We start from the raw sequence: 108,524 nt of genomic DNA, 5'->3' as shown, positions 1-108,524 counted from the left end.
TTTGCAGCCTGCTTTTGGCAAATTTAATCATCAATAGTTCATCAGTCAGCAATAGTGTTGATAATTCAAACAAACAAGGAAACATTTATTATAGATTTATTTCCATTACATAATCTTTTCACTTTGATTATATCCTACATAATGTATATTAGTTATCCTATGTGATGATTATTTGTTGGTATTCTCCAACAAACTAACAGGTTAATTTAAGACCAATGGATTTGTGATATATGGAATTGATTCATAGCAAATTTTGAAAAGTTATGGTGTGTATGAAGAACAAATTAATGTTTCATGAAATCTCAATTAGGATTAGTTTTGTAAAGTGTATACCATTTATTAAACAACAACTGGATCTGAAGCTTGTTTACAAATAAGGTTCTTAAATCATGCATCTTTTCAAATTATTTACTGTGGTCTTTCATAACATTGCAGTTTGGAAAATTCTGGTTTTGTGCAAGTTCTTTCCTGCTATTAGCCCTTTGAAAAAGTGGCTGAATCATGGGCACAGTGCACAGGCCAAATGCCAGCAAGGGCCTTTACCCATTCAGGACTTTATGCTAATCCGAAACTGGTGCATCACTCTGGCCTGTGGCTCTGCATATTAAAGTCTTACTGCACACAGAAACTTAGAATTCCAGGGAGATGTGCTGGAAAGGGGGAGGTTCTTAAATAAAATATATTGTATCAGTAAATTATGATTACTACATCCTAATGCACTAGCCACTAACTATACTGTCATGCAGGCCTACATGTTGGAAGTACTGTATTTAAGCAGACCAGGTCTACATGAGAATAATAGTGCATTGTGACCTTAATTCATAAAAATGCCTTTATGTTTTCCACAGTCTTTGAATTGACTGATCCACTTATGGTCAACAGATATATAGTTTTCTTTGGATACTAGTAATTTGCTGTTGGAAATGAAACTGCAGTTTTACAAGAATGTTTGTTTTTATTTGCTATACCAAATGACAGGAAGTATATGAATACATAATGAGCCTTCCAATGTTTTCTCAGTTATAAGCAATATTTTACTGATAACAAGAAATATTCACATAGAGAGAGATTTTCTGTGGACAGGAGACTTTTCCTGTAAAAGAAAAGTTATTAGTTTGATTAAATACTGGTCTAAAGATAATAAGGTAGAGTTCATTCTTAAAACTTCACAATGCATGATTCACTACTTTTGCGATTGTCACATGATCTTGTTGGGGAAGATGTGCACTACACAAATCACATCCTGTTATGCTTAGCTTAGTGTTTTGACTGTAACTGCTATGGGATGGTGGTCCCATATCATTAACCAACACTATCAGACACACCAGATGTCTGTATGTGTTTTCCCTGCTTCCTCTGATTAAGAGATTTTTGTTTAGTTCTGATTTGTCATTTGTTCTGTACTGAAATGTGTACAGACATCTATCTGTTCACCAACACGGCAAGTTGAAACCTGTTCAAAGTGGCACTAAGTTGGCAGAAGTCATATTAACACATAAAAGAATATTCATAGGAAACAGACTGACAGTAAAATGCGATTTCATTTAACCTAGTATCCTAACTAACTGTTCACACTATACATAGAGCATGAAACAGGACTGGAAAAACAATACAGGATATTCACGTGACGTCAGTGTTGGTGAGAGTTACTGCAATTGTGTCCACTGACTGTCAGTGTTAGTTTAGTGTGAATGCCGAGGAAGCACAAAAACATCTAAAATATGACAAAAAGTTGTCGTGTAATTGACTGTACAAATTGATTAAACTAGAGTCCAGAGTTATCTTTTCACAGACTGCTAAAATTAAAGAAAAGAAGACCGTGTTCGCTAGCTAGACAAACCCCAGTTTAGACAGCAATACAGCTAGTTAGCTAACTAGTTGGCTAACCTAATCTAGTAGATTGAAGTTATACTTGGAACGGAGAAACACTGAAGATCACGACCACAAGAATTTATATTTTAGATGTTGGACTTAATGGTAACATCAAAGAAGAGGTTGTTTTACCTGCATTAAAAAAATGCTAACTAGTTAACGTTATTGAGTGGCAGTGTTAACTACGCGCAAAGTAGTTAAGCGCTTGTTTCCAAATAAGGTTGCAGCTCATAAAATACAAATATTTGTGCAAAGCTGTCTACATACAACTAGAACACTCATTGGTGTCTTCAATTTAATTAAGCCAACAAACCCTGCCTTGTACTATGACCAAGCGTCAGCCTTTGGGGGCTATGCAGCTAGGCTAGCTAGCTTTACATAGTTAAATGTAAGGAAATCCTAAATCTGGACACATCAATGTACCTGATAATTTGGATGGATCGCTGTCAAATCCAGCTGTCCTTAATTTAAGAAGATAAGCAGAAAAGTGACGTCAATGCATACAGAACTCTATACTGAACTGTAAGCAATTTACTTTTGTGAATAGACTCAGTTATATTCCTAACAACTTTCAATTACATGATGTAGATTTGTGATGTACCTAAGTTACAGGCCTTGTATCGCAAATTGAGCAGGGCAAGTCTGTTTTGAAGCCAGCGAGCAGGTACTGGACTTGCTCTGACCTGAGAACAGATGCCCGATAATCAGTAAACACTGAGTTCACATTCTTCTTTTTCAGGTTGAAGTGTTCTGTAACCCACGCTCCTAAGCTCCCAGTTCTTAAGGTTGGAAGGAAGAGAACAAATAATGAAGGGAACCTTTGTTAACTGTTTGCTTTCCAACTCACTCCCTACTTTCAGAATATATGAACAGAAAGCTGGACTTATATTAGCATAACAAAAGTAAATTAGGACATTTTGTAAGTTAACACGTTCTGGTTCATATTCTGGTCTTGTTCAGATTATGTTTGCACTGGGTGTTGTATTTTTGTTTGCTGTTTGACAGCTCTCTCTCCTATTTTTGTTATTCTTTTTAGTGTAATTATTTCTGATGTTCTGTCCCTTGTCACGTGCCCCAGTCTTGAACAGTAATCAGGACACCAATGTCTACAAATCCTGTTGTCCTGGGACATTACTTATTTCAGAAGCTCCCCTCTGGAAAATGCCTTAAGGTACTCAAAACCAACACACACCTCTTATTAGTTTTGATCCAAACAGTCTCTTTCCCAATACGAATTTATTCCATAGTTGTCAGTAATGTCAATGCACCTGTATCTTTTCAGCACTATAATCTATTGAGCAGTTTAGACCATACCAAAGCAACTTCCTGTACCTGACAAGTACCATGAAATAAAAGTTATTCTAATTCTGATTTTTATTTATTTCACTCCCACTTCTGCACTCTCTAAAAATTGGGCAAAAATGAACAAAAGCAAAAATGTTAAAAATATCTATACTTACTGAAAAAAATTAACCCTCCTCTACACCTAGAGATACCCTGGCTAGATTTATGTTTGTAAATAAATCTGTTTCATCAAATATCTAGCTAAATGGGTTTTCTAACTATGTAATGTTATTAATGAGCATAAAAATAACACATCTTAAAAAAATAATGCTTATAGAAACTATGTTGATAAATGTTCTATATCAGCGCTTTCCAAGTCTGGTTGCGGAGGGCTGGAGTCCTCCAAAGTTTAGTGATTGCTCTGCTCAGACATACCTACTAAACCTGGCAAATGATTGATGAGTTGACTCTGCTATGTTTATGTATGCAATCACCAAACCAAACTAGTCTCTGCTCTTGAAACAGGGTTTAACACAGTGCTACATTAACTAATATTAGTTAAACACACCTGATCCAAGTTATCAATCAGTTTTGAGAATTTTCACTCAAGAGCTGGATCATGATCACAGAACCCAGTTAGTAACTTCTTACAGAATTACCCTGTATGAAAAATGTTGATATCTGAAGACATTTTCATCTATTACAATTTCATGATCAGTCTGCTCTGATCATGAAACTGTCCTTTCTTTTTTCTACCCCAACTAGTGGTTGGGGAAGCCTGCAGAAGTCTGCAAAGTGGCCAGGATCTAGTCTTGTACTACCTACACTGCAAATGCAAAGTCCATAATAAGGCCTGTGATCTTGTCTTTCATGGCAGACTCTGCCATTAAAGCTCTTATGTCTCCTGACACAACCCAGTCAGTTTCTCTTCACACTACCCTTCAAGACAGTACTAACAACCAAGAGAAATGGGCCTAGGCAGGTGAAAACTGTAAGTTGCACCCTGATGGAGTGTGGCCCCATCAAAGTGGTCAGCCAACCTGTTTACTTCCTTTTTTTGCTTGTATATACCATGAAGTGGCCTGCGCTAGCAAAGGGCAGAATTGATCACAGCATCTAAAAAATGGGTATCCAGAAAAGTTTACCTCTGCTGGAAAAAGCTGATTTCAACTGTACTGACTGTCAACAACAATGCATGCAAAAACACATATGTAGTATATGTTCTTCTCTGCCTAAGCCACATATCCTTCAGACTTCTCACCCACAGTCTTTTGGAATGGTAAACAAAAATTGAGAACTGAAAATCAATCTTGCAAGCATCATTATGAAGTAATGCCCTAACCACTGCCTTAATGACAGTGTGTTCTGTTACCAGGAAAATGGGCCTCAGACCATATTAGATTCTCCAGCATAACTGCTTGCTAACAAAATCCTAATGCATGCCTAAGAATAACTGCTTAAACTCCTTCAACAACACCTTGGAGTTTGGTTGGCCACATGGCAATGCTAAAACTTGACAGACCCACTGTTCTGGCTCCTCTCTGGAAAGCTCTTAATAGGTCCTGCTGATACGCCATTCTGCAGTGAAGTGTGCTGGCCAAGACATGTGGATGCATGCCTCTTCCTGCAAAACAGCCTCCCCACCCTCAGTGAGGAAGTCAATGAGTCTTCCTCCTAGAGAGTAAGTGAAGTTTTTGTGGGAATAGATCTTCTGATACATGGCTGTTTCAAAATGGTAGAAGGAAGAAGACTAACTTTCAAATTAAACAAGGAAAATATCATTAGTTGGCCAGTAAAGTGGGTTTTTATTTTATACCTCCAGATGATTATTTTATAATATTCTTAAGTTGTTTTTTTTCTCAATGGGAAAGAAATGGTTGTACTGAGTCGTGTACATTCACATGTGGTTCCACTTTGGACACTCAAGGGATTTTATTTTGTTACTCCATTTGTCACAGAATCTACAAATCCACTGTGGAATGGCTATTTGAGAAAATAATCATTCCAATGCCATGCAGAGTAAATACCAAATCCCCTTTAAAGAAACAGCAAACAAAGATGATGATGCACAGAAAGGAATCAACGCAAAACATAATGACTTAGAATGACACAACCTAAGAACTGAATTGCCTCTGTCTGTGTTAGGTTTCAGATGTCCATTTGCCAACAACCATGTTACAGACCCCAAGCAACTGAACAACAAAAAATAATTATAACTTGTTTACATACTTCCTTCCCTTCTTTGACAGCCACCCTTAAGGGAAGAACAGGAATTAAGTCCTGCTTTAAAGCACAGGAATTTAAAGCACAGGAATTCAGACCTTAACCCCCTCTCATGAGGACAGTAACCAAAACAAGGATGTTTGCTACTGGTTCGCAAGGGCGACTAGTCTTTCAAGCATAATATTATTATTAAGTATTAGTCTATGCTTTACTTGCTAAAGGAGTAAACTACCTTAATATATCAAAATGGTTTTTTTCAGATCTCAAGATATTTATATTCAATTTCTAAATTGCACAAAACTGTATCCGCTAACTGTAAGTACATAAATTCAGTATGTATTTACAGTTAGAAATACAAACATGCACAAAATATAAATTTGTTTACAAAATTTGTCAAAACAATCATAATACAAATATCATAGTGGGAACATGCTGCATGTCAAACATGCACAAGCACTGGTCAACAGAAGCTGCAACATTTGAGCTGCATTGGCTGAAATTCCAGTCAGAAACAGATACCATATTACGTATGTTCAAAAGGAAGCACAAATATGTTTAGATCTCATTCACCACTTGTGGAAAATAAATGAAACATTTGTATGGTTAACCAAAGTTTTACCGTACATGTCGCAGATCTGGATAATGAGTCATGAGAATTTTTTGCTAAAAATACAAAGGCCATGTGAATACTTGCTCATTAGTCTAAAGAACACCTAATAACCTTTCAGTTCTCAGACATGAGATAACCCTCTTTCATGCCACCACAAATGAGATCAACTGATAAACATTTGTAATGCATACCTACATTAGAACACAATACCTTTACACTTAATCTTTCCTGTAATGGATAATATGTGGAAAAAAAGCTTTTAACTACAATGTGGACACAGGAAATGTTTATTTTCTTTATTTTTACTGGTTAACCACTGTCAAGTCTGGGATTTTTAATAAAGGAAATTGTTTTGCAATGATTCTGTTCTGAAGCAACACATAGTTTTCCTTTTGCTTATATTGTTTGGCATGTTACAGCATGCTGCTTAGGGATGATGTGTTCTACAGCAGACATTAAAGAATTGAGAATGGTGGTTTGAGAACCATCTTATGTTTTTTAAGGAAGAGCTTTTAATGAATAGGTAAATAGGTAAAAACAGACATGCTCCTCATACCACATTCGTTTACTAGTTAGAACTCTTCTGGTTTCCCTGAGGTAGCTCAAGGTGCATTACAGAAAACACAATGGAATTAAAATATCACTTGAGACTTTAAACAAAAACCCTTAATATGCTGTACAAAGAGTTCTGAATAAAGCTGAGAATGTCTACTGTATTTAAATTAATGCTCTCTTGAGGCCTTTCAGATCTCATTAAGCTCCAAAAAATACATGACCACCCAGAGATTATGCTTTCTTATAAATAAGCAAGCATAATCTCAGGGTGGTCATGTATTTTCTGCAGTGTGACACAAACATTTCTCACAGACATGGATAAACATTCTCAAAGCAATTTGTTTTGTTTTTTTAAACACTTTGTGAAACATTACATATTCTCTGAAGAGTACATTTAGAGTCATTTTTGCTAACAATCTGAGATTCACTGGGTGCAGCCAGTTTCTCATGCATTAAAAATTTGTGAGGCTCTAACAACTATTATCGCTCATTGCAAAGCACTCAGATACAGCTCAGATACAGACACTACACTATACACACTACACTGGGTATACAAACTGCACTGGCTATATACGTCTAGCCATGCACTGGCTCCTAGCTTCAAGTGGCCTTCTGAGTGTTTTTTAAATTCTATCTCACCCTTGAAGTGAAGGCAGATGACTTCCATGCAGCTGCTATGTGGCCTATTGCCCAGATGTTATACAATGCAAGCAGAGCTGGTGCTACAAGATTACCCCTGAGATGTCCACAGTGATTTGCCAAATACCTTTTAAAGTCATGCAGAAAGCAACAAACACTTGTAAGGAACTTAGATTCCTTTCATCTCATTCTCTCTTTCTCCATACAAGGATGTGGAATTTACTAATGAATAATATTCAGAAACTCAAACTTACTACTAGGTAGGTCATGGGCCTAAGTAATATCTTATTATTATGTTATAATGATATTGCAAGTAAGACAGATGTTTTATGTGTCCATCTTAGTGAAGAATACAAGGGATTCCTCTAATATTAACAACTCAATACACAAATGTTTTAGTGTATAGATCCCAGAATTATTTCATAGGCGCCACAAGTCTTTTTTTATCTATGGGATGAAAAGCCTTGTTATTTGGACTGTTCCATGACTGTAAAATCAGAATTTTACAAATCCGTGCTTGCAATACATGTCAAGACTACTAGGTTTAATGTTTAAATTACTAACATTTGCCATTTCAACTTGAAGGTTAACTGGAAGAGCTCAGAAGTGACTGCAGCTTTTTAAATGTGTTTTAAATGTGTTCTTTCACTTGTCTGGTGGTGATTAGGTGCACACTGCATACTCCTAGCTAAATCTTTACATGTTATTATTTAGTGCCCACATCATCACATGCTATCTCCCTCTCACAGAAAAAACCCCCCAAAACAATTCACACAGTGTATTCCGTGATTGTAAAGGCTGTCACATTCCACGTTTTGAGCGATAGTAGTTTAAACGCCTAGCTGTAGCATTTCGATACCTGAATATTCTCATATTAGCCACCAATTTATTTGCCGCCTATTGTTTTACAGTTTTCAGGACAATCACAGCCATGGTGAAAAAACACTTCTAAATGCTGGAACCTGTTGGCATGCAAGTCCAGTTATTGTATAGCTATATAACGTCTGATAGTGTTTTAGTTTTTTAGTTTATTATGATAACATTTAGTAAACGTTACTAACATACACAGAAAATTGGCTACTAATATATTTAAAAATGTAGTATTTACGTGTTTATTCTATTATTCTATGATATAGCTATGTGGAAAAGTCACATTTGTTTGCGGAACCTAGCTAAAAGTCATCTTAAAATGTTAGTTTGTTTTCGTATGTATGTGACAGAACAGTGACATTCATGATACTGCAACTGATCAACATGTATGTGAATGTTGAACAAGTCTACATGCCACTACTGCAGCAGCCTAGATACCTGAATGAGATGAGAAGCTCTTTCATCACATAACTTTGTTAATCGGAAACCACACAATGAAGGTGCATTAATTAATTATGGTATTACTTGCAATTCCCTTATAAGGAGCAACTGTCTGTCACTCTGGTTTTATTTAAATGAAGGACGTACACAATAGCGTATGTGCTGATTCAAATGCCGATTCAAATAATCAGTTTTGACCTCATTTAGCATATTCACACCTTGCATTAACATGAGTTTCATATCCGTATTGTATATGTATTTACTTTGTCCGGATTCCGTTTACACTTTTTACTAAAATGTGTTCCCAGTGTGACCAGATCTTAAACATCTTAATTGTAGTTTCTCAGGCATAATGTGATGTATTTTCCTGCTGCGAATTTCAAATCACTATGCTAATATAGATGGCTAAACAGGGCTGACAGGGCTGACAGGGCTGGGGCGGGTTGTAACACATCTTTTAAGATCTTACAACCATCCCCTTGCATACAACTAAGAACAATTTCTTGATTTTAACTATTTTACAGAATGCCTAGGCAATGGAAAAGAAAGACTTAATAAAAGCATCTGTTTAAAATGCCCTTTTTTTGACCGCCTCCACTCCTCCAACCTACCTGGTTCATTCTGGGTGGGTAAAATGTGCCCTGTGCACACAAAGCCTGCACTCCAAGATTAGCAAAATTCATTTGTCACCATTGTGACTGATTAAGAGTATACACATACACACACAGTTTCCATGTACTCTCTGTGTGGGTTTCTTCTGGGGGTCTCTGGGGTTCTGGGGTTTCCTCCCACACTGCAAAAACATTATGGCTAGATTAAATGGATACTATATATATATATATATATATATGCATTAACATGAGTATATATATATATATATATATATATATATATATATATATATATATATATATATATATATATATATATATATATATATATATGATATCTGTCTATAAGTGTCCTTGAGTTCAAGAAAGCTGTTATATAAATTTAACTAATAATAAATAATTGTTTATTAGACCAACATGTTCTATATATGCGTACATTGCACTAGAGTGTTCATTAAGGATACATACCATTAAGAAAGTTCTAGTAGACACATACATGCACACAAACTCCTGAGTCAAATAGACAGTGGTTTGAGTTATGGCCCGTCACAGGGAGAGAAAGATGGAGAGAGAGAGATTGTTCTGGATTGTTTATCTTCTTTTAGAAGCATATTGCATGGCATGGCCTCTGTGTTTCCTTCTTTTGTGTAACTGTTACAACTTACCCCAGCATGTGTTACTTCCTACCCCGGTAGTGGGGTAGGTTGTAACAAAACACCATGTATTTGACATCATCTCACAAGGTCAGTGAAATTCTTGCTGAGGTCTGACTTGGTGCCATTTGTAGTACACAAATATGAGTATTTTGTTTCAAAGTTTGAGGATTCTAGCTCAAGAATTCTGTGAGTTACAGGTGGTGAAGCAAAAAGTGTTACAATCATACCCAGTGCCATTAAACAAAACCAAAAAAAAATTCAAAGCCTTCTTTAGTACAGAGAGAAAGAAAGAATTATATTCAAACTTTGATATGCAAGCTTTATTGTTTGTCTATTTCTTTTTACAGAACACCCGCTGAGGTCATCCGCACATCCTCTGGTCCCTATCATCTGGGAAAACAGAAATGCTGTGAGTGAACTACTTAGAACATAGAGGGTTACTACACAGAGCTCTCCAGGGGTTAGCAGCCTCTCCTCTCTGGTGACAGCTGTGGTGGTCCTACTTTCATCCGCACTTTCTTTCATAGTTGCAATGGAAATTTCCTTCACAAAAAAAGATTCAGTGTCACAATGCACAGTGACATGACTCATAATGGGTTTATGCTATGGTTATCAGAACAGCTTATGTCTGGATAGTTTTTATAGAGGGTGAATAGCTCATAATGTTGTGAAAAGTCTTCCAAGCCTGTATGTATTATGTAGGAAGTTATGCTGAAGCTTTGATGGGACCCCATCCCCCACAGTGAGCTTGATAGTGTCCATTCTGGTGGACAACACTCTTCTTAACTCTCCAGAGACAAGTTTGTTTTTCAGAAATGGACACTGGATTGACTCCTAAAAAACCTCTTAGCTGGATAACTTTAAGCAAACAGGCAAAGACACAGTTAATACGGACTATTAGTTGTAGTATTTTACATTTACAGCGTTAACTGATTCTTTTATCCAAAGTGACTTACAATTACAACTGAGTACAACCTGAGCAATTGAGGGTTAAGGGACTTGCTCAGGGGCCCAACAGTGGCAATTGGCAACCTCCCAATTACAAGTACCTTAACCACTGAGCTACCAAAGCCCTATTTTGGTTTCAGAATATGAGCTCCGTATTACACTTCCTTCCTCCTGGTCTTCTATTTATGATTGAACTTTTTAAATGTTGGACAAAGCCATTGTTTATTAATGCTTAGAAAATGATCAGAGAATTATATTTTTACATCTTCCAATAACTATCATTCTAGAGATGCCATGTGCATATGCTAATGTTCATCTGAAACAATGCCAGAAAGAGCTCCACAAGGTCTCACAGTTCTCATACATAAATCATTCTTTCTCTTTAGCTGTTTCTCACACCACATCAAACAGGACCATGAGAACTATTTCAGTCTGTCCTAGGAGCATAAGTACCTACTCTGTTATCTATCTTGCCCATTCATCTCTTAGAATTCTCAGGACAGGAAGTTGACTCAGAGACAAATATCCATAGACACATTTCCATAAAATTATGTACTACTTAAATAACAAAGCTTCAATACACCGTTACTTAAATAACAACACTTTAATACACTGAGAGTTTCACATCTGACACCATACGGAATAGCGAAATGTGCAAGCTGTCCTTATCAGCTGATGTGGTGAGAGCGGTGCTGGCACACTGGCATGGCCAGTACATTCCAGAGGCCTAACAGACAGAGGTGATGAGGGCTAGAATTGCCATATGGAGTCACAAGCCCTGGCTCTGGAAAGAAGCCCAGACATCATTAACACTCCTTCTGTAGATGCTGATGAAGCTTAATGGCATTGCGCTGATGGTTTAAAAAAATTCTAAAACAATCATGTACTCATGGGAGTTTCATTTTCTTACATGTCTGCATAATTATATCATGTAACATAAAATAGTTCCTTATCTTGTCCAGACATGTAGGTCTTACTGTTATAGAAATGCTCATAGATTCTGTTCTTTAGATTCTAGAATGATTATTAGAATTTATTCTTAATCAGCCTTACTTAATTTACATCGTGTGAATAAAGAAATACGAGTATGCCTGTGACTTACATAATAAGTTCTGCAGTTCACTATGGATTTTTTATTTCTTCCTATAATGATTTATATTGTTATTTCCAGACGATAAGAATAGAACAGACTAAACAATAATTTAGACATTTCCCCTATGATATTGACCTTTTTTTAGATTATAGTTATTAGGTTAATGTATATGCACACATGTTATGTCTGCACCAATGTGTCAACATCCTTATTGTAATACCATTTCCAGGCATTGGGATCTCCCACACAGATTGCTTTTCCAGCACAGGTTATTGAGTGACCGAGTTCCTTTCAAGGAACTGTGAAACTGCAAGAGGAGTGTAAGATTTGCATCTGACACAACACCTACTACAAACCCTTTCAGGGCTCACACTCTTTTTCTGAAGTCACAGACTGAGTAAATATCCATGTCCACATATGAGGGAACTGCCCCACTGTGTCCATCAGATAGAATAGATGAAAACTGCTGGAACAATAGAACATTCCATTCTGAGCATTCCTTACTGGTAATAATTGACTGACACGGTTACCCTTATCTACAGTAATGTGTCTGCCAAACTAAAAGTGACTCAAGTAAGTGACTCATGTACACACATGCTATATTTTGTTCAAGGGGTCATTTATACTAATTTCTGGTATGATCATGTTATCATGACTGTGTAGGCTTTTACTCCAGTTTATTGTGAGAACACAGGCCTAAAAGGTTACTTTTAATAGACGTGTCATCTAGTATTCTTTGTTGTTAACCCGAAGCCTTGGTTCTTTGAACTTGAATACTGTATGGATTCTTCCCTTAGGACAAAGTGTTCTAGACACACCTGTAGATACATCCCTCAGGCCTGTGCCTGGCTCCAAAAACAATAGAGGTTTTGTGATCCACAGTGGTGAATAAACAAGGCCACTTAGGTTTCTTGGCACTTGCTGTTACAAAACTGGTTCTGCACCAATACTGAGGCTCAGAGTTAGCAAAGAAGCTCTTAACATTCAAACCAGCAATCAATGTGGATTTGTGCTTGTTTTTGCAAATTTACATCAAACTGTCTTTTAGTGCTCTTGGTCAAACCATCTGATTAAGCAAGAACACTATAATGATGTATGTTTTCAGTAGGTAAAGCAAAGATAATGTTGAGCAATACAAGGTTCATTACATTTACATTCCTCCGAGAGATAGAAAAAAGAACTGCTCCACAGAGGGTTAAATCTGAGGTAATGTTAGAAGCAGTTCGTGTAACCTTGACAAACTGTGCTAAGAAACCTGTAAAAGGATGGCTTGAGCAATCTTTTATTGATACCATAGTGATGAGGCTATAAAACAGCTCAAAAACAAATTGACATTTCAGTGCAGGATCATGGAAGAAAAACTGACAGGATGCATGATAATATCTACATGCTAAATGTCCTCAGTAATGACAAACATCAGAGCTCTTTAGATGGACTTAGAAACTTTAGCATACAAGTTTTTCTTCCTCATCAAGTTTTTCTGTAAAGAATGCGGTTTGAAAAAAAAACATTAGAAGTACAGTTTACTAGCATGCCAAATTCCTAGGGAAAATAACAATAATAATGAGGACAGTACTTTGTACACAGGAAGTGAGAAATGGATATGAATACAAAGAGTACTTAAGGATGATAAGAAAGAACTCAGAAGACTACTTGAATTTGTAATTATCATTTTCTATTCAGCTCTGGAATTGCATGCAAGTCTGCCCCTGAATGGTAAATCTGTGAACAGGTCCTCCAGCAAAACACATGACTCATGCCCTGCAAATGAACCTTCAAAGTCTGTGGGACAGCAGAGCCAGAGATTTCTCAGTGATGCTCTGATGAATGTAGTGGACCAGTTCTGATGACAAATCAGAAAGTCAAAAAACAGAAACACCAAGTAATTTACCAAGCTAAGCTCAAAGCTTTTAACTTGTGTTCTTTGGAAGGCTGTGAGGGCAGCGACGTGTCAAAGACCCACTGCCCATATGTTCGCGTCATTGTAATTACAGCATATGCTGTCCCATTCTGATAAACACAGGCTTTGTTCTTTTAATAGCACTTTATACAGTTTTCACTGAAACTTGGGTTGGATTGACACTGGAGATTAGTCACTGCTTGTATTATTCTATTAGTATAATAACACATGAGGAACTGATTACAGAACCCATCAAACAATGAAAAACATACAAATTAAATTTAAGATCATAACAGATCAAATAAACTTAACTAGACCTGTCAATTTCAGAAAAATGTTCCAAAATAACTAGGTGTCATCTTAGCAGTAACCACAGAAATGAATATCTGAACCAGACTTGGACATGATGTCATCCAGTTCATGAGAGCTTTAAGTGGCCTTGCTTAACTCATCAGAAGAGCATCACAAACAAACTACAGATGTTTATTAAAAAACAAAACAGGATGTCTGGTGCAAACATATATAAACTTTCCATGGTGTATTACTGCACAAATAAACTAGAATGTAAAAGAATACAATGTATCCTCAATGTTTGTGATGTTATATACGTTGTTATATATTTGTGAAATGTTAAATTCCACATTTCCTATCAGTTGACTAATATCACATTATTTATCTTGATTCTGAATTGTTGAGAAACAAAGAGTTTAAAGATAAGAAACTAACAATAAACGTAATAACAATTGTATAATATAATTATATGCATAGGACATTGATCAAATAAACTATTTGGGTTTTTCCAGATTTGCTTTTCATGTAAACTATTCACTATTTTAAAACATATTTAAAATTACATCTTAATAAAAAAGAACTTTATTGCATTCAGTGTAGGCTGCTGAAGACGGTGCATAACATGAAAGTGGAAAAAAAAGATGCCTGCATCCTTGGAAAACACACACACAAAGTGTCAATATTATTTTAAAGCATCAATAATCTTTCTTACCTATACCATGCAAATCCTTGAATACCTGAAAGAACAGATCCTACCTGAAATGTTTATTTATTCCTTTAAGCTCCACCCGGCTATGGAATATACAGTGGTGTGAAAAAGTGTTTGCTCCCTTCCTGATATATATATATATTTTGCTTGTTTGTCACACTTAAATGTTTCAGATCATCAAACTAATTTAAATATTAGACAAAGATAACACAAGTAAACACAAAATAAAGTTTTTAAATTAAGGTTTTTATTATTAAGGGGAAAAAATCCAAACCTTGCACAAGGATAACCATTTTAGATATTTCAGTTAAGTCAAAAAATTATGTTCTAAATATCACAATTTATTATAAACCTTTGGACTCTTTTATTTGCAATACAACTCTTCATATTCTCCATCTCTTACTCACAATTAACATTTAAACACATTTGCAGCGAGAATTAAGACTTCCTCCAGAAAACTATGGAAATGTGTGAATAACTGGATTTCATAGATAGATCCATAGATGATTTCTCATGTTAGATCCATAGATGATCTTGTTTTACCTGTCCAGAGAATAGATGCTCTGACCTATAATCTACTATTAAGACAACAAGAAATATTTTAGTGGCTAAAATTATACTTAAACATTTCAGAATCCTCTGGGATGGTGCAGAGACTGCATCCCATTTTAAGGATCCTCCACTAATCTCCTACAGATGAGCCAAAGACATCAAAGACATGCTCCTTAAGACTGAGATAAATGACAAGTGTAAGAATAACTGTGGTTTTGTAGTCAGCACCTACTCTAGATGTGCTACATGTACATTTATTAACACAGCCACTAAAATAACTAGCATAGAATAATCAATTGCCATCATTCCTGTTATCAGTGTCAGCTATTATACATCACCTCTAGAGTTGAGTGGGTTAAGGGCCTTGCTCTAGGGTCCAACAGTGACTGGGTGACAGAGCTGTTATTTGAGCGCACAACCTTCCAATCAGCTTGAATCAGTCTGGCTATTCTCCTCTGACCTCTGGCATCGACAAGGCATTGACAGCCAGAGACCTTCTGCTCACTGGATATTTTCTCTTTTTTGTACCATTTTCTGTAAACCCTAGAGTTTATGATGTGTGAAAATCCCAGTAGATCAGCAGTCTCTGAAATAGTCAGACCAGCCCATCTAGCACAAACAACCTTGCCACATTCAAAGTTACTTAAATCACATATATAGACAATGATGGCACATGAGATAATTTTTAAGACATGGATGCTCTTTTTTTCACTTTAATATAACAATTTCATTTACCTCTGAGGCTGACTACTGCATGTCGGTCCCAAATTGCCTGCAACAAGCTATCAGCTTGGAAGTTAATATCCCCTCCGTCAGCCAGATCAAAGACCTAGGCTTCACCCTTTCTGATGATTTCAAGGCTAGTGATCAATGGCAGCATTCAGCCACCAAGGCTTTCTGTGCTTTCGGTAAAATCACCAGTGACATATTTGTTAGGATATTCAAAGGCCAGATCTGGGATATTGTGTTCAGGTGAACCCACCTTGTCTTGTGAGGGACAAAATGTCCCTGGAGCGCATTTTACGGGTTGGCACCAAGATGGTATGCAGCATGCGAGGCAAGGACTACGCTTGAAACCCTAGGGATGTTCTCCTTGCACTATAGGCAGCTTCGAGGTGACCTCATACTCACCTATCGTATACTCACGCATAAGATTGGACTTGACCTAACTGGGCTATTTACACCAACTCCCCTACCAGCCCTTCAGGACATTCTAGGAAACTGACTAAGCCAAGGTCTGATTGCATCAGACTCGAGGCTCTGCTCTCTAGGCGGGTTGTAGACTTGTGGAACTCCCTCCCTGAGGATGTCGTTATGGCACCCACACCTGCAGCTTTCAAGCGACGATTGGATGCCATTTCCCTGCATCTACGCATGTTCCTGCATGCATAGTCCCCCTCTTCCCCCTTTACTTCTCGAGCACACTCTATTTTTTTTTTTCTTTATGATGTCACATGACGGATGCCAATGGGTACAGCTGTCACTGGGCGCGTGGGTTTTACTGGTTGGGATGTGGTTGACTGTCTGCTACCTTGGTTTCTAGGTACCGGATAGCGGCACTCTGCCAATCCCAACGATGCGCAACTGAAGGAACAATCACGGGATTTCCTTCCTAACGTTCCGGTCCCGGCGTGTCGTGAATTTGTTAACTAGGAGACTGGACACTGCTCCTTTAGCTAACCTTCTACAACTAATACAGGCAATAGAGTAATATCCCTGTAACTGTGTGGTTGTTACATTCTAGCCCCTACCTTTTTCAGCAAATATTAACTAGCATGCTAGTTAATATTTGTTAAGTAAATAACTATTCTAAAAATGATATATAGGTAGTAAGGAGGCGTTATGGTTTTAAAAACGTATCAGCTCTACCAAGTAAATTATAAAATCTTTTTAAACCTTACTCCAGTTTATTGACTCCTTATACGAATATTGACCTGTCTGTTTTCCCGTAGATGCGTCTGTGACGAACGCAGCTAGCTAGCTTAGCTAGCTAACTAAAGTTGTGTATGGTGCTGTATAGCAGAATGTATCATTTGACTAATAGCTACTCATCTTAGCTAATCTTGTTTATAAAACTCAGCCTTACGTTTGTGACGACGTAAAAAACTTTCAGTCGGAATTCCCTGTGGCATAGATTGTGTCGATTACGGTACTATGTATCGCCTCTTAGCTAGTAGCTAGCTAATTAGTTGTTTTTCCAAAGTTCATTGCTCCTAAGGTAATTTTGAATTCCCGTGTGTTGAAGTATTTGTCATTTAACGCTACAAGTTACAGCTTGCTACTTGGCACGATGTGTGAATTTTAACGGTAACTTGCTGGTTATATAACACTAGCTGGTACTCTAGAAGTACCTTTAGCTAGCTCTCTAGTGCATAATGCTAGTGGCAGTGTTGTGTGGAATTCTGTGCTGCGTTTTTCTGGCTGTAGTAGTTTTGATTTTACGTGTACTGTTGGTGCTACGGAGAGGTACAGAATGCAAACCAGGGGAAAAGGGCTCAGTGTGCGTTCTTGTTGTGGCCGGATCAGGTAAAATGAACACATTCCATGCTACAACCATCCGAACAACATAGACGTTCAATGTCTAATCAGGTATGTCAATCACTTATAGGTGGTCACACGACAGAGATAATTCGTTTGATGGGGAGTTTATCCCAATCATATACCCCACGACATTATGTAATGGCAGACACTGACAAGATGAGTGAAGACAAGATCCGCGCATTTGAGGCATCAAAACAGAAAGGCAACATTCCACAAGAGGTAATGGTTGTTTTCAGCATGCATCTATGCTTCTCTGCTTCTCATATGAGATGGACATTCACGTATGACCAGTAGATGGCAGGATTTCCTTTGCTGTAACACTTCGCACTCTGACTCGTTCTCTACTGTTAATGTTCATTCGTCAACTCTTACGTAAGATGCAAACCTATCCTTTATATGAGCGTCGTCACTTATGCTCCACACATCGTTTCTTGTTTTGTTCTGTCTCAGTTTACTATTCATCGGATCCCTCGCAGTAGAGAAGTTCGCCAGTCATGGAGCTCCTCCGTGCACAGTACTCTGTACGCTCTGGTGTACTCAGTTCCTCTGGTGTTCAGACTCCGACCTGACGTGGTAAGCCGCCGTGCTCCCCACCTCTGCCCATATATCCCACACCCTCATTAACTTTTCATTACAAACCTTTACTCAGCCCATCTATTTCCCTCCTGTTGTTGTTTAATATGCAACCAGACTTGAAAGTTCATAACAGATTTATGCATTTTGCTATTAGGTGGCTTCAGCTCTGTTTTGAGGATGAAATGCTGAGACTGTATTTTTATATTATCTCACATTCTTCACTTATTTATATCTAAAGACATTGTATCCTATGTGCTATCACCACTAGATGTCATGTCCCTTTCTGTTTTATCTTGCTGTATGTCTTCTGTGGTGCCTTGGCCTGTGCTGTCTGCCACTTAAAGCATAGAATAGAAGGTCATGAGTGTCACAAGGTTCAACATTATAATGAAAATTAAAACCTCCCACATGGCAATTAATTAAGCCCATTTTCATAGCATATATAAGAAATAGTATATGCAGTTTCACAGAGAAATTTAGCTTTCGCTTTACTTATAAAGGACTTTGTAAATAAATAACTTGCTAAAACTTTCTTCCATCAGTAATAGTCACACATGCCCTCTGAATTGACATGTTCCATTAGTTTAAAGCCTGGTACTGTTATATTAGTAGATTAGTGCCATTTTCCTATGACATGTAAGGGTTAACTGTGATTCAGAAACTCAAAAACATATGGCATTTCTCATTCTGTCTCCAGTTGAGTGAAAGTAGGGTGAAAAATGGAGAATATGTGGAGAAAGAAAGATAAAAAGAAGAGTGCATGAGGAGTTGAGTAGGAGTGAAACTCTGGATGCCTTCCTCTGCCCCTCCTCCTGAGGTCGTATAGTGGGAGTGGAGTCTGGTTTCCGGATGTGGCGGGGCCTGACTGGCTCGTCGGCCCAGCTGTAAGGCTGGCCTGTCTGTCCTCAGCATAGGTGGAGCTAAACAGCATTAGGTTTCTCCATTGCCAAGATAAATTTCTAGGATGTGGAGGAGCCTAATTAAGCAGGTTATATTTGAGAGTTATAGTAGCAGAGTCCAGGTGAGAGAGAGGAAGAGGGAAAGCTGTTGTGAGTGAGGGTGAATTCCTTTTGAGAATTCACCCCATAGAAGCAGCCTGATTATAAAGAGGGAGCAGAATGCTGTTCAGCAAATCTCTAATTATCAGGCCTTCTTCGCATATTGTCATCATTTTCCACTTTTCTTTTCAGTGCACTGTTCAGAACGGAGGTAGGTGTAGGGTCGGAGTGCAGTCAAAACCGTAGTGCTGCCTTGGCATTTCTCTTGAGGTTTTACTTTTACATTTTTTTTAGCACTGCTAATTTTCTTTGCTAACTTTTTGTCAGTAGGTAGGTCTACATGTCAGAACTTTACTTGTAACACTTAAGTGAGCTGTATTATCTGGATAACCCTCACATCTTTTGGTTGTGCCACGCTGTCTGTTGCCACTGTTCATTTAGAAGCACGTCTTTATGGGATCTCTTTCCCTGGCTGTGACGTCTCACGTACAGGTCGACACCGCGTGGCGGCATTCCTCAGTATGACTTAAAGCTCGTCTCTGTTTGTTTTTACCAAACTTGAGCATGTCGGCAAGAGGCGCTCAGTCGTGGGCGCCGCATTCCAAAGAGGAATCCGAGGGAACTTTGGGGGTGGGGGGTGGGGGTCAAGGCTTGGGAGTCAGGGGGGCGGTGGATTCAGACCTTGGTTTGCCATAAAAGGGCATGCGTGAATCACAGCACCCATCAGTACAGCCCACCACCTCCAGATGTGTCAGCACAATCCAAAAGGCTGACAGTGTCTCGTCAGACCCAGCATAATGTGATACAGTCTGTCTGAAGCCAGTGGGCTACGGCTCAAGCCAAGCACTACTGTTGGTTTAGAGCCATTGAGAAGTTACATAAGGGCTATACTGAAAAGCCACTTTGTGCTATAACCAGTGGTGTCTATTCATGAATTAGTTTTATATTGATGGGTTAGATCCATTGATTAGAGTTATTCCAGTATGATGGCAGTAAAAGTGTCAAAAAATAGAGCTTACCAGTAACTAAGTTAACAGTAAAGTTTGCCTTAATCCAAAAAGCATTTGAGACAAACTTTACGTATGCCTATGTTATTATATTTAAGATCTATTTGAGTCAATTTAATGAAAGGTTGTATTATATTCAAATAAACTAGTAACGAGGAAAACCACAGTTTTGTTCCCAGTTTCTATTTGCTCCATGTTGGAGTAGAGGCTTCAATAAATTCCAGTGCTAGACAGAGGAATTAACATCCACACATACAAAAAGTTTGAGGGCAAAAAAGAGACATTTTTCTTCCATTGGTTCCAGTGCCAGAGGGGCCCAGCTTTTCCTTGTGTGGAAAAACGGAGCAGGGAGAGGAGGGGTCGTGTAGGTCATATGGTTTCCAAAAACAAATGGCGGTGGCTGGAGTGTTGCACGGTGAGCGGCCCATCCTGGTGGTGTTCCGACCCGGCTCCTCACTGAGCAGGACCATGCGGCTCTGCTCCTCGGGGTTCCGCATTCTCCTTTTTTCCCCCCTCTTTCTTTTTTTTCCCCCTCCTTTGAACATCCAGGCCAGTGCCTCAGCCCCATATGTTTCATCTTAACCTTATAAGGAAATTGTTAGGGGATGGAATGGAATGGCCTGTTGATTGTTTTAAGGAAGACTCTGATATGGAATATAATGCTTTGAGTGACTGAAGGATTCACCAGGCAGTGTTGGGAGAATGACACTTAACTAACCATGTCAAGATCTGCAGTTCAAGACAAAATATCACTATAATTGTGACATGCATGTGTGGGACTGTCACTCTATACTGATTTTATTATTGTCTTTTAGAAATGTACAGACCAGTGGTGCCGCAGTCATCAGCATGCATGGCCAAAAAATCAGCAGCTTTTTTTTGTGTGTAACAATTAACAATGAAAAACATGTGCCTGTAGTTTTATTCCATCTGCACTTGGTTTTATGCAGACCGACATATGTATAAGCAGAATGCATCCAGCTGTCAGACATAACAATAACAGAAACTAGGGCTTTGTAGAACGGCTGTACAAACGCACTGGCTCTCAGTGAGAGGGAGACATCCGCGCAGAGTGTCTGGGCCTCCTGTGAGGAGAGCAGAAGTGGTGACCCACTTTTGGTTTGTCTCCATTATATTGAGCTTCAGGACCTGGCTATGGCAGCATGCTTGATCAGCCTTGGTGTTAAAAACAGCCCATTGGGCTGAATATATTTATTCTTGCCAGGTGCATGACGACTGTCTTGTTAGTCTCTGTCTTTGTCTGAGTTTTCAGAAGATTGGTAAATGATTTATAGGTATCTGTCTGATAGCCTTCTGGGTCTTTGCAGCCCTTTTATTTTGTAGCTGCAGCTTAGATGTAAGCGTTTCAGCCTGTGGTTTAGTCGAGTGTGAGCTGACTCACCCTGTCTGGGAGGAAATGACACAGGCTGATGCTCAGCCTCACCTGTTTTCACGCTCCTTGATGCAGTATGTTTTGCGTGCTGTAGGATAAGATGACGTCATCAGTCTGTAATCAGACACCTCCTTTAGAACTGTTTATTCTCCTGGGAATTAGGAAACTATTTAAGCAGGTTTGTAGAGAAACGATTGAGGAAAGCACAGGTGCACATATCCACCTGTTTTAGCATTAGAGAATAGAAACAGCCATTTTTAAAAGTGTGAATCACAGAGGGAGCTTCATTGTGTATCTCTGAGCTCACAGACCTGGAAAATGAAATGGTTATTTTGTTTTTGATAAGACTGAGATAAATTACCTCATTGATGGGGAGTGTATGAATATGAGTGCAGTAATATGTATGAGAGTGTGAGTGAGCAAGCCTGCTTTTAGGTGAGTGAGTGTTTTGGTATTTGTACAAAGTTTGCATATTTGAGTTCATTCTGTGTGTGTGGTGAGTCACTAAGGTGTGGAAAGGTCAAGCTGTCCTGTGAAATCAGGCCTCAGCTCTCGATAGGCAGGTGTGTGGAGGAATGTAAGGAATGTTCAGGTAGTTTTTGATTTCAGTATAATACATGGCAACTTTGTGCTCTTTCCCTGTCCCTCAAAAGCTGTAGAGATGCACCAAGCCAAACTTTCCACATCAGCCTACTTTAAGTCGTGCTCCATCAGAGTACGTCCCACAGTGTCATTTGATATAGGGATGAGAATGGAAGCATAGCAAAAATGTAGTGCTAACTTGTAAGGCTTATCTGTTCATGACTGTGACTGCACCAGCTCTTTTCTCTGAGTACAAGAATTAAATGAAAATGAAAGCTGTTAGATCTAATTTTTAAAGTGTTTTTTGATTGTTTTGCAAACTACTTTTTCTTTCATGTCCACAATGATGTGCTGTACTTTGACTAGTTCCTGGATGATTAAAGGGCAGGGATGTTTAAAATCGTACTATTTATTTTGTATTGAATATAAACATCATGTCCTTTCAGACTTGCATCTTCCTGGCAGAAGATCCAAATGGCCTTTTCACAGCTTGGCCAGCACTCATACCAAATGCTCTGAGGTTTCAGTACACAAGTGCAGGCATCCATAGAGCTGGATTCAGCCTTTCACTGTTGGGTGACAATGACCTCATGCCCGAGTAGACCTGCAGCAACATGTGAAGTGCAAATACTTCTGAGGAAGAGCACCCACCGAGGCCCTGCCCTCTCCAGTCACTTCTCCATGTGCATGACTGGGACATGACCAGTCCAAGTCTACAGGAGCCAGAAATGGAGTACACACACACAGATTTTATATATATATATATATGTGTGTGTGTGTGTGTGTGTGTGTGTGTGTGTGTGTGTGTGTGTATATATATATATATATATATATATATATATATGAAGCCTGGCTTTTTCCAGCGTTTCTGCACGCCCTGCTCAGGGCTCAGTATGGTGATGGCTTCTCCAGACTCCATGGCCTCTTTCCACAGGAGTCTGACCGCCTTCCTGTGCAGCTCCTTTTCTCCAGTCTACAGTCTCTCGTATTTCTGCCACTTGTGGTCTTTTACCCTCAGTCTATAAAGAGATTTAACCTTTAATTTATGTTTAGGAGATCTGACCTAAATTGTGTGTGTGTGTGCTGCAGGTACTGTGTAACGGGCCTGGGACTTGCGTGCCTCTGTGCACTGCTGGACTGCTCTTGGGGACCCTAGGGCTGAAGAGGGTGCTGCTGGTCTATGTGGAGAGTATCTGCCGTGTGGAGAGCCTCTCTCTGTCTGGAAAAATCCTTTACCACCTCGCCGACTACTTCTTTGTGCAGTGGCAGCCTCTGCAAACTAAATATCCCAAATCTATCTACATTGGAAGAGTAGTATGAGTAAAACCTGACTTGACATATAATTTACTATCAGAATGGCACATGTAATTCAGTAGGTCATGTGTCGTCTGTTACTTTGACATTTAGAAATATGCAGAATAGCACAGATGCTATTGGTGGAATACATTGCTTCATGTTATGAGTCAAATAAAGAAGTGCTTTTTTTTTTTTTTGTATGTTATACATCTTCGTTCCTTTGGGGTTACTTAAGGACCACAGTGGTCCTTAAGAGAATATAAGGTAAACATGCTGATGATTAAATGTCCCTGTCAAATAACCTGGGTTTTCTGCTCTGTTTCACTTGAAAAGCAGAAGTCTTGTCCAGAAGATTGGCTGCTGAAAGAGCAGTCATTGTGATGTCAGAAAAAAAATGTACTGCAGAAGAAAGACTTCTCTGCACTGCAGACATGCACAGAGTCACGGTGAACTGTAAACTTGTGGAAAACTGCTGTGGTTTTTACTGCTCTTGAGTTAAAGGTTTTACCTGAATGAAAGGAGTGCATCAGTCTATTAAGGGCTAGGCTTATGCTCAGACATGATATATCTTGTTACATTTCTAAAGAAATATTTCGATTTACACAGGTCAACATACAAATGAGCATATTTTTAAGATCTGAGAAATTGTTACTGATAAAATATCAAAAACCAGGTTAGGACATTTGTGGATTTTTTTTAAAGAATATCAGATATAACTGGGCTGATTTTATGTATTTTATGTATTGCCTTCATCTATGTAAAAATTGAAGTGTTACTAATGCTTATTCTGTGGAATGTGCAGGTGCCTTGTGACTATGTCCCTAAAGCTTGTTCTGTGGGGTGTGCAGACACCTCGTAGTTGTGGTCCCAAAGTTGATTCTGTGCAGAGTGCATTCACATTGTGGAGCATTTCCTGTCCATGCTACTGCTGTTGGACCCATGCTGAGAGGAAGCAGCGTGAATAATTGAGATGTTTTCCGGCAGTGTAAGAAGAGGGGGGGGGAAGGGGACAAGCATGGATTCTTTGCTGAAATATTTCCTTTTTCAGCACTCATCGCTGGATACTAGTGTTTTAAACATAGTCTTGCTATTTTTGATCAGCATATTTGATTGATAGGGGAATAAAGAACTTTAGACTGATTGCACATGACTGCTTATGCCATACTGACTGAGTAGGCTTCCCCCTCCCTGAAAAGTTCAGGTTACTGATTTGTTAGGTTGTCTCTTCATTTTGTCTAAGTCACTGTGTTTGCTCTATACTACAGGCTAGTGACTGACAAGAAAGCAGACAGCTGGAATGTTGCATAGAGTTTCAGAAATCAAGACATGCAGCTTATGACTTGGTATAAGCATATGCCATCGTAGAAAACAGTAGGGCTTTTTAAAGATCCTCTACATCTAGAAAATGTATTACAACTCTGCTAAAGTACCAGGAAGAAGTGTATATTGAGCAGGACTGCAGCATGGAAAGGCAACTGCTGTTATTGGCAGCTGGTTGCAGTGATTAAGTCAACAGCAGTGGGCTGAGATGTGCAGACGGTGTAGCAGAACTCCAACACTCAGGTTAAAGTGATCCAGCACTGACTGGAATGTTTACGGTAAGTGAGGGATGAGCATTATACATCTTCACCATAAGTCACGTTACCTCCTGACATGCTGGGTATGTAAATAACACTTGAAAGATGACTGGAAAATAAAGCAGACTTGCTGTGGCCCAGATCTCAGCACCTGTTCTCAGCTTATCCTTTCACCTATTATAGTTGATCAGAAAACATTTTACCTCACCTGGCTGACTTAACTAGCCTGTCTCTTTAGAGCTCAGTCTTGGTGCCAAAGCTATTTGGACTTTTACCATGTTGTTGTATTGCATACTATATGTAAGTCAAAGGTGACTAATGTTTGCAAGATCTTTAGATTTTTAAAATTCCCTCAGCTGTGTTCATATGTTCAAATGCTGTCACTTAATATAGAACCAAAATTTTCTATTGTAGTCTATACACATAGATAAGGACTACTAAATGCACATAAATATATGTAATAACAGTTAATCTTCAGTCACTTATTTAAAAGTAATAGATTATAGAAGGTATATTGCACATACTTTAACTTTTAGAAAGCAGAGTCAGTGGGTTCTACGTTCTTTTACCTCCTCAGAAGAACCTTGGAAAGTAAAAATGTGACCAGAGCCAATTTATACAAGTCTGAGCCTTTGTTTAAGCCGCTGTTTATTATGAAAAAAAAGCAGTGAAATAACATATCGCCGTATGCAGTTAAATATAAAAAAAACCATATCGAATATGTTTTCATGCATATCGCTCAGCAATGTTTGGAATCTCAGCCGTCAATAGATCCCGACCACAGCACCAGTGTAACAATAAACAGGGTATCGTATGTAAATCAGCCCACTGTGATTGGTTGGTATAACAATAGGCAGGGTATCGTATGTAAATCAAGCCACTGTGATTGGGTGAAAGAAATCCGTCAATGGCCTTGCGACATTTTTCCTCACAAAAATCATCTACTGAAGCGAGAACTTTCCGAGTGAGCGGAGGCAATATCACGAAATTTCCGAAGTGGGTGAACTCGTGCGGATTTAATGTCTTTTGGCTGTGCAGAAGTGGATTGCCGAATTACCTCGATTGTGGTTTGAAATCAGATTTAAAAACACTTTGGTTCCAGATACACTGATACAAAGAAACTTTATAGAATCATGACTCAGTTCAACAAGGGACCAGCCTACGGATTATCTGCAGAGGTTAAAAGCAAGGTAAATCTAAATTGAAACTTTCTTCGGCTGTAACATGAAATGCAATAAATATTTGACATATAAATGATAGACTCCTGTCTTAATGAGATAAAACATTGGTAATGCAATGTCTTTTTAGGCATCTTCCCAGCGTCCACTTACAGATACTGATAACTTCCCATGTATACACTTTGTTCATATTTTTATTCAGAAAAACTTTTTTTTCTTGAAGATACAGTAAAAGTGTGACAGAGGAGTAACCTACCTCTAGCCACTCTTTTGAACTGAGGAAAACTTGCCTAGGGATAAAGTAAAAATGTGGCCTGATTGCGCGTTCATTGAAAAACATTAGCTACTAAAAGTGTCATGGAACCGTACAGGCTATTTTTTTTTCCTTTGGAATGATTTCAGACCTAAGATATATACGCTAATGAGCTATAGTGTCGATCCATATGTAGATTTTTTAAAAATATTAATATTTTGGAATTCTGCGGTCCTAGTAATACGTAGGCCTATATGTCGATAGGCCAATAGCTTTATTTCATAGCAACTGAGAAAAAATCTATTAAAGTGAGTAACTTTTATTACGGATGAGACGACCAAAAGCCAAGTACATTTTATCTCATTGTTGGAAGCCATGGGAGGAGCCGGCGAGTCTGCACCCCCTCCCAGTATCCTCGGAGTAGCAGTAGACCATTGGGAATACCAAATGTTTTTACTTCATCGTAACGTTGCATTGCATATATGATGTGCTTGTGTAAAATAATGGTAGAGGTTGATGTAAGGTGCTCGCTACTCTGTGACTGTCGTACCGGGAATGCATAAACAAGTTTTGCTACACAGTTGACGTTGTAAGGGAGAAGGGAGAAGGGAGGGGGGGGGGGCACTTTTGGCCTGTTAGCCTATTGTTTAGATGTTACATGCTGGTCACTGCTTAAAATGATTATTCAGTTACCAGAAAGGGGAAAACTTCCAACTAAGTAGCATTTTCAATGAGAATGGAATTCCTTTGGTTGTGACATCATAAACTACAATGCTGATTTCTAGTAATGAGAGAGCTTTGCAAGTCTTACGGAATATTCAGAAATGTTTGATTTGCAGTCTATAATACTAATTCAGTATTTTGCAATCATTGTTGTGGGAGCTTTCTAGTAAAAGTCTTTGGTATTTAAAACCCAGAAATTCTGAACATTCCTGAGCTTTGACGTTTACCGAAGCAGAGGGGTACACGGTTCCGCTGACCAAGATGTCTATAAACAGGCAGCACTTAAATACGGTAGATACGTATTTAAGAAAGGCAACTTGCTACAAGTGTGATGAATTTGTCCTGGAATGTCTGTGGAAGCACAGTTAAACTATATAAAAGTTGTGGCTCTACTGGCTTACCTCCTGTAGCCAAGGATATTTCTGAATCATGTGATCCACATTTTTCTGCCAAGCCCTGCCTTGTAGAGCACTTTACTGTTAAATAATGCTAGAAAGTAATTTGCTTTGATTCACTACTAGCAAGACTGACAGTATAAGCCATTAATCCTAAAGTAAAACATTTGAAGTTAGCTGAAAATAATAGTGAAACAGTATTTTCACCTCCAACTCTTTTTATAGTTTTGCAAATGTATTTCTAGAGTTTTTATATCACTCTCTTATTGGGTTTCTAATTTTGGATTTATAATTTCAGTAATTATACACCAGCTACAGACATTGTGCTTATGCAGGATTTTGACTGTTTTATATAAAAATGTTAGAAGTTCATATAAAGTAGTTAGCAGTTGATGTCATTCCTCCCTTTATTGTATATTTTGTGACATTTGTAAAGGGACAGTCTGGGTGAAAATTGACTTCAGTAGTGTTAGAACATCATCCGTCTCAGGAGCATTTTGTTTCAAAAATTTTTACAATGAGCTTTTGGAGACTTGTTGGTCTTGTTCTTCTAGTTTTAGTAGTGGCTGGGTTTGCTGAAAGCTGAGCACTCGTTGCTGTTTGTGTTTTTTGATTCTGTGACCCATGGGAAGAAAGTGGAGGAGGCTGTGAGTATTCAGCATATAAGCAAGGGTCAGCTATTTTCTATGAGTTAGTTCTCTCGTTTGTACAATGTTTTCTGGATGATTAAGATGAGAGAGAACAGTTTGAGTATCACATGCATTCCCACCCACATTGACCCTCACTGGTTACGTAATGCGTTACTCAAAGGTCAGTCATTACAAGTGTATTGGCAAAATGCATAATTTCCCCATTCAACAGTTAATACAAACTACACTTGCTGTAACCTAGCTAATTTTATTTAAGTAAGGAAATAGTACAATTTCCAGAACTATTTATATTCCTGAGTCATCAGATCTCTAGGGATTGGGGGTGCAGGGCATAGGAGCTGACTCTGTTTTTCATTTAATAATGTTTGACATGGCCTAGAAAATGGCTGTTGTGATATGATTTACTGCTGAGACTGGTTTTAGTATAGCATTTTCTCAAGTTGATGATGACTTCTGTATTAGTTGTATGCAATGCATGATCCCCCACATTTTAGCTTGTTGAATGAAGACACTTTTTTTTTTCTGGCTTGTGAAACAAACCCTTCATCACTAGTGAATTTCATGTTTCTTTTGGCAAGCTTTCCTATCTTGCTTTCTGCCTGCCTGGTGAGACTGTGGAACAGAGTGAGTGGGACAGGAGCCACATCACCTCTGAGCAGGCCTGCGCTCTTGCAGGATGACGGCTTGGTGCTGGGGGTGGTAGTGTTAGACAAGAGGTTGGGTATAGTATGATTGCGTGGTTTTTGGTATAACCACATCATGTTACCCAGGTGACCACGAGCCATTCCTTCCTAATGCCACATTCTAAGCAGGGCTGTGGTGTAAGACACCTTTACGGATGCGTCATTCGTGCAGATGGGGTGGCAGAGTGGGTTGGGGGCTTGCTGCGTTCTCTGCAATGTGCTGATGAGCAGCGTTTTCCCAGATTGGTTCAGCCTGGGTGGAAGGCTGCAGCTGGACAGGAAAGTCAGTTTCCTTAGGCCTTTGTTGCACTGCTTTTGCCTCCCACATCCTTTGCCAGGCTGTAAAACCAGGCCTTTGACAGGGCCTTCTAAGTGATCTGGATCTTGATTTAAGGGAACTTTATAAGAAGCTTTGAAGGCCAGGTGGACAATGTTATCTAAGAATTATGTTTGTTTCTGTAATTCCTGTTTTATCCACCCATGTCTGCCTGTTTAGGACTGATCCTTGAGGGTTCAATGACTTTTTGTTTTGTGGTGTTGTCATCACTGATCTAGTGACTTTGCCCTTCAAGTTCTGTGTTTGAACTGTATTCATGTTCTGCTAATGTGTAAATGGTTCTAGTTGACCTCGCATGCAGTGGATCTCCTTTTTCTGGTTGCCTCTCCTGTTAACTGCAAGTTAAATTTTAATGAGTACAAGTTTGAATACCTCTACACCCTTTGTCCAGTGTGTGGTAATATTTTTTATCAAGACATACTATGCCATGGTTTATAGTGAGTCTGCTAAATGCCGTAATGTAAATACAGTATATAGGGAAATTCATAATTCCGTTTACTATCTCTTGCAATTTCGTAATAATCTGGCTCCAATATCTAAATTTCTGACATCCCACATTAAACATGTTTTAGCACAGTTCTGATCTATTTTTGATGTCGTAAGGCCTGTTTGTTGAGCTGAATGTTGTGCTGAAAGCTGGGGCTGCCTTACTCCTCTCTTGATGGTTGATGGTCTCAGTGGTTGTCCTGTTAGCTCAGGCATCAGGAAATGCTTAGCTGTGGTGGTGGTGGTGGTTATGATGAGGAGGAGGAGGAGGAGTGAATGGCAGTTCAACCCCTGTAGGATTGAACTGCAGTTTTTCAGATTTTTCTTTAGAAACTTTAATGACATCGTCAAGAAAGGAGAACTTAACTAGACTTTTTTGGGGGACAATTGGCAGTCCTCCCAGAGGATGAGTATTGGAAGAAGTGAGAAACTCTGCCCTTTAATCTTGCCCTGTAATCTTCCACTCTGCCACATAGGAGTGTCTCTGTTTTCTACTGCTCTTTTGCTTCATCAATTAATTTCTAAATGAATTGGCCCAGTGAAGGGACCATAATTGTGAGAGAGAACTATAATCCATGGTAACCTTTCATATTGCACACAAGAAAAACAGTTGATCTTTTGAAACTTATGGAACACAACTCCATATTTGCCCTTTTGAAAATGAGACTTTATAAGGCTTGCCCTTTTGTCTGTCATTATGTGAGAAAAGCCTTCATGTCTGACCTCAAATTGCACAGAGGGAGTGACGGTGCCCTACAGTGCTGTTTTTTGTTTTGCTTTTTCCTGACTTTTTCCAGCAGCCAAGCTTTTTTGCAAGGGACCAGTGATTCGCTGCACTCCAGCCAAAACTGGCCTACTCGGCACTGAAAAGAGGGGGTGAAAGTAGCATTCCTAAGGCCTGGAGGCTTTTGGTTAGGTTTGAAAGGCTACCGTTAACCATATGTTTGTAAGAGCACTCAAGGACAGCTGTTTTGCATCGCTTTAATATTACTCCCTGAGACCTTTCTCCTAACCCTGTGTTGACCAGGCATAAGTGATATAGTGGCAAAAGGCTGGTGAGGAAAAAATTATATTTGGAACTGAAAGGGCATTGGAGGCCTGATGGGTTTTTGTTTATCTCATGTGCCCTGCACCTTAGCATTTCTTCTTTTTGAGATTCATTCATAAAGAAACAAGCTGCCAATGACAAACTTAAATGTTTTAAAAGCTACATGGACAACATATTCTTTGTTCCTCATACTGTACATCTGTCTTCATTCTTTAATTTTATAACTTCATATTGAAAGGCTTTGATGCACTTTGCACAGTAGTTTTAACCACATACAACAAACCATACCGGGGATCTGTACATGCCTGCGAGTACACAGCAGCTGGAAGGGCAAGAGGCTGAAGCAGAGTGCACCATATTTAATGAAGGCCCCTGCTTATCATGGGGCTGTGGGGGGCTGTGGGGACAGCTCCAGGCCAAAGTGGACACCAGCTCAGTCTGTCTTGGCTGTCCCAGGGACCTGGGTCAGTGCATGCTGCAACTATCATAGGCTCTCCCTGCTCACTCACATGCCAGGCCTGATGACTCCATCTGCCCAGTCAGTGGAGGACATGACCCCTAAGCTGTCCTTGAAACGGCACACCAGTAATAAATGTCATTTCCTGGCTTTTGCGTTCATGCCAGCTCTGTGGTAATGTCAAATGGCTTCACTTAGCATTCAGCTTCCATTGAAGGTAATTTCTTCACTAGTAATGGGGTAATTTAGAGTTTGCACGAGGCTTTACATTCTGTCTTGTTTATTTGATTGTACCTCTTAGGAGCATGTATGCTCACAGTTGGATTGTATACCTTCATAGATCCTAGCTTTGTTGACTTTGCCAGTTGGCAAAGTTCAGTTGAATCATGTTTTATTTAATGCGTACAATTACAGAAGGAGAGTTTACCAGCCACAGAGGCTCCATACTCTGGCTCGCTATATGAATTTCCATTCTGTTCATCATAAACATGTCTCTGATGCATCACATGACTTTGATAAAAAACAAAGAGCCAAACAAACAAAACATGAAGCCTGAGCAACTTTCCTTTCAGTTTGACTGAATTAAGCTTGTGGCACTGATGGTATATTGTAAACATTTCTATATGAATCTTTTTCACAGTATCAGCTAGATGTAGTTTGGCATGACTGAACAGGGAGGGGTTATGTCCTAATATATAATTAATATGATTGCTATCTGCAAGCAGCTACCATGCCTTTCTGAGGACGCAAGACATACCATGATCATTCCAGCAACAAACATTAAAATATTGTAATACACTTTTTACCTCTGGGTAAAGAATGTGAGGAATGCTAGTGTTCAAGTTTCTTCTATCTTCTCTGTTTAGATTGCTCAGAAATATGACCCTCAAAAGGAGGAAGAGCTCCGCTTCTGGATTGAGGAGGTAACAGGCATGCCCATTGGAGACAATTTCCAGAAAGGTCTGAAGGATGGTGTCATTTTGTGCGAGTAAGTCTGCTGTGATTGTTCTGCTGAAAGGTTTGGATGTGGCTGTGTGTGTGTGTGTGTGTGTGTGTGTGTGTGTGTGTGGGGGGGGGGGGGTTGGGGGAGAGAACTTGCACATGTCCTGATCTATGTCTGTGCCCTCCTGCTCAATACTGTGCAGTCTGCCATTAGAGTGAGAGTATGCTGACTCAACATGCATGGCCAGACAGTCACACTGTAGTGTCCTCCATCTTCAGGATATCTTGGATCAGGCATTTATGGAAATGACCTCTTTTTTTATGTTCTCCATTTCTGTTTTAAGCAGATTTATTTTACAGGACAATGCATTATAAACTTTGATATGGTTTATTGTTGTTTATTTTAGGTTAATGAACAAGCTACAGCCAGGTGCCATAAAGAAAATCAACCACTCACAGTTGAACTGGCATAAGGTAGATTTACACCTTTTTTTCCATCTATCTCCAAGTCTTTGTTGTGCAAGGCATTTTGTGTTCTGTAAAAGAGGGAGATGCTTTCAGAAATAGCACAGTTATGGCTCTACAGAACCCTATTCTGCACTGCCATGCTGTGGGAATACATGGACCCATTCAGCAGCATTTAACTCATTCACTAACACCAGATCTTTTATCTTATTACATTCTGATGAGCCCTCACTGTTATGTTTCCTTTAGCTGGAGAACCTTGGGAATTTTATTAAAGCTATCTTATCTTATGGCCTGAAGCCCAACGACATCTTTGAAGCCAATGACCTCTTTGAAAATGGGAACATGACTCAAGTCCAGACTACACTGCTTGCCCTAGCCAGTATGGTATGCTCTCCGTCGCTGACATTCAAATGAAATCCAGTGAGGTCTTCCCTCACATTTCTTTTACCATTTACCTGCATATTTTTACACTTTTTGCTCATCTCTATCTTTGTGTAGTTAAAGGTTATTTTATTACCTTTTTGTAGGCAAAAACCAAAGGACTTGACACAAAGGTTGATATTGGAGTGAAATATGCAGATAAACAGGAAAGACATTTCGATGAGGAGAAAATGAAGGCTGGCCAATGTGTTATTGGACTTCAGGTAAGACATGCACCATCTAATGGCTATAATATCAGACTGATGGAGCCCTGTTATGTTATCTTGTAGCATATTGTACAAGTGGACAAAGTCATTATTAGCCAATATTTTCAGATGGGGACTAACAAATGTGCAAGCCAGGCTGGTATGACTGCTTATGGCACACGGAGACATCTCTATGACCCAAAGACACAATCAGATAGACCTTATGACCAGACCACCATCAGCCTACAGATGGGAACAAACAAAGGAGCCAGCCAGGTATCCCCAAAATAAAAAATGAATCAATTTAAAACAATTTATCTAAAATGTGCTGATTGAATATTTTTATGATGCATCCTACTTAAGTGTGAGCCGTGCTCAATAATTCCTTTTTGGCAATGAGTATTATTCCTATGTGCAGGCATCTCACATGTGTTGTATCCTCTCTTTAGGCTGGCATGTCTGCCCCAGGCACCAGGAGAGACATTTATGATCAGAAGGTCGCAGTGCAGCCGCTGGACAACTCCACGATCTCTCTGCAGATGGGCACCAACAAGGTGGCCTCCCAGAAGGGCATGAGTGTGTATGGGCTGGGCAGGCAGGTCTACGACCCTAAGTACTGTGCCCCCACCACGGATGCAGTCATCCATGCCAATGGCAGCCAGGGCACAGGTACAAATGGTTCTGAAATCAGCGACAGTGACTATCAGGCCGAGTACCAGGAAGAGGAATACCAGGGGAGCTACCATGATGACTACAGCAGCCACTACAATGACCAGGGCATTGACTACTAGGGAGAGCAGTGCTATTAGTTGAAGCAGTATTAATGCATTATATATCAACAGAGCAAGTCTTTTGCTATCTTTGCTAGTCTTCCTCTTGTATTGAGGGATGAGAGAGGGGTGTGTGTGTGTGTGTGTGTGTGTGTGTGTGGGGGGGGGGGGGGGGGTGTTACTGCCTTGGGCTTCTCCTCTCTCAAATCCCTCTACTGCAGCTCCTGTATTAAGTGGCAGTGTTTTAATTTGGTCAGATAATCTAGAATGGCAAGAAATCTAAAACCTGCTTATCATAACATTCTTTTTAAAATGTTTGTTTTTATAAAGTATGGAGAACTGTGAAGATTACCCATTTGAACTATGCAGCATTTGCTCTGTAAGGTTCTACTTTTATATCCTATAACTGGTTGTTTGGTTTGTATGTTTTTAACCAATTGATTTCCACATCTCAGACTGAATAAGTCCTACCAGTCTTGAAGATTGCCAGACAACCTGTGCTCCACTGCAGCCTAAAAGGACTGATGGAAAAGTGGGGAAAAAAGTGGACCAAAAGTGTTTTTACATCACTGGAAATTTGCATTTTTCTTAGCTCAGAAAGATTGATGTTGTGGTGCTTTTAAAAAGTTCCTTCGTTAGACTGGATTACCAAAAAGCCCTTCTAGTTTCCTGCTTTTTTCAAATAGTTTTATTTGTGCCATAATCTCTAATTTTCATATAAATTCCACTCCCACTGTATTTATTGTCAGTTCTCATTTAAACTGTTCTTCTGTCATATGGTTATTTTTTATGATTAAATTCTTTGTTATGAATAAAGCATTCAATGCCCTGTTTGTCTAAGAATTTCCCTTTTGAAGAGTTACAATTTTATATTTTGTTACTTGATATGTCCTTTTAAAAGCAATGTATAGCCTTTTCAGTACCCTCTATAAAATTGCTATTTTATATGAAGTGTTTCAGAGTAGTAGTCTATAGCTGAAGTATGGTTACCTAGAAAGCCTCTGATGTAATTAGCTGGCACACAACCTGTATATTTTATGAAGGTGAATGGCACAGAGAGGCTATTTTTGAGGCTACCCTCAGATGGTGCAGGAGGGCTTTTGGATGCTAGCCCTTGAACCAGCAGCCCAAGGTTTCTGGAAATGCTTATATAACTTCTTTGAGTGGAAAACCAGAAGCTAAAATATCTGTGAATAAAAGTCATTGGAAAGAAATTGCATCTTGTGCTTATACATATATCATGACAGATGAGAGTTTAAAGTGAGTTACTGAAAGGTTTGCATCTTGGCTTGTGTATGTTTATGCATTCTGGGATATGATTCTTTATGTGCTCGAAATAGTGCACTGTTGGGTCAACAGGTCCAAACCTGTTCCGGGTCCAAGGGAAATAGATTTAGTTATGTAACCTGACTTCCTCCTCCAGCTGTGAGAGCTGAGTGCTGAAAGAAGAATACCAGTCCTCATTTCTCTGAAATGATGGCTGATTAATAGAGAGTCGATGCTATAAGCCATATTTTTTCACTCAAGTTTGAATACAAATTTTTTGTTTGTTTGGGGTTTTTTTGGAAGCAAGGTGACATTTATAGATTTGTCACATCATGGAAACTTGCAGTGTATGCATAAATTATTTATCCTGTAAATAAAATGGCAAGATTAGCTAAAATCTCTAGCCTCTGAAATTCCCTAAAACTTTGAAGTAACGTTTACAATACTTCACCATTGAAGATCTGCTACTATGTGAAAATAGTTCCACAGGTTGTTCTGTGGAAATGTTCTTCCCTCCCTTTCTCCTATTCATGTGGGAATAATACCAGACCTGACAGTCAGTGATTGGCTGCGAAAGGTCCCAGAGTGAGGCCATGTGAGGAGAGGAGCTGAAGACCGAGAGAGTGACGGAACCATTGCTGGGCTTCCTAAAAAATCTATGGCATCCTTTCAAACACTGTCTCCCTCTTTTTCCCCCTTCTTTGCCAAGGAATAATAAGTGCTTTGTACTAGCTGTGGAATCTGGGATGAAAACGCAAGACTCAATTATAGGGAAGGTCTTAAAAAAAAAAAAAAGACTGTTACTGCAGCAACCACTGTGGGCCTTTAAAGGGAGGCAGAAACCTAACCAGTCATGCAGCATAGCACACAGCAGAGAGCTTGCAGTTTGAGTTCTCCCTAACTGCTGTGAGTACTTAGGGCCCAAACCATGTTCAACCTCTACTCTTCAAAGCCTGCTGTTCTACTGTGAGTGTAGTGATCCACGCTCCTGAAGACTTTCCCCCAACTCTGCATCTGAGCAATAACTGCTACAACATCTACCTAATGCCTCTGGTAGTTTTTGTGTTTTTATCGTGAAAAATGAGGCAATGTCTCTTGCTATTGGAAAACTTTAGTGTAATTGCATTAATTAAGCCATTCAACAATGGAGATATTAAATTATACAGAACCATGATCAATACTGATTTGACCAATGGCTACATCATAAAAAACAAACTAGTTCTTTTTTTCTCAGTTCTGTATATGTGAAACATGATCAAGGTATTCAGCAGCCTAGCAGCTCATAGGGGTCCAAAGACAATAGTGAGTGGGACTGAACTGGATCTGTAAAAACAGTCTCAGGTCTGCAGTCTGGACTTTATTCGCAGATCCTTCCTGCATGCTGTTCTTCAAGCTGTAACTCACCACACCTCAGCATAAGAGAAGAGGCAATTCAGACAGGGAGAGGAGAGAAGAGTGGAGGGGATGGAGTGAGGATGATTTTGGTTTAAGGCAGACACGCCAAGAGGGTGTGAGGGAGGGAACTGGTGGGAGGTGGATTTCCTGGAGCTGACAGGCTGCTGATCACAGTGAGATACAGCCCCCTTGCTGTCTAAAGCTGGAACTGATCCAAGACCATTGGAATTGCCTGGGGGATGCCGCTAGGTCTTTGGGAGACTGTAGCTTTCCTAGTTGCTGGTGCAGTTCCAACATTGAGTGGACTTGAATGGAAATAGCCCTAGATTAATGCCATTGCACCTTCCTTTGTTTCCCTGTTCTGCAGCCAGCGGTAACATTCCTGTCATGCCTTTGTAAATAGAACCACTTGAGGATGGTGACGTTAATTATGTTAATTATGTAATTATGTTTTTATTGGTCTTGATAAGTGTAACCATGTCTTTACTATTCTTAATTCGGAAAGTATTTCTTGAAACATTGTAGCTAACAGTTTAAACTCAATTGATGGTGTGTGTTTTCACTGATGGTGCATGGTATGATTTACATTAGAAAATTTTATTTAGCTGAACTTTTTATGCCACATACAGAAGATCAAGAGGTGAAACAAGCCACATACTATGGCTTTCCCCCCAACAACTCCATGATCCATGACATCCAGGATCTCCCTGCATGCCTGTAGGCATTTTCAGGCAGAATAAGTAAATTCCCCAGTTGTCGAAAGAAAAAAATCTCTGTATAAACAAGGTGTTCGGCAGCATAGATTTCCCACAGCCTCCACAGCCAAACCAGAGGCCTGTCCTCCCTTATTCTACAGACAGGACACAAAAAAGAGGGGCAACACTCTCATTGACAGGAGTAGTAGCTTTTGCCAAAGTGGGTTTATTATTAACATTATAATAAAATAGATTTTATTAATAATAGTTTAGACAATATTAGTAATTATTATGCAATGTGTGTCCGTGTCTTTATGTTAATCAGAAACAGCTGGATTCTGAATGAGAGTTAGTGTATAGCATTATCTCTGAATTGTTTGTTTCTCAGGCTCAGATGAGGTCTACTTTTCCTGGGCATTGACATCCAGTCAGACAAAGCCACATTCATGGCCAACCTGGTCTCATGGTAGGAAAGGGTGATGGAATGTAAATCTGTACTTCCTAAACACCAAGCAACAAACCAGCACCATGATCCTTCGAACAATGGAATGGTTCTTCAGAGTGATGTGGTGCTACAGACATCTGATATCAGTTACTAAAAAGGGGAGGTAAGCTTTCCACTGTTTTACAGCCAATTAGTCACCTAGTATGTCCCCTTTACAGACATTAAAAGTTCAGCAGGCCTGGGACAGAAACATGTCTACAGGCCAAGTCAGAATTCTCTTGCAGCATGTGATGGAACTCACACAATGGGATTTTTTCCTCATAATTTAAGATTTACTGGTTTCACAAAGGACTCAGGAATCTTTGCTTGGGTGTAATATGTTGGTGGGTGTAATCTGATAATAGAATGGCACATTTTTAGAGCATTTACTTCAATTCTAAGAAAAAACTCTGATATAATCAGGCCCTTAAATTCCACAAGTGCAAGCAGGAACCATTAATGGTAAGTAATTTTCAGGAGAGGGTACACAGAAATTTCATTGCTCCTGTCCAGAAAAAGAATCACACACTGAGTGAGTGACTGACAGTCAGTGATCATTAAAAAACATGCCATGGTCTTGCTAAAAGAATCTTCATTAAAAAAAGGGCCACCACTGGTGTTTTCTTTTGACACCTTTCGACAATGAGCAGTGTGTTTTCTTGGACCAGAACTCCCTGAATGGTTTTGTTGAGGAGGAATTCTGATGGAGTGCCCAGACTATGCGCTGATAGGTCTGACTAAAACTCTGGACTGTTATGTAACAGTCCTCATAGTCTATAATCTTTCTTTCCTCTCTCTTTGTCACTGTCTCTTTCACTCATACACATATTTATACTGATATCCTATCAAGATGTCTGTAATTCTTTGCCTGGTTTCATCTTACAGTAGTGCATTCCACTGACCCTACAATAACATTTTTGGGAAGTTATTCATTTACCATAGTCTTTTTTAGTCACCTACTCATCGCTGTACAATGCAAGACAATACGTCACTGATATTGCCACACCACCCCTTTAACGTCTATTAGTGAAATAAAAGAATAATCTATAAAGCAAATATGCTAATTCTATTATCTTTCTCTGTGCAGCTTTACACTTTACCTGCATGCACTTTGTGTAAAGTCTTTTTTATATCATGTATATGAATATTTTGTGATAATAAACAAAGTTTACAAAAGTGTGATCTCATGATCTAGTGCTGAAAAACACTCAAATTCAGTTAATTCAACAATTAAAGGTAAAAGTGAAAGTGGAAAAAACATTAACAAATATCTATGCACAATGAGTATTCTATTTCTTCTGTGAAAAAGGTAAGATTTTCCTATTGCATTAGCTGAAAAGGCACTATGAGTATCCACTCCTAGGGTTTCTTACATGCTGCCAACACTGTCATTCCAATGATTAAAAAATCATTAACCTTTGCAAGCTACCACAGTTTGACCTAGACAAGAGAGATCCAGAATAGCACCAGAACAAAAGGAAGTTCTTTTGCAGTCACACCCATACAGCCATGCTATCCCTGTTGCCTGTGTTTGGGTCTGCTATGTGGGGTCACTATTTGTTTCCTCAGGATTCTTTTGGGTCAGGGTGTGATGAAAACAGCAGGATGGGTCAAGACAGGTGCAGAAAGTTAAAGATGCAAGGGCCATGTGACCATGGAGATGGCTCTACTGACACCTGAGTTTCCCACAGTGTCTGGACAGGAGGGAGTCTTGATGCAGTTGAGGCTGGTGGGAAAGATCATCATTATACAGACTGTTAACAGAGGGATACATTTATGTTACTGAAAATAGGAAGCATTTCAAAAATGGGTATCCTGTGGCAATATTAACAACACAGTGTCTGCTGTAGCAAAATGAGTAATTACATTATGACAGCATGTGAAATGTCTATAGAATTCAGTGTATGGAACCAAAAGGAGAGCCCTCTCCTTTAGAGAGCTCTGCATTCCCTAGTCACCAAAAAGTAAGGACAGCACACAACCCTAGCTAATAAAACATGCTATATAAAATACTTTAAAAAATAATACATTGGCATAGGATTAGTATAATTTATACAAAGATTATTGTCCCTTAACATACATAAAACTTCATAATACAGATATTCAGTAGAGGACCTGCATGTGTAATTACCAAGTTGTAATATGTGTATGATAGGGAGCACAGATACAAAATCTATTGTATATAAAAGTGGCTATAGCCATTGCAAAAAAAAAAGATCTAATAAGCAGTATCTATAAAATCATGATGAATTTTTTTTTACAAATTTTTGCAAATGGGGAGTATTCTGATAACATGCCTCTGCTGAGTTTAATGACTTGGGATGCTTGGCCCTACCAATTATAAAAAAGTACCAATCTGTTGTTGAAGTAAAAACAAGCTACCCTCAGTGAAGCAATCTTCACTCACTGCCTGTGTATACATAGGGTAAATTCCCCAGTACTTTAGGCAAAGGAATCTGTTGAGATTCCAGTTATGTGGAATTCGGTCAATAAAAACAAACAAACATCGCTTTGCCGATAAGCTTTTAATATTTTTTTAACAGTCAGTTCTGCTAATGAAACTTACTACTTTACTACTTTACTTTATTACTATACTACTTTCCATGAAAGCTGACTCAGAGTGCCAACATGAAAGGACGTGGAAGAGCTAAAGTCAATGCATGACATCTGACATGAAAACTTTACTCGCAGCCATACGCGGAGCATCCTCCCTTAGAACAGGATAATATTGGTAAATGGCAACTGTAGGGCATGGTTAAGAATCTGAAGGAAGCATGCAGTCTGCCCTCTGGCGGACAGCAAAAGTAATATAAATTGTGGTCATTGCTGCAGGATGCAGAGTTGGCTAAATTTGCCTCGAGTGGGAACCAAACTGCTAAGGAGAAAAGTGTCCGACCGTGACAGACGCTTACAAGTGAAAGTGCAGAGTAATGCAAATCTAAAAATACAGTTATGCTGTGACTTAAATAGCCCTTGGCGTGAGTGCACATGCTGACTTACAGCATTTGCTGTCCTGTTTGTCCCAGGTGGCGGTCTAACAGCTGTAAGAAAGATACGCACAGGAGTGCTGTGTCCTATCTTACTGCCATATTTGAACAGCACTGACCTCACATTGAACTGAGAACTGAAATATGCAACAAGAGCCATCTTGTACAGAGACTGTAGACTTCTTGATTGTACTGTTAATGTTTTACTAAGGATTAACAAATATTTGAACTGTTGTTAAAAAAAACAATGTCGATTTGTAAAATATGTCCTGTGAACCAACACTTGAATTATAATAGCCAATAGAAGCCGAGATATCTCTCTCTCTCTCTCTCTCTCTCTCTCTCTCTCTCTCTCTCTCTCTCTCTCTCTCTATATATATATATATATATATATATATATATATATATAAGATGTTTCTAGAAACTCAACGTTTGAGCTTTGCAACTGTGATCAACTATCTTAAAATTAAAGCTGTCCTCTTGATTTTATTCTAAATTGAACTAAACGTACCAGGAACCGAGTCACCAGTGTGTTTAGTGTTTGGCGTTTTAGGAGTAAGGCATACAACAACCCACATACACGGGGTATTAGACAGACTACTATTAAAGAGAGCATGTACATTATTCTCAGAATGCATACATGTAATTGTAAGCACAAAATACTGTAAAAACACAGTATTATCATGAATGCTATGAGCAACTACTTGGAGGCCGTGAGTTCATGAGCTGTGTCCATGAACCTTGTGAATACGTGAACCGTGTGAAGCTCTGATGTGTAACAATATCTCTTTAAGAATGAAACTAAAATTGGATCCTTCTAGGAGAAAGCGCCTTGCCCTGCAGTAACCTCCTCCAGATCCACCGCAGCATCCTGGATGACATGTGTTATTATTGCCATGTTTTTAAACCTAACGCATGGCACTAATCTGGATACGTTAGGTGGGTTATCGCGATAAAATGAGCACGGACGTTTATTTCCGTGGAGGGCGGATGGCTATTGACTGACTAGAAACACTGGCAGGCAGTGAACAGATTTTACCAGCCCATTATGTTTTCAGCCATCATGCCCAACTAGTAAACAAGTAGATACAGAAGCGACGGAGCTAGCGAACACAATTGATGATTGACAAGAGGTAAGTCTAACTGTTATGTGAACATCCATTTATCGCATGGCACTTCGAACAGTATTTTGATTACTGTGTTATTCTCTGGCGAGAACCGGCCAGGGCAGCACAAATGTTGGTAATGACGAGAAGATTTCCGTTTATCGACTCTTGTTTCGCAACGATGAAGGCCGTTTGGCCACTTGCAGGCAGCAGACGTAGCGTTAGCTAGCTAGCTAAACTACTATGCTAACGTGCATCTTCCATATATCCACATATTTAGCATCGGTAGAGAATCAATGCGGCATTTATGAAGCGCATCTAGCTGGTTAACTTACTTGTCAAATTCAGGTATCTTATCTAGCTCCTTGCTAACAGCGTTGACTATTTTTTGGTATCGGTAGCATAGGACCCTAATGTCATATTTCCATTTAACAGTACTGCAACAGATGCAACTTATGTTGCTGAGTATTTGGTTTAGTAATTTAGGGTTAGACACAGCCCATGCAGTTTCCAGGTAATTTTGTAAGATTACTGACCAAGGAATCTGACTGCAGTAATCAGATTTGCAAGCTACTTTTAACCTCCTACATCACCACCCCTGTCCATCACCAATTATACAGTATGGAGAAGTCACATCATTGCTGCTGTTTGTCTCAACTGTTTCCTTTTCCCAGTCTGTATTTAGCTGTGATTTTTAGGGTCATGATGGCTAAACAATTTAGCGTTTGCTTTGGCTACATTTTTATCCTTTTATGTTCTAGACATCCTGAAATATTTAGACCAGGCTTTCACTATACAAATGAAGAAATTCAGACATTGCCTGCTGAAATCTTTAGAATAAATAAACTTTTGATTGCCTCTGAGAATGACAGGAATTGCAGTGCTGATATCTCACACTAACACTGATGTTTGTTCATGCATGCAGCCTTCCGTCAAACCATGTATTTAAGTGTGTGCTTTAGTATTTAGTGTACAAAAGCCACTTGAAAGATTGAGACCAAACTGACATGACTGGGTTTGATTCATGTTTGTTTTGTTCTTAGGACATCAAGGTATGCATTGTGTATGCCTCCATATATTATATGACCTCTGTAGTCACATGCCCTTGACAACTGGCATGTGTAGCCATAAATACTGTTAAATTCTAAATTTCACTCCTCACTTTACATTACATTACACTGTGAAGAGCCATGTAGGCATGCTTGTTGGAGGGTTTAATAAGGGCTGTACACTTATTAAAATGGCATGACTGTGGTATACTTCCATGTTAAGGGAATGTCCTGTGGAAAACGGAGCTTAGTAAATGCTTCATTAAGCTTTAGTATAGGTACAGCCAATATTAGCCCTCATGGTCTTGTGAGTAGTCTGGGAGAAGTGAGCATTTGCTGCTTTGGGAGCACCGAGCAAGCTGAGACACGCTAGTGTTGATACCCTGCGTTTAACTTCCTCTGCAACACAGCACCGTGCTGGCCAGAGCAGGTGTACAGATAAGCTGAGGGACTAGCAGGAACATCTGCGCAGAGGGATGTGCTCAGTAAAGATGATTGGACTGGTCCACTCATCAAGGGCCCAAGCAGTCAGATCGGAGCGCATCAGCCAGTGTGATAGATCGCTCTGACTGCACACACTGCAGTGCTGTGATGGACTTTGTTCGGCTGCATACATGCCCCCGCTGGATGCCTATTAGTTGCAGGTTCAAGGCTCGATTTAGCCATGACACTTTGTCTCCATAAGTGCTGTATTATAGTTTTGACCAAAGTCATGTCAACATTCCCTTACACATTTAGCCTGTGTTTTGTAATGGGACAGGTTTGAAAATGGCAGCCCATTGTGGTTAGTATAGCTATTTCATGTTATGGACTAGGATTGTTTACTGCACATCCTGTAACCTAAGCTGTTGTAGCCCTAGGTAAAAACAGTCTTAATGTTTTTAATTGGCTGCATGTGGTTATTAGCTACAGGTTTATAAACTTGATCAGTAAGATATAAGTATATAAGAGCTGAGGACTTAGGTTTCAGTGCATGATGTCTTATACAAAATCGGGATGCTCAATTATTTGGGTTATCACAGTTTTTGGCCTTACCAACTGTCACAGAATTCTGCAACTGATACATTCCATTTAGTCAGTCTTAGATAATTAGCCAATGTAGCCATTGATCTGGCTATTATAGAGTAGCCACTTTGTCAGATTCATGCTTATTGTTGTGTATGTATTTTTGCGATGCTGTTCAGCAGAGGGTTATAAATTGAGCATGTCAGTAATTCCCATTGAGAATTCAGTTAGCCTAGCATTTTAGTGTCATGACTGATAACATTATGCAAAATATAATTTCCTTAATTAAATGACAGTCACAGAATGGGTTTATAGCTGAGAATGGTGATGTTTTAAAAGTGAATTTCCTCATTCAAATCTATATATATACAGTTAGATTTTAATCTCAGTGGTGGCTGATCAGTCGTAGTTTAATCAGACTAGAAAACAGATCAAGGGCTTGTTTAACCAGTTTATTACATCTGTGTGAGGATGCCTTGAGCTACCATTTGCTTGGGAATACATTATAGAGAAGAAATTTGCACTCAAGGTCTCATATATAGTTATTCAAAGCCATGGGTGGACAAATAAAATTATCAATGCTGTCTCCAAATTATATGTGTATATGTGAGACATCTTGATTTACTTTATCTTGGCTTTTTATGACTGAAACCTTAAAAACTAAGAGCTGCCTGATTGCCAAGGACTCTTGTCATCCTAGTAAAAGCTGTCACGGCATGCCCAGTCAGACATGTTTGCATCTCCACAGGTCACGCCCCCACCTCCTTTAATGGAAACACTCAATTTACAGCATACTATGAGATGCCATTTTGAGAAAATGTGTTATGGTGAGCGGTAAGGAGGTGGACACGTGCGAGATTTAAGGGCAAATCCAGATTGAGAGCCGTGAGAGCAGTCCAGGGTCATTGAGCCAATACGTAGAGTATAGGGATACATGATAAAACAAAGGCAAACTAGGAAAGCAGGCTATAACAAAGAAACTAGGAGAAAAACCCACACGTCGGTAAGGAAAAAAAAAAAAACTTTTAGAATCACAACATGGGCTAACAAACAAAGACTTCGAAACACAGATGGGCTTTCAGAACTTGGACATACATCCAAAAAAAAAAAAAAAAGAACAATCAAGACACGGAACAAGACAAGGTTTAAATACATGACCTTAACAAGACTAGAAACAAGGAACAGGTGACAGCAATGACTGGTGTGGAAAACCACACGAGGGGTGGAGAAAATGAAACTAAGGACTGGAACCAAAACACACGACAGGGAAACAGTCAAAGCAAGGAGGGACCAACCGTGACAGTAGTACCCGCCTCCTGCCCAAAAAAAGCTGCGCATCCCAGAGTTGTGCAGACAAGAACCACCAAAACTAGGGAGGAAAAAAGACACTAGGACAAGACATGAACAGGCCCCAGACAGGCCAGAACACGGGATACGACGAGGAGCAGGCACTGGAACAGAAGACCCAACAGAACGGACACAGGAGCAGACAGAACAGGACGTGGAAGCAGGAACAGAACCCCACAACAGAAACAGAACGAGGACGAAAAAAGTGCCAGGAAGGGAGGACTAGGACAAACAACAAGACGACAAACGAGGTACGACCAGAGGCACAAAAGGACAAAGAAAACAAACGTAAAAACCAGGGACAAAGGAACAGGAACAAAAACAGACACGGGCACTGGAACGAACACACGGATAGGCACAAGGACAGACACAGGAACCGGAACAGGCACAGACAACACAACAGCAGCAAAAACAAACAGGCACAGGGAAAGGCAAAAACAGATACATAAGAGGCCCATGGGGAACATGAGACACAAGCTGGGGTGGGACAGACAGGAACACAGGGGGGGAGTTAGCAGAAGACACAGGCTGGGGCGGGACGGGCAGGAACACAGGGGGGGAGTTAGCAGAAGACACAGGCTGGGGCGGGTCCAGGGCTGCAGCATTCAGCGGCAGGTCTGGGGGCATAGCTGCGGAAACAGACCTGGGAACTGGACACAGGCCCCCAGACAAGGTTTAAATACATGAACTTAACAAGCCTAGTAACGAGGAACAGGTGAAAGCAATGATGGGCGTGGAAAACCAAACGAGGGGTGGAGAAAACGAAATTAAGGACTGGAACCAAAATAACATGCATGACAGGGAAACCATCAAAGGGAGGAGGGAACAACTGTGACACTGTGCATATTCATATAATAAGTTCTCACATAACCTATTTTTAGTTTGTAATTTTTTATTACCCATTAAAGTCTTTGCAGATTAAATTACTTAGCATTTTATATTGTAAACATATTTAGACAATTAAGTGATGTATTTGCTTTCCTAACAGGTTTTACAGGCTTGGTCTAACAGGGTTTTAAATAGCAAAATGGTAGTATGTTGATCCAAAAAAAATGAGTGTATGCTTTAATCACTTTACATGGAATAATCTGTTCATTTATTATAGATTGGTAACTGTCCCCTAAACCTTCCATTTCGCATTTACTGCTTCCCACTTAAAACGGGGCTGTGCATTTCTTCATCTTCAGACTGCAGGTTAGACTAATGGAAGATTGCACATTCAGTGTGTTGTCTGCTGCTCTACCATTAATAACAGAAATGGTGAATTGTGTAGGATACACACTCACTGCTCCCCATCATGCGAAAAAAGAAACGCTTGCAGTAGACTAATATTCCACAAATCATGTTTGCATCGGCATTTCAGAAAAGCTGTGCTAACTGGTGAAAGTCTGACGATATTTTAGTGATTTTACCAACGCTTATCTATTGGGTGGATGTGACTATATTTCAAAACTGGGAGACAGAGACAACTGACAACAAGCACGACAATTGCCAAATACCAAGATCAACCGAACAAATTGCATTACTTTTCCTCACGTTACTTCAGTTTGTTTACATGCGGGTTGGTAATGGGATTACCTCACGTGACTGACATAGTATTGCCAGTGAAGTAGGCTACAATACACATGAGAACTTCATGGATTGGTCTGAAATGCTCATGTTAAAATGACTGTATTTCCCATTTTACCGGGTTGGAAACTGATTTCGCGCACTGGTGAGGTTGAAAACTTTGCACAATGAATATTTGCAGTGTACTCCGTAACTCAGAAATCATGATTAGCACGAATGAGTAACTTTATGAATGTTATACTTCCTGCAAGACCTCAATACTAGTATGTATGTATGTAGGCCTGTGTATGTATTTAACAATAAGGCATTACCTGTGTTAGTACATTTCTTCAGGCTCTACAAAAAACATCACAGCACAAACTGGAAAGTGCAGTTCAGTGACACTGAGCTCTGCATTATCTTCTCTCTGTGGAGTCTCCACCTTGATGGAATGGTAACTGCCCCGACCATCCTGATTTTCTGGAAAAAAACGTTTCTGGCTCAGTTTGCCTCAAAATGGAAAGGATTATCACAATGCTGGGAAAGTCTCAGTACTAGCAACTGTGGAACTGATGCATGGACTGTAGGGTTCAGGTTATGATATGTAATTGAAGATTTAGAACCAAATGAACTTATTTACTACATATTTATTATTGGATAACGTCATAGAGCTTTGTTAAACAGTGGTGCAAAGTAGCTTTTATATATCCTCCACATAAAATGCACTGAGATTAAAATTCTTTTGAGTTAGTGCTATAGGCAGTAGTATCTTATGACATGATTGGCAGTAGTATGTGTATGACAGGCATCTGAATGGCGCTTTAAATAAAGTAAGGCATGATAGGTTGTCAAAGCTGTGTACAGAACTGTAACGGGACTCCGGCCCGTTCCATGTGGACAAACAGCAGAGCCAAATATTAGCGGGATAATGTGGACAATATAGGGGGTTGAAAGACACCGCTATTAGAGGGAACAAACCTGCCTTTTTTTTCTCCCTGGAGTTCTATAAAGTTATTGTAATTGTCTTACATTGTTCTGGGTGGCCAACTGACTGTGTCGATAACTACTAGAGTTAATGTATATTTGTAGATAACTACTAGAGTTAATGTATATGTGTAGATACAGGTATATTTATTATAATAAGGTAACGGGAGTTTGGGTTCAAAGCATGTACCTATTTGTTTTGTTCAGCATTTGTAAGGGGACAAATTAAGAGTCGTGCCCAGAATTGAGGGGGAGTTGTCGTTTTGGTTCACGTTATTGGAGCAGGTAATTTTCCAAATAGAAAGGGGGAGGATAAAATTGTGATTAATGGCTCTGTGTTTGAATATGGGTGTAGTTATTTTAATAAGAATATTGGGATAATGGGAAAATGTTTTAAATGATGGCCTTTGTTTGAATTATAAGGGAGAGATATTATGAATTTAATAAATTGGGTATCTAAAATGGTTTGGTCTAAGGAGCGAAGATTAAATATAAGGAGTGGCATTGGAATGCAAGTAGAGAGATGTGCTGATTGAATGCCATAATTGGGAGCACGTTAAGTTGCCTTATTTTGGGTTCATTTTTGTTGGCGTGGATGACTGGATTTTTTTTTTTTTCTTTGTTTTTTTGGAATTACATTTTTTTGTTGTTGGTTTATGGCATCATGCTCCTGTCACTGGACTTTTGAGGAAAATAAATCTCCCTTATTGGCATAATTATCTGTTTGATATCCCCCCGCTATCCTGTTACAAGTACACTGAACATACTCTGCTGATGTCTGCATGTGCAATGCGCAGTTGGACTTCAGGTTCAATCCATGGTTTGCTGCTGCCTGGAGGTTAAGCCTATTTGCTATTGTCTTCCACGGCAGGGGCATGCGTGGGGAGAGTGGTCCCAGTCGTGCCGATAGCGCCGCGGCTGTTCTTGTCACAGGCTGCGTACACTATTGCTGCCCCCCAACCTCTGCTCTGCTCTGTCTGTCAGTGGGCTCGCGTGGCCATGGATGCCTTCAGCCAGCTGATCCTGCTCATCGCCGTAGTGAGTTTCTGCACTTTCCAGTGGCTGTTCCACAGCGTGAGTCCCTGGGTGTCGTCCAGGGTCAGCCTCGGCTTCCTCACTCTCAGTCACAAGCAGCAGATCGAGTGGAACTCGAGGTAACACACACACACACACACGCGCACACACACACACACACACACACACACACACACACACACACACACAAACACACACCACCACTACCACTGCCAACAACAACAGCCACTGTTGTAAGGGAAGAAGCAAACTTGGTGTCTCAATGGGAAAAACAAGATCAAACACCAATCCAAATACAGGTTCAGATAATACAAAACGTCCACAGAATTTCTAGCATTCTCATCTCCTTCCTTAACACCTTCTCATCTCCCTCTCTTGACCTCTTTTTGGGGTCTTTATATAGGAGGGCTGGCTGGCTTGTAGATCTGGCGAGGAACAGAGTGGGGCCTTGAAAAACCTGGCATAGGAACAGGCTAGAACAGGCAGAGAGAACACACTACACACATATACACACATATGGATGTAACATTGTAGTAGTAGCTCAGTGGTTAAGGTACTTGACTTGTAATTGGAAGGTTGCTGGTTCAAGCCCCACCATTGCCAGGTTACTACTGTTGGGCCCCTGGGCCCCTTAACCTTCAATTGCTCAAGTTGTATGCAGTCATAATTGTAAGTAGCTTTGGATAAAAGTGTCAGCTAAATGGCTACTTTGCAAACACACCAGGGTTCACTAGTAACGATTGCCTGAATTCCCAGTGCAAGTAAGCCACAACATTGGGACAACTGCACAAAAATTCACTAAACTAAGCCATTGTAATGCAAATAAAATTCTTCTATAGTTTTGGCCAAAAGTTGAGACTGACAAAGATTTTGGTTTTGACAAAGTTTACTGCCTCAGTTTTTTAGATCCTTTTGTCAGATGTTTCTATGATATAGTGAAGTACAATTATAAGCATTTCATACGTTTTAAACTTTTTATTGACAAATACATCCAGTTTAAGCAAAAAATGTAATATTTGCAGTGTTGACCCTTCTTTTTTAAGACTTCTACAATTCACCTTAGCATGCTTGATATCAGCTTCTGGGCAAAATCTTGACTGATGTCAACCCATTCTTGCCTAATCAGTGCTTGGAGTTGATCAGTTTATCTGTTTTTGTTTGTCCACTGTCTTTTTGAGGATTGACCACAGGTTCTCAATGGGATTGAGATCTTGGGAGTTCCTGTCCATGGACCCAAAATGTCTATGTTTTGTTCGCTGTGCCACTTGGTTATCACTTTTGACTTGTGACATGGTGCTCAGTCATGCTGGTAAAACATTGTTTATCACCAAATTGCTCCTGGATCGTTGGGAGAAGTAGCTCTTGGGGGATGTTTTGATACCATTCCTTATTCATTATTATTGTTATGCAAAATTGTGAGCAAACCCACTCCCTTGGATGAGAAGCAACACCACACATGAATGGATTCAGGATGCCTCACTGTTGGCATGACACAGGACTCATGGTAGTACTCTGAAAGGGGCTTCATCAGAGAATATAACTTTACTCCAGTCTGCTGCAGTCCAATTCCTATACTTCCTGCAGAATGTCAATCAGTCCTTGATGTTTTTCTTGAAGAGAAGTGGCTTATTTGCTGCCCTTCTTGACACCAAGCAATCCTCCAAAAGCTTTCGCCTCACTGTGTGTGCAGATGCACTCACACGTGCCTTCTGCCATTCCTGAGCAAGCTCTGCATTGGTGGTGATCCGATCCCATAGCTGCATAGGAGATGCTCCTGGCGCTTCCTTGACTTTCTTGGGCACCCTGAAACTTTCTTCACTGCAACTGAATCTTTCTCCTTGAAGTTCTTGATGTGTGATAAATGATTGATTTAGGTGCTATCTTACAAGCAGCAATGTCCTTGCCTGTGAATCCCTTTTAATGCAATGCAATGATGACTGCATGTGCTTCCTTGGAAGTAACAATGGTTGACAGAACAAAACATCAAGCACCACCACCCTTTTAAAGTAACCGGTCTGCTCTTCTAATCAGCATGACAGTGTGATATCAGCTGCCATGTCCTCGTTAACACTTTCTCCTGAGCTAACGAGAAGAGCACTGAAATGATGTTAGCAGTCCATTTTGTAGAGGGGCTGAAATGCAGTGGCTGGAATGCAGTAATTTTTGTGATTAAGTTCATTTTCATGGCTAAGAATGACTTTGCAATTAATCTGATCACTCTTCACAATCTAGAGTTAATGCAAATTGCCACCATAAAAACTGAAGCAGCAAACCTTGTGAAAACCAACATTTTTGCTAGTCTCAAAGCCTTTGGCCACAACTGTGGTTTGTTTTGACTGGATGCACAAAGGTAATGATATTATCTGTTGACAAATGACGTCAGAGCGAGGTGTGCAGGAAAATGGTGATTTAAATGGCCATTAGTGCGTCTGGACCACTGGGCATGTGCAAACGACATGTGCAAAAGTTAATCACAACAATAATGTTTACTTATTTAAGAATAAATAAACTTAAATATATTAGCTTATGTGTACTTATTTGTATATGAATGACACTTTTAAAATACAAAGATTTGTTTGGGACAATAGAAATTTGGTTCAGGGTAGTGAATTTTCCAGCTGCTTGCCTGACCATGCAAGTTGCAAAAAAAGATAGCATTGGGCCCTGCTACCACTATATTTATCTGCCTCAGGGAGACATTGAAATGGTTGCTTGCTTCCAGGGTGGAATAATTACTGGAATTGGAAGCTATGTGGCAGCGCAGCAAATAAATAAATAAATAGTAGTGGACACGTGAATGGGACCTCCCACACGTTTGTCTGCAGTATGAATAATGAAGACTGTGCTACACTGCTATAACTGTTATTTCATCTACTCAGTCACCACAGTAAAATGCAAAGTGACAAAATGTGTTTGAGTTTTAAACTTCTTTGTCACTGTCTGATAAATAAAGTGGCAACACGATTATGTGGTGTACCGCAGGTCAGTATTTCTGTTACTGTAAATAATTAAGTGAATAGAAGATGAACTGAACTCCAAAAGGCATAAATTTAAAGATGAAATGTTCTTTTCAACATTTTATCTATGATTAATGTAATTTAGTTTTGTACAATTTGGGGTTGAAAAAAGTAAAGGAACATCATACAAACCCCAAGAGATTTGAGCTCTCAGATAGTTTTTACTAAGGTTTCAGACTATGTATTTTAGGGCTTTGGCTTGTTCACAGTTTTTGTTAGAAAAGGCCAGGTGATGCAAATTTCAAAGTTTTAGAAACTCTGACTCCTCAAACTTTGCCCCAACAATCATCTTCTATGGGTAGTGCTAAGCAGCTGCCTAGCACTCTAAAACTCAAATAAGTGCTGCCTAAAGCAGAGAAGAAGAGGTATTTCCAGGTAGCCATTTCCTCAGTTCATAATGTAATGAAATGGCAGTTAGCAGGTGGAGGTTAAGACGAGGTCTGAAAGACCAAGCAAACTTTCTTAGAGAAATGCTTGTAGGATTGCCAGAAAAACAAATCACACCTGACGTTGGACTGCAAAAACCTTAAGGATGATTTAGCATTCTTGAGCAACACCTGCACAAATATGACCTTCGTGGCAGTCATCAGAAGAAAACCTTTCCTGCTTCCTCACCACAAAATTCAGCACCAGAGGTTTGCTAAGGAATATCTAAAAAAAAAGCCAGCCTGATGCATCAGTCCTGTGAACTAATGAGGTTCAAATAGAATGTTTTGTCCAACGTTTTGATAAGCAAAGGTGTGTTTGGAGGAAAAGGGTGCAAAATTAGATGAAATTAATGCCTCTTCAACTTATGCACAGAGGTACATTGATTATGCTTGTGTTGCAGCCCGTGGCAGGGGGAACATTTCACTGGTAGTGGGAAGGTCTGTGGATAGACCTCAAAATAGCAGTGCATGCAAGACAGCCCGAGAATCTCACAGAACTCTTTTGCAAGGAAGTATGAGTGAAAATCCTCTAAACAAGAACTGAGAGATTCATAGCTGGCTACCAAAAAACATTTACGAAAATATAATACTTGCTAAAGGAGGTGTTGCTAAGTAGTGCACATGCAGGGTGCCCAAACCTTTGCTTTGGGCCCTTTTTTGTTATTTAAGATGGAAGTAATCTTGCATAAGTTTAAATCTTTTGGAAATCCTGTCCTCTTTTACTCCCTTAGCTATTCACAGTAATATATTTTTTATTTATTTATTTTTACCAGGGGTGCAAAACATTTGCATAACAATGCAAAAGCTTCATCACAGACTGATAGGAGCTGTACATAGTGGCCATATTGTCATTTTACCAACAACAATCTCAGGCCTTTTTAAGACTTGTTCTAGCATTAGCAAATTATACATGCTGGTGGTATTATGATAGTTTTCAGCCTGTTTTGGATTTTTCAACTTTTAATTCTGAGATTCTCTTTTTAATGCCGTGGTCAGTATTCAGTTGCACATAGTGCAGATGCAGTGCACATAGAATGAAAAAACTAAATAAGGAGGAAAGCCACCCCCTTGTTTTAATTGAGAATGAGTCTTAATAGACACAGAGTTGAATAGAGGGTGACGGTGGCGGCATAGAGGGAGGAAGAGGCGAGGTTGCCAGAAAGTGTTCTTTATTCTCCATGGGTGAAGGCACAAATGTCTGGCAATGAAAATGAAGACCAAAAGACAAATGCCTGGCTTGGCTTGGCTTGGCAATTCCTAACACGTAATCTGTTAATGCGCAGCGTCCTCCCTACCGACCTGCGGGTTGAAATAGGTGATGGGAGAGACAAAGAACAGGTGCACCGGGTTAGGAGGTTGGTGATTGGGAATGGGGTAGGCGTTTACCGTGGATCTCACGGTGAGTGGGGGTGGTTCGCCTGCGGAGAGCCCGACCCTCCGTGACATAGTTATTGATGGCTTTAGCTGTCACTGCTCTATGACATTTATGCTGTCTGATTTAGATGTAGTCTAACATTGATAGCCATTTCAAATAAAATAAATTTGTTTGTCACTTTTAAGTGAGCCACTTTATTATACATATCCATATGTATGCCAGTAGCCCTTTTGCCTTGTTTCATAACATTTAAATCACTTTCCTCTTAAAGCCTTAGTTTGTCTTAAAGCCTTAGTGTTGATCAGGAAAAGTGAATTTCATAGGGTAATTTGAGGTTTTATTTTTGAAAACTAGGTTTATTTCACAACCTTTGTCCTGTGTTATGAACTCAACTAGGCTCTAGAATTTTAACAGGAGCAGTACGGCTATTGAGTGGGTGTGGGAAATTACGAAAATAATTAGAAATGACTGGATATTTGGGTTATGCCGGTGTATTAGCAACAGTCTTACCATCTGTACAACAAACAATGTTTGCCCAGGCTAAAATAGTAAACAAACCCCGTTCCATGAGCAAAACCCCCCCAATTTATCTAATCTGGTCCAAAAAGAAACAGACATGGATCTACCCTAACTGCCCAACACAAAAACAGAGGAAAAACCCAAACCCAAAAAAATGGCAGCCACTCCCTTCCATCAGTGCCTGAAACAAGAGAAAAGCTATACGCTATACAAATGTACAAATATACAATAGCAGCCACTGTTGTAAGGGAAGTAGCAAACTTGGTGTCTCAATGGGAAAAAGAAGATCATACATCACTCCAAATACAGGTTCAGATAATACAAAAAGTCCACAAAGTTCTAGCATTCTCATCTCCTTCCTTAACACCTTCTCATCTCCCTCTCTTAGCCTCTTTTTGGGGTCTTTATATAGGAGGGCTGGCTGGCTTGTAGATCTGGCGAGGAACAGAGTGGGGCCTTGAAAAACCTGGCATAGGAACAGGCTAGAACAGGCAGAGAGAACACACTGCACACATATACACACATATGGATGTAACACTGTAGTAGTAGCTCAGTGGTTAAGGTACTTGACTTGTAATTGGAAGGTTGTTGGTTCAAGCCCCACCATTGCCAGGTTGTCACTGTTGGGCCCCTGCGCCCCTTAACCTTCAATTGCTCAAGTTGTATGCAGTCATAATTGTAAGTAGCTTTGGATAAAAGTGTTAGATAAATGTAACACTGTCTTTGGGCATTGATCTGCCATTAGCACACCTTTTATGAAAAGTTTTGTCTGTTTCTTATACAATTGCAGTTGTAATACTGTTGCTATGGAGTGGCATGAATTACAATAGCAGATAGACATCTGTCATCTTTTGGATGCTTTAAGTCCCTTACTGCCAAATGTATTACTGTCACCAAGCAATATTCTTTCTCCCTGCTCTCTCAAGGCTCCTAGATTGTATAGAGAGAACAGAGTGCCACAGGCTGTGCAACCGGATGTTGTTTTGCTTACATGTGGTGCATGTCGTTGCTTTCCAGAACGGTGTCCACGCTCCATGCGATTATCGTCGGCCTCTTCTGTCTCTACATCCTTCTCTTCGATGAAGCCGTCAACCAGGACCCCGTGTGGTGAGACATCTTGGGCATTGGGTCGGGTCCCTTCCACTTCATGCGCAGAGCCGTGGAGAGGCAGAAGCTCTGCCTGGACACCTGCAGCCCCTGTGTGCTTTTGACCTCTCTGTCACCCCCTGCAGGAGCACAGTGGCATTAACCCATTTGCCATGTCTTTATCTCTGCAGGGGAGATCCTACGCTGGTGAAGATAAACGTGGGAATAACAACAGGTTACCTCATATCTGGTGAGAGTCCACTCATGCAGTCTGAGTAGGTATGGAGGGGTTGATGGGGCATTCGGTGAATGCTGGGTGAAGTGCAGTGTGAATGTCATATCACATCACAGTGGAACTTGTAGGGTAAAAGTCACAATAATGGGCTGTTCAAATAAATGGTCAGTTGGAGTACTTGGACATTGGGTTCAATTTCTTTTTGAGTATTTCTACTTTTCAAGAACCTGTCATTTAGCTTTGAGCTAAATATATAGTGAACTTGATTAGCCTGAACATTATTTGTGCAAGTTTCTGTTTCTGTGTAAAGGGGATTAAAAAAGTACAAAGACAATATAAATTGAAAGTGGTTTCTTTTATGGCAGTTATACATTTCAGACAGATAATGTTTATGACCAGTGCTGCTGCAATATTAAACCACCTGAAATAAGCGTTTATCATAGTGCATTTCCTGAATTGACTAAATCGTGCAACATCCTCCCCCATTACGACAGCAGTGTGCTCTCACAACCAGACTGAATGATTTTGGGAAATAAACCAGGGTACACAGCTTTTTATATGTTTTTTTTTTCTATTTTGTTTGATTATCTCTGTTTTGGAAAAATAGAACATTTATTACATAGATTAGTTTTGCACTTCCTCAATTATTAAGATGGACTCCTCTTACACAGGTGTTCTTAGCATAACTTCATTGGTTTGGAATTGCAGACCTTTGGCCAAGATATACTGCATACTATAAGTGCTATAATATTAACGGATATGATTCAATAATAAGATAAGAAGATTCAAATTTTTCTAATATAGTGAGTACATTTCATATTTTGGCCTCAGTTTAATTAGTATAGCCTTCAAACCTCAGACCTCCACTACCTTTCTTTCCCTTGCTATAACAGACCAGCAGAATAAGGCAGCACAAATGGAAGAACCTATGCTTTGTTAGTGCACCATTTCACAGAGGAATGCATCTTTGGGTGCAAAGAACTGTTTGCTGCTTGAAGTAGCTAATAAAAAATTTTGTGTAAGAATTTGTTATATGTGACTTTGCTGTAACTCTGGTCTCATTTGGATTTTATATAAAAATGTAATTATTGCTGACTGATTTTACAGGTTCTGTTGTGATCTTTTTCAGATTTGCTGCTCATATTTTACTATTGGAGGGCGATAGGGGACAAGTTTTTTGTAATTCACCACCTGGCAGCGCTGTATGCTTACTACTATGTACTGGTGAGTTCCTTATTGTCCAATAGCAGAATTTGCAGGCAAGATGGGAAAGAGATGGCCAAGGGTGAGCAGTGGAGCTACTCTGTGGGAGGCTGCGGCCCAAGACGTGAAGCTGCTACTGCTAAAAGCTTGCTGTTCTCTGTCAACACATTGAGGTGTTTCTGGTAGTACATGACACTGACATGCTAATTCGGTATATTGGATAAAAAACAGACTGCTCTCTGTGATCTGATGCTCCTGACAAAAAGCACTCCAGAAGGCAGACAGCAGATCTACATAAGCGTTAGTCTGAGACACTGTGTTGCTTCATTCACAAGATCACTTGTAGTAGCTCTGTAAAGTTTTAATGAGCTGGGTTTCACTGATTTGGCCATGTGATTCTTGCACTGAATCCCAAATCTCAGACAAAATTTTCATACTGTTCACAGACCTACTGCTTAAATGGTGACCTCTCAGAGCACAGAGTGGGACAGATTAAAGGGTGGAGCAGTCTTTCTCTCTCATCGGTCTGTACCTACCTTTAGCAAGTTAAGTTCATTGGGCCAGACACACTGAAGGCCATCGCTGTTCACCCTTGGCTCTTTTGGTCTGTAGTCATCGAGGGTGTCAGTTTCTGTTTCTGACTATGGCTATGATAACAATGGTATTTTTTGCATGGAATGCTCATTGATAGAAATGGCGGAAGCCCTCCTTTGTCCCCTTACCTCTCCCTGCTTCCCTCACGTGGTCCCCTGAGGAAGTGGCCCTGCTCTGGGTGGAGCCAGGCCTGGCTGGGTGCATGGCGTGCCAACGTGTGGCCCCTAGGGGCCGAGGGGCTTGTGTGTGCATGCTCTGATGATTGTCCTCTGCTGTGTGCTGGAGCTGAGCACTTTCTCGCTCTTTCTCTCCTGCTTCCCCGCCCCTTGCCCCAGTTTATGCTCCCTTTTTCCCGTGTGCCGTCTTTCACTTTTTCTCCTGCATCCCTTTCAAAACCTAAAGGGCCACATTCTGGTAGGCGGATGATAGTGCACCATAGCCTGAAGAAATCTCAGATCGTTATTGCTTTACTCTTTTGCAAAACAGATGTGGCTCATGAAGAGATTCATTGCTTTTTTCTTGTGCTTTGCCTTGTGTTTTGCTAACTGCCCTTGCTCAAAATTGGCACAGAATGTGCATTTCATGTTTCAACTCTAGGAGAAAATCATACTCTGTGGCTAAAAGCTGACCTGAGGTTATTGAACTGTCAGATCACCAAAGCAAAAATGTTGAGCAACAGCAGTGAATTCTGATTCAGTCTGTGGTAAACAGCATGAGAGTATTCGCTTAGTCTAGCAAAAATGACCCACTCAAAATAAGAATGTGCTTAGAGTGTGCTCAGCTCTGTGCTATAATTGTTCTGTCTATAAAAAGTTCTGTTTCTAGAAAGCAGCACAGCATAAATATTGGTAGGTAAAAAGAAAATGACAATATGCTGACCAATGCTTGCCTCCAGATAAATTCTGAGAATCCTCCAGAAGGGCCATACTGTCACTGGACACTTTCATGACTGCCAACTCAAGTCAGGTAGAAAATGACAATTACAAACATGATTTAAACGTGATCAGAAAGGATTCCACATCAAGCTTTGAGTCTCTCAGCGTTGCTTCATTCCTGTTGGTACCACTAAATTTGTTGTTTGAAAAATCATAAGCATTATTTGTTGTTATTGTTTCCTGTGTTATTTATGGCAGTTTGTCAGTGTTATAAATAGATTTTACATTGGCATAATGCTGCCTCATTATTATATATATATATATATATATATATATATATATATATATATATATATATATATATATATATATATATATATATACACACACTAAGATTAATTAATTGCAACAAAGACATGTAGTACTTAATCAACATTTAGCGACATTTAATGTCAAACATTAAAATACACCTTTGGGTTTTTAAGAATCCAGTTATTGTGAAAACAGAGTACACTCTGGGTATCTTTGATGGACATTTATTATTATGGTTCATCCTAATGTTGAGAAGTTCCAAATTGAATTGCAGGCTTATATCATGGCCTATAAAGGACTTGTGTCCTGAAAGTTAGTAAAAACGTTTATAGCTGAAGTGTGTGTGTGTTGTTTGATTTTTATCCATAGTGCATGTCAGACAAAACTTTAATGTCGGTGTTGCGGCTTTTCTGTTGTTGCTTTCAGTCCGCACCCTTTTTTCAAGAATCTGTCTGTGTGTCTCTGTCCTCACCTAACATGACTTCTTGAACAATGCAGTAGCACTTCTTCTGACCAACAAACCCTTCATGCAAAAACTACCAGAATCTGTTAGATGTGTTTAATGTGTAAAGGGGCTTGGCATGGGCCGGGCTGATCTAGATGGACTCCTTCCTGTCTTGTCTGCTGTTGTGCTGTTGCAGAACACTGAGCAGCTATGAAGCCCAGTTACAGTATGGACTTACCAGTGCCTAGGGGTACTAGCATGCATATGCTGGTGTTTTTGTTCTCTTCCTCCTTCTTTGTCTCTCTCTTTTTCCCCTTGAGTAAGTATTCTAAACTCAGCATTTCATTTCAGTCCTTGAGGTAAGTGAGCTATACATATGCCGGTGCTTTACCTGGTATGTACATGCAAAAGGTCATTTACTGGTTCAAAATGCAGAACAGCTGATCCTAATCACCCTTAATCAGATCCTCTTGCTAAAGAAGGCATTTGTATGCCAGGTAAACATGTGCTGGTCTGAAGATTGTGGAATGATCCTTCAAGTTTGTTAAAGGTTGTACCTGGCTGTTAACATAAACCTTTTGTTTAATGAAACATTTTGCACATTATTAAAATGCCAAAATGTATCTTTGCAATTAGAATTATTACCATTTTTTGTACTCTTAATATTAGGTTATTTAGACATTGTTATTATATTTGAACATTTTCCATTACATCTTCTCAGGTCATTCTTTGTTGAGGTAAATTCAGCATGCATTCACTGTTTTTGACTGTTTCTGTTTTTAGTTTATGATAATGATCATTTTTTTCTGGGCCTTTCCCTTAGACGTGTGTAGTTTGCCTTTCTTAGACTTTTATTCTTAAAAACTGTAAGAGTTTGAAAAGCATTTTGTGAAACTTCATTGTAATTGTCTATTTCCAATTGCAGTATTGATTTGGTATGAAGGCACTTTTTTTGAGAGCTTGTTTGACAATGAGAAAACATCAGCGTGTGATACATCACTCAAATACAGTGCATACAAAGTTGAGAGCAATATAGTGATCATCCTATGAAAGTTTGAGATTTTTTATATTCAGCTTGGAACGTAATATCTTGAATGTTTGTGATAATTATCCTGAAAGTGTCAAATGCAACAGTGTTTCTTGTTTTGTATTTAGATAATAGTGTAAATTGAGTAGAATGATATAACTGATAGTTTTAAAATATGTTGTCTTTAATCAAAGCACTTGAGCCATCTAAAAGTACCATGCTCTAAGCAGGGCTTATACAAAACTACAGATTTAATTGGGAAAATTTCACAAAAAAGAAATCCACCTGAGATCATTTACAATGTGAACGTATGATTAAATTAGACAGTTTATTATAAATATTATTGGAGTATAATATTTATTCATACCAAATATAATAAAATCAGTTATAGCTAAAACATAATCAAATATCTCTTTAAGTAAACATACTTGCTTCATATTAAATTGCTCTGCAAATAATCCTTTGATATTTCAGGGTAGACTTTGAATTGGATCAGATTCATCACAGGATATCAGATCACTGCAGTCTCCAATTGTGTGCATCTTGGATGTTCTGTGAAGCTACTGTGTTCTCATACAGATTTCTTTCATTCTATATTGTATATCATAAATGTCATGATTTACTGTTGAAACTTTCTAAATGTAAAATGTCAGTTAATCAAATAGCCTAATATACTAAAGTACTACAAAGTTGGTATAATGGTATACTGATACTCTAGTTGGTGAAAACTAGGGCATTTATCTCTCTTTAACTATTCTCTTTTTTGCTGATTTATGCCTCCTGTGCATCTGTGGTGTTTGGCTATCTGGTGGAAATTTAGGGGTGTATTACCTGAGCTTTGATCACCATCTTTATATTTTATGTAATTCCTGTTGTCCTGTGTGTGTACTGTTTATAAAATATACCTGTTTTTTCCCCTTCAGATAATGGCAGAGAACAGTGCAAGGAAATTTATATCAAAATGCTCAAATAAAAATATCTCCAAGGGATTTTGAACCTTGTTTGGTGTGAAAATAAGTCTTATTTTTAGTGAAAGAGTTTAGATTTGAAATTATGTACATTCAAGACATTGTCTTGATGTTCTCAGATCACATCTTTACTAAAATTGCCGATTTCTCAAAGGAGAATGGGGGATAACCAGCACGATCAGGCAACCAACCAGTGCTCCACTTGGGTTTCTCGCAAATTAATGTCTATAAGTGCTGATCTTTACAATATAGGTTCTGGCTATGTGTGTCATTTTATTTTGTCTTGTCATTGTCTCTTCTTCACTTTGTTGTTCCAGGGCCAAGGAATGTTGCCTTATTTTGCTAACTTCCGTCTGCTTGCAGAGTTTTCCACCCCATGTGTGAACCAGCGGTAGGTGTTCCGCTGCTTCCGTCTAATGTGCAACGTGAGATACTTGCAAGCTGCTTTTCAACTTGATTATTCTGACCTACAGAGTCTACAGTATATTCTGCAGAATAAACATATTCAGCATGCTGCACTTTTGTTCACTGTATCATTCATAAGGCTTCTAAGGATTTGCTTTGTACCTTGTCAGACAGCCTCCTTCGAAGGCAGTTTGTGTGCTGTATATCAATGTGCTCACCTGTGTTTTGCAGCTGGTTCTTTGAAGTGTTAGGTTACCCTAAATGCTCCAGGCCCAACATTGCCAACGGGGTGCTGATGGCGGTTGTGTTTTTCATGGTACGGATCGCAGTCATGCCCGTTTACTACAGTCGTATGTACTCCGTCTATGGCACGGAGGCCTTCTACCACGTCTCCTTTGGTGGCCGCAGTGCCTGGATCTTCTCCAGCTTCTGTTTGGACATCATGAACATCATGTGGATGCATAAGATTGCTCGTGGCTGCTACAAAGTGCTGCATTCCAGTCGACAGTTGAAAGCTCAGACTCAGGAGAATGGAAAAGTTGACTAAGCATGACCAGGAGATCACTCTCAGCAGTGGGGTGAATTCCACAAAGTTTCTCTCTCAGTGCTATTGGTTTTTTGTTTGTTTGTTTGTTTGTTCCTCACTGCTCTCAGAAGGGAAGTGGAGAGATGAAGCTGGACGTCATGTGACAGTAGATGAGAGAAACACCAGAGCAATATTTAAAGTTTCAGAGAACTTCACGCTGTGAGCGGACCACTGATGTTGCATCGAGATGGCCAGTGCTGGTAAAGCCACCCTGCCCATGTTAGTGCTCTAGGCTGAAGGGGCCAATGCTCATGTCAAATCTGTTTGATTTGTTTATGTCCTGAAAGCTAAACATTTTTAACCTTCATTTGATTAAACTTTTGGCTGTTAGTCCTTGGTAGAATGACCATGACTTCCTGAAAACAGCAAGTGCCACATCCTTCTAATTTAATCATCCAAGTCACTGCCTTCTGTAAAGGGCCAGTGTGAGAAGCATCTGCCCATGTTGTTTACGATGAAGTTAGACCTTGTACACTGACTGAAAGGCATTCATCCTTTCACCTGCACTATACCAGGATACATTGAGACTACAGGCCGGACCTGAACAGAACCTAAGATGCCAACTATGTGACAACAAAACAGAAGGATTATCTGTGAGTCTACACAGACATTTTACATTTATGTAAAGTATTTTATACTGAGATAATGATTGGAGAGCAGTGCACTTTGCTGGTGTGCTAGAGGACACATCATAAATCTTGCTCATGAAAAGGACATTATGGAATGTCTATAGAACAGCCAAGATGTTTCCACCCCAGATTTGATTTGGAGACGGTAGGCATAATCTGATACTTTTTCAGTACACTTTGATTTAAAAGATGAGTTTATTTGATTTAAAAGAAGAGTTTTTCATATTAGACAGAGAGTTCACGCATGCGAATAAAGTGTCCTCGCAGCACAATCTGTGTCCTCTTTGTAAAAATGATTGGTGCATGCAGCGGTGATGTGGTACCCTGAATGTTTGCAATGTAGATAGAAATGTTTATTAGACATGCAAAATACACATTTTAATTATTTTTGTGTACAGTGTATCCAGTCAATATAGGACATAAATGGTCTAATATTTTGGAAAGGGATTTTAAAGGATGTTTCAGTCATGGACGTTATGGATAACGTTCATGTGATCTCTTGCAAAATGTTGAGATCTTTTTCTGCATCATACCTTATTTATTTGAACCAGTCCAGCACTGGAACAGCATGTACTTACATATTTATTGTTTTAAAGGAAATGTATGATGTATTGGTAAAGGGTGTTTGTGATTTATTTAAGTAGATATATACAAAATAAAGGAATTGACAATATAAGGAAATATATTACAATCAGTTCAGAATGCATCACATGTCACTTTGTAAGACATTTTAGCATAGAGTGTTCATACTATACAACTCTTGCATCCAATGGCAATTCACCTACACAGATTAGAGAAATGGAGGATGCCATATGTTATTGTATTTTGTTAACTGAAAAAGTATTTATTATGTATGGATATGAGCAAGATGATGTGAGATATATCAGAATGGTCTGTTCATTAAAAATGCCAGAAGTTCTATTTTTAAATGATTAAATACTTGAATCCTTGCTCTACCTTACTGTGAAAGGCAGGCACTGAAAATTCTTTTAATTGCAGTATGTGCAAGATAATTCCAGTCATAATGCTTTGACTTGCTTTGCAGATGTGTTTCTTGTGGATGTCTTTTCTATGCGATTTCTTTACAATTTTCATGTCACATTGATGTAAGATTATCATATAATTTTGATTGTATTAGGCTGGCATGGCCGGTTTTCCTATTTTATTGCGGTCTCCAATTGGGTAATGTGTGAAAGTTGAGCTGAAAGTTTACTTTTTTATGTTTATACTTGCACTGTTTAGTGTGAAACTGCATATTCAGGTACACCAGCACAAGACAAGTCGTAACATTTTAATTTCCAAACATCTCCAAATTCCTGCAGACTTTGCCTTTCTAACATTTTGAGAAATCATTGCTGCCAATTCCACCTTTCCTTGTCGACTTTCGTTCTAAACTAGTCAGTAGAATAAAATACAGTACAAAAAAGTTTCATACTAAATATGACAGAAACTACATTTCTTTTTGATAATGTACTTAATTCTCTTTTTGATTAGTTGAAATGGAGTAGGGCTTGCCTTGTCTTGTAATAGTTAAGTACGAGGCTGAAATGTTGGGTCTGTTTCCGGGTGAACCTAGAGTGTACTGATAATTTTGAGGACTAAACCTCATAGTGCAGGCTGTAACTCAGTAAATGTTTGGTCATTTGCTTTTTCCCTTTCGGGGTATTATTTGTAGAATGCATCTTACATTCTGAACAAGTTCTGAATGTGTTGATTCAGCTCACATCACATTTTTAATGGGTAAAAAACTTTGTCTGCATTGGCCTGGCTAATGAACCATTTTACTGTTCCAGCTAGCTTCACAGATTAAACAGCTTGAGTGTGAGGTCTGCTGTGCCTGACTATCTATGTGACAGTTATTTCATGTTACATTTTGTTTTCCTCACTTTATCTTGTAAAATGTTTCTTAAAATTGTAAAAGATTGCATCTCTTAAAGTGTGTGTGTGTGTGTGTATATATATAATTAATATATAATCACATACTCATTGATGAGAGATATGTGAAGATGATCTTGGAGTTTTATATGTGAGTATTGATTTATTTTCAAAACTTGACTTGTCTTATTTTTTTCTGACATAGCCTAATGCCATTTGCCTCAATAAAGCAATATGTTAATTTTGATTTTTGAGTATAACCTTGTCTCCCCTGGTAACCAGAAATCAACATCTGCAACATATTTGTACCTCTTACTAAATAAATTGACAGTAACTGTCACAGCAGTTGCATAAAAATAACATGAGTATATAACGCAGGCAGCAGCCTACATGGGTAGTTTATGGCCTGCTTTCAGATCCAAGTGTGCAAGGCCCATAACAGCTAAATAATTTTTAAGTTAAAAGAAAAATCATTGTTTAGGTTATCAAATCGACCAACCAAAATGCCATTTACTGACTTTATCCAACTGAAAAGTGAGTTTAAAGTTAATTGCCACAGATCTTCACTGCCAATTTCACTTCGCTAGGGAAAAGTTTCAGCACCATCTATTCCTGTGTGGAAAATTGGATTATTATTTTTTAATAACCAGGGTTCCCGCGGTTGCTTAAAAAGTATTAATTTGTCTGAAATTACATATTACAAATTTAAGGTATAAATAAGTCTTGAATGGTCTTATAATTTTGAAAGTGAAGTTGACAAGCAAACTAGTTTTTGAAATAAGTTAAGAGGTTTGTGGCACAAGTTTGTTTCCATACGTAATGTTATGGGGGGGATTTCTACTTTTGAAACCTAACATTTTTGTTAGAAATTTGGATACATTGTCAGCGCCAACATTTTCGAATTTAGTCCGTCATACTTTAGCGTTAGCTGCCTACTCTTATGAATAAGTTCTACTACTGATTACGTCCATCTCGATGATTTTATCAGATAGCTAACACTTTCCAGTATTGTTCAATCTTGTTAGCATTTACAATGACAAATGGCATTACCTAGCTAGCTAACTAATGTTACAAAATTACGTTAAGTGATGGCAGGTTTTTTGAAGTCTTGAGTATGCTGTAGTCTACTTGGAAGAATTACTTGACCAAGCTGATCTTAGAATCGGAAAATCCTAGACTACAATGTCTGAATTAACTAAATGTATTTTGTTTCATCTTCTGTGCAATCCTTGTTTAAACCAAACCCCCATCCCAACAGGCCAAACACTTGATGGATTATCCAGGAGTTTGTATAGCCATTTCTTTGACGTCCAACGCTGGTAGCCAATAAAAAAAAAGTAAGATAATGGCAGAAGTCACACTTGTGACCTCAGAAAAATGGATAAAAAGGTCATTAGCAGTTTGAACTCCCCAGTACACAGTATGATCACGACAGGTATACGTGCGCATGAGTAGGAGCAGAGTGGATGGCGCTGGTCTCATCAAGATCAGCACACAGCTTGAACAACAGATGCTCTGTCCCTATACAAATGCTGACCACCATGATGTCACTTTCTGATGCCACATTTAAGAACGACACGATCCTTGCCTGCCATTTAAAGGACAAAACTGAACATGAATTGGTGAGGGGAAGAGTACATTAGTAATGGTGCTTACTGAACTTGAAGCGTATTAATTACGTACAGTACTAGTTAAGTTTGGGTTCACTAAGAAATGTATTTATTTTAATAGAAAAGCTATATCAATTAAACTAACATTAAATTGATCAGAAGTACATTGAAGATATTGTTAATATTCTACATGATCAACAATTTTGCTGGAAATTACAATGTTTTAGTGCAGTGTCGGCATGCTAATTTTCAGCCATTTTCCGTTACCGTCACTCGTGTTCAAGTGGCACACTGGATGTTACCTAATCCAAGTTTAACAGATGAATAAGCAAGTTACTCATTATAAATCCATTTTACAGTTATTAGAGCACAACTAAAAACTCTTGTGCCGATTAAAGAAGTAATAAAACTCCCCCTTTTAGGGGAGTTACTATGCCTCAATTACCCGTTACAGCAATTTTTACTGCTATGCTTTAAACGGCCAGTTTAAACATCCCTCAGAACTCATACCTTGGCCCCTTTCTCCATTGCCCCTCCCCCTTGTTTATTTTTGTTTATTGTTTATTATTATTACGTTTCTTCCGTTACTTATAATGTGATCTTGAGTTTCTTGAAAGGTGCATGCAGATAAAATGTATCATCATTACCAGTTGCAGTCTACCTATTAAACACAGATGAAAAAAAAAAATGTTGGCTTAACGGTCCCTTTTTTACGTTGTACTATTGTTTTACTGTGCATTGTATCTTTATATAACCTTTTAGCTACTACCCTTAGAAAAAATATTCTGCACTCTGCAAACGCCAAGTATGACGATTACCTATATTGAGCTGTAGGTGGCAGTAGTAAGGTTTGAGGTTAGTGATAAAGAAGAAGCAGAAAACCCTTTTGCGTAATGACTGCAGGTTAGCACGTTGACATTGGGGATCAGGTTGCAACTCTTGGTTAAGTCCTAAGGTAAAACCTTTATGAATTAATTGGATGACACCGATAGTGTTTTAACTTGTGTAAAAAGATTTTATTTTCATGAGAGTAACTGCTATATTTAAGATTCTTTAAAACAGTTTGGTTGGCCTGCAAGATTTATCTTCGTAGGTTAGCTAAACCTAACTAGCTAGTTAGGTTATCAGTTTTAACTGTTCATTACAGCTACTTACCGGTAGCGTAGCTAACATACTGTTTGTTTTGACCTAGAAAGCCAAAATGTGATTTTGTAACAATGTTTGTATTTAATTGTGTATGGTTTCTTCAGCTTGGTATTTACGAAAGACAAATGTGTAGCTATAAAATGTAAGTAATTTATTTATTGTTGTGGACATGTGGACATCTGGCTGGGTGGAATAACCAACTAACTAGTACTGCCAAGTCAACTGTTCTTTACTAGCTTAACTAGCTAGTTTGCTAAAGTTTTGAACTCCATGTCATGTTTGGGAGCTCTCAGACTATTCATTTCTGTTACATATTTGATGTTTTGTAAACCTTGAAAACCTTGGAAAAGGTTCGCCTATACATAGCACACTATCATTAATATGATCAAAGAAAAAAAAAATGCTTGTTGATTACACATGCTGTTGGTTAGTTAACCTAGTTGTCTAAGTCCCTGTTTCATTTCTGTTGGCAGGTAGCTACAGTAGAAGCACGATGGGTGCTTCACTCTCCAGCCCTGCTACCACTGTGAAAGCAGAGGTAGCGACGGTACCAGCTCAGCTTGGCTTACCTCAACAGGGCTGTCCTATGCATCAACAACACCAGAAAGGTTCATGTTTGGTGTCAATTTTTACAGTGTCAGACAGACAGACAGAAAGTGTCATTTAAGCAAGCATTGCGAAAGATTCTGACTGGATGTAGGCTTTCCTTACAAGTTAATGACACTGGCCTTTTAGCTCCAGTACATAACTAAAGAAAGAAAATATATGTTGTGTCTGCTAATTTGGAGAATTATGCAAATTAGACTTCTAATACAGTGTTTTTTCTTTTTGCATATTTCTGTGGGACTTGAATCATGTTTAATATCATATTTGAACATGAAGGAGCCCCTCCATCAGAGTGCCCTATGCATCAGGCTGGCACTCAAGCCACACCTCCTGCTGGGCCAGTACACCAAGAACGGGCCTATGAGTTTGTGGAGTGCCCAATGAGAGCTGCAGAGGGAAGCACGCAGAGGCTGTCTGACATCGATCCAACAAACATGGTAACCAGTTCCGATCTGTTTATGACTGATGGCAGAATGATGTTTCATAGTTTCGTGTTGTATTGTAGTTGAGTGTACAGATTTTTAATTTTTTTTGTCTGTGTGTTCCTGATAGATGCCACCACCTAACCAGCAGCCAGCCCCTGACCAGCCTTTTCTCCTGGCTGTTAACAGAGAGGAGTCCAAAATCCCCAGAACTGGAACAGATCAAAACTGGGTGTATCCCTCAGCACAAATGTTCTGGAATGCTATGCTGAGAAAGGGGTAAATGAGTTCAACTTCTATTAAATGCTAAATTTTAGCAGTGCACTTTTACATAATCCTAATTTTGTATGTACCATCATTTATTTAAGGTTAAACTAAATAACATTTTACAGACTTAAAATGCTCGTTGCTTTTTTTTTTAAACAAGTATTGTAATGCTGTTTAAAAAAAGAAAAAGAAAAAAGAAGAATCATCAAAATGTGATCATATGTACCAGTTAAAGAGCAGATGACATGTGAAATGTGTAGTGCATATAGCTTACTGAATGATAGGCCTGCATGGGTGGGGATCACTTACATGTCGTGCACATCGGTTCCCTCTAGCCTCTATGGTATTCCAACTTTGTTGCATACTGTGCAGTGGAGCATTTTAATCTGATATTTTAATGTTTCCACATAGATGATTCAGGTCTTTGCCCACTCTGGCTTTAAGACCATGTGGGAAGTGGTACAATGCACTGTGCTTAAAGCTGCATGGATATTTGCTATGAAACTATTATGCCATTAACGTAATCTAGCTAGGATTTATTTATATTTCGTTACATTATTGTGCAATACAAACATACAAAGGTTTGTCCTGTTAAAATATCCTATAATTTAGTTAAATAAAATCAACACAGCTGTTGTCTCTGGAGGTCATGCTGTGTAAGAACAAGGGTACTTTGTTCAGTAATAAGGCTGACAATGCGGTGACCTGTGATAACATTCTACTTTCCATATAAAGAAAATTAAGATATTCTAAATATATAAGAAGCATGAGAACTCTTATGTGGTTTTTGTACAGATGGCGTTGGAAGGATGATAACCTTTCACCAGATGACATGACCAATATCATCAAAATTCACAATCGCAATAATGAGCAGGCCTGGAATGAGATCCTGAAGTGGGAGGCCCTGCATGCTGGGTGAACAGAAGAGCTGCAGTTATTGTTTATATAGATACGGATAACACATACAGCAGAACAATACACATCTATATATGGTTTTTAACTTTTTGGTATGTTTCTGGTTTGTAGTGACTGTCCATGTGGTCCATCCTTAAAAAGGTTTGGAGGTAAAGCAAAGGACTTTTCACCCAGGGCCAGGATCCGTCATTGGATGGGGTATGTAACGTTTCTGTCCTGAGTTGGTGAAACATCCCTGTAGCGTGGCTGCTAGTGTGTTACCTAAAGGCTAGATGTCTGTCTATCTTATTTTTTTCTCTCTCTGCTTATGTGTAGCTATGAATTACCCTTTGACCGTCATGACTGGATAGTAGATCGTTGTGGAAAAGAAGTGCGATATGTGATTGACTATTATGAAGGAGACATTGACAAAGACACTTTTCAGTTCTCTGTCTTGGATGTGCGTCCAGCTCTGGACTCTCTTGAAGCAGTGTGTGACCGAATAAAAGTGGCCTGGTGGCGCTGGACATCTTAAACTGCCCAAAACACATTCACATCTCTCTGTATTATTATGTAAATAAGAACCCTGAGAATTTTACTGTATGAATAAATATGAATGAATAAAATGGTTGTTTATATAATGTCTTGGTTTAATTCTGCATAACTGGAGGGGTAAGATTGTAAATGTTTTTGAAGCATCTTCTGAAGCATACATATACTTTGGGGTTTTTTTTTTGTAGCATTTAGTATGTGATGTGATTTAAGGGAATGGTAAATCACAGTTCTACAATCGTGGTTTTCTACCATTTTAAGTGATCTGTGTTCTGAAGTCATTGAAAATCCTGTGGGTTTTTTTTTTTTTTTTTTTTTTTTTTTTACTGAAATATCCAAGTTGAAAATTCATATTAGGGCTAATCACTTTGGAAGGACACAACAATTTGTTACCATGAGTAAAGTCCCAAAGGCTTGTCTAATGTTTTTGGAATGACTTGGAATGAGCACATTCAGAGGAATGAGTACATTTGGAGAGATTTGGGGCAGTGGCAACATCTGTTAGTAAGGGTTTGTGGTTTGAATTTCCACACTTTTTGCCAGGATTAGGAATGACCCCTGTTTGAGGCTAGACTTTGTCTTAAACTGCGTTCTGTAGTGTTACTCATAACATTTAAAAAAGAAAATTGCTATAATTCCTTGAAGTATTTCAGTGTTAATGGCACTTCTAATGTAGACGAATACAATAAAGTCTCATGGGGGAAACAAATTCTTGCGTATTCCTTGTTTAAAAAAAGTTGAAAACAATGCTTAACTGTATGTGTGTACATATATATATGCATAGCCACTGCAAGGATTATGTAAGCATAATATAACAGTGAATCGAAATGTATTATCATCAAAATAATTAACCCACAGATTTAATACACCATTAATGACCCCTCATTTATTGTCCCAGGTAAGGTCTTGTGAATTCAAGAATATATTGTAAGAATCAGTGTGATTTGCTTGCCAGCAGATGGAGCCCTTAGACAAGCATATATCTGCTTTTTCAGATGATAAGTGGGACAACTTTTCAACTGTTATGCTTGAGGTTTAGATTATATCACTCTGGGTTCTATATTGTGGATGTTTTTGATAGGTGATGGTCACTCCAACCAGTGCAGTAAGTTTAAGGAATTCACAAAATGACAGGTGGAAGAATCCTTGAAATTTGGCTGAGGAACAAATAAAGGTGTGTTGTGAGCGTGTGCATGTGGCAGGGGATCAGGTGCTTGTGTACTTCTGATGAGTGGGTGTGGGAAAGAGCTTTTCTCCTAGCAAGATTAAGCCTTGTGTTCCCTGTCTCAACCCACTAAGGTTGTAGATTGTAGTGAGAGTTTGACATCTCCCACTCAGAGAAGCTTCCGGGAGACCTGTTTGATTGGTTATTTCAGCTGTAGTATTTCAGGTTATACTCTATGGTACAGTGAATCACTTTCTTCATGCAGACACAGAAACTATAGATGCAGTAGTTTACATATGTGCATGTTACATTTCTCACAGAACTGCTGCTTAGCAGACAGGCAAGCCCCAGTGGTGCAGAGTAAAGAGCAACCAGCCTGCGGTGGTTCAGTGCGACTGGCTGATCCTCTACATCCATCACCCACAACACAGCCCTCCAGCCTCTGCTTACATACCAAACCATACAGTGCTATGCTAAGCACACTACCAAGGCTTCATCACAACTATACTACTAAGTCTTTCTGAATCTTGTGTAGATTACTGTGTGTATGTCAACAAAAACAGGTGTCACAGATGTACACTATGAGCAAACATATGAAGTGTCATGTTGTTGTGCAATGAACACTTTACATGCCATGTTCATGCCCAGAAACAGAGAGCATGTGCATTCATGACCTGTAGTGTACTTTAGCTCTTCCCATGGGAAATGATTGCTCCAGCATCTAGCCTGTCATAGGACTACATATTGTCACATGCTTTAGAGTAATTGCATGTTTAACAGGCAGTGCTTTAAATTGATTACAACTAGTTCCATTTCTCCTATATTAGCTATAAAAAACAAACAAACACATGCACACTCACACACAAACACTAGCACAAAAAGCTTACAATGGTAAGAAATGTGCTTTGTGTTTTCTGGCTATATGTAAACAATAAAGGAAAAATAATCATTATTTTAAAAATTTCATTAGGTTAATGGAATCAGACCATTTTGAAAGGCCTGTCATTCTACGATGTGCCCTAGGAGCAAATGCCTTACAGGAAGCTGCATTTATCTTTGTTCCAAGAACTGAAAAACCCCTTTAATGGCTGCAGAAAAGAGGAGACAGTGGCTGTTGGTGGGGGGGCGGGGGGGGGGGGGGGGGGGGGAAGGGGAAGCCAGGCACTGCTGGGAGGAATGAGGCACTGTTGTGGGAGCAAGGCACTGCAGGGAGGAATGAGGCACTGTTAGCTTTCAGAGATCAGGGGCTGCTCTGAGGAATACTGACCTAGAGCAGGGAGCAGCAGGCTCTGACATCCGTGCCATCCTTGCTCTGAACACAACTGCCAGACCCCTGCACACTCAACAGCTTGTGTTGTCTAGCAATTGAACGATACCTAGCAACTGCACAGCACTTTATTAATCACTATTATATATATATATATATATATATATATATATATACACACACACACACACACACACACACACACATAGTACATGCATTCATGCATTCCCAGTGCACTTTTCCTGCATGCATGGTATGTCTGACATGTCACCAACAACCAGGAACAGATAATCTGTGATTTTCCCATTAGCTATGGTATGTTGATGATTTTGGATGACCTTGGGTGCCCAGACTTTATCGATTGCCCAACTTTGTACAGAACAAAGTCCAACTCAACTTCATCTGATCCAATCAATAAACAAACAAACAAAAAAAAATGACTCAAGGAGGAGAGAATGAGCATGAGCTCTGTGTCTGTGTTTTCGCAGTCTGCTGTGTGTTCTGCTCCTTTTGGAAACAATGCTCCTACAAAAGCTTTGCTTAGCATTACAGTGGCATCCAGAAATTTCTGAAAATGGACAAAAATATCATAAGGCATCTGTGTAAGTGACAGTGTAATACTTAACAAATCTCTTTAACACAGAGAATAAAACAGTAGTTAAGCAGGCTTTATTCAAGAACGAAAGACATTGATGGGAATATCCACCGAGGTTCTGTTATAACCAGGATTGATATGCTAAGAACACATGTAGTTATAATATTATCTAGAAGGCATCCAACCTTGCTTCATGCGCACTCTAAGAAGTAACTAGGAATAATGATAGAAACAATAACAAAGGGGAAAACATGACCGTGCAGTGAAATAAAGGTGATATACAAGGTGCTTCCTACTTCGAACTCACCTAGTGACTAGTGATGCAGGTCCAGCTTCCCCCCAGCCATGTTGTTCGGTGTTGGAAAAATCTACTCAAGTTAGTATTCAGCAACAAAGCCCTCTAATTCCCTCACCCTGCTTCATTTATGCACACACCACACTGCCTGTGGGCTTTTAAATACTTTAGGATTTGTGCATGGACCTCAAAATGTTGTGTTTGTGATGGATGTGTGTGCGTGTGCGTGTGTGTGTGTGTGTGTGTGTGTGTGTGTGTGTGTGTGTGTGTGTGTGTGTGTGTGTGTGTGTGTGTGTGTGTGTAAACGTCTGCATGAGTACCTCAAATGTTATGAAAAAGGACTCACAGAGTCCTGGCTACAGCTTTGGTAAAGAGCCAGATGTAAATCCCAGAGGAAGCATGTGTACACTGCAGCAGAGAGATGAAAAAAGAGAACACACAGGCTGAGAAAGGCAGAGGAGGTGTGGATTTAAAAAAAAAAAAAACATCTTCAGTGAGGCATAATCAAACTGGTTCCAATTTGTGTGTGGGCTTATCACTCAATTGGGAGTGATGAGGTCTTGACTTTTATGGTGCAGTCAACCAGCAAACAGCAAGATAGGTTTCCTCCAGCATTGTTTTTTAATGAGGCCCGGTGAAACCATGAAGCTGCTAACTGAGTGGGGGGATATCAGTATGAGTGTAATCACTATAGCAGTGCTTGTGCCATCCTGTCCTGCTCTGCTGGATCAATACTGGAGCCAAACTACCCCTGTTTGGCTCACTGGGCACTCAGCTGAATCCTTTAGCCGTGTTGCCTCATCAAAGGGAAGTCAGGCAATTCTAAAATACTATACTCTAAAATACACAGCTGAAGGACCTCTGCCTGAAATGTCCTGTTTCTTTGGTACTATTTCTTTCCTCTACATCTTTAACATGCATATAACAACATAATACAAACATAGATATGTACATACACACACATAGATATATGTACTTACATGCACATACACTCTACACACACACACACACACACACACACACACACACACACACACACACATATACACACCGATTAGCCATTACAATAAACTAGATCCTGCCCTGCTGTACGGTGCTAGGTGAGGCATCCATGGATACATCCTATCGACACCTCATCTGGGGAATCTAAAGGCCAAGTCACCCCTTTGTCATATTCCTCAAACCATTACTAAACAATTTTTGCAGTGTGGCAGGGCTGAAAGAAGCCATTAGAGAATACCATTGTCATGAAAGAGTGTACTTTGGCTACAACAATACTAAGGTAGCATTCCGATCATCACACTACCATCACTGTCTTGCCTTCTTCCCACAGTGCACCAGAGGGTATTTTCTTCTATTGCTCCATATATATATATATGTATAGAGAGAGAGAGAGAGAGAGAGAGAGAGAGAGAAAGAAATAGTGTGTTTGTGTGTGTGTGCACATGGCATGCGTATGTGTGTGTGTGTGTTTACATGTGTATGTGAGAGCGCGAGAGACTGTGTATGTGTTTCTGTTGGATTACTTCGATTACTTATGGCCATTGTGACCTCATTTGCTGCCACTGCATGCTTTATGAAGTATGTGTGTGCACATGTCCCCTTGCATCATTGTTACTTATTGTTCGTGCTGAACTGGAAGGTATTTGCCTTGCAAACACTAATTATTTTCCAGATTAGTTGCTGAAGCAATTAAATGCTTGGAGTATGGGCTGCGGCCCCTTGCCAACCCCCACCTGCTTCCCCACAATGGCTGAGCTTCTTATCCACATGCCCGTGCATTTGAGACTAATGTGGACTGAAATGGACTAACATCATAAACATCTGATTTTCCCCAAGTGCTGCTGAGACGAGCAGCCCTCCTTCCTTGATTTGGCTATAGTGCTAATCAGCGTTTGTGTTCCGATCCTGGCAAAGTGCTCAGTAACCTGTCTGATGGGCAGCACACCCCTTGCTCTGCTGGACAATTACAACAAAGAGTGGAGAGTCAAGGGACTTATTTGTTTTTGTTTGTTTGTTTGTTTCTTTTTTCTTTCTTTCTTTTTTTTTTATTATCGGTGTTATATTTGAGTTGTCTTCTCCTGCCTATTATACCAACAAAATTCCAAAGGTGATGTCAGTCAAGAACTAGACCTTATTCAAAAAAATGATTGACTTGTATTTGTTTCTGACAAGAACACAGTGCTGCCATGTATAATTTAGAATTTTATTGCCAAGTTAGTAATCTCATTACACTATGAGAGCAATGTTTTTGGTATATAGTGTGTTTTGAGGGGGGGTGGGGTTGGGGTAGATGCCTGGTGAAGTTTCCTTTCCATGTGTCTCCATGCATGGGTATAAATCTAATCACTCTGAGCTTTGCTTTCTTGCCTCACAAGTGTTTTAGTGGAAATTAATTCTTAATGTTGAATTAAAAAGAGCTCTTTTGGGTGTCTGAAGTGTGCTGTAGCTTAATTATGCACTCTAATGGTGATGGCTTGGTCGTGAGTTTTCATATCAGGACATGTACGGTAATGGCTCTGAAGGATTATCTTTTATCCAATTATGGGTGGGTGACCTGGGAGGCCTACCTGTGTTTGCAGGCTTAGGCTGGATTCATTAGTGGACTAAAGCCTCTCTTGGCCTGTTGGATTGGCCCGGATTTAGGGCATGGAAGTGCCTGCTCTCTGCGATGACATAGGCAGGACAAACGTGAGATTGACCCCCTGTATGTGAGTTTTTTTGGGGGGGGAGGGGGATGATGTATGATGGCAGGTGAAGAGCCCACAGCCTGATCTGATGGGGAATAAACCAGAGGGACAGATTGATTCTGAGCCACTAAAATACAAACACGAAATGAGAGGAGAGGCACTCCCTCCCTCTCTCACCCTCTCTCTCTGTCTCACCCCTGCCTCTAGCTGTTTTTTTTTTTTTTTTTTTTTTTTTGTCAAACTAGGAGACACTGTTGCCCAAAGGGAAAAACGAATGTACAGAGAGTGATTTCTTAGCATGCGTGTGATTATCTCGGCAGGTTTCTAATAATACCAGTTTGTGTGTGTGAGGATGAGCGAGTATAAATGATAGTAATCAGGAGATACAGTAGATAAATAGAGTCCTCGCGGCAGGTCGGTAGGTGGGATTGTGGGATGCAGAATGGATACTGTGTGCCAGGAGGTTTCAAAGCAAAACCACTTCTGAAGAGATGAGACTCGCAACGCAGGGATACCCAATCAATCAGTCGTCAGATGAACTGTCTGTCATATGCTATCTGACATGTGAAGTGTCACATCCTGAGACTCATGCATTAATTCCAGGATGCAGGCTCTTAAGCAGAGTTTTATCAGAAGCTGACTTGTCTTGTACTTTCTCTGATGATTACAAAGGCTATATTTTACTTGACTGGCTATGGACTGATATATTGTGGATGGTTGGATATCATTGTTTCCTCTAGCCTAATGGGTTCAGGTTAATAATCTCATGAGCACATAGCAGTGGGTAAAAATGCTGATGGAAGAGCTGGTTTTGCTATTGGTGGAGTCGTTGGTTTTGTGTTCATTCCTAATGTGCTCTGTGCTCAGCCAGTGTGTGCACCACTCTGAATGAAGCATTCTGAAATACATTTAGAAATGTTCTTGTGAGCCACCAACAATATTAAAAACCATTTTTAGAACTGTATGTTCTCTAAAATCAGAACAGTTCTAATGAGGGGCAGTTTTGGAGAGGGGACATGGTTACCTTCCAGAGATGGCATGGCATTAACAGTATGCCCCTTATTACTGGCGGTACTCTATTAATTGCAGTAGCAGCAGGGATGCATTAGCTCATTAGCATGCATCCTCACATGCACTTGAATAAAGTATTAGAAGCATGCAGCCTTTCTGTTAATTGCATACAATTAACTGTTTTTAACATAAGAAATAAATTTTGGTCTTGGAAGAGCCAAATCAAGACAATTTCCAGGAAGTGACTTACGGCCATAAATTGTAAACCGAGAAAACTCACCTCGGTCATTCTCGCTAGGATACATGGACAGTTCCATATCAAATAAACACACATGCATGCACACACACGTACGTGTCTTGTAGTTCTATCTTTGGGGGTATTTTCAGTCACTTACATATTGCTGCAGTGAAATAATGCTATGCCTATCTAAACCTAAACATAACTTCAGCCTGAGTAACCAAATGGAAATCATTTTTTTCACTTTAATTTCTCAATTAAAAGCTCAATTTTTAATTAAAAACCATGCTTTCCTACAAAGTTAAAATTTTCTCATTTTCCAAACAACACGGAGATATGTAGCTTTCAGAATTGCATAAACACAAACCCATACTGCACAACAGCAGCTAAGAGAACGAATTATACAACTGCAAAGAAACCATCCTGGTAAGAAATGCCTTTGTTATTATCAGTTTTTTTTTTTAAATAAACCAGTCCAACAAAGGAGCTTCCCAAAAGAAGCAGCTTGCGAATGTGAAAGCAGCAACGAGGTTTAGCTGTGTCACGGAACACTCGCCTCTGGCGAGTCACGTGGTTTGGCCCGCCACGTGCAGTGGGAGGATCTTGTTTGTGGCCACGCCTGCACACACCTGTACCTTGTCGTGTCTATATGTATATAAACCCTTGTCAATGTGTCCAGTGCGTTGGTCATTGTCGAAGCGTGTGGTTTGTGTGGTAGCGGCTAAACGCAGCATTAGTATCTGTTAGTTTAACTCATGTTAATAATTGTTAATGTTAGGCATCGTCGGTGTTCATGTAGTTTGTGTTACACGTGAGTGCCCCGTTGTCGTTGGTGTTTTGTTATTAAATGTCTCACGCGTTGAGAGTCTGTGCGTCCTGCTCCATGGCACTCGGGCTCACGTTACAGGATGACCAACCACTACAGGACGCCAGCTCCCTCAGCTACAGACGGACTTCCTAGCGAGAGGTGCGTAAGCACCCCCCGCACTACTGCCTGACTCCTAGAACATTGGGGAGAGGACCGCGACCGCTGTCCGTGTCCACTCCGGAAGTGGGGGAGGGCCAAGCCCCCAGGAATTTCTTGGGGGGTGCCTGGGGCTGTTGGGCCTGGGCCGAGGAGGACCGATGTGTCCCACGACAACCAGAAAGAGGGCGGTTGGGTGGAGCCAGCGGGATCTCCGGAGGGCAGAGCTAAAGCCCGAGTCCCGTCCCTTCAGTGGGCTCGCCAGCGAGACTGGCGGGGTCTGCCCAAAGCCCCGGAGGCAGAGCGCCTCTGGGACCCTCCTAGAGCAGCAGGCAAAAGGAGGACTGTGGGGGAGGGTAGCACGTCTGGAACCGGGGCGGACGTGCACCCCCGCGTGTCCCTTGAGGCCACGGACACATTAAGGCGCCTGCCACGTCAAAGCTCGCTCTCGATAGATGGATAGATAATCTGTCTGCTCATATGTTTACAGGCGCAACATCGGTGGGAACGTAACGGACTGCCATGGTAGAGGCAGGGAAGCTACCTTTCTCCCTCTCGCCGCGAGATCTCCCTTGCTGGCGGTACCTGGCGCGCCGGGCATTGCCGTGCTGTGTTTTTGTTTACGTGTACACGGCGACCTGAGGTTCGCGTTCACTGGGAGGACGCGTCGGGAGCCACGACCCATGGGAGGGGGTTCTGTCACGGAACGCTCGCCTCTCGCGGGTCACGTGGTTTGGCCCGCCACGTGCGGTGGGAGGATCTTGTTTGTGGCCACGCCTGCACACACCTGTACCTTGACTATATGTATATAATGATATATATATGTATATCAACGTGTGCGGTGCGTTGGTCATTGTAGCGTATTGTGTGTTAGTGTCTAAACGTAGCATTCGTAACTTGGTCTAACTCGTGTTAATTGTTAACTGCGTTACAGTTTACATTGTTACACCTGAGTGCGCGTTGTTATTGGTGTTTTGTTATTAAATGTCTCTCACGTTGAGTGTCTGTCTGCGTCCTCCTCCACGCCCTTCGGCACTCGGGCTCACGTTACAAGCTGTCTCATGTTATAGCACACTTCCTGGTTTCGAACTCTGCCATCCCAATGGAGAAGTTATTACCCAGATATAAGTGAAACCTGGAAATTTTCGGGGGGTGCTTTTAATCATCCGTGACCAACATCGCACTCCTGTGTACATACCGACCCAGCACTTCCTGATAAGCTCAATATCTTGTGCTGCACCTTTTTTTGGGGGGGGAGAAACACTTCCAATATAACCTGGCCCTTTACAGCCCAACGCTCCCTTCTCTTTCCCAAAATGGATTTACCATCCCACTCCCCTACTATTTCGCAACCGCCATTCCAGCCCTGCTAATGGAAACGAATGGCAAAAATGCAGCCAGCCTTGACCAGTATGTTACACATTACCCCCAGGGTACCCAGTCAAGTAGCTTTTGGCTCTACACATCAGCGTGGAGACTGGCCCTATAACGAAGTTTAGGGAAGATGGCTGATTGAGGGTAGCCTTTTGGTGAAGTCACCCATTAACCACCTATTGTGGTTTCGGTTTTAGTGTTCTGATGTCCAAATCCTTTTGTTAGACTGGAAAAACGGTAGAGACAGGGAGCATGGGTCATGTGGATCATCACTGTGAGTTGCTGGCATTGGCAATCAGCATGGGTCCAGGTTGTCATATAATTATATTTTTATTATATATAAATATATTTGAATTTTTATCATGATTTATTATTACTTTATAACTAATTAGCCTGTCCTCTCCTGTTAAGTCACAGGGCTAAATAGGCCAAATATACATATTAATTGCCAAAGGGTAAGACAAGTCAACAGATTTAAAGAAATGACCTGTCTATGGTCATTTGATCATGTTATCTACCAGATGCATATTCTTGTTGCTAATCAGCAAGCATAATGCCTATACACCTTGAAGTTACCAAAGCTTCTTTTTCTATTATGTGAAAAAACACCTTGATCTCCTCTTTAAAAATGTGCATTAAAAAAGCACAGTGCTGTACTTTCTGTAGCAACACCACATTTTCCAAAACAAATGTCCTCTTGTCTACATCATGCCAGGGGAACAGCATCATGGCAACAAACCTTTTTAAAAGGCCAAGGGAGTACAATTTCCATGGGAGCTGTTTATCTATATGGAAGAAAGGCAACAAAAAGTCATTTTGCTAGTACAAAGCATTATATACCTACATGAATGCAAGAAGCAAAAAGCAGTATGTATTTCTTCTTTTTTGGCTGTAGGCAGAACAATTGGACACCAGAGAGCGCTGTTGCCCCGTTCAAAACCACACCTTGCATGCCTGAAACTCATGTTGCTACTCCTCCCAAGTTCTTTTAAATATAAACTCAAGTTAATGAAGGTGGATAGACAGATTATGTTAAAAATTATGTATAATTGGATTTCTTTAAATAACACTTACTGTCAGAGCATATTTAAAGAGTGTGTGCTACCAGGTGAAAGAGACAGAGAGAGCAGGAGATAGAGAAAAAGAGAGACACACAGAGACAGGAAATGATTACTTGTCCTTTTTTTGTTCTAGTATCAAACTTCCCCTTCACTGTTGGGTGCTAGAAATATAGATTTACAGCATTGTATTTTCTTTTTTTCCCGCTTTGCCTCATATATGTGTCATAATTTTCCCACAAGATTTGTTTCAGAGAACATTTATGTTTTCCAATTGTTCAGTAAGGGAGCAGAAATGTGTAACCATATAAAACTTCCCAAGTGATGGACTTCTGTGCAATGAAACCTCAGTTTGGCCTTTCTCTCTCTCTTTTATTCTCAAATCAGGCATGCTTTGCCCCAGTGAACTGCTTGCAAGACCATTGATTTGCAAGACTATATTCAAACACTCGTTGACTCTTAACTCTCCTTCCTCCAGTTGTGTACACCCCCTTCCTCCTTCTTCTCTTGTCTTTTATTGGTGATGCCCTCTGGGCGCTTGGCACGGCGCCCTCCTCCACTCAGGACCAGCTCTGGCTTCGGCGAGTTTGAGGCCGAAAAATCTCAGCCCTGCAAAGCCCACAGCCTGCAGGCACGAATCGGCGGAGCGGAGCGGCTCTCCGAACCAAAGCCCGGATGTCCGCAGGACTGAGGAAGTCTTTCTCCACACTGATGCTGCTGCTGATTGAGCCTGCTTCATCGTCAAGCCCAGGGAGGCATGTTCATCTTGGCCTGTAGCTGGGAGTCTGCGTGAGAGTTCAGAGGGGAGCAAGAGGCTTTTGGAAATCACAGCAGGGACAAAGGGAGATGCATAATTACAGCCTGTTCTGGTTCATATTCGGCAGAATGCAGAGTTTCTGGTGGGGGAGCTCCAAATGTGGCCAGCACCAATACCAAGAAGCGTCAGTACTGTATTAAGTTGCAATAGATTCAGAATAGGGGAGGTTGCGGCTCTTTGTCAAGTGAGAGGAAACTGTACAGAGAACAGTAAGAATGCTGAATCTCCATTCTAAGAGTTATAAGACAAAGCAGGAAAGTCAGACACTGATCCTTTTACACAAACCTGGCCAAACACGTTGCACGTGCCCTCTCTGTTACCTCAACCTGACTGTTCCAGCTACCTTCCCTTCAAGCATCAGACACCAGACACAGGGTCACTGAAAGAATCAATGGCAATCCAATAAGGGCTGCTTCATTTGACTATCTTGCTGGTGTTCTGCCTCCCCTGCACTGGCTCAGCACTGAGAACACAAGAGACTTTCAACTTCATGTCGTTATCTGAGAGACTCTGAGCACTCTGAAATTTACCCCAACAACAAAGGCACACAGCTTCCCAAGCAAATCCAGGACCTCCAAAGAATTATTGTTGTCTGCATTAAACACTTGCCCACCCTTTCTGCTACACACCCTTTTCCCTACAACGCCTACAAGTTGTTTCTTTTCAGCACCAAATTCATTATTGTCACAGCATCAAGGTAAAGCACAGGGTGTGTGTGGCTTGGGAACTGTGGTGGCATGGGCACCCTGGCAGCATGGGGGCCCTGGTGGCATGGTAACCGTGGTGGTGTGGTAACCCTGGTGGTGTGCTTTACAGCAGAGTGGGCCTATGACTGCTGGAACAATGCGGAAGAGCACATGTAAAGCGGGAATGTGTGACTGTGTTTATGTGTGTGTGTTGTGTATCAGGGGTGCTACTGCAGAGCTTGATTAATCAGCCAGTAGACGGTAAGAGCTCCCATTATCTTACCACTCTGCTCTGACTGCAGCCTTCCAGACCTCACTGCTTTATTCCTTTGGCTCTACATTATCTGGCTAACAAGCTTATTCTGAATAGCACGTTGTTAATTCCAAAATGAACAACACATTTTGTTACTGACTTTCTGCTTGTGTGGATGTGTGCCCCCCACTCACCCCCCACCCATTCTGTTCTCAACCTCTGGTCCCCCCTCGGACTGATGTTGTTTCTCACCAGCTTGGCCCTTGCCTCTGCTTCTGCTCCTACTATTAAAGGACTAATTGGAATCTGAAAGCTGAATGTTGCATGCTAGACAATGTGCAGAATCACACTAGTACTCAGCTACAGAGAGACACAGTGTACAGTATCACATTAGTACTCAGCTACAGAGAGACACAGTGTACAGTATCACACTGGTACTCAGCTATAGAGAGACAATGTACAGTAATGCACTGGTACTCAGCTACAGAGACACAGTGTACAGTATCATACTAGTACTCAGCTATAAAGAAAGACAATGTGCAGTATCAAACTAGTACTCATTTATAGAGAGACACAATGTATAGTAACACACTAGTACTTAGCTACAGAAAGACAATGTACAGTATCACACTAGTACTCAGCTATAGAGACACAATGTACAGAAGCACACTAGTACTCATTTATTTAATTACAGTGTACAGTATCATACTAGTACTCATTTATAGGCAGACACAGCGTACACACTAGTACTCATTTATAGAGACACAGTGTACAGTATCACACTAGTACTCAGCTATAGAGTGACACAGTAAGAATGCTGTAGTGTGATACAGTATATAGTACACATTAGTACTGTACAGAGTACAGTATCACATTAGTTCTCATTTATAGAGAGACACAGTGTGTACTACCACACTGGTGGATATGAGAATGATTACTTTTTGAAGATGGTACTTTAACTGGACCATTGAATTCACACATTCACCTGAGATTCAGATGGCAATATGAACTACTGGGCATCCGATTCACTCACCTTACAAATTTTCTTTGTACCTTAAACAAGTGTTGGAAGGCCTTTGAAGGCTTTTTCTGTGTGGTATGGTCAAGTAACTTCTGCCTGCTGCTTTGTTTACTCATGAGGGATGTACATGATGGAAGCTATGATTCATTTCCTATTTACTTATCCCCATCCCAGACAGAAGCCACCACACCAAAAGTTTTCTGCCTGAGCATATTTACTGAGTGCTTATTTTTGGCAGAGCTCTTGAAGATGTGCCGTGTTTAATTGGCGTAAAAAGAAATAATGGCACTCTACACCCACCTGCTTAATGGCAAGCTGGCGTCTGTCCTGTATGCAGAAAAAAATCCTGATTATAGTGGTGGGGAAGGATGACATGGTTTGTATGTTCAAAGCTGACTGAGGTAAAGTCTACTAAAATTAATCATTCATTAGGGAGAAAAAGTGTTTTTCCACTGTTACTGTAGCACAAAGCATGTGCTGCACTTTCAGCACTATGTATAGATGTGTGTATAAACACATCTAAACCAGATCCCTGGTTCTCTGGATGGGGGTCTTGTGCTTCTGTGATCTGCTCTCCTTTCTTTGAACAGACCTGTGCACTAGCAGCTCAGGACTGGAAGACCTCATTCCGTGAGAGAGAAGTGCAGACGAGGCACATTATTTATGGTCTTGGCCCTTAAACACAGGGTGCTGCAGGTTCACCCAGATGATTAAGAGGCTCTTGGGATAGTGGAGGAAAGCTGTCCCACACCACAACATCCAAGACAGCCAAGCCCACCCACTAGCACCACTACCACCTGTGCAACTGCTCCACAAGGGCAGCAAAGCTGGCTGTCTTACACATCCATCATGTACAGTATTCCTGAACACAGACAGGCTCAGTGCTTGCAATATGTATTTATATATTTATGTACATACAAGTCATGTGTATATGGAGCTGGGAGTCTGCTTTCTGTGCTCAACCCTGGTTTAAATGGACATTCATATCACACACACACATACTGCAATGTATTCTATATTTTTTCAAGGATATATTGTTTTTTTTTTCAAGAATATAATGTTTCCTGTTTATGTTTAGTACACAGGAATAAAGATATGCTGGTGGGGGAGAAGGGGGGTGGAGGGAGGGGTAGGATATGTCAGCTTTGTAGCACCGTAGCCATACCCACCACCCCTCCTCCGCCGCATGTAAAGATGATGGATTTTGATTATGATTAGGTAAGACTGGCGCAGAATGAAGCTCTCTCGCTGCACTGTGACGTGTGAGAGGAGGCCAATCGCCGGTCCTCACTGATCTAACAAATGAAATCTTGACCTGTCCGTTGAGCCTTGACAGGAGATGGATGCGCTCTGGAAGCAGCTATATGACTTTAGGATATGCATGGATGGATTCCCTCTTCCAAAACAAAAACCACAAGATTGATCTGAATATTCATGTAAATGCATTTCCCATGAAGCACAATTATTTGCATACATTTTTGTCAGTCTGGAGATGAGAAGAAAGAAACAGTTGCTATCATGGGATCTTTTTTATTTTTTCTTACTGTTTTACTAATAAAACATTTCGACAGGGAGATTTATTTTTACATGTGTGAAGTATGAACCTTCAAGCAGCTTGTGGTCATATTTTAGAGTATACTGAAATCACTGCAGTCAGATTAGCTCCTTGCAGCATACTAATTTAAAAGACAGGGAGCATCCACTAGCAAACACACGCTTGTGACACTAGAAAGAGGCATACACTACCTCAGTCCAACTTGATACTGTAGAGAAATGAGCTGTTTGAATTCTTAACAAATGTAATTTGTCAGCGTTTAATGTGGCAAGTAGGGAGGGGGAGGGGGAGTGAGGTGTCTTGTCTGAGCTCACAGCACAGCGGCAGCTAAATAGGTACATCCACATGGATTAGTGTTAGAGACACCACCCCAGATCTAAGAGCTGGAACTGGCACCATCTCCCACTGGCAGTCTGGAATTTAGTCCCCTGATTATGAACAGTGCCAAACTGAAGGAGAGAGAGAGAGAGAGAGAGAGAGAGAGAGAGAGAGAGAGAGAGAGAGAGAGAGAGAGAGAGAGAGAGAGAGAAGAGAAAGATTACAGAAAGAGTAAGAGAATGAGACAAACAGAGAATGAGGTGAATTAAAAGAGTGAGGAGTGAGAGACAGATGATGGGGTCTGTTCAGTCGCGGAGCTCAGCTAGCAGGCAATTTCCATTCCTCTCTCTACCTAACTGGTCATCTGGCACAGGGATCTCCAAACATTTTGAGACTTCAACCACCAATGGGTGGGTGTTGGTGGGGATTAGGCCTGAGTATAATGCCTTTCTTAGCCATGCATATCTCTCTGTGTGACAGGTGTGTATATGTGTGTTTTTGAGTGGCACTGTGTCTGCGTGTGCGTGTCTGTGTAAGTGTGCTTGTGCATAGAGGGGGGTGAGGATTACTGCACTTTTTCAATTTCCTACTTGAAGCATCATAAGCCATTTCTGAAAGCACACATGGGCCGCTTGTGAAAGCGGCTTTGGGGAGGCCAGCTTTTGCCAGGCTGAATAGCAATCAGGCCAGGCCCCCCTCTGCTGGCTGCTGTTGCAGCAATAGGACTTCCAGGGGAGCCGGCTGGAGAGAGCGGCTCATGTCAACATGCTGTGTGCTGCTCAGCTTCTTATTACCCACTGCCTATTACCACAGACAAAGCCTTCCTTAGGGTCAACACCACATGACAGCTGCCACACCAAAGCCATGGAGAATAGAGCTATAGAGGGAAGAACATCCACAAGAGAACAGGCGTTAGATTATGAACAACAGGCTTGAATGACATGATAATGGTTTTATTTACAGTGTGCTTGCACATAGCCTATACAAGACAACATGCTGTAGTTATCTGTGGGTCCTGCCCATGGTCTAAGTATATAATGAGCGCTCCACTTAATTGTGTGTTGAATGGTTTTCAATGGCAGTGACGATGGCCCTCTTGGATGAGGAGGTGGAAATGTTTCCCTTTAAAATAGAAAAAAATAAGAAACCACTATGCAGCTGTAGATTTGATAAATGAGTTGGTGTAGTACTAAGGGAACTACTGGGCTCTGTTGAAAGAGTGGCAAAGCGAGGGAGAGGAAAGGCACAATAGGGAGGATGGGAGAGAAGAATGAAGGGAAGGGAATGGCTGAACATCTCTCTCAACTTTAGGTGCCATATTGATATTTAAAGTTAATTGTTTTCACATTATCATCTCATGGTGTGCACACAAGGTTGCTGGAGCCCACATGTCAACGCTGGCCCTGTCCGCCAGAATTCCAGCACTCTGCTCTGCGGGAAGTCACCTCTGACCTCTGGAGACAGTGCCAAGATGAGAGCAGGGTAGATACGACAAACTTAAAGATTCTCCTTTCCACCTGAGCAACCTTGTGACCCTGCTGCTTAAAGACCTAGCCAAAGCTGACATTTCAAATTTAGCTCATAGCAGACTGACTACATGCAATTCAACTGTGGCGAAGGCTGTATACAACATGGCCAAATAGGAATTGCTTTGAAAAATGTCATTGTTCTGTGGTGTGACCAATGAAAGACATCCTACAGTCCAGTGGTTTTGGTGGCATGCTGCCAAAGTCTGAGTGTATGGGGATTTGCATTTTGCTGACTAGGTGCAGAATATGTTTTGATTGCTTTTCTTGAGCACTTCCTTGGATTGACATTAGGGGTAGATTTGAGATTCATACTAGTGTAACATCAGCAAACGTCTGAAAAAACTGAGATGGAATCTGGAAAACTTAAAAAAACCCCAAAAAAAACAGTAAGTCAAAATATACCAACATCTATTAGGCCTGTCTGGTAAAAATGGTTTAGTAAATGGTTTAGATCTAAAATCTAAAAGAAGTTCCATTGATACTACATTGATAAAAGCACACACAGTGGCTAGCAATCGAGGTTGTATCTCATGTAAAATGAGAAAGAATAAAAGAGCAGGAGACTGAAAATGCAATCAAATTCACGTGATGCACAGACAGGCAGCCTTCCAGAAAGTAAGTGTAGCCTGGACAGATGAGGACAACAAATGATGCTCTAGTGGGTCTTTTCCCTTTTTAGATGTTCTAGGCAGTAGGAGAACATCAAGACAAATCAAATAAAAAACTGTAGTGTAGAAAACTGAAAATAGAGTACAAATAATATGGCAGTAGCTGTTTTGGAAATAAATATAAAAATGACCATGCCAGTGACACTGTATTATATAGTATTACAAATAAAATCTCTTAAAATTATGGATTGTCTGTTTGTAATGTGGAGCGATCACATGGCGGATGCATGCCCTGAGAAAAGCAAGATTTATTAAGGGCAAATCCATATTCAAAGTCGTTAGAACAGTCCAGACTCAACATGGAGAGTCCAGGAATACATTGTAAACCCTAACACACAGCAACAGAAAAGGGAATCAGGTTATAACGAACAACACAATTTAGGGATATGCACAAATAACTATGACAAGCGAACACAACAAAGGCTAGGCATACAAATACATGCAGCAAACCCACAACAGGGAATTAAACAAACAGAGCTTTGGATTCACAATGACCAGCCCACACACAAGCAGCAAGGCAGGGTTTAAATACACGTACAATAAGATTTAATAAGACACAGGTGCAACTCATGAGGGGCGGAAAAAACTAAACTAAGGAACAGAACCACAACAAGGAAGTAAAGCAAAACAAAGACATGAGACAGGAAACCATGGAGAATAGGGACACTATGAGGGGCCAACTGTGACAGGGTTATGTCTGTACTTTTTTGTTCAGAATTTTGTACAGAATGTGTTAAATTCCAAAACACATATAGACTACACCTGGCAACATTACTCAGTCACAATAGCTACATAAACAGAAATGAACATGTTCACCTTCACTTCACCGTATATCATTATTCTGCATTACCTTTCATACAAAATTGTCAACAAACTGAATATAAAAGATCACAAATTGTTGATGAGAAACTCACATGACAACATGCACATTTTAGGCCTCTCGTTCACACACACATACACACACACGCACACACACAAAAGGCTATTTTCCAAGGTCTATCCAAAATGACTCATAGATGTATTTACTTGAGTATATTATTGAGTTTATAGCCTGATTAAAAAAGAGAGAAATACGAGAAATATGCAAGATATTAAACTCTCTTTTTAATCTTTTTTAAAGATATTTTTTGAAATTTGTTATTTAAAAGGTTTGCCTGTTGTATGGCATTATTAGTAAAACAAACATAAAATTATATGGAGGAAAGTAAAGTACTATCAATTCAATTAAGTTTTCTTGCCCTATTTGCTCATGTGTGAGTGGCCAGTCCGTGTCCACAGCATCAGCCATGGGAAGAGAGAAGGGAATGGAAAAAAAGTGAGATCATCAGAGAAACTACTAGCTAGCTAACCTAGCTAAGCATTTTAAAAGTCTTTGATCAAGATCTTTTATCATATGGTGCTTGACTGCAAGACAAGTTTGCATACTGAATGTTTATGGATGGATAGACCTTAGCTTACTCTTTCTCTAAAGACGAGATTTTACTCAATGCTGGAGATTTTCAACTTTAGTTACGCCATTGTTAACTGACAAAGTTAGCTAGTATGGAGCTGTAGATGAAGTGCATGTAAAGGCTTAGTTCATAGCAACTTAATGCTAACGTCAAATATTTACTGCCTGGGCACTAACACAGTTGGACTGTGGAGAACTCTCATGCTGAATCTATGAAGAAATACTTTAGCTTTATTAGACAACAATGGTAAATATGCAAAAGAGAATATAAGACAGGTCTTTTAAAATTAACTAATTGATTTATTTTTTATATAAAAACCAAACTTATTGCTTAAATGGCATACAATAATATCTGTCAAAGCTAAACCTAACTGAGTGTACTTAAGTATCATATTACATTCTCAGTTTTAAAGAAAAAAAGATATCCATGACCGCTGGATTTCAAGATATGTGCAGAACATTCATGAATGGAAGAGTCATTAAACATTACTTTGACGAAGCAGATGTAGCAATGCTATATGTTAATTGTTGATGCTACACTAGTTATATGAATGGCAAACACAAAACAGTTTGGTTTACACCTATGAAAAATATAAATGAGGTAAAACTAATTTATTCTACTTTCCCTAACCTTTACAGTGCACCCAGTGGGCCTCGACATTTGTGTGAAAGCAGAAAGAGTTTTTGAAAAAAATTCTCAGAACACTACAGTTTATTACTCCTCTAACGTACAAAAGGTGATTCCATAACAGTATTTACAACTTCTACTGAGTATTCAAATCATTTTGCAGAAATCTTGGCCCATGCAGACATTATAGATTTTTGCAGTTTCCATAAATTAGATGGAAGTACTGACATGCTCTGAACAGCCAGTTCTGCCTCAGTTCTCTCTCATCTCAGAAATGCTCTAGGATTAAGAGGACTCTGAAGGCCAGGAATGCAAGGAAAACTCACTGAACCAGTCCATAACTATATGATCCTTGTGGCATTGTGCATTGTCCTGCTGAAAGTATCCTTCTGCCACAGGGTAAAGAGCTTCCTTGAAGGGATGAACTTGGTCAGCCACAATACTTAGGTAATTCTTAGGTAAGGCCCACATACCTACTGTCCAAGTGTCCATCCACACGCATCAGAGAATCCATGGTGTGCCAAGAAAACATTGCCTACTCCACTTCCACCAACCTTAACTGCTGAGACCTGATAGGAAGGGCTCATCGATTCATGCTGCTTGCACCAAATTCTGACCTTCCAATCAGCATGATTCAACAGAAATCTGGGTGCATCTGACTAGGTGATGTTTCTCCACTGCTCAGTGATCGAATGTTTGCACTAATTTGCCCACTGAAGTCTTTCCTTTCTGTTTCCCTTTGACAGCAATAGCACTCGAACTGGTTGTCTGCTGTTATAGCCCATCTGTGCTAAGGAATGACAAGTTGTTTGTTCGGACACATTAGTTGGAGCACTAGTGTTGCATTTGGCTGCAATTTGCTTGTTCGTCGGAAAGTTTCTGCCCGTTCATCTGTAACGGTGAGTGGTAAGGAGGCGAACGCATGTGCAGAGAAGAGTGAGCTTTATTAAGGGCAAATCCAGAGTCGTAGTCGTAAGGGTAGTCCAGGGTCAAAGAGCTAACACGGAGAATACGAGGATATGTGATAAACAAAACGTGGGCTAGGATAACGAAGGCTAGGAAACACAAACCAAAAGCTAACGAAGGCAAACAGGGGAAGTAGGTTATAACAAAGACGCTAGGAAGAACTCTGAGAAACGTACACACATTCAGGCAGATACAGGTTTACAGGTAGTTAGACATACATTCAATGAACAGCAGAAGCATAGGGCATCAGACAGGGTTTAAATGTATGAACTAATTAACACAAAACTAGACACAGGTGAAAGTAATAACAGGCGTGGAAAAACAGACTAGGGGGCAGAGAAAACGAAACCAAGGAACGAAACAACCAGGAAGCGAAGGAAAACGACACAACAGGGAAAGCACGGAAACAGGGACACCAGTGGGGTGGCCAACTGGGACATCATCAGAACAAGTCTTGACATCCTCCTTTGACCCCTTTGTCAATGAGTTGTATATATCCACAGAACATGTCCCCATTCACTGAATGTTTTTCTTGGCTCACACCATTCTCTTCTGTATACTCTCAACACCATTGCACAAGAAAACCCCACAAGGTTGGCAGTTCTTGAGAAACACTGGCCCCAGCTAGTCTAGCACCAATGGTCATGCATGCATTCTATTTTCCCATTCTAATGTAGAATTACACTGAAAGTGCTCCATAAAAAACTTGTTCACCTGATTTTATGCTGCACTCCAGGGTCACGTATTTAAGTTCCATATAGGGATGCTGCAGTTACTAGACACTTGAAAGGGCAGGTGTCTCTAATAAAGTGGCCATTCATTAATACCATAATATCATCATAAAATATTACATTTCTTATTATTTATACAGTGAGATATTGGGGATCTGGGCATTACATATTTATATGAGAATAATACATAGTTATTCATCTCCTTCACACAGCTCTCAAATGGCAGCTTACAGGAGTAAAGGTTTTTCCTGTTTTTCCTTTTTTGGATTTACACCAGTCCTGCTCACTACTGCAATTCTGCTACCTGCTGGTTGTAAAGGCACCGCGACCTATCTTACCAGCTTTGTGTAGACACAACTAATAACATTTAATAACCAGCTTATTATACAAGGTTATCATCACAGTTTTGAAGCTGGCTAGCAACCTTTAACATTAACATTTCTGCTATGATGTGATATCTTGCATGTATGTCAGTCTGCAATGTCAATTGCATCTGCAATGTTGGATGTTTCAAGATGAGGTTTTAAGAAAGTATAGGATATTGACATGTCAGTGGGGATGAGTTTTGTTGGATAGATAGTAGGCAGCAGTATACCAGAACATGAATAGATTCTGCTGGGAAAAAAAATCAAACTAGTGCTTATTTGTAAAACCTGAAAGAGTAGCTTGATCATTACTGGAATTTCCTATATTCATGTAATTTGCTTGTAATTTGATGTAATTTGCTACTGCTGTGGATGAGGAGGGCCAGTGGGTGAGAGGCTGAAATTGTCATTTTGTTTCTGCCTGGAAATTTGTCATGATGGCCCTGTAACCCAATCACCAATGTCTGTGGCACTGTTTCCCATTCCAGAGGCTGTCGTTCTACAACTAGTTACAGTAGGCTTCATTAATCTAACAAGAGTCCACTAGACCCTATACTTGTGCCACTATTCCAGTCTATATCTGTTCATCTGCACTATCACCCTTCTCCCAATGGGATGTATGACTGCATGACTGAATCCTCTGACCATAAAACAAATCTCAGCTGTTTAAATTAATTCAGATGTTTAAATCACTATCGTATAATTTCACAACTTTCTTATTTTAGAATGACCAATCTGACAAGATTCCAGCAGACTGCCAAGTTACACAACACTGCCCACCACTTTAAGCCCAACCCCAGTAAAACCAAGCTTCTGTACATCCCAGGAACTCCCAGCCCTTACCATGACCTCACAGTTTCCTTTGAGAACTCCCTGGAATCTGAAGCTGCTCATATCTTGGGCATAACTTTGGACAACCAGTTGTCAATCTCAACTCATATTTTAAATCTGACCCATTCTTGCAGATTTCTTCCTTTGTAACATACGAAGGATTCGGCCCTTTCTCTCACAGGAAGCTACTCAGATGCTTGTGCAGTCTTTTGTAATCTCAGTGCTAGATTACTGCAACTTGCTACTTCCTGGGCTTCCTCTAGCCATTAGACCTCTACAACTTGTCCAGAAAGCAGCAGCATGACTGTTCTCCAATCTTCCAAAGTTCACACGTCACTCCACTGCTGCGCTTCCTTCATTGGTGTCCAGCAGCTACCCGCATCAGATTTAAAACCTTGATGCTTGCCTACAAAGCCAAAAATGGACCAGCCCCTCCATACATGATGTCAATGGTCAAAGCCTGATCTGTACCACGAGTACTTCGAACCTCAATTACAGCTCGGCTTGAAACACCATGATTCAAGCATCGAAGCTATTCTATGCTTACAGATGGTGGAATGAACTTCCACTAGCTGTCTTCAAACGCAGACTGAAGACCCATCTATTTTTGGAATATTTAAATGAACACGGATCCTGTACCTATGTTGAGTAACTAAAACTCTAGTACTTATTGTAGGGTATTGTTTATTGCACTTATTGTTGTCTGTTATAGAGCTTATGTGATTTGCACTTCTAGGCATCAGCATTGATCTTTGTATTTCAACAGTATTCTAGTTCAATGGCATCTTGAACTCTAACCTACTGTACTGGCTAGGATGCAATCGATCAGTAAATGACAAAGTACTTTGTATGCTGCTCTGGATATGAGCGTCTGCCAAATGCTGTAAATGTAAATTTAAATGTAAATATAAGTGCCCTCCACTTCACCTTGTTCTTGTTTTTGAAGTCTTCTGCACTTACTAAGTGAAGGTGAATAAGAGATTCACACTGATATACTAATATTAGCTTTACTGTTTAATATAAATAGTTTAATTTGTACACTACTCTAATCCACATAATTAAATAACAAGACTCCTTATCATGGTTTTTTATTTAAATAATTCACAAATCAATAGGACTTTCAAAGAATGTACTATTTACGTGGTATAGCGATTAGTCACTTTGTATGCTTATGGTATTAGGTTGGAGATTAGGTCAAAAGTCAGTGATGATATAACTTTTTCAAAGAATAGACATTGATAGTTCAAGAGTGGAAATTTAAAGCTAAAATGAGTAAGTTATTAAGACTGAAGGTGCCCAAAATAAACTTTACATTGATGAAATGCCTTGACAATTACCAATGATCTATAATAGACTACACATCATAATAGATGTCACAATATCTCATTCATGAATGTCATACTGTCACAATCAGTCCCTCCCAGGTTTCGTGTTCTCCCTGTCTTGTGTTTTTTAGTTCCATACCATAGTTTTGTTTTCTCCGCCCCTCGTTTGAATTTCCACACCTGGCCCTCGTTAAGTTCATGTATTTAAACCATGCCTTGAGCCCTGTGTTTTTGCTGTTCATTGAATTTGTGAATGTGTTTTGTTGTGGTTGTTTCTTGAATCTGTGTTCCAAAGCCTTCATTTTTGTTAGCCTGTCTTGTTTATCCCCGAGTGTTTTCCTAGCCTTAGTTATAGCCTGCTTCCCCGTTTGCCTTCGTGTGTGTTTTTGTTTGTTAGTCATGTATCCACGTACTCTCCGTGTCGGCTCTATGACCCTGGACTGGCTTAACGACTCTGATTCTGGATTTGCCACTATTAAATCTCGCTCTTCTCTGCACATGCGTCCGCCTCCTTACCGCTCATCGTTACACATACTCAGTAACTTAAGTTGACTAAATTAATTATTGTACTTATCGTATACTCTAATAATTGTACACCTACCAATGATAACTTATATCTAAATGATGTCAGTGAGTAGGTGCTTCAATTGTTCTTACAGTTTTAGATTTTAATTGAATGATGTTGGCTGCTACACTCTTGGTGCATATATGAATAGATCAAAAATCTAAATCCCAGTTGCTGTACAGATAGTAACCCAAGAACAGCCTCTACGTGATGATTAGTTCACAGATAGTGACCCAAGGACAGTGTTTATATGATTAAATTACAGATAGTGACCCAAGAACAGTCTTTATGTGATGATTAGATTACAGATATTTTTCTTTTGTTACATTTTATTTTTGTCATCTTTGTAAGAACTGCCAAGGCTTGCACGGACTAAAAGGTTAAAGAATCAACAATTCTGACAACTCAAAAAGACAAAGAGGCTTCTCTCCATAAATGTACAGACATGTAAGATTAGTATACTACAGCATGAGAAAGAGTGAATTCTATTTCATCCTGAAAAAACAGCTCCCAGTGAGTGATTGACTTTTGAATATTCACATTGCGATCACATTCATTCAGTTCCAGAGTGTTTTACAAAGAAAACAGAATGCTTGATTTTTACACTGATGGGACAAATGTGTCAGGGCCACTCTTTATACTGTGCTCTGAGAAGGAAGACTAGAGAGAGAGAGAGAGAGAGAGAGAGAGAGAGAGAGAGAGAGCGAGAGAGAGAAAGAAAAAGAAAGAAAGAGAAGCATACACAGAAATGATTTTTCTAGATAATCAATTTGAGGATTTTCAATGGTCCATTATTGGTGTGCACACACTGCTCCATTCACTGTGCTGGGGGTAGTAGCACAGAGGAAAACTCCCGAGCTCTCCACACAGGAGCTCAGGGTGGGTGGGGAGACTAGCAGGGAACAGACTGATTGCACAGATGGCATGGTCCATTCCCAGCACCAATTAATCCCCAGCTAAATGTGACACATCTTAACCTGCACTGGGTCCCATTCAGCACTCTACAGCAAAACCCATATGGCAAGGAGACACTTTCAGGCAGCAATTTGGACCTGGCAGGGAATCAGCCTCTGTAGGCTGCCCCCCTCCCACTAATAGACATGTTTGTTCTACACGTCTAGCCAGCATGCATCAGGACTGGCCTCTTGCTTTAACGAGGGCCAGTCCTGATATCACCTTGTCTTACATTCATACACAAGGCATGAAGCAGTGAGGAAAGACTTCTCTACTATGCTGATTGGATGCATTATTTTTATCCACCATCTGAGACTAAAAAGTGCAGTGAAAATTTAGCTTTAGCATTATTACTTTGGGCAATAGATATTTTGCATTTCATGTGTTGCTACTTGATATTTTCAGCAAACTGATTCATCCTGATCCTGATTTAACTAGATGTTCCACTCAGTGCAACTACCAAGCACCCACAAAGGTTTAAAGATCACCAGACTCAAGACAAGAGCTTTACCATACTGATTTAAGAGCATGTATGACTTCAAAGGTAGCCAGATAAAGAGCAATCTGCAATCTATCTACCATCTATAGGCATTGTTGGTATACTGTAAGACAGTAGGCAGGTCAAGGCACATTTAAGATACATACACAGCAATCATTTAAATTGCTTTGCATAACAAGAATAATCATTTAAATTGCTTTACATAACAAGAATAAGAGTGCATAGAACTTAAAATGGTTCAATAACTTAAACAGGCAATGAAATAAAAATAAATGGAATAATTCTTAAAAGAAATTTACATTGATTAAAAAATTGATTGTAATAAACAATATTTACAAGTGCAATTAGACTCAGTGTATACTAAAGGATCCAGGTAACACATAGCCTTTGGTCAAAACCAGGTCACTAAAGAGAGAGGCCAGTAAAGACAGAATGCAAACAGGATACAGGATTCCACTACAGTCATTGAGCTGCCTTCAGAGTGCAGTAATGGTGCCAGCAGTGGTGAATTACTTACAATTGTAAGTAATAACTTACAATTGATTGTAAAATGTGTGGCAGCCTATAAGGTACAGCTATAGATTACAAGTACAAAAGTGTACCTAATGAAGTGGTCACTTAGTGTATACTGTGTATATAGAGTTAATGTCTGGCTTTAAGAATGAATTGCCTTGTATGGTTACATATAACAAATGAACATTGAAATCTACATGTAGTATTTATTGTGCTTTAGCAGTCATAGATCCAGAAGACTTCATTATGTTGTATTAAAGTGGATGCACATTACTGTAATCCTGCATAGCAGATATGTGCGTCTATCACAGGAGCAGATTAGCCACCGTAACCACTCTTTACTCTGATTTTCCATTTCCATTTTTATTTTCAGTGTACCAAAAAATCTTTCAGTATAATTTTTAGATTTTTTAAGTGATAACTGTGCTTTTAGTTATCTCTTTACATTTAAGGCACACAAGTATTATGCTTTTAAATGCAACATGTTAAACCAAGAACAGCACTGCTCATGCAAACTATTGAAAGAATTATACTAGTTAAGTCTTTATTTGCATTATATTACTCAAAATGTAATGGTTTGCATATGGCAATTATAACCTACCCAGGTAAATGTTTTTATCCATTAATCATATACATATAAATGTAGATGGAGCACACGTGAAATGTGCAAGCTATAAAGGGCATTCAAGTAATAATGTCAATTTCTAAAATACTTTAAATAGCATATTTATTGTTGCCTTATGTTGTTGTCAGGAAATTCTGAAAACCTTGATAAAATCAGGAACTAAAGCAAATTTTGCAGTCTAAAAAAACAGAAAAAATCCTCCTGCTGATACATGCTCTTCCACACCACATCAACACACACTACCTCAATACACAATACCACAATACATAGTACCTCAGTACACAATACCACAACCCATATTACCTCAATGCACAATTCTACAACACATATTACCTCAATACACTATATTACAACACACACTACCTCAATACACAATACCACACACATACTACCTCAATACACAATACCACACACATACTACCTCAATACACAATACTACAATACACTTCAATCCACATACCTGAGTACATACTGCATGAACACATACTACCTCCATACACAATACCACAACACTCTTCAAGCCACACACCCCAGTACACACTGCATCAACACATACTACATCAATACACAATACCACAATACACTTCACTCACCTCAGGACACACAGCATGAACACATATAATTTCAATACACAATACTGCAACACACTTCAATCCACACACCTCGCTAAACACTGCATCAAAACCCACTGCCTCAATACAGTATACACTACTCTACACACCGCATCAAAACACAGTACCTCAGTACATACTATCTCAATACGTATTGCCTCAATACACACTACCTCTACACAGTGTAACACACAATACCTCAGTACACAATACTTTAAAACACAATACTTCAGTACACACTACCTCACTGTACACTACTTTAATACATACTGCATCAATAAACTACCTCAGTAGACACTACTTCAATACATACTGCATCAGATCACACTACCTTGATACACTCTGCCTCAATCCTCAATCCTTGAATTTGTTTGACCTTGATGTAAGCAACTGACAGAAGATGAAAACCAAACAGATCTACAATTTATGTGCTTATTAGACACTCCAAGCTAGGCTTGCCACTGTCACTGAAGAAGGTTTTTTTAAAAAAAACAAAAGTTCAAGGCACTGTAAATAATCCTTGCAAACTCTTTGAGACTTTCTCATTTTTACTTATTCCACAACACCATCTGCTCTTAGATTGTGCAGCCTTCTTGAAAAAAAGCATTTTTTTTTCTACTATGAAAAGATCCTACTAGCTGTTCTGAATTTACCCAACTGAATTTAACTAACTACAATTTGTACTGTATTTAATTCAGAGCAAGTAACCCTTTTTAAAAAAATGTTTTAGTCTATTTAAGCACATAAATTGTGTTTCTCAACCCCAAATCACGCATTCCCTTCTCTGACCCATTGTCAACTGTCATAAAGACAAAGTAAAGCAATGCTCTTCTGTCTTCTCTGTTGACAACTATGTTGTCTTTTATTATGTTGGGAATCAATCTTTTTGAAAATGGTTTGCATTGTTCTCTCATTGTCTGGGCTGTACTGGACTGTACCTTCTGCTCTTCATGTAACTTGTATGTAATTTTTGTCTATTTGGCAGTGCACAGATTTTAAGTAAACCACAAAAAAGAGCTAAAGTATGAAAGTATGCACTGTTTCTAAAACCAGTAACATTTTGCATGCATTAATATTCTTTTTACAGTATAAATGGTTAATCATTAACATTATGGTGTCATTCCCTGTTCAGCACCCAGCCATCCATACACACCTGCACCAGTCAACAATCAACAGCCCAAATCATCTCGTTATTCCAATCACCTTCTTATTAGTTAATTGCATTTACTGGTTTCTTGGGTTTTTTTTGTGGGTATTTATTCCCACAGGTCCTATCCAGCCTTGCTTTACAGTATCCTCCTCAAGAGAGAGTGTCACGCCATTCTGAGCTCTGCTTGCTCATTTCCAAGCCTGCTGCTTGCTTCCTAGCCTGTCTTGTTATTCTTTTGTTTTGCTGCTTGCTTGGCAAGCTTGCTTTTCTTTTCTTTTTAATAAACCACTGCTTCAGTTCTACACCAACTCCACACAACTGAGCACAAACCCCTCATCGCCTGACCTGACAACCAAATCATGTACTGGTTCCCCTTCTGCCACGCACACTCTTTCTGGTCCATGAATATTCCCCTGCAGTCCACCTCCGTAGTGAGCCTGGGCGCAGACTCCAACATTCCTATCCTTTTTCCGTACTAGAACCTTGTTGAAGTCTTCTCCCCAATAAAGAACACAGATTGCACTCTTCAAAGAGGAGAATCAGTTCCGGTAGTGCTACATTTCACTTTCACCAGGTCAGTATCCTGGGCTATGTATTCAATGATATGTCCATCAGCATGTTGATTGAACACAGTGGCCTGAGCTCAGATGCACCGTGAACTACAATGCTTCCTGGGGTTCACAAATTTTTATAGGTGGTTCATCTGCTCTTTCATCTGCTCTTTTATTAGCATGGCCCAGCCCCTTCCCACCCTCCTCCATGGCCAAATGACCAGCCTAGTTAAGGGAGACCTGCAACAGACTATTCACCATTGTCCTTCAGCATTCTGACCCCCGTGTGTTATTCATAATTAAGTTGGATGCCTCAGACATGTGTGTGGGAACAGTGTTATTGCAGCAGTATGGTGTGAGCCCCAAGATGAAACCATTGGCTTCAACCTGCTGTTCCTTCATGTCTTCCTGCGGTTCATACTTTCAGAGGACATCACCTTGGACAGTGGAATATAGTTCACATCAAGGGTATGGAATTAATTCCTCAGCAAGCTCAGTGTGATTCTGACCATCAGTTCTTGTTAGCATGTCAACCAAGAGCTTGGCAAGTTTCAGTCTCAACTGCCAGGTGCACATCAATGCCTGGAGTGGCAACCTACCCTGGGTGGAGTGACCTCAAAACTCCATGCATCAGGCTTTTGCTGGGTTCACTCCATTTGAGTACACAATGCCTCCAAATGGCCTTGTACCCCTGGAACAGTCTGTCCTCAGGTCTTCTTGCCATCTATTCCTGGTTTGCTGGTAACCAGAAGGGATGGGAGGGGACACAGTGTCTGGCCCATACTGCCATCACCACTTTCAAGTGAAAAGTGGATTGACTCCAGGAGAACACCTTTCTACTAGTCGGGAGACCAGGTGTGGATTATGACCAAGGACAGCAGGACTAGTCCTGGTGGCAAGCTGCAGCTCAGTTATGTTAACCCATACACCAGTGCATCAATAATGTCTTATCAACCTTCCACGTATTTTACTAAACATGTGCCTATCACTTCATTCGCTCTTCACTCCAGCACCATGTTACAAAATGTGAAGCTGACAAAATGGAGCACAGTGAGTGTGACCTGGGTAGCCACATGTCATCGCCCTTCCATGTTTACGCCTTCAACCCATTCCAGTGTCGGAGGGTACTCACCAGCTATCCTGTCCTCCGCCACTCTTGGACATGAAGGGAGCTCCAGCCTACCATGTCAACACTGCTGGACTCCAGGTGGCTCTAGTACCTGGAGAACTTGGAAGGATATGGACCTGAGGAAAGAAGCTGGGTGCCAGCCAGCTAGATATTGGACCCAGAGCCCATCAGTTCCTTCCACTGTTCTATTTCTAGGCCCGATTTCCAAACACACACACACACACACACACACACAATTTTAGATGCACCCTCAGCAAATAGTGTTCTTTCAGAGCTTTAGTTTCTCACCCTACAAGTGCTCTGCATATATGAGAATGTCTTCAAAACAAACAAAAAAGCATCACAGGCAGCTGCCTCATGAAGTTGGTTAAGAGAACATCAAGAGCATGCAAAGCTGTCATCAAACTATAGCAAAGTTACTTTGAAGAATCTAAAATCTAAGATAGTCAATATTGTTTATCACAGCACAATCACATATGTTATTTCATGTTTGAAACCTCTGCTGTTTTTTTAGAAAATAGTAAAAATTAACAGACTAGGTGTATCCAAACTTTTTACTGGTATTGTACTTTAGAAAGTAATGAGTACTACAGTAAATAAAGTTGGTCTGTGCTTTTTTTTTTAATAGAAATGAGTGCTTAAAGTATATTTTCTTTACTTGAAACAGACAAGATAAAAAGAAAGGTTTAAGAATTTTAACATTTTTATTTAATTTCACTAATTGCCACTGACAGAAGATTGTGCCACTTACATATCAGGACTGATTTTATTTCATGTAATTCCATTGTTTTTAAATTGTCTCCCCTTCATTAAGAACCTAAGTAAACTATAGAGATGATGCCATCAAAAATCTAATAAAAATTTAATCTCATCTATTTTAATCATATATCATCTAACTTAATCACATTTGAGATCATATTAACCTCCCTGATCTAATCCTGTTGTCATGGTGATTTCTGGTATCCCTAAATCTTTTTACCCCAGATCACTCTTGGCAGGTTTATGCCAACCAATTTTCTTTTAAAAATATGAAACATGTATTTTATAACATCCCACTCATCAAATAACATATAAAGAAATGTAATTGTACATTTGCCCCAAAAAACCTGCAAACGGACAGTGTGTGTTTTGGTCCTACACATTAAAACACTAATGTTCAGAGCCCCTCGCTATCTCAAGAAGAAGAAGAAGAAGAAGAAGAAGAAGAAGAAGAAGAAGAAGAAGAAGAAGAAGAAGAAGAAGAAGAAGAAGAAGAAGAAGAAGAAGAAGAAGAAGAAGAAGAAGAAGAAGAAGAAGAAGAAGAAGAAGAAGAAGAAGAAGAAGAAGAAGAAGAAGAAACACTGCTGTTTTGTGAGCACCTGAATGTTTGATTACCTGAACTCAAATTCTCAGCACTACTATTCAAGAGACCCCCATCCTATAGCTAACTTGTTCAATATTCATTGTTTACACCACCATAATGTATATCACCAGACATTCTTATTAGTCCTCATCTTGAGTGATTGGTAAAATTGTATATTTCATGTTGACTGTATTGATTGTATATTGTATTTTGATTGCAACATGTATCTTGATTGTAGCATGTTTAAAATCCTCAGGCTTGACCTTGATGACAGCTGCTTATAGAAGTGTTATGACTGCCAGAACTCGAGCCCTGCTCTTAGGTTGGAGCTTTTCTATTTTCTTCAGCTTATGTAATTTTATCTGGGTAGTTATTGAAAACCTGGGGTCTCAGGCCACTTGTATCAAAATTTATTCTGTAATAGCTGCATGTTTGCATTGTATTTTGCCTCATTTGTAAGTCTCTTTGGATAAAAACCTCTGCTAAATTAATACATTTAAAAGGCAAAAAGCAGTACACATTCAATGGGGACCTAACACAGTGCTAACACAGTGATCTGCAAACTGGGTTCCACATCCTCACAGTAATACTGTAGGGAGAAGGCTATGTGTCAAGCACCACTGGCCCCCTGAGCAAAGCATGAATCTCCTGGCTGTTGTAATTCAGCTCATCCAAATTGCTGACCTCCTCTTTATATTTATAAATTTTTTTTGTATTAACCTTTATTGCTGTTGCATTTCCTTTGAATATGTGTTGACTAAAGAATTATAGTGCGGTTCTGGTAACTGCATAGTAGTGGATAAAGTTCAACATTTAATGTGAAGGTAACGCTGAATAAATTGGCAGGACATTGGATGAATGCTCAAATCTTGCCTCATATCTTGGTGGTAAAATCTGTGCACCAATGCTCCTAACAGCTGCCAAAAAAACCCAAAACAAAACCTGCACTTCACCTAAGCTGAACTGCAGGCCTCTTTAAGACACTGGATGCTTCCGTGATGCCTGCTTGGCCTGGAGACCTCTGAGGATGAGGAGTAGGCCGAAGATCTGCAGCCGCCGTCTTCTCCGGCTGCCCGCTATCCTGTCAGGAGTCGAGGTCAGAGCTGCTCTGCTGTGTACCCATCCTCACCAGTTCGATCAAACGGAATATTTAATCTGCTGGGGATAAGGAGTGGTATTATGTGCTGCTCCTGGCCGAGCCGTGAGGAGGGCAACGTGATGGGGTCGCGGGTTCAGCAGATCTACGGGCGTGTCTGTTCTCCACTTGAGAGAGTGTGCCCCTTCATCCAGGTGTCAGTGGTTGAACTCAGGTAAAGCAGAGTGCCCGAGTTCTCTCATGCATAATCAAAAAGGCATACATTCAAATGCCAGTTTGCCAGGGCTTCTGAGTATGCCTTTCCTTTTGTTAATATTTTTTGGAATGCTTGATTGACTCCAGACAAAGGAGATGTTAACTGAGGAAGACTGAAGATGACAAGAGAGAGACCAACATTTTGATCTTAAACAAGAAAAGGTTAAAATACCAAGGTTGAAATCTGTGAAGAAAGTGATCAGTTTTTTCATCTGAGGACTTTGATCTTCATTCCTGTTAATAATTAAAGTTTCAAAATGTATTTAATGCCTCTTGGGAGTTTATAGAAATATAATAGTAAAATATAGTAATAATGTAAAGCTTCTGTGAAATAAATGTTGCATGCCTCTTAAACTTACAATGTTAAACAGTATTAAATATAATCAAATTTTTATGTTCCATCAGAATATATAAAAATGATTCAAATTTCATAAGTACTTGCATTGGTTAACAAAGATTTTGTCTCATGCAAAAATACCTGTTTCATAAATATTTTTACACATCCAAATATGTTTTGAGACTATTTCAGTCATCTTGCTTTTTGTTCCAGGGAAATTGCACATCATTATGTATAGTATGAAAAAGTACTATAAGGTACTAAAAAGTGCCATAAGGACCTATTTTAGTTTGTGGGACAGAAAAGTAACAGTTTTGTTGCCCAGTGTTATAATTACTGTGGCGTGAAAAATGCACTTTGCAGGATAATTTGATCTTGTCTGGGTTATCTTGGTTATGCAATCTCATTTTCCTTTTTGTGTCGTATACAACAAACTAGCAAACAAACAGGATGGAAGAAGATTGTTGGAATGGCTACATAAAAGGCAATCTGGAAAGAGAAAGAGTGAGTGCTAAAAAGAATTCATGACTTACAAGTACTCAATTATGTATGAGCAACAAAATATGTACACCTCACTCAGATTTCACAATGGAGAGCTGTAAAACATTTGTCGCCATTGGATGCCATCTTTATTCAGCTTCCTACGAGACAGACCCAGAGTGGTAATTACAATCGTACCTTTCCCGTAAGAGCCCTGTTCCTCACCACAGCTGCCTTCATATATCCTTGTTTGGAACATTGTTCATTAAATGCTGGCCTACTCCAGTTCCCCTGGAGCCTTTGAAAGGGCCTTACTGGGAGTCATCAAATGGGAGCACATGGATAATGACACTGTCAGGTGTGAGGGGAGTAATAATCAGAGAGCCCTGCCCTCACATGAGGTTCTACAAAATGCTGCTCTGTGGAAGTGAGGGCAGAAGTTTATATTGCTCTGGCAAAAGCAGTCATTTACTTTAATGAAGTCTCTAGCTTAAATGAGGTGTCATTTGGGAGCAAAATCATTAAATGTGAATGGTTAATAAAATAAATAGCAATTTACACATTTCTGACAGGTTCCTATGACTTGCTATGTTTTTTTAATCATTCTGAAATTCCGAATCATGAGAAGCCCCTGTTTCAGAATGTTTTTGTGCTGTATCACTAATATGAAAAATATGAAAAATCTAACAAAGAAGTATGTTATACCTTTTAATCATCGATACTGCTCTGACCAACATTTTACCCTATAAACCATGGAATGCGGAAATATGTCTTCTCAAAAGTAACAAAAATTTTGGAAACAGTGCTATAAATCTTTAATAATAAAGTTGTGTTGGTAAATTTTACTTTATCCTGAAATCTGTGATAGTAGAGACCTCTCGATGTAATTATTTGCTTAGGTCTCCCAATGAACTGTCCGATATAACCAAGATATCTGTCAAACTTCACAGGATGTCTTCAAATCAATGAAGAACTCAGTAAATCTGTGTCACCCATCTGATGGTGTGGGTTATTGTTTGTGCAGGATTAGAGCCCATAGGCCATTTTTTTTATAACTGGGGATAAGAATGAGTCCTTATTGGGCATCTTGGATGATCAGGATTTATCTTTCTTATCAGGTGTGTGTGTGTGTGTGTTTGAGAGAGAGAGAGAGAGAGAGAGAGAGAGAGAGAGAGAGAGAGAGAGAGAGAGAGAGAGAGAGAGAGAGAGCGAGAGAGAGAGAGAGAGAGAGAGATAGAGAGGGAGAGGGAGAGAGAGAGGGAGAGTGTGTCTGTTTGTGTATGTGTGCACACATGTGGGGATGACCTATGACTATAGAGGCACAGCCTGTAATTTCTGGATAAAACACGAGATTATGTGAATCTTTGTCCAATGCACCTCTATAGGTGATTAGTCCATTCTGTAATTACTCCCAGATCTTCAATCTTATTCAAAACACCTCCAATCTGTCCAACACTTGCCAATATGCCATCACAAAATCCACGGCCTTCCCCAAATCCTTATCTGATCACTGTTTTTATTTCATCTCTTCGTTATATGGCTGACTGTTTCAGCCTAATGATCGAAAATAAAAATGCTGGTGATTGACTATATCACTGTGCCTAATGATTTCTTCTTATCCCTTTTAACTGCACTATATAACTTTAGGATATCAGGCTGAGCTCACCTGGCTCATGCACTGCAATTATTTAATATATGTACAGGAGCAAGAAAGCAGTCTTGTCTCAAATTATTCTTCAGCTGCAGACTGCTTTAAGGGAAACAGCAGTAATCCTGACAAATTCGCAGTTAGGGGAGCAGGTGGTTGAGTGGGGAACTCATCATTCTTTTTGCTTCTTTAAAGTGTGCTCACTGATCAGCAGAGAACGTCACCAAGTCATGCAAATTCTGCTGCAAAGAACTCAAGGAGCTTAAGCATATGCAGCCTAACAAAATTATGTGGGAATGAAATAACTTCAACAAAACAAAACTTCAGCAGACTGAAATTGTACTGTTACATATATTAGGTTTTAAAGATATACGATACAATTAAATGCTTTTTATGTCCACAAAATTACTTATTAGCACATCTGCATTAAACAAAAATTTGACCTAGTAATATAAAAGTAAATAGAGCAAAATCCCTAAATGAACATATAAACACACAAATATAATTTCCAGAATAGCAAGTACCTTTCATTATCAGCTATCCATGGTTCATTATCTTCAACTGCAGAGTCTGGGAATATCCCCACAGTCTACTGTCTATTTACAGGGGAGACCAATTTCTTCTACTGGATCACAGCTTACTGTTTGCACTCACACACAGGATCTGAAGTGTATAAGTATTATGACAGGTTTCCTATTGGACTGTTACTGTCTGCAGACTACAGGCTTCATCCAGATTATTACTCAAATCTCTACTTGGTTGTGTTCTGTTCATTACCAACTGCTAAAAATGATTAATTCAAATGGCATTCTTTTAAGAAGAAATATTTCTTCTATGATTATGTGGTTGTCGTGTTGGCAAATTGATCCTGTTTGGCCTGCATTCTAATAGTTGGGATCAACCATTTGAAACACAAGCCTGTAGAAGAAGCATTGCTGTGCCAACATCAGTGGATATAACAAATTTTGACCCTGAATAAATACTCCGCTCACTTGTAGGAGAGGTCCAAATTTGTCTTGCAGTTAATATTAGATTTATTTAATGTATTTTTTATTCTGAAGCTAGAAATATTTAATTACTGCAAGACAAATATGATGTGTTATGGAACTATTTCTTTATCGGAAATTAGTCTTTTGATTTGAATTGTAGTGAAATGTTGTGGACTTCACATATGTATATTTTGAAATAACAAACGTTTGATTCCACTGCTCATTTTTAGCATGTTTAGGAGTAGTATTACAAAGATTAAGACAAGACAGATTTTTGGGATGGGGCAGCAAGCAGTAAACAAATTTTGAGTGCTTACAGCTACTTAATTCTTATTTGGAGTTCTGTGTTTCCAGTATGGCATGTACAAGGTTAACCAAGAAAAGACATTTATAGCCATTTATAGCCATTTTATACATTAAAATACCAGGGCAACTCTTGAGCAGAGCATCTGCTTGGGGAATTCAGACTGTACATGTAGACCATTTGAGGTATCCGTAGTCATCATAGAAGGTTTCCTTCCCTCTGTTTGCTGACAACTGTGTCAGCAGATTCTATTAAATATGGACAGACTGGGAAATTGGAGACAAGAAGCCTGATTTTTTTTCTTTTTATTTCAAACATAGCAGTTATTTGTATTTGTATATTTAATGGAGCTAGTAATTGGGAAGATCAGTGAGGTAAAAACAAAGAAAAAAGAATAAGGTCACCTGTTTCAATTTTGAAAATAAAATTGTCAGGAGCTTATTTTGTAGCTTATATTACAGTGTGGCATTTGAGGTTGGAAGTTTTTATCATGTGTTTTGCTGTGATAAAAAATATTTTGCTACATTAGTCCCCTACTGACTTTGTGGTGTATTTTTATTCAGGGCTCTTGGATGTTTTGAATTAAACTTTTTGCTGTTTCCTTTTTTTAAACTGCAGTTTGTTTTGCAGTTCATTTTGTAATAAAAACTATTGTTTGCAAACCCTGCTCAGTGTGGTTTGTGCTTGGGGATATAACCTTACATTTAAGTACTCTGCGGTAGTGCTGCTTCCTACAGAAGACACTTTATTTTCTGGTGTTGTCAGGAGGATATTCCCAGCTGCACTACGGACAAGATGGAGGACCAAGGAGCTGCTATGACTGGGGGAAATCCCAGTGTAGTTCATGCTCAGGGGTTCCTTTAGTAGAAAATAGTACAATGTAAAATTTATGGAGTGATGGACCCAGGCAGAGACTTTCCTTAGGGCTCAAGAACTTAATTGAAAACAAAAAGTAGATTCCATCCATCCTAGAAAGAGTGGCTAAGCAACAGAGTTTGTTGCCTTCCTTAGCAAATTATAAAGTCCATATTTAGATTTAATGTAGATGATTAGTTCAAAGATAAGAATTCACAGTTCATTTAGGTATGCGGTTCACTATGAAAAAAATACAAGTGAAGGAGCAGGGGCTTTTAGCCTTTGTCTATGTGAACAGTGCCATAGCTAGTGAGCAAATGACCCAACTAAGGCAGATAAGGACTATAGTTTGGCCTCAAACTGCAAAGATACAGAGGTTATTTTTCTGGGCTCCAACCTTGAAATCTACAGATGTTTGTGTGGAGACTAAGGCACTAGAATAGGAGGTGTTACAAGAGGGGGAATTATTGTAGATTTTTGCCTGAGTTCAGCAAGATAGCAGGGCCTATGAACCAACAGGTGCAAAGCCAAGAGAAAAAGGAACACCAGGGAATTAACTGTGCAGCTGGCTGCCAAAAAGCTTTTGAGAGGCTGAAAACAAGTC

At 39.7% G+C, this 108,524-nt stretch overlaps 4 protein-coding genes across 6 annotated transcripts; all 4 read left to right on the top strand.

Moving 5' to 3' along the window:
• The first annotated feature begins 17,188 nt into the window (after window positions 1-17,188).
• On the top strand, window positions 17,189-25,371 carry alg14 (ALG14 UDP-N-acetylglucosaminyltransferase subunit). Of its 3 annotated transcripts, XM_035530882.1 has the most exons (5): window positions 17,189-17,780; window positions 17,863-18,014; window positions 18,246-18,368; window positions 23,200-23,336; window positions 23,441-23,518. In XM_035530882.1, exons 1-5 carry the CDS (start codon window positions 17,630-17,632, stop codon window positions 23,505-23,507), a joined length of 630 nt encoding a protein of 209 aa, XP_035386775.1. In that variant the 5' UTR covers window positions 17,189-17,629; the 3' UTR covers window positions 23,508-23,518. The 3 variants fall into 3 exon arrangements, with proteins under 3 accessions (XP_035386775.1, XP_026871523.1, XP_026871515.1); XM_027015722.2 differs by lacking the exons at window positions 23,200-23,336; window positions 23,441-23,518 and adding an exon at window positions 22,798-23,131; XM_027015714.2 differs by lacking the exon at window positions 23,200-23,336 and having other exon boundaries at window positions 17,192-17,780; window positions 23,441-25,371.
• A 790-nt stretch (window positions 25,372-26,161) lies between these two features.
• cnn3a (calponin 3, acidic a) lies at window positions 26,162-35,454 on the top strand. Its single transcript, XM_027015753.2, has 7 exons — window positions 26,162-26,414; window positions 32,301-32,422; window positions 32,784-32,850; window positions 33,091-33,228; window positions 33,372-33,488; window positions 33,600-33,746; window positions 33,920-35,454. The coding sequence occupies exons 1-7, from the start codon at window positions 26,358-26,360 to the stop codon at window positions 34,259-34,261; spliced, it is 990 nt and encodes a 329-aa protein (XP_026871554.1). The 5' UTR covers window positions 26,162-26,357; the 3' UTR covers window positions 34,262-35,454.
• A 6,433-nt stretch (window positions 35,455-41,887) lies between these two features.
• tlcd4a (TLC domain containing 4a) lies at window positions 41,888-64,967 on the top strand. The gene is made up of 7 exons (XM_035530808.1): window positions 41,888-42,200; window positions 49,091-49,260; window positions 55,498-55,587; window positions 55,758-55,816; window positions 56,931-57,025; window positions 61,543-61,616; window positions 61,862-64,967. Exons 2-7 carry the CDS (start codon window positions 49,106-49,108, stop codon window positions 62,175-62,177), a joined length of 789 nt encoding a protein of 262 aa, XP_035386701.1. The 5' UTR covers window positions 41,888-42,200; window positions 49,091-49,105; the 3' UTR covers window positions 62,178-64,967.
• Window positions 64,968-67,200: 2,233 nt separating this feature from the next.
• LOC113580517 (cytochrome c-type heme lyase) lies at window positions 67,201-70,926 on the top strand. The gene is made up of 7 exons (XM_027015127.2): window positions 67,201-67,285; window positions 67,950-68,084; window positions 68,359-68,519; window positions 68,635-68,783; window positions 69,567-69,686; window positions 69,798-69,884; window positions 70,002-70,926. Exons 2-7 carry the CDS (start codon window positions 67,970-67,972, stop codon window positions 70,198-70,200), a joined length of 831 nt encoding a protein of 276 aa, XP_026870928.2. The 5' UTR covers window positions 67,201-67,285; window positions 67,950-67,969; the 3' UTR covers window positions 70,201-70,926.
• Window positions 70,927-108,524: the final 37,598 nt, after the last annotated feature.

Source organism: Electrophorus electricus, chromosome 10 (assembly GCF_013358815.1).
Source record: "Electrophorus electricus isolate fEleEle1 chromosome 10, fEleEle1.pri, whole genome shotgun sequence".
In the NCBI taxonomy this organism is placed as follows: Eukaryota; Metazoa; Chordata; class Actinopteri; order Gymnotiformes; family Gymnotidae; genus Electrophorus; species Electrophorus electricus.
The sequence above is the reverse complement of the archived record's forward strand: the minus strand, read 5'-3'. Positions and strand labels throughout refer to the sequence as shown.

What these genes read in the sequence shown, in the direction of transcription:
- alg14 (XM_027015714.2), top strand. Translation starts at nt 17,630, where the DNA reads ATGCTAGTGGCAGTGTTGTGTGGAATTCTGTGCTGCGTTTTTCTGGCT. An exon ending in TCTTGTTGTGGCCGGATCAG is followed by an intron (nt 17,781 to 17,862) that starts GTAAAATGAACA and finishes AATCACTTATAG; the next exon opens with GTGGTCACACGACAGAGATA. An exon ending in AAGGCAACATTCCACAAGAG is followed by an intron (nt 18,015 to 18,245) that starts GTAATGGTTGTT and finishes GTTCTGTCTCAG; the next exon opens with TTTACTATTCATCGGATCCC.
- cnn3a (XM_027015753.2), top strand. Translation starts at nt 26,358, where the DNA reads ATGACTCAGTTCAACAAGGGACCAGCCTACGGATTATCTGCAGAGGTT. An exon ending in GATGGTGTCATTTTGTGCGA is followed by an intron (nt 32,423 to 32,783) that starts GTAAGTCTGCTG and finishes TGTTTATTTTAG; the next exon opens with GTTAATGAACAAGCTACAGC. An exon ending in CAAACAAAGGAGCCAGCCAG is followed by an intron (nt 33,747 to 33,919) that starts GTATCCCCAAAA and finishes TCCTCTCTTTAG; the next exon opens with GCTGGCATGTCTGCCCCAGG.
- tlcd4a (XM_035530808.1), top strand. Translation starts at nt 49,106, where the DNA reads ATGGATGCCTTCAGCCAGCTGATCCTGCTCATCGCCGTAGTGAGTTTC. An exon ending in ATGCTTACTACTATGTACTG is followed by an intron (nt 57,026 to 61,542) that starts GTGAGTTCCTTA and finishes TTGTTGTTCCAG; the next exon opens with GGCCAAGGAATGTTGCCTTA. An exon ending in ACCCCATGTGTGAACCAGCG is followed by an intron (nt 61,617 to 61,861) that starts GTAGGTGTTCCG and finishes TGTGTTTTGCAG; the next exon opens with CTGGTTCTTTGAAGTGTTAG.
- LOC113580517 (XM_027015127.2), top strand. Translation starts at nt 67,970, where the DNA reads ATGGGTGCTTCACTCTCCAGCCCTGCTACCACTGTGAAAGCAGAGGTA. An exon ending in AATGCTATGCTGAGAAAGGG is followed by an intron (nt 68,784 to 69,566) that starts GTAAATGAGTTC and finishes GTTTTTGTACAG; the next exon opens with ATGGCGTTGGAAGGATGATA. An exon ending in TGGGAGGCCCTGCATGCTGG is followed by an intron (nt 69,687 to 69,797) that starts GTGAACAGAAGA and finishes TCTGGTTTGTAG; the next exon opens with TGACTGTCCATGTGGTCCAT.